This window comes from Lacerta agilis, chromosome 1, assembly GCF_009819535.1.
Source record: "Lacerta agilis isolate rLacAgi1 chromosome 1, rLacAgi1.pri, whole genome shotgun sequence".
Lineage (NCBI taxonomy): Eukaryota > Metazoa > Chordata > Lepidosauria > Squamata > Lacertidae > Lacerta > Lacerta agilis.
Genome location: NC_046312.1, coordinates 15,033,802 through 15,177,980, shown reverse-complemented (window position 1 = coordinate 15,177,980; position 144,179 = coordinate 15,033,802). Strand labels below are relative to the sequence as shown.

The 144,179-nt window shown below is 42.6% G+C and overlaps 2 protein-coding genes across 9 annotated transcripts; both read left to right on the top strand.

The window, feature by feature from the left end:
• Nucleotides 1-20,712: 20,712 nt before the first annotated feature.
• On the top strand, nt 20,713-22,443 carry DIO3 (iodothyronine deiodinase 3). The gene has a single exon (XM_033139637.1). It carries the CDS (start codon nt 20,779-20,781, stop codon nt 21,640-21,642), a length of 864 nt encoding a protein of 287 aa, XP_032995528.1. The 5' UTR covers nt 20,713-20,778; the 3' UTR covers nt 21,643-22,443.
• A 45,146-nt stretch (nt 22,444-67,589) lies between these two features.
• Nucleotides 67,590-142,986, top strand: PPP2R5C (protein phosphatase 2 regulatory subunit B'gamma). 8 transcript variants are annotated; one of them, XM_033139562.1, is made up of 16 exons: nt 67,590-67,716; nt 69,831-69,896; nt 77,054-77,216; nt 115,700-115,899; nt 120,251-120,361; nt 121,184-121,276; nt 121,364-121,494; nt 123,278-123,337; nt 123,775-123,883; nt 128,008-128,061; nt 129,027-129,197; nt 129,649-129,776; nt 131,778-131,879; nt 133,444-133,516; nt 137,120-137,236; nt 139,997-142,986. In XM_033139562.1, exons 1-16 carry the CDS (start codon nt 67,681-67,683, stop codon nt 140,126-140,128), a joined length of 1,746 nt encoding a protein of 581 aa, XP_032995453.1. In that variant the 5' UTR covers nt 67,590-67,680; the 3' UTR covers nt 140,129-142,986. The 8 variants fall into 8 exon arrangements, with proteins under 8 accessions (XP_032995453.1, XP_032995470.1, XP_032995480.1 ...); XM_033139570.1 differs by having other exon boundaries at nt 67,593-67,707; XM_033139579.1 differs by lacking the exon at nt 121,184-121,276.
• The last annotated feature ends 1,193 nt before the right edge of the window (nt 142,987-144,179 follow it).

The window sequence follows — 144,179 nt, the reverse complement described above, 5'->3', positions numbered from 1 at the left end:
CTTCGCAGCCGAAGCAGCCCCGACCACCCGCTATGGCGTCGCCAGCCGGAAGTGTACCAGGACCCATTCAATGTGTTAGCAGTAGTATACAAAGCCCTAAACAGCTTGGGACCCACGTACTTAAAAGAGTGCATTCCCCGGGATCAACCATCTCAGGCCCCATGATTGACCCTGAGTAAACATCAGGAAGAACTTTCTGGTAGTAAGCGCAGTTTGACAGCGCAGCGGACTCCCCCAGGAGGTTGTGGACTCTCAGAAGTAAGCCCTACTCTGTTCAACAGGTCTTGCTCCTAGGCAAGTCTTACATAGGATCGCTGAGTTTTGTGGTTTCCTTTATGCTGGTTTGTGTGCTTCTCTGGTGTGTAATTAATGGTTTTCTGGTTGCATTTGTGGCAACACACAATTTTGTTGTTCTGGGAAAGGAGCCTGTCTAGGAGAAGGAAAGCTCTGGTCCTAAACCTCCACTGCTTTGCAGGATATGACCAGATTTTTACTTCTTGAAATATGGTGACCCTAGGAGAAAGAAGGTTCTTTTTATCATATGTGGGTGTCTTGTAGTAAAGTTAAAGCTTACTAGGAAATGATATATAATGAATTGAAAAGGATGTTCCAAATAACTTTTGTTAAAAAAAAAAAAACCAGAAGCTTTTCTTTAGGGAATTATAGGGCAGAACTCCTGAATTACATAGAAATTTATGTATGTATGCTATTACAGCAGCAATCAATTGTGACGGCTGGTAGCTTTTAGCAATAAAGATTTCATTCATACTACAGCAGCAAGAATGCTACTTGCCCAAAAGTGGAAAGAAGCAGAAGTCACAGTAAAGGAAGAATGGATACAAAAACTTATGGAATATGCAGAAATGGAGAAACTTACCGGAAGAATAAGAAATCAAGATAACAAACTTGTTATAAAAGAATAAAAATGGTTGATTGAATATTTACAGACAAACTGCAAACAGATAAAGGCATTAGCAGGATTATTGTAATAACCTGCAGTTTCATAAGAGTAAGTAGATAATTAAATGAGCAAATTAAATGAATTTGGATATGCAGAAGATTATTTTTTAAAATAAAAATTTAAGGAACCAACCGAAGAAAGAGGGGAAAGGAAGTCAAATTTTGAGATGTTAAATTGATTGTAAAACTAATGAAATGTAGAAACTTGAAAAGTATAAAGGAAAAGATAAAAAACGTGACGACTCTATTGTAAATGTTCTGTTCCCTGCCTGAAACCCTGCATCCAATTGGCGTAGATAGGACTGTTCTAGATGGTCCAATGGTCTGACCCTGTGTAAGACAGCTGCCTATGTCTCCAGGGCTACACTGGAATTAAGGTGGTATTTTAAAAAACAAAAAACACCTCTATCTTTAAGTTATATTTTTGGGAGAGAGACAGCTTAAAAGTTAATATTGGATTTAAAGCAAAAGCCAGAAATTAATAATAATAATAATAATAATATTTATTATTTGTACCCCGCCCATCTGGCTGGATTTCCCCAGCCACTCTGGGCGGCTTCCAACAGAAACCAAATACAACAATATCAAACATTAAAAACTTCCCTAAAAAGGGCTGCCTTCAGGTTTTTTCTGAATGTCAGGTAGTTGTTTATTTCCCTGACCTGTGATGGGAGGGCGTTCCACAGGGCGGGCGCCACTACCGAGAAGGCCCTCTGCCTGGTTCCCTGTAGTTTTGCTTCTCGCAGTGAGGGAACAGACAGAAGGCCCTCGGCGCTGGATCTCAGTGTCCGGGCTGAATGATGGGGGTGGAGACGCTCCTTCAGGTATACAGGACCGAGACCGTTTAGGGCTTTAAAGGTCAGCACCAACACTTTGAATTGTGCTCGGAAACGTACTGGGAGCCAATGCAGATCTCTCAGGACCGGTGTTATGTGGTCTCGGCGGCCACTCCCAGTCACCAGTCTAGCTGCCGCATTTTGGATTAATTGCAGTTTCCGGGTCACCTTCAAAGGCAGCCCCACATAGAGCGCATTGCAGTAGTCCAAGCGGGAGATAACCAGAGCATGCACCACTTTGGTGAGACAGTCCGCGGGCAGGTAGGGTCTCAGCCTGCGTACCAGGTGGAGCTGGTAGACAGCTGCCCTGGATACAGAATTAACCTGCGCTTCCATGGACAGCTGTGAGTCCAAAATGACTCCCAGGCTGCGCACCTGGTCCTTCAGGGGCACAGTTACCCCATTCAGGACCAGGGAATCCTCCACACCTGCCCTCCTCCTGTCCCCCAAGAACAGTACTTCTGTCTTGTCAGGATTGATTATATTTCATAGAATCATAGAATCTTAAGAGCTGGAAGGGGACCAAGGGTCATCTAGTCCAACCCCCTGCAATGCAGGAATCTCAGCTAAAGCATCCATGACATATGGCCATCCAACCTCTGCTTAAAAACCTCCAAGGAAGAAGTCTACCACCTCCCAAGAGAGACCATTGCACTGTTGAGCAGCTCTTACTGTCAGAAAGTTTTTCCATATGTTCAGTCGGAATCTCCTTTCTTGTAACTTGAAACCACTGGTTTGAGTCCTATCTGCCAGAGCAAGAGATGGTAGGAGGAAGTGGAAAAGGAACAAGTTTGAGAATAATGGCTCCTCCAGGTGTCATTTTTATTACACATCTGTGACGGTTTGTGCTCATGATCCTATCGGGGCAGTCACACATGATCCAGTTTTCAATTCTGTTTGCACCTGCAAAGTCTTTGGAGTGCTTCATTTAACACTCAATGCATAACCCATAACTTCCTACTGAAACTTTCAATGCTACCATGTGTCTAGTAAACCAGATAGGTAGTTGGGTTCCTATTGAGGGTACTTGGTGAGCCAACATAACAGTGATGAGGGATTGAGCATTGATCATTCTGTGGTATTATGGCAGTGGACAAACCTGTATTGCAACATTCAAATAAATGTGTTTTAATATAAAAAAATTAAATGCTCCCGATGTTCTAGTTTATTTTGTCCTGCCTTTGTGGTGCTATAGGCCCTCCGGACAGAAATAATCTGGTAGCATCTGGGGGAGCATCACAGCACAGATTAAAGCAGAATAAATCCACCACTATTGCACTGTCAGGGACGCGGGTGGCGCTGTGGGTTAAACCACAGAGCCTAGGGCTTGCTGATCAGAAGGTCAGCGGTTTGAATCCCCACAACAGGGTGAGCTCCTGTTGCTCGGTCTCAGCTCCTGCCCACCTACCAGTTCGAAAGCACATCAAAGTGCAAGTAGATAAATAGGTACCGCTCCGGCAGGAAAGTAAACGGTGTTTCCGTGCGCTGCTCTGGTTCGCCAGAAACAGCTCTGTCATGCTGGCCACATGACCCGGAAGCTGGACACCAGCTCCCTCGGCCAGTAACGCGAGATGAGCGCCGCAACCCCAGAGTCGGACACAACTGGCCAGAGGAAGTGGGACAATGAGGAACAGAGTGGGGCTGAAGAGATCTATAAATGGGAATGGAAGCTAGGAACGGGACTAGCAAGCTGAGAACTTGGGAGAACCAAGCTGGTCAAGGAACTGTCTAGACCCCAGATAATATGAGAGATTAGACTGTGGAGTTGGGCATTTGAAACCCAAGCTTTAGGGTGGTTTTGAAACCACCATTAAATACTTATGGCAGAAATCAAGTACAGTGGTACTTCGGGTCACACACACCTCGGGTTACAAACACTTCAGGTTACAGACTCTGCTAACCCGGAAGTAGTACCTCGGGTTAAGAACTTTACCTCAGGATGAGAACGGAAATCGTCCACCGGCAGCGGGAGTCCCCATTAGCTTAAGTGGTCAAGAACGATTTCAGGTTAAGAACGGACCTACGGAACGAATTAAGTTCGTAACCAGAGGTACCACTGTAGATCACCATCCATGGGCGTACCCAGCGAGGGACAGGGGGGCATCTGCCCCCTGAAGCAAAAAAAAATTAAATGGTTATAAAGTGATGAAACGAAACAAAATTAGGTAGGGCGATGGCAAATAATCAGTTGTTTACCACACTGAAATAGTGTAAAAACCGAGAAGTATCTAGAGCCACCTAGCGACTGAGAGAGGAATCTATGTCAGCCTGCCAATGGGATTCAAGGGAGGGAGAGGTCTCTAGCGGGCTCTAGCAGAGAGAAGAGGGAATCTTCTAGAGGGGTCTAGTGAGTTCCGCGTCACTATGTAAACTGAGCCACCCGCCGCTAGTTAATCAGCATTTTAAGTGCTTTCCCGTCCACCATGGCTACTGTTGAATGATCTTTCATTACCCTTCGAAGGGTAAAGACCTGGCTCAGAAGTACAATGGGAGAGGACAGACTGACTGGGTTGTGTTTGATGAGCGTCCATTGGAAATTCTTCAAGGAAAACCAGGACTGGATTGAAACGAAAGTTTTGAACAAGTTTTCTTCAACCCCAAGAAGAATGATATTAGTATAAGACATGTAACTAGAATAAAAATTTTTAAAATTTTCAAGCAAATAATTGTAATAACTACCGTAATAAAGCACTGCTATAATTATATATAATTTTCTTAAAATTTTGGTTTCATTCGCCTTTTCCGTGCTGAAATGTCACAACCTGAACGACCATGGCTTGCCCCCCCCCCTAGTTTTGATCCTGGGTATGTCCCTGTCACCATCTACAGAAGCTTGGATGACATACGCAAAGCCCTCAACATTCAGGGCATTAATCTAAATAGCACAATTAGAGAATTAGAGAATATTGTGTTTCTTTCATGTATGTAGCCAAGGCAGCCATTAATAAATCCCAGAGATCCTTCAGGATAATGCAACACCTGCCCACAACCTCTTTCCTGCAAACCCCCTTGGACTCAGGAGGACAGAAGTCTGAACTGTGTTTGAAAAACAAGTTTTTAATTAGAGCTTGCTCTTCCAAGCTGGCAACTGGCAGTGACGCTCTTGTTGAAAAATGACAGCTGCTTGGGTTGGCACTGCTATGGCATAGATTATTAAAGCAATATTGGAACAGACAGGACGTGTTATGTGCCATTAGTGTGCGTCCGCATGATAGCACTGGTGACAAAGACAATAATACCTTTTTTAAAAAACCACAGTAGAATGTTGGAAGTTGATACAAGCAAGCCACTGATTAGAAGCTACCCTAAGGAAAAACCTTGAATTGTATTGGGCAAAATCAAGAGAAAGCCATCCTGTTGAAATATCTTGCTTCCCCCTCCCATTAACCTTTTAGTCCCCAAAGCCGTTAGATGTGCATTCATTTCAGTGCAATTTCCACACATGTAGCTTTGTCGCTGGATTGCATCAAACAGGCAAATCTGCTTCAGCCCAAGTTAGACCACAGGTCCATTTACCCCTGTGCTGTTTCCTCTGGTTGAAGAGGAACAATTTCTCCTGGCACCTAAAGATGTACAATGAAGACACCTGATCAACCTCCCTGGAGATAATAATAACAACAACAACAACAACAACAACAACAACAACAACAACAACAACAACAACTTATTATTTGTACCCCACCCATCTGGCTGAGTCCCCCCAGCCACTCTGGGCAGCCTCCAACAGATATTAAAATACATTAAAATATTCCACAAACAGGGGCCACTACAGAGAAGGCCCATTCTCATGTGGCAACCGTCTGGAGATACACAAAGAAGGGCCCCAGAAGATGATCTCAGGGTCCAGGTAGGTATATATGGAGAGACGCAGCCCTTGAGATATTATGATCCTCAGCTGTTTGTATATAATTCCTTCTACTAGCATCTACTGGTTCAATCACAAGGCATAGCGACTTTCTGACCTTTTGCTCCTTCCTTTGTCATCAGCAGTTACGTGGAGGAGGCACACGAAGAAGGGTCTCAGATGATGAACGTAAGAGTCAAGGACTGTTTATATGGGAAGAGCCAGTCCTTCCGGTATTGTGGCCCCGTGTCATGGCTCTTTCTTCTTCAAGGTATGGGTCACTGCTCCTCTTGAATAAAGTGTGCTGCTGGAAGATCAACCAAAGGCAAGCATGGGGTGCCTGCCACCCTCCAGATGTTGGACTCTCAACTCGCATCAGCCCCAGACAGCATGACCAAGGATCAGGGATGAGGAGAGCTGTAGGCCAGAAACATCACAAGGGACTTATTCCTGACTTACACTAACACAATCCTCCAACTTGTGAATTCCAAAATTCTCCAGGTTAAATTTACCCTCTCCTTTGTCTGCAGGACCTTGTTTTATTGCTTTGCTATGAAAGAGCCAAGCAGCCAATTGATGTCTCCTCTTAATTTCTCTTCCCAGGCAGCAAAACAGCTTCCATTTTGTATGCCACAAGCTTCTGAGAGGAAGACATATACGGTGCACATACCACGTAGGTCAAAACAACAAATCCCTTGGCTTCCACAACCACCTCGGCTTCCGTCTGTGGAATATTTCTAGCCAGGCATCGTCTCTCTCTTGTTTACTCCCTCCTGCTAAGTCTAAATAAACTGACAAGCAAAACTAAAAAAGGAAATATGTAGAGATTTCAAAGATCAGCAGGGGGTGAGGTTTTCCCCAATGTAAACTGGGAAGAACCGCGGTCCTGTAAGATGCTGAATAATTTCAGTTAATTACTTGCCGTTTCCTGAGTATTGGGGCGGCAAGGGGGGGGGGAGTCTGAAAACAAATCCAATTCTTTCCAGTGCCAAAGAGTAACCCAGAACAGAAGACTCATTAGATTTACACAAACCATACATCAACTTAAAAAAAAAAAACTTCATAGAAAGAATCCAAACTCAATCAGATTGACAAATTCAGCGTCCTGAAGCTTTTTTACTATAAATTCAAGGTCCAGAAATACCAGAGGAGCAGAAAAGACTGTTTATGTATGATACAACAGCTGTGCGGATGTTATTTGGCCAAAGATGGAAGGAAGACAAAGTACCTGCAAGAGAAGAATGGCTGATAAAGATGGTGGACTATGCCGAAATGGCGAAAATGACTGGGAAGATCAGAGATCAAGAAGATGATACATTTAATAAAGAACGGGGGAGGCAGGGGGGATTATATATTACTTAAAAGAACACTGTAAAAAAAAATTAAAAACATTGGCAGGATTCTAAAAATCTCTTGCAATGTAACGAGAACTATGGTGAGAATCGAGTATTAAGTAAATATGGAGAACAGTATGAGATACCTGTTTTTTAATTTATTATTTGTACCCCGCCCATCTGGCTGAGTTTCCCCAGCCACTCTGGGCAGGTCCAAATGCAGTTGGAAAAGAATAAAACCATGGAGGGGTGGAGGGAAGTCTGGGGATTCAGAGATTCCTATGTGTACATAATTATGATATATTTGTGATGATAATTGTTAAAGACAAAAACAAATAAAAAAATTATAAAAACAAAACAAAACTCAGTGTCCACACTGGCGGAGGAAGAGGAGTGCGGGGGGGGAGCGCACCGCCCCCAGAAGCACGATCCCGGTAAGGTGCCATCGTGGCTGCCCCCCCCCTCCCCGCATTGGGCGCCACGCCCCTGCAGGCGGTGTGCCATGCCCCCGGGACACACGCCAGCCCCGCCCCCTCCTGTTCTCCGCCCCCCTGTGCTGGAGCATGAAGCTCCGCCACTGAGTGTCCAAGTCCTCTGGGGCATCAGGACATTAACCCAGTAATGGGGAACCTCAGGCCCAGATGAGGGCTACCTGGGCTCTCCCCAGCCCATGCCAGCCCCCCTCCAGATGACACACCCCACCAGTCCTGTTCCTCGCCCTCCTCAAACTCTGTCCTTGAACTGTGATAATCCCTCTTGCTTGCCTAGACGAAGGGTCAGTTAAAACCTCTTGTCTTTTGTGTGGTAAGAATGCAGTCTACTGTACAAAAGCATGGCATACAGCCCACAGGGTTCTGCCAACCAGGGAATGTGGACCTTGGCTTTAAAAATTTCCCCAGCCCTGGTTTAACTTAAACGAAAGGAATAATCTTTTCCGCAAGTAAAGGAGCGCTGCAAACTGTTGTTCAGCAGAACAGATCTTCTCTGTTAGAGCTCATTTATTATCCGGCGCTAGCAGTCTATTTTTAATTCGGGTCAAACATACCCAGTAACTCTCTCGATTATTGGTAAACAAAAAGCTTTCTCTTGCATTAAGATTAAGAAACACACCCTTTCATGTTTTCGGTGTTTCTTTAGGCCTCGGCGGAGTGCAACATGCCAGCCTACGACAGCAGAGGAAGCAGAAATAACTTACGAAGGGTCTGGGAACAGCAAGGGAGGGAAAGTTCAAGGGAGCGCTTGGAAAAAGAACAATGTACCAATCACCTCCATCTTAAAAGAAACACATTTTAGAATGTTGCATAACGTTGTCTAATACAGCTAAAAATAATGCAGTGGCAGAACAAATGCCAGGAATCAGAAATTACCAGAAAGGAATCTTCTCCAAGTCGATGTTTAAAGCACAGTCATGTAGTGGAAAAGGAAAGATGGAGGTAATATAGGCAATAATAATAATAATGATGCATGGTATATAGATATAGATATATAATCTACTATATATTTAGGAAAGTTGTTTACATTTGCACACCTCTTAAGATACCATAACCAAATTTTGCATGACGGTTTCTGAGTTCAAGGAGCAGGTTTTTGCCTATCTTTGAATACAATTTGACACCTCTAAGAAGCACAGCAGCCAAGCACTCTTCTGTTAGAATCATAAGAGTTGGAAGGGACTCTGAGAATCATCTAGACTTTCCAAACTTTTCATCTTGGTGACACACTTTTTAGACATGCATCTTTTCATGACACAGTAATTCAGTTTTACTAGCAAACCAGATTCAGTTTTACTAGCAAACCCTTTCCAGCCCTGGGAGGGTCACAGGGAGTACTCGCATGATATACCTACACACTGCAGCCAGCACACTGATGTGTCACAACACACCGTTTGGAAAGCTCTGATCTAGCCCAAACCCCCTGCAATGCAGGAATATGCAACGGGGATCGAACCTGCAACCTTGCCATTATCTGCACCATGCTCTAACCAACTGAGCTATCCAGGTGTCTGTGCCCACTACCTACTACAACAAGAAGAAGAAGAAGAAGAAGAAGAAGAAGAAGAAGAAGAAGAAGAAGAAGAAGAAGAAGAAGACAAGAGCAGAGAATACATGGTCTCATCACCCCTGGCCCTGGGCCATGCTGGCCAGGGCTGGTGGGAGCTGGAATTTGACAACATCTGCAGAGCCACCACTGTTTCACCACCACTGACCCATAACAAAGAAGCATTCTGCCTCTGAAGATAGTGGCCATGATAAGAGTTATCTCCTCCATGAATTTATCAGATCCTTTTCCAAAGCTATCTAACCCTGTGACCTAGAGAATCCCAAATGTTTACCAGCATTGTTCAGCTTTTCTTATTGCTTCTGACTTTTGATGGAACCAAAGTGCAATTGTTTTGTTACTGGGGAAATAAATGTGCTTTCCCTCCCAGCTGAAACTTCAGTAGCAATGGCTTTTACGTGGCCACCCAAGGGGTAACTGCCAAATCAGGGTCTGGAGTTGGACCTTAGGTCTGCACTTTAGGCACTGCCAGCTCAACTGCAATGTAATTAATAGTGTTTATTAATGATTCTGAGTCAAGACTAATATCACCAAATATGTTTGCCTGCCATTGATATAAACACTATCATCTCTGTATTCAAAGAGCAGGTGAGGCTTTCTGTGTGTATAAAAAACTGTGCTGTGTGACCTGAAACTATAAAGTCAGGCCTCTCGCTGAGAACAGCTTCGTAATAATTCTAATATGGGAAGATAACCACAGGGCAACTGACTTTCGAGGGGAATTAAGACTAAGAGAGCTGAGTGGGGGTGCTCATGTAATCTCACTGTATACAAGTTGTACAAGTAACAATAAAGTATTTCAGTATTTCAGTTTCAATGTGCCATTTCCCCTTGCACAGAAATAACCCCTTCTAGTCTGCAAAGTGACCCTGAACCACCATCATCCTGAAATTCTTTGTCTATGCATACAGGAGTTGCCAGTTCAGAGTAGCAATCCTGTGTCAACATCATCTGGTAGCCTTATCTCCCAAGGTGATTGGTGCCGATTAGGCATTGCTTCTGCAAACAGAAGGAGAAGGGAGCAAAGCTGTTTCTGGACTGCACCACTTCAGATTTACAGCTGGGAGAATTAGAGCAGCTGAGAGGTTTCTCCAGTGGGTCAGTGTGGGCTCCCTGCACATACATCAGGGGGGGAAGCTAAGCTAAAGAATTTGTCCTTCCAGCTCTAGTTACCTATGTGCAAATATTTATTTGGAGCAGAATTTGGACATAAGATTGCACTCATTGTAGCGTTAAGGTGAACATTCCAGAGGGACAAATGTTTTCATTTCCCCCTCCCCACCATGCACCCCCTGAATCTGTTCTGGGGGGTTCTCCCAACCTGCAGAGCAGATCTAGGGACTGTGCAGAAGTTCAGCTACTGCAATTAATTAGTTGAATATTGTCCTTAATTAGCTAGCTGTTACATTCATGTTCCATCTTTCCTCCAAGTAGCATTTGTTGTTGTTCAGTCATTCAGTTGTGTCCGACTCTTCGTGACCCCATGGACCAGAGCATGCAAGGCACACCTATCTTTCACTGCCTCCCACAGTTTGGCCAAACTCATGCTAGTCGCTTAGAGAACACTGTCCAACCATCTCATCCTCTGTCGTCCCCTTCTCCTTGTGCCCTCCATCTTTCCCAACATAAGGGTTTTTCTAGGGAGTCTTCTCTTCTCATGAGGTGGCCAAAGTACTGGAGCCTCAACTTCAGGATCTGTCCTTCCAGTAAGCACTCAGGGCTGATTTCTTTAAGGATGAATAAGTTTGATCTTTTTGCAGTCCATGGGACTCTCAAGAGTCTCCTGCAGCACCATAATTCAAAAGCATCAATTCTTTGGCGATCAGTCTTCTTTATGGTCCAGCTCTCACTTCCATACATTACTACTGGGAAAACCATAGCTTTAACTATACGGACCTTTGTCGGCAAGGTGATGTCTCTGCTTTTTAAGATGCTGTCTAGGTTTGTCATTGCTTTCCTCCCAAGAAGCAGGCGTCTTTTAATCTCATAGAGCCAGTGAAATAAGAGCCAGTGTGCTGCAGTGCCTAGAGTGTTGGACTAGGACCTGGAAGACCAGGGATCGAGTCCCCACTGAGCCATGAAGCTCACTGGCAAACCTTGGGCCAGTCACTGTCTCTCAGCCTAACCCACCTCACAGGGTTGTTATGGGGATAAAATGAAGAGGGACAAAAGCATGCATGCCACCTTGAGCTGCTTATTGGACACCAACTCACACCAGTCCCAACCAACATAGTCAGTGCTTAGGGAGGATGGGAGTTGGGAGACCAGCAGAATCTGGAGCCACAGGTCCCCCAAGCAGCAGTTCTCCATTCTTGGGCAATGCTTTTGCTTCATAATCAGCTATCTGATCTTTCAAGCAGGAAATGCCAAGGGTTGCTCCAGACTAGACCTTCTGGACTTCACGGCTCCCTGGAAAAGGTTTGGACCAAATCCAGGAATTGGCTTGTGTCATAAATGATTTCTGGAGCTAAACAGATTGAGGCACACTAGTTGGGAAGTGCCTCATTTGCCGAAACGAACCAGCCTCTCCTGCTGCTAAGTCCCCCACTGTCTTGTCAGCAACCTGAACTGATCACTTGCAGAGAGCTTTCTTTGTTCCCATTGCTCTGTCATTTTTATTTTACTTTTCTCTACCTGCCCACTTTCTGCAGAAAATTAAGCCAAGGGTCACAGGCGCTGCACACCCGAGAAAAGGCCTTCATAGTACAGAGACATCCAGGAGGCCAGGGAAGTAAGGAACCTATTTGCTTCCTGAAATATCCACTCAAAGGGGATCTTGGTAGGCCTGGTTCATTGATCAAATAGGGCGGCCAATGAATGGGGTGAGGGGAATTACAGATCCTACTGACTGCTCCTGCTCTTAACCTCCACACTTTGACCTGGCTCCTTACGCAGAGTATGTGTTGTGTACAGCCTTCTATGCTGTGAACTGCCCTGTGATCTTTGGGTGAAAGGCAGTATACAAGTTTGATAAATAATAATAATAATAATACTTCAACTGTCAGACAGCATGCTCCTCAAAACTAGTTGCTGGGAACCACAGGAGGGGAGAGGGCTCTTGTGCTCAGGTCCTGCTTGCGGGCTTCCCACGGGTATCTGGTTAGCCACTGTGAGAACAGGATGCTGGACTAGATGGGCCCCTGGCCTGATCCAGAAGGTCTCTCACATGTTCTTATTAATGCACATGTCCTGGACCCCTGTTGTTAAGGGCAAGAACCTTTGTCTCAGTAGCAGATGGGCAGCCAGTGAAAGCTCTCAAGCGCTGGAATTTCACACTTAAACTTATCAAACCTTTATTAGGCATTTACATGTAAAATCGCGAGAGAAAGAATCACATACAGGAACTTTATAATATATATATACACAAAGAAACAAAAATTAAACTCATAGGCTGATTGTATGTGTGTATTAGTAAAATCTAGAATTTCATCCTGTTAAAGTACTCCTTGAAGCACTGCTGCCAAAAACTCGGCTACCCCCGCAGTCACCCCTTGGTCAATGTCAGAGAGACAGAATCCAACACTTCCACCCTGCTGCGGTTTCAAACCGTCCAAAAGGGGGGACAACACGCGTTCACGCAGCGTACTGTGTAGTGGACAATAAAAGAGAATATGCTCTACAGTGTCCGGGACATTCAGGGAACATCTGCAGTATCTCTTGTTTCTGGGAATATTCTGATATCTACCCCTGACAAATGCCGAGGGAAAGATATTCAGTCGGGCCAACATAAATGCCCTACGTTGGGCTGGTATTATTTGTTTAGTAACATAGTTGACCCTGCTATCTAGGATATTTAAATCATAGAATATGGGAGAGCAAATTTTATTTACTGCTGCCACAATATTTTGTCTCTCAACATCCTTTAGTCTAATTAGGACATTGTGAAAGGTATGTTGCCTGCTTGAATTGTACAAGGGCTCCAGCTCAATGCCTATCGATCTGATTTTATTTTCTAGGAGTTGGTACCATCTAGATTTATAGGAGTCCCTAAGGAGGTCAGAGAGCAAGCTTGATGGTGGACAGCGGAAATGGCAGCGCTGGAATTTCATGCCAGAGATAGTAGTGTGCCCATCAAAGGTCTAGCACCAGCTGGAGCTTCCAGACCAGGCAGATGGGTAGCTCCACATAGAGCGCTTGATCAGACATCAACAGAAGTGGCAATGTTGTTGCAGGATCAATTTAGGCCACCCATAGGAATGCGATTGTTCCTTGTAACCATAAGAGTCAGTAACGTAACTTTAGGCTTTATCTGGACATCAGGATTCATTCCTCCTGGGCAGATCCAGTTCCCAGTTCTGTACTGATTTAGCAGGCGCACACAGACGTAACTGCGAACAATGACTAATTTGACCTAAGAGTTCGTGGCTACAAATGACACAATGGAACAATGGTGGACGTGTGTAGTGATAACCTGCAGAATTACCAAGGGCGCATTGTTAAACTTGAAATTAGATCGGAAGAACCTGTAAACTTAACAAGCACCCTGTTTGTACTCAAGAGAGGACTCTTGTACTCTCAAGAGATAAGTGGCAAAAGAAGGCAAAGACATCTTGAAGTTTCATCTCAGTTTGCAAAGATTCTTCCCAGGTATTACTTTGGACCGCATGGCAGGACATACCCACAGAAATAACCGGGCAGTTCAACCACTGGACCCAAGAGCCACATTCCCTTGCGTGCAACCTCCTGGGGGCCACATTCCAGTGGTGGGTGGGGCCACAGGCAAAATCAAATGCGGCAATGGATATAACTCAAGCTGCACCAGGCAGTGTTAGAAACTCGGGTATATTAGCTAATTGTCAAATGGTTATGGTTGCCATAACGGAATGTCAAGGTGCCTCTTTTCCAATGAGATTTATTATTATTATTATTATTATTATTATTATTATTATTATTAACCACTTTATATTTTAAAGAAAAATCTCAAAGTGGTTTGCAACACATTAAAACATCCAACACAACAATCCAGAATAATAATAAAAAATCAAGCTTGAAGGAAAATATCCACCCAGAGTGGCTGCAGAAACCCAGCCAGATGGGCGGGGTATAAATAATAAATTATTATTATTATATAATATTTCCCCATATTTATTTACCTACCTAATTTATATACCTGCCCCATAGCAGAAGGACTCTAGGAAGCCAGTGTGGTATAGTGGTTTGTGTGTCGGGCTAGGACCTGGGAGATCAGGGGTCAAATTCCCACTCAGTGATGAAGCTCACTGGGTGACCTTGGGCCAGTCATAGCCTAGCCTCTTAACGTACCTCACAGGGTTGTTGTAAGGATTAGCTGGGGAGAGGGTGAACCATGTACTCCTTAAAGAGAAAAATAAGCTCTCCTGCTTACCTGGCTTAAGAAAGCTGGAGGAACCAGCCAGATGGAGATCCCTGGCATCCAGAGATCTCCATGTGATTGAAATTGGACCCACGCCAGTAGGAAAATGCACCTGGCTCCTGGCTAATTTCGAACACTGCTACCAGGATGTAGCTGTAATGGATGTCTTCAGAAAGTGATTGTTTTCCGGTTTGTGCTCTTAAAATGGATTAAAACAATATGTTGCTCTGCTGCAACAAATCCACTTTAAAAAAAAAAAACCAAACAAAAAAACTAAAAAAAACTGGCCAAACTTCTTGTGGTTTGTAAAACAAAGATGCACTAAAGAAGTGTGGGATGAACAGACAACTAACAGGAAGATGTGTAAACACCCCGCATGCAAATCAGAATGCAGGATGAACGCTCATTGCCATAAACAAATCACAGCAAACACTCAATAAAGTCTAACCACCATGTTAAGTTCTGGGCAGGGACATCATCTGGATAAACATACCATCTGGAGAGAAAAAAAGCCTAGGCTTTTTGCACAGTAACACACAACCCTTTCCATCAAGGCATGGAAGAGGCATTATTGCAGTTCAATGACATATTCCAGCCAGGCAGAAGTAGCCAAGGAAGGTGTGGTGCAGCAGGGCAGGTGAGGAATGTGACCTGGGGAAAGTTCTGAGGATGAGATAAGGTGACATGGAAGGCAGCATCCAGCAATGGCTCTACCCACAACTGGCTGAAAAAACACAATCGGGAGGCAGGGGGAGATGTGATTAGAATGGTTAGGTGTGGAAGGATGCCAAGATACTTGCTTCGAATGCTCCACACATATGGGATTAGTTAGCTGGCAGAATTCTGATTTACTCGGATTTCTTTGGGGCGCCCACATTTGCGTCCATGCAGGAGGCTTAACTGAAGCTGGTGTCATAAAAAGGTATCACAGCACTCTTGGAAAGTATTCTCCTCATTCTCCAATTGCAAGACTCCGTTTCAGCAAAAGACGGCTAATTTATTCTCTACGGGGCATTACAGGATGAGTGAGGGCTTATGTAATATTATCGGTGTGTGAGACTATATGTAATATAAATTGTTCAGCGTGCCTTTATTTCAAACTTCTGTGATTTTATGAAGTGCCAAGAGCAAAAACAGATGTTCCCCTACCCCGCTTGGATATCGAAAACCCCAAACTGGTATGCTAACATGTCCCGCAAGGCCTGTGGACTGTCTGGTAAATCTGGGGATAGATTAAGAGGCCCGAAAATGCTTGGCTCCAGAGTTTTGGTGCCAAGATTGTCAAAATGGTTGAAATAAATATGAATCAAATCTGGACTCCAATGGGGCAGTCAAGCATTACTCAGAGCTGGTGTGTGTGTGTGTGTGTGTGTGTGTGTGCTCAGCCTTAAATATAAGTCTAAGATGGAAACGTTAATCTGAAATGTCAGTAACTGGTACAGTTTGCTTTGCCAGCAAAGCCCAAAAGGAAGTTAAGCATGGCTAAATCCCACTGAAATCAATGGGTTGAAAAATTATCTGTATGTTTGTGCCTTAACGACAACTGAATTTCCTACCGAGGTTGAACTGTTATAGGCATGTCCTGTTTTCCCTGCTGCTCTAATAACAAATAATAATAATAATAATAATAATAATAATAATAATAATAATAATTTTATTATTTGTATCCCGCTCATCCGACTGGGTTGCCCCAGCCACTCTGGGCAGCTTCCAACATATATAAAAACATAATAAAACATTAAACTGCAAACTGCAATATTCCGCATAATGTCAACTTTCTCCGCATAGATATGCTATTCTGATAGTGCACAAACAACCAAATATTGTTTAGGAAATTATTAGCAGGCAATGACAAAGCCGCCCCCATTTTTTCTTTCTTTTTTAATTAGGTTAAACCTGCAAATTCCCTCACACTGCTGTTTCAGAACATTTCCTTGTTTTTCTTAAGTAAGGCAAAAGAAGCAAGACCAAGACTCCAAGCAATTATCTGACGAAGTGTGTATTACACATGAAAGCTCATACCTTGAAAGCTTAAATTTAGTTGATCTTAAAGGTGCAACTGGAATCTTTCATCTTGTTATCACCGAGCTAAACCTCGAACAGGAACACAGGACAAAATAGAAGAAGCTACTACATTATACCAAGTCAGACCGTTGCATCATCTAACTCACTACTGTCTAGAACACTGGTCTTCAACTGGTGGATCGGGACCTTAGGGATGCGGATGGTGCTGTGGTCAAAACCACTGAGCATCTTGAGCTTCCCAATCAGAAGGTCGGTGGTTGCTCTATCCCAGCTTCTGCCAACCTAGCAGTTCGAAAGCACACCAATGCAAGTAGATAAGTAGGTACCACTGCGGCGGGAAGGTAAACGGTGTTTCCATGCACTCTGGTTTTCGTCACGGTGTCCCGTTGCGCCAGAAGCGGTTTAGTCATGTTGGCCACATGACCTGGAAAGCTGTCTGTGGACAAACGCCAGCTCCCTTGGGCTGGAAGCGAGATGAGCAGCGCAACCCCAGTCGCCTTTGACTGGACTTAACTGTCCAGGGGTTCTTTACCTTTTTCATTAGTGGGTTGCAACAGGAGCCACCATGCAAAGAGTAAGAAATGGGTCCCCAAGTGCATGTTTGTGTTAAAATATGGGACTGGGTCTGACAATGTTGAAGAGCTGGACTGGCTTGCAGGAAATGTCCAGGGTTTCTGACAAGGGGTTGAACCTCAGACCTTCTGCATCCAAAGTACGTGCTGTTCCTGAGTTTTCTTCCTACCTTATTGCGGAATAAGGTGTCATTTTGCACACCCGCTGACAGCACATGTCATTGACCTGCATGTGTCAATTCAGAAGTCCCACGGAGTACGACAGAACTTCCCGTCAGGCAAGTGAGCATCACGTTGCAGTCTAATTGCTTTGATGCCTTCCAGATTCCTAGAAGCCATGGGCAAATTATGTAAATGCATGCAGCAATGCAGCATCTCCCAGCCTAATATATAGTTGTGTGGCTTTAGATTTCAGCAATTCACTTACCTGAACCTTAAAGAATCTCAGGCATCTGCCACTCCCAATTATCCCGGATACACAAGGAAGAAACACAACCACCCTCTGCAGCTGTTTTATAACATGTAGCATTAGGAACATAGTCTGATTTAGGATAAGGCAAGCGTATTTGCCTATCTAGGCCAGTTTTTTCTACCCAGGCTGACAGTGGTTCTCCAGGCAAAGGTCTTTTCTTTTCTTTTTGCACTGATGCCACCTGCTCCTTTTAACTGAAGATGCCAGGGGCTGGACCTGGGAACTTCTGCATGCAAGCATGTGCTCTACCACAAAGCTATCGTCCCTCCACAGTTATTCATGCTCCAGATCAAACTTCCATTTCCCTTTGCAAATAATGGTTACATCTACACCATACAGCAGGTGTGGGGAATCTTTGGGCCCAAAATAGCTGGACTGGAACTCGCGTCAGCCACAGAAAGCACAGCCGATAGCCAGGATTGAAGTCATGGGAGTTGCGGCTCAGCAACATCAGGAGAGCCAACGAGTCTCCATACCTGCCAGACAGCTTTCTGCAACCTGGTGCCCTCCAAATATTTGGATGGCAACTCCAACAAGTCCCACCCAGCATGGCTGGGGAAAGGCTACATCTCAGCTTCTTGCCAAGAGCATGCATGCTCCCAGGCCACGGAGTCATAGATCATATTTGCATCATACATTCAAAGCACCATAATACCACTTTGAACAGTCATGGCCTCCCCACCAAGAATTCTGGGAGCTGCAATTTGTTAAGGGTGCTGAGAGTTGTTAGGAGACCCCCGTTCCCCTCACAGAGCTACAAATTCTCAAGAATTGTTTTAATGAACCCTCTGCAATTGGGAGAGCCCCCCCTCTCTGAAACCCTGGGGAGCGCTGGTGCCAATTAGGCAATACTGAACTAACAATAATAACTCTGCCCATCTGACTGGGTTGCCTCAGCCACTCTGGGCAGCTTCCAGCATATCCAAAAACATAATAAAACATTAAAAGCTTCCCTATACAGGACTGTTCTCAAATGTATTCTAAAGGTTACTTTAGAAAGTAGTAACTTTCTCCTTGATAGCAGATGGGAGGATGTTCCACAGGGTGGGCACCACTACCGAGAAGGCCCTCTGCCTGGCTCCCTGTAACTAGATGGGCCAATGGTCTGAGGTAGTAAAAGCCTATGTCCTATGTTCCTGTGACCAGGCAGCAGGTGATGGAAAAGCTGTCTGCTTTGAGAACAGGAGTTGCCAGTTGAAGTATTGCAGGTGTTGGACCAATGGCCTTGCGACTATGCGGAAGGTGGCTCTGTGTATTTGTGCAACATGCCCATTGTGGGTGGCGCTACGGTCTAATCCACTCAGCCTCTTGGGCTTGCCGATCAGAAGGTTGGCAGTTCGAATCCACGTGATGCGGATGAGCTCCTGTGGCTCTGTCCCAGCTTCTGCCAACCTAGCATTTCGAAAGCACACCAGGGCAAGTAGATAAATAGGTACAGCTTCGGCGGGAACGTAAATGGCGTTTCCGTGTGTTCTGACACTCATCACGGTCCTCCGTGTGCGTCAGTAGCAGTTTAGTCATGCTGGCCACATGACCCGGAAAGCTGTCTGTGGACAGTGGTGGAGATTCATGCTGCAGCACCAGGGGGCGAAGAGCAAGCGGGGGCGGGGATGGTGCACATCCTGGGGGCATGGCACGCTGCCGCGATGGCACCCCACCGGGATCCCGCTGCCAGGGCGATGCGCTCCCCCCGCACTCCTCTTCCTCCACCAGTGTCTGTGGACAAATGCTGGCTCCCTTGACCTGAAAAGCAAGATGAGCGCCACACCCCATGGCCAAATTCGACTGGACTTAACCATCCAGGGGTTCTTTACCTTTTACCATAACAGGTCAACCTGGAGCTAGCATGAGTTCACAGCCTTTCCCATCAAGGTAGAGGCTACCTATGTGTGCCACCTTGAAACACGCTGAACTTTTATATAGTTTTGGGCACAGTGAGCAAATGTCCTAGGCTTCTAGGCTTAAGGGAAAGCTGCCAACCAGGAATACGATTATTTAGACCTGGAGGAAGTGAGGGGGGAGGTAAATAACCACACGCAGCAGCAGCAGCAGGCAACCTCATATCTAGTAGCTTCGCCTCCAGCCTTCGGGCAACAGCTACCCCTAGTGGTTGCTCCCCCAAAAAGCCACCCTGCAGTTTAACTCTTCTCTTGTGGATTTCGCTCCGGTCAACCGGTTTAATGCTGGAGAGGCACCGAGAGGTCACTAACCAAGCATTAACCCCTTTCCTGCTGGGATCAGGGCTGTCGGCAGCGACACTGAGAGCAAGCGGCGCCTGGAGGTGGAGAGAGCGCTTGCAAAAAAAAAAAAAATAGAGGAGAAAAATCGGGAACGACACGGTAACACCCCCCCTTTTCTTAAGTAATTGATTTTCGGGCTTGCAATATTTGCCGGCAAAATAGGGAGGCGAGGGGCAGTTTGCGGCGCTCGAAGGAGCGGTGAACGGGGCTGCGGAAAGTTTGACGGTTGCTGCTGAACGGCTGTCGCTTTGGGTCCCGCGGCGAACCGAAAGCGGTCGGCGGTTAAAAGGATGGAGAAAACTCTCGGCGTCGGAACTTGGCTTCCCCGCCTCGCGTTGACGGCACGCCGGGGAGACACGGAGGGGAGCAAACTTGGCCGAGTTTGCTCGCTTGCAGCGCGGGGAGCCGCTTCCCGTAACGCAGCCAGTGCCTCTCTCGGGGGAGGGGGGGGGGGGCGTCGGCGTCCGCTGCCCTCGCGCCCTGCCTGGGACCGATCCGCCTCCCTGCGCTCCCCGGAGTCCGGGCCGGACCGCGAACGGGCTGCCCCACGCGAGGCGGAGGTCCCTCTCGGGCGCCTGTGGCACCGCTTTCCTCCCTGCGCGCCCGGCCTGCCCTCTTCCCCTGAGAAGCCCCCGAGCGTCCCTTCCGGCAGGGCGGGCTAGCGGGCGTCTGGCTTAACTGGCGGCGGCTGCTCCCTGCGCACTGGCACGTCCCTCCGGCTTCCTGGCCCAGTCGGATCCGGCTCTTCCTCCTCCTCCTCCTCCTCTTCCTCCCCCCCCCTCCCTCCCATCCCAGCCCCCACCCACTCTCCTCCCGCGCGCCTTTCTTCCTCTCTTGGCCACTATATTTTTAGGTCACTGGACTGGAGGGGTAGGTAATCCCCAGGCTCAAGTTCCAAAGGGGGCGGGTTCTGGCCGGAGGTGGAGTCACTTTTTCATTTAAATCCCCGACTATAAAATGGGCTTAAGGAGAAGCGGGATCTCAGCGGCTAAGCCACCCGGAGGAGTGGCGGCACGAGGGAGAGGCGGCGGCGAGGAGGGCTCCGGGCAGTGGTGGGGGGCTCCGGGCAGCTTGCGCGCCCCTGGCCGTAGCCGCGGCTCCGGCGATGCTGCACTCCATGGGCGCCCACACCTTGCAAGCGCTCAGCCAGGTGGCCGCCTGCGTGCTGCTCCTGCCCCGCTTCCTCCTGACGGCCGTGATGCTCTGGCTCCTCGATTTCCTCTGCATTCGCAAGAAGCTCTTGCTGACGACGCCGGCGGCGGTGGCCGGAGAGGTGGCGGCGACGGCGGCTGAAGAAGAGGAGGACAGCTCCTCCTCGGGGCCACCTCCGGACGACCCTCCGCTGTGCGTGTCCGACTCGAACCGCATGTTCACGCTGGAGTCGCTCAAGGCAGTGTGGCACGGCCAGAAGCTGGACTTCTTCAAGGCGGCGCACGTGGGCGCGGCGGCGCCTAACCCGGAGGTGATCCAGCTGGACGGGCGCACGCGGCTGCGCATCCTCGACTACGCGCGGGGCAAGCGGCCGCTGATCCTCAACTTCGGCAGCTGCACCTGACCGCCCTTCATGGCGCGCCTGCGCGCTTTCGAGAGCCTCGCCGCGTGCTTCCTGGACGTCGCCGACTTCCTGCTGGTGTACATCGAGGAGGCGCACCCTTCCGACGGCTGGGTCAGCTCGGACGCCGCCTACGACATCCCCAAGCACCAGTGCCTCCAGGACAGGCTGCGCGCGGCACAGCTCATGCAGGAAGGCGCGCCGGGCTGCCCGCTTGCCGTCGACACAATGGACAATGCCTCGAGCGCCGCCTACGGGGCGTACTTCGAGCGCCTCTACATCATCCAGGAGCAAAAGGTGATGTACCAAGGGGGCCGAGGGCCCGAGGGCTACAAGATCTCCGAACTCAGGCGCTGGCTAGACCAGTACAAGCGCCGCCTCCAGGGGGGGCCCAGCACGGTGGTCGTCCAGGTGTAGGAAGGGGCTTCAGGCGGCGGGATATAGGGTGAGGAGAGGGCATGGTGGAAGACCCTCCGACCAGGAGGAGGAGAGGTCTCTCCCTTTTTCCTCGAACCCGCGACTCCCCAAAGGCTCCTGCGTGAGTTTTCATGCAAGACGTGACCCGTGACTCTTTCCACTATTCGAATCATGTTGATTTGCCGAACATTTGTTATTAACATTCATTTCTACGTGCGGTTTTAATTTTTTTTTCTTTAAAAAAAACAACAACAAATAACTTGCGTGGGTGGATGAATAGAACTCTCTTTTGTGTGGGGGAAGAAAACCAGCGTTTACTACTTGGATGGAAGTTTCTGGGTGTTTGTGCAACCCGATGAGTGCGTATTTGGTTAAGTGTGCCGATAGGATTGCAACCTGACTGCGCGCAACACGCGCTGTTTGTTTGTGTGTGTGTGTGTGTGTGTCTGGGTGTATGTTCCGGCGGGATCCGAGTTCTGCCGTGCACGTGTGTCTTGTTGTCTGGGGCAAAGTTTCCTCTGCGCCCGAGTGATCTTCCGCCGTCCTAGCAAAGCTGTTCGCTGGGATTTCTAGTGTTTCTGTGTGATGACCGGTTTCGAAATGGTGATCCCAATGCCAGGAAATCGCGTCTGATGATCTGAAATATTAGAATGACCAGTTTAAAAAAAAAGCAAAAAAAAAAAAAAAAGAATGTTTATTTATGTGACCTCTCCGTTTGTTGTACTTTTCCTTTTTTTTGTAAAACGTCCATTTTTTATGAACTTTTTATAACATTATTAATAAAGATTATTGATTAAAAGACATGCCTGATTTGGATCTTTCTAACTGAAATGTAAGAGTGTGCAAAACGCCTCCTCTCTATTGCTCTTCTATCTCCTGGGTCACATGGCTTCCTCCCAAAATCCTGGGAACTGTAGTTTGTTACAGAGTGCTGGGAATTGTAGCTCTGTGGGGGAGCAAACTACAATTCCCAGGATTCTTTGGGGGAAGTCATGACTGTGTGGATGTGACCCTGAAGGAAGCAGAGAGCCCTTGCATTTAGTTGGGGGTATGTTTTTAAATGGGTGCACTGAAAGTTAACTCTTTGGATGTCTCAGTCCTGAAAATGTTTGTTCATGAATGGGAGAGCCTTTCACTCCAGCCAGCATGGCTGACATTGCTATGGGATGAGGGCAGTGGTAGCCCTCCGGCCACATCTAGAAGTCCAATGCTTCCCCATTCCTGGTCCCAGAAAATGCGACTATTACCGGTATTAGTTTGTATCTGACCAAGTCATACTCAGAAGGTGACCCAAGGAAAGTGACCTGAGTACATTCAATTCAGTGGGAGTGCTCTGAGCATGAATTGGGCAGATACAACCCTTACTGGTTTCTCAGGAACCTGATTCCAGATCATATGTGTGTGATAGGGAAAACGCCAATGCTTAAATTACAGAGGGGGTCTGGACCCCTAAACACTTGCGAGGACTCCCTTATATACTGTTTTTAGAAAGCTATGGGAGATGAGAGAACATTGGGGGCTTGGGCTTGTGGATTTCATTAAACCTACTCCCATCTTCCCATTCAAACATGGGCAAATGTCCACACATCTACAAGGCTATAATCCGGGGCCCCTACTTAAGCACCCTTCAACATGGCAGCTCGAGACTGAGCAGTAATTGCATCTGACGGAAGTTGTCCCATTGGTGGACAACATAATGTCCTCTCCTTCCCGTGCACCCCTAAAATCTGATCTGGGCATTCCTCCCCCCCCCCATAAATCCCCCCCTTCCACCTCTGCCCAGCAGATTTGCAAGCAGAGCAAGGGGTTGGGGAAGAACTTTGGATGCAGCCTGCTCCATCCAGGGTGCTTTATTCCCAAGTAAGTATGCATAACAGTGGAGAATATGACAAAGTGCCTAGATAGTTCAGCATGATGCTGATAATGCCAAGGTTGCAGGTTTGATCCCTGTATGGGACAGCTGCATATTCCTGCATTGCAGGGGGTTGGATGATCTAGATTCTATGCATCAGGGAGCTGCTACACACAGCTTTTCAGGTCACCCGCAAAGGCACACATTGCATGGGATGCATCTCTTGACGGGTCGTCAGCCTTGAACCGTTCTAGAGGAAATCTCAAGCCTCGTTGGACTCCTAAGCAAAGGGAGCGGTCCTTATCCAAACCAATGGGCTACAGAGTCTGTATATCAAAAACACAGAAGCACCCTGTAATAACAACATAAATACAGGTCTGCTGGATCGGAACAATAGCTCATCTAGTCCAGCATCTGGTTCCTACTGCAGCCAATCAGATGCCTATGGAAAGCTGTATCCATGCAATAGCCCTCTCCCCGGCAACTGGGCATACTAGCATACTAGCTCTTGAGGTAGCACACAAGTATCACAGCTAATATTTTGAACCAACTGAAAGTTCCAAGTTCATCAGAAGAGCCCTGCTGGATCTAGTCAATGGTCCAGCATCCTATTCTCACAGAGGCCAATCAAATGCCTATGGACAGCCTGCAAGCAGGACCTGGGTGCAACACTGAGGGATAATCTTAAGAGTTTGGTTACTGCAAAGCCTTGTTGACACTGTGTCCTTTATTGTGGTTGCTAATTCACAGCAAGCTGCCCCTTTGACCCTAACTATGGACTGAAGAACTGCAAAAGGGGGGGGGGGTAAGCTGGTGTAGCTGTCCTTAGCAAAAGCAATTTAATTTCCAAGGATGGGTGGGTGCATGTTCCCTTTGATGGAGCTTAATGGCATTGGGCAGAGTTTGCAATATTACTAGATCATAGCCCAATCAGTTAAGTGTGAGGGGGGTCTCACAGGCCATTTAGCCTAGCCCCCTGTTCAGAAGAAATACAGGGCTAGGGCAGCCACCCACCCAACAGATGGTTGCTGATCTCATGCACCACAACTTCAAATACTTGCATATTCCATTTTGGGTGCGGGAATTGGGTGACTCCAGTTCCCATCATCCTTGGCCATTGGCCATGCTGGCTCTGGCTGATGGGAGTTGAAGTTCAGCTGCATCTAAAGGACCAAAGTTTCCCCACACCTGCCCTGTTTCAAGTAACGAATGGGATGTGCTCAAAAAAGTTGTCTAGATGATCCTCAGGGTCCCTTGCATCTCTACGATTCTTTGATTAAATTAATTGTATCCTACAACTCTGTACATGACAACCACTGAGGTCAATAAGAGTCACTCTCAAATACATGTACAATTGTAGCACAGGGATGGGGAAACTGTATCCCTCCAGATGTGGCTGGGCTCCAACTCCCATAATCTCCAGCTACCATGGTCAATGCCCAGGGTTGATGGGAGTTGGAGTCCTGCAATAACTGGGGAGCCACAGGTTCCCCCTTCCCCCTGCTTCAATGCTTTTCGGACGGGAAGTGCTTACAAATACCTGCCTTCCTTGTTGTAACTTTCCACACCCCCACAAGCAAGTCTGCCTTGCGCTAAACATTGTGACCCACAATAACCCAGAGGGTCAATCACTTACAGCTGAGCAGAAAACTCTTATCAGTAGCTGTTTCTTCATTGTTTGCATGGCTCCTTGATAATTTTATTTGAACAAGGAGGGATTACTCGAGACCAAACAGTTACTCATTTTGTTTACTAATTTATTTCACAAACAACACAGTGTGCCCCCTTTTTTGCCATCACTGCAAGTGAATAAGTTCATGTACTTCATTTAGTTGTAAGGGGCATGCATTTCCAACAGTGAGGGTAGGTTACATGGCTGCCCAGTGCTGTAAATCTGGTGGGCCAATTTGTGCATAGTACCATGCCAAAAACTGACCAATCCACCAACATTCACTGGATTCCAGTCTGGGTTCGATTTTGCTCAGTAGCAACCAAGTGGAATAGGGAGTAAAGATCACACACACACAAAAACCTACAGACTTCTTATTGTAACCGAAACAAGTCTTTGGTTGTTCAACAGAACAACAGAATGCTCAACAGAATGAAGTTACATGAAAATGATATCGAACTTAGATAGAAAACTGAATTTATAGGAACTAAAATAAGATAACGCATGATAAGATTTAAAGCGACTTAAAGCAACTGAATATAATTTTCATATGATCTGATAAGTAGCATTGACAAAGCAGTCTAATCAATGTAAATTAGATAACTCCTAATTCCCTGCAGCCCATTTAGTTGTGAAACAAACCTAAGATTCCCTAGAATATTAGATCCACAAAAATGCACAGTTACCACTTTTAGGGCAATAGGCTGGACCTACAGCAAAGCACACAAAGCAAGGCAGATCACAGGGAGCAAGAACGAAAATGCCCCCAGCCCCCCCAAAAGAAGACCCACCTACAAAATCTGTGTACAACTTTTATATCATTCAGCAACAAGACCTATTCATTGGGTTTGTGGTAAAATTTTACATGCAAGTTCATATAATTGGCACTTCTTCTGCCATGCCTTTAATCAAAGTTAGAATCAAGTGTAAAAAAAACGGTCATGTGCAGTTTTTGACCACTTGATGATTCTTGTTAGGAATGTAAGTCATTGGGAATGTAAGCTTAGGGAGCTGGGTATGTTTAGCCTGGAGAAGAGAAGGTTAAGGGGTGATATGATAGCCATGTTCAAATATATAAAAGGATGTCATATAGAGGAGGGAGAAAGGTTGTTTTCTGCTGCTCCAGAGAAGCAGACACGGGGCAATGGATTCAAACTACAAGAAAGAAGATTCCACCTAAACATTAGGAAGAACTTCCTGACAGTAAGAGCTGTTGGACAGTGGAATTTGCTGCCACGTGGTGTGGTGGAGTCTCCTTCTTTGCAGGTCTTTAAGCAGAGGCTTGACAGCCATCTGTCAGGAATGTTTTGATGGTGTTTCCTGCTTGGCAGGGGGTTGGACTGGATGGCCCTTGTGGTCTCTTCCAACTCTATGATTCTATGACCTCAGTATTGTCTCCACTGACTGGCAGCAGCTCTCTGGCATTTCAGCCCAAGGATGTTCTTAGCTCTACCAGTGATTGTTTGATGTTTCATTGTGTTTTCCTGTTTTGTTGGGAGCTGCCCAGAGTGGCTGGGGCAACCCATTTGGATGAGGAGGAGGAGGAGGAGGAGGAGGAGGAGGAGGAGGAGGAGGAGAAGAAGAAGAAGAAGAAGAAGAAGAAGAAGAAGAAGAAGAAGAAGAAGAAGTATTCCGCATGCAAAACACCACTCACTAAGTGTTAGCTCAGTTGGTTACAGCATGGTGCTGATAACACCAAGGTTGCAGGTTTGATCCCCGTATGGGACAGCTGCGTATTCCTGCATTGCAGGGGGTTGGACTAGATGATCCTCAGGGTCCCTTCCAAGTCTACAATTTTATGATTCCATCACAGAACTACAGCTCTTCACCTTTCCTTTTAGGTGACTTCTAAGAAGAGGATGGGTGGGGTTTTTTTTGGTGTGTTTTTTAACTAAATGCTTCCCATCAGAAAAATGGAATTTACCACAAAGGCTGGGGAAATCCCTACAAGTGGTCACTCTTCCCCTTTGCGTAAACCAAGGCTATCTGCTCCCATCATCTTAGCTTCTTATCGAAGTGAATCATGGCTCGCCTTCCCACCAGGTATTTATGGACGTTTGTTTTAATCAGATTAGACCGCAGGACTCCTGCTCTGACAAAACCCATGCGTATCACAAGAACCTTCAGCTGATAAGAGTGCATTGAGAAATAGCTAATACTGTATATATACTTTATTTCATTTTCTTTCTCTTGAAAAAAACAACACTCCTCAGTGTAAAATTAATGGTGATCCAAAGGATTACAAATTTCTGACAGAATATGTGCAGCTTGCAGGCTTAACATATATGAGATCAAGAAGAACATACGTTTAGAGAAGATTGGAAAATGTTTATTGAATATATGGGAAATAATTGTGTCCGGCTGAAAATGCTGGCAGCATTCAACAGTGTAAATAAGCTTTGATGGATGCAATAATGGAATACTGAATGGTATAGTTTTGGTGAAATATGCAGGGATTTGTGATATGTAAAATGAACCATGGAAAGAGAAGAAGGGAAGTCATTGATATATTAAGGATGTAAAAAGGAGTATTTTAAATTGTAAAACAGAAAATTTAATAAAAATTATATACAAAAAAGGATTACAAATTTCCGCTATATATATATATATATATATATATATATATATATATATATACACACACACACACACACACACACACACACACACACACACATACACATGATGATTGCATTGTGTTCATATTTAAATACAAAGAGACTTATTTTCAGCCTGAAACATGTGTAAAATTAGGGTGTCCTGCACACAAAATCTCAGGCAATTTCGGCATTTTTGTGAGTATAGAAAAAGACCCAAAAAATTATTTTGATCCCCCATGTTGGAATGATATGGCTCTCCCCACCCTGATTCTACTTTCACAGCAGCCCTGTGAGGAAGGTTGGGCTGAGAGAGATGGAGGTTGGTCACTTAGTGAACTTTGTGGCTAAATGGGGATTTGAAAACAAATTTCCCCATTTAGCCAGTCTGCACTGGGTCACTTTACCCTGGGAGGGGGAGAGCATCTGCTTGGCATGTAGAAGGTCCCAGGGTCAATCGCCAGCATCTCCAGGTAGGGCGAGGACTGACTGATCTCTGAAAGCCTGGAGGGCTGCTGTCAGTCAGTGTCAGCAATACCGAGCTAGATGGAGCAAGGCTCACGCAAGGGACCTGCTCCACGATTCCTTGCCAGCCACCTGGAATGTTACAAGAAAGAAGACTGACTAAACATCAGGAAGATCTTTCTGACGGTAAGAGCTGTTCAGCAGTGAAACAGACTCCCATTAGTGATGTTGGATTCTCCTACCTTGTTAGATGGCCATCTGCCATGTATGATCTAGCTGAGAGTCCTGCATTGCAGGGGGTTGGGATAGATGACTCTCGGGGTCCCTTCCAACTCTACAGTTCTAGGATAGTGACAAGCTGGAACGTGTCCAGAGGAGTGCAACCAAAATGGTCAAAGGCCTGGAAATGATGCCTGATGAGGAACGGCTTAGGGAGCTGGGTACGTTTAGCCTGGAGAAGAGAAGGTTAAGGGGTGATATGATAGCCATGTTCAAATATATAAAAGGATGTCATATAGAGGAGGGAGAAAGGTTGTTTTCTGCTGCTCCAGAGAAGCGGACACGGGGCAATGGATTCAAACTACAAGAAAGAAGATTCCACCTAAACATTAGGAAGAACTTCCTGACAGTAAGAGCTGTTGGACAGTGGAATTTGCTGCCAAGGAGTGTGGTGAAGTCTCCTTCTTTGGGGGTCTTTAAGCAGAGGCTTGACAGCCATCTGTCAGGAATGCTTTGATGGTGTTTACTGCTTGGCAGGGGGTTGGACTGGATGGCCCTTGTGGTCTCTTCCAACTCTATGATTCTAACTCCTAGTGACAGAATATAGTGTATCCCAGCATTCCCTGTAATATCAGAAGGAATACTGTGCTGTAACTCCCAGAGGACAGGTTGCAGCTTCCCATGATGGACACCATGTGCAAGCCAAAGGGCACTCCCCTCCCCCCAACACAATACAGTGGTACCTTGGTTCTCAAACGCCTTGGTTCTCAAAGAACTTGGAACCCAAACAGTGCAAACCCAGAAAAATTCTGTTTGTTAGTTCCAGTGTGCATTTTCTTTGGAAGGAGCACTGCAGATCTTCCTGCATTGTATTGTATTGTACAGTGGTACCTTGGTTCTCAGACTTAATCCATTCTGGAAGTCCCTTCCAAAACCAAAGCATTCCAAAACCAAGGCGCACTTTCCCATAGAAAGTAATGCAAAATGGATTAATCCGTTCCAGACTTTTAAAAACAACCCCTAAAACAGCAATTTTACATGAATTTTACTATCTAACGAGACCATTGATCCATAAAATGAAAGCAATAATCAATGTACTGTGCTATAAAATAAGTAAGACAGCATTGTAGATGATGAAAATTAAAATTATTTTTTCTTACTTGCTCTGATGATAGCCATTGTTTGGAGGGGGGACGTTTATCCATTTCCACTGTCACACAATTAATCAGTCAGCTTAACTGGGTTCCACAAAGTCACAAAAACAAATTAACCGGAAAAGCCTCAAAAACAAAAACACAAACTAAATAGCAAAACCAAAAGCATCAAATTCAGTGGTACCTTGGTTCTCGAACTTAATCCATTCCAGAAGTCCGTTCAACTTCCGAAATGTTCGAAAACCAAGGTGCAGTTTCTGATTGGTGCAGGTGCCCCAAAAACAATTGCCGACAGCCGCATTGGACGTTCGGCTTCCGAAAAACGTTTGCAAACCGGAACACTTACTTCCGGGTTTTTGGTGTTTGGGAACCAAGGCGTTTGAGAACCAAGGTACCACTGTACGACCTTCAGGCTGCAAAGGATTCCTCATTCCTGCTGTAATGTGTCAAGCAAGAAGGAATCAGGTGATCTGGAGAGCCAATAGAGGTCTTGCTGGTTTGTCTAAGAACTTAGAGAGCCAGTGTGGTGTAGTGGTTAAGAGCAGCAGACTCGTAATCTGGTGAACTGGGTTCGCGTCTCCACTCCGCCACATGCAGCTGCTGGGTGACTTTGGGCTAGTCACACTTCTCTGAAGTCTCTCAGCCCCACTCACCTCACAGAGTGTTTGTTGTGGGGGAGGAAGGGAAAGGAGAATGTTAGCCACTTTGAGACTCCTTAGGGTAGTGATAAAGTAGGATATCAAATCCAAATTCCTCTTCTTCTTCTTCTTCTTCTTCTTAGGCTTGCCACTTCAGCCTGAGCAGCTTGTCTGCGTGAGGCTCACCCTCTGTGGTTGATCGCTGGCCTGTTTGGACCAAACTGTTACCCTCCAACCTCATTGGGCCCTGACGAAGAAACAGTTCTAGAAATGACACCATAAAGAAAGAAACGGGTGAGAGAAATACCCAAAAGTTCTAAAGTTATTTGATAGCATCCCTTAACATATTCAGCGAAGGACCATCAGGAAGCACAAGGCTGTTGTCAACCAGATTAGCAGCACATGGACCTGGGAGAACAAGATGTAGTTCAGACACATGGATGCAATTCCAAACCGCAATCAAAATTAGTCCCAAAAGTAAGTAAAGCAAAGGAAGTTCTGAACATTAAAGCTTGTGACAGTACAATTGGGGAAAACAACAACTGCTCTCCATTTCCAGAAAACTGGCTGGATTTATACTTTATGGATTTATTTCTGTCTCCTTCCTTGTTTCCTCTTTCTCTTCATGCACCCAACCCTATCTTCCTTTGACTGAAATATATGTTCGATGATAGGTGACCTTTGTAAAAAATTTGACTTTTCAAAGTTGCTAAATTCATGGAGACTAGAATTCTGCACAGCTCTCCATAATACTGTTGCAAAGAACAATTTTGCAGTTGTCTTTTCGAAAGATAACATTAAATATTTGCAGTATCGGGACCATAAATTTTGTTAATATTACAGAAGGCTTGACGAAAACCTGCAGCAAACTCAGATTGGCCAGGTAACTGTAACTATCTATCTATCATCTACCTATCTACCTATCTTTTTAAGTGCCCAATATTGTATCCCATTCTCGTGCAACTATGAAACTTTGCCCAGTATGGGACTATGTGAGCAGCACCACACATTCCTGATGGGAAAACAACTGGAGAGCACCAAAGTGGGGAACTAAAACTCTCTGCTCCAGGCACATCATGAGCTGCCAGGACTCAAAATGGGAGCGTTTAGGGTTGTATGCAGCTGCCCCCATGTGCTGAGCCACTGGTGGAGCATGCATGGTGGAGCATCTGCCTAGAAAACAACTTAGTATCCTCATGTACTGGAGTGACCCCACTCATCCAAGCCAGCTGTTGGTTCCTTCCAGACAGGAAAGACTATGAAATGGATTCCCATTCCAATTAAGCCTAAATTTAGGGGTGTGGTCTTCTGGTGCTCTAGTGCTTCTCTGCATCCTTTGGCAGCATACACACCCTGCATTTAAAATACATGACTTCCCCCCCCCCCAAAGAATCCTGGTTACTGTAGTTTGCCCCCCCAGAGAGGGCTAATTCCCAGCACCCTTTACAAACTATAGTTCCCATAATTATTTGTGGGAAGTCATATGCTTTCGATGTTCTTTCAATATATGTTTGTGTATGCAGCCTTTGTTCCCATCTCCTGGTTTATCCTTTGGTCCTGACATCTGGCTTCCTCCATTACCCTGCCTCTTGGTTAAACCTTTAAGAAGAGCCCTGCTGGATTAACCCAATGACCCATCTAGTCCGGCATCCTGTTCTCACAGTGGCCAACCAGATGCCTGTGGGGAACCCCCAAATGGGACCCGAGCACAGGGGCACTCTCCCCTCCTGTGGTTTCCAGCAACTCGTATTCCAGAAGCATTACTGCCTCCAATTGTGGAGGCAGAGCATAGCCATCAAGACGTGAAGCCTTTCGTCCTGACCTGTTCCTTCGTCCTGACAGCTGGCTTTATCTGTGGTTCCCGACATGCCTTCTTCCAATCAGGAAGGTTGAAAAGAAGGAGCCGTGCTTCCAGGTAAACAATGGCGAGGAACAGACTTCTACTTCCACTTCTTTTGGATCATGTCATGGCCCAGTAGGGTCCGTGGTAGTAGGCCAGTGGACAGGCTCTGGAGAAAACAGATGGACAAGGATGGATTAGGAGGAGAAGGAGGAAGAGAAGGCCAGGCAGAGTAGGAATAAGTCAGTGAGAATAGGCCATCTCATCCTTTATATACCCAACCAGTCACTGAGCTGTGCAGGACAAGGATTACTATTGAAGACCAGGCGCGGAGGGAGTCTCTTGGCCGCCCAGGGCGGCAGCGTGGAGGCACCACCCTGGGGGCGGGGGCATCATGACGGGGTGACAGACAGGGAGACGGGGGGTGGACAGGGTGCCAGGCAGCGGGGCTCAGCTTGGGGAGTGGCAGGAGGGGCCACCGTGTGTCACCCCCCCTCCCCTGGAACCCAGGGTGCCCCGCCCCCTACGTCCCGCCCTTCCTACGCCACTGTTGAAGACTTTCCATTTGCAAGAAGCCTTTGAAGAGGAGGGTGCATGTGTGCATGTCCGTGTGTGCGTGCACACATACGCTTTGTCCCAGTCTGTATCTGTGTTACACTTGACTTTTTTAATACCGTGGTACCTCGGTTTTCGAACATCTCCGTTGACAAACATTTCACTTTTCAAACGCCGTAAACCCAGAAGTAAATGTTTCGGTTTTCGAACTCGCCTTGGAAGTTGAACATGCCACGCGGCTTCCGTACTGAGTTTTCCGTATTGAGGCTTCCGTGCTGAGTTTTCGGTTTTCAAACGTTTCGGAACTCAAACGGTCTTCCGGAATGGATTACGTTCGAAAACCGAGGTACCACTGTATATGTATTTTATTATTGACGTTTTTAATTCATAAATAAAGTTGCTCAGATTCGGGAACCAAGCCTGGGGCAAGAGCTATATAGAGCAAGCCAGGCCTCTGTTAGTCCCTTGAGTCACCTAGTCTGGCTGGGTTGATGAGCTGCAGTATCCATACCATTGTAGGGACCAGGTTGCTGCTTAGCAGAGCTCAGACCAATCTCCCTCTGGTGGAGAGCAGTCTGATGTGCAAAAGGTAAGGAGGCACTTAGGGTCTGCTTCCAGAGGCTGCATATAAACCATACATTTAAAGCACATCCTTCCCTCCCCCCCCCCAAATGAATCATGGGAACTGTAGTTCATCCCATCCCAATTCCCAGCACTACAGCTCCCAGGATTCTTTGGGTTGGACAGAAATATTCTTTAAATGTATGGTCCTTAGTTCAATTTGCCAGCTTTCCCTAACCTGGTGCTCTCCCCCCCCCCCCCCCGGATCTTATTGGACTACACCTCCCATCATCCTCAGCCACCATGATTGATGGACAAGAATAATGGGAGTTGTAGTCCAACATCATCTGAGGACCCTAGGTTGGGGAAGCTTGCCCTGGAGCCTTACACTTGGAGCATCTGGGATTAACCAACATTTATTAAATTGAGCAAATTCAGCCTTTATCATGGTCATCATCGTCATTGGCTTCTTGCTTTACTCTTGCATCCTCAAAGCCAATCTTTTCAGGTGTTAAGAGCAGTGGTGGTGCCAATTTTGCACCCTAGGCAAGGCTAACTACTTGCATCCACCCCCCACCCCCCGCAAAAAAAAAAAGGAATTGCTAATTTTCAAAAACAGGTGTCTTGTAGAAAAAAATGAAAAGCGCAACACTTGAAATTAATATTAAATTGCAAGAATAAGCAATATAACAATCTTCGATTGCCTTTCTCCAGTACAAAATAAAGCGTTCTAGCACACAAATCAATTTTGAATGATCTTGTGATTTGTAATGTTAAAATTTAAGTTCCCATTTCAGGCACATCCAGAATCTCACTTTGCAAATTTTGTCACCAATTCCTTCAGGGGTCAAGTGCCTGGGCTTGTTCAACTGATATAGCTGCCAAAACAGCTCATCTCTTTTACGACACTGTTGAGCCTATGCAGGTCCGAGCTTTGAGAAACTGCATTCAAAATATAAAATAAAAGTAAAACATTGTCAGAAATTTGTAAGAAACGACGGAAACCAATCTGTATAAAACTGTGTCCCTCAAAGGTCGTAAACTGTGCCCCTCTGACGTCTGCGCCCTGGTTGGCTGTCTAGTTGTCCTGGTTAATAGTGAAGCATGGCTCTTTGATTTCATTTCCTTAAAAAGGTCATTTCAGAACCTTTGCTGAGATGGCATTACCCAGAGAGAGTTCCCATGACTTCATGGGAGATGGAACACCGGTTCTAAGAACCAAGAAGGAAAGTATTTTCAAGCCTCAGATAGCCCAGAGTCAGGCTTCTTAATCCATATTTAATTTCCCCAATAATGCCATAATTGGACTGCTTTTCAATGAGAAAATACCCACAAATCCCCTTGAAGTCCATTGGAGCAGTAAGTGCTCAGCTCCACTGAGGAACATGTCAGCGTTGCTCAACAAGCTAACTATGGGTTGATGAACTTTAATTTCTTAACACAACTTAGCAGTGCTTAATTTTTTTTGGCCGCTGAGTAAAGTAACAGACGGGAAAGATTTTGAGCTTTGGTGGCCAGGGTGTGTGTTCGTTGGCTCCAAAAATAATAATTTGCTATTAACATTGCTTTTCCTCCCTCTTAACAGCTTACTTTAAAAGGTTGCTTAAGCCAAACGTTAGCTGTCCTTAAATAGTGAATTGTTAAGCAAGGCTTAACTGTCTTACATAGCTATGAAAATTATGCCAGTCCGTGCAGGTACAAGACTTTTGATTGACTTTTTCAAGAGGATACAGAGGTAAAATGGATATAGAAGAAAACCATGGATCAACATAATGAATTAAGAGACTACATTCATTGGTTGGGGGGGGGGGTATGCACTATCCAGGGAGTCTTCTCTCCTCGTGAAGTGGCCAAAGTATTGAAGCCTCAGCTTCAGGATCTGTCCTTCCAGTGAGCACTCAGAGCTGATTTCCTTCAGAATGGATAGGTTTGATCTTCTTGCACTCCATGGGGCTCTCAAGAGTCTCCTCCAGCACCATAATTCAAAAGCATCAATTCTTCAGCGATCAGCCTTCTTTATGGTCCAGCTCTCACTTCCATACATCACTACTGGGAAAACCATAGCTTTAACTATACGGACCTTTGTCGGCAAGGTGATGTCTCTGCTTTTTAAGATGCTGTCTAGGTTTGTCATTGCTTTTCTCCCAAGAAGCAGGCGTCTTTTAATTTCGTGACTGCTGTCACCATCTGCAGTGATCACGGAACCCAAGAAAGTGAAATCTCTCTCACTGCCTCCATTTCTTCCCCTTCTATTTGCCAGGAGGTGATGGGACCAGTGGCCATGATCTTAGTTTTTTTGATGTTGAGCTTCAGACCATATTTTGCGCTCTCCTCTCGAAGTTACTAACATGAGTCTGACCAAACTGCGGGAGGCAGTGGAAGACAGGTGTGCCTGGCCTGCTCTAGTCCATGAGGTCACGAAGAGTCGGACACTACTAAACGACTAAACGAAAAGCTGTGAGGATAAAACTGAGAAAAGGAATGTCCTTGAAGGCTTAGAGGATCTGTGACTCACCAGATATTGTTGGACCACAAGTCTCATCAGCTCTATCCACCATGACAGGGATCACAATTCATGGGTATTGTTTATTGTTGGCATCTGTCTGTCTCAAGAGACAATGGAGTGCACCTCCAGGAGTGAAGTCAAATTGCTGGAGAACCACAGTGCCTGCTATGGCTGAAGAGACTGGTAACTCGTAACTGCTTACTCCTGCGTTGTTTTTGCTGCTTCAGCAGCACTGAAGTGACCTCTCCAGGGTCCAAGCCTGTGCAGTGTATTTGGAGGTCCTTGGCTGCTCAGATGGCAACCCCCCCCCCCAGCCTCACTGATGTGGTCCAAAGGAAAGCAGGGCAATACATTTGGCACCAGCTTGGCTGCAGGAGTGGCTGGAAGGAGGTGAAACAAAATAGAAAATTCTTTCCAGTAGCACCTTAGAGACCAACTGGAGTCTCTAAGGTGCTACTGGAAAGAATTTTCTATTTTGTTTCGACTATGGCAGACCAACACGGCTACCCACCTGTAACTGGAAGGAGGTGTATAGGGACTCCACTCCAGATTTGTGTTGGGTTTACTCCTTAATCTTTTCTTCTCCCAAAAAGCTTTGGGGTGCACACAGTAGTCCAACAATATCTGGTGGGCTGCAGGTTCTCCACCCCTGATTGGAACCAATATATAGAGATAAGTTATGGCTTAGTAACAGGACACGTCATTTAAATGCTGAGGATCCCAGGCAGTGGTGGCTGCTGACTTCTGGTACTGGTGGGGCACCAACAGAGCCAGTGTGGTGTAGTGGTTAAGAGCGGTAGACTCGTTATCTGGGGAACCGGGTTCGCGTCTCCACTCCTCCACATGCAGCTGCTGGGTGACCTTGGGCTAGTCACACTTCTCTGAAGTCTCTCAGCCCCACTCACCTCACAGAGTGTTTGTTGTGGGGGGAGGAAGGGAAAGGAGAATGTGAGCCGCTTTGACACTCCTTCGGGTAGTGAAAAGCGGGATATCAAATCCAAACTCTTCTTCTTCTTCTTCTTCTTCTTCTTCTTCTTCTTCTTCTTCTTCTTCTTCTTCAACAGTAGGTGCAGCCTGAGCCAAGGACTGGTGGAGCCGACTAACTAGTTTAGTCTACCTCCTCCTCTCTGATGAGTTCTACAAGGGTTACACTGGGAAATTGTTGTACCACCCCCTGGACTGGTAGGAAGTAAGAGGACAGGCAGATGAGGGCAGGCTGGTGGTGAACCAGTCTCCACTGAACCCAGATTTATTCCACAGCATCTTAGTTAAAAGAGGTGTTTCCAGCCACCCCACTTCCTACCTTTAGAAGCCTTATGAGAAGCTGCTGTAGGAAAGGAACTGCGAACAACATCACGGAAGAGGTGTTTTTAGAACCAATGTGAAACTGTCCAAGTCCTTTTTTATTCTTGGTGCTGCCAGGAGGTGTAATATTGTTATTGCAATCTCGTTGTGGTAGTGAAATGTTATGTTTTTGTACGTTGTATATGCTAATATGTTGTCACTCTATTATTTTATTATGAAACTGTTCTTATGACGCTTGATTTCCAGGCGTATTCCTCTTTTCTTTGTTGTAAACCACTTTGAGCATGGTTCTTTTTTTGTGGAAAGGTGGCATACAAATTAAAATTACAGCGCTGATGAAAAGGATTGGGTAGCAAGTGATGGAAAAGATGTCTGGAAAAGACGCACCAGTCAAGGAAGCGAAATGAGAACCTTATTGTCTCCTGCACAAAGAAGAAAAGCAACAGGAAACACTTGGCTCCGCTCAGACACAACTAAGTCCACTGCCACCTAGTGGTCAAGATATGTAACAAAACTATCCATACAAGGAGAACCAGCTAATATCCTTAAAATTAGGGCAGGGGAAAAATGTAAAGATTAAAAATTTAGTTTGCTTAATGCAGATTAAAAGGGCCTGTTCAGGCCTGGCACTGCTATCCAATTAAAAACAAGTCCCTTTTCCTGAAGTGGCAGCCTAATAGCCAGCTGGCAATGCATTAATAAATCCTGGGCCCAAAAGCAATTTTCACTGGCTCTGGTGATCCTCCCACCTTTTAATTATGGTGTGATAAAGGGTCGGCTTGCCATTTTGTTCATGTGAGAAAATGCCGAACTCGGCCATCTCCCCTTCTCTGTGGCTTAGCAGTCCCCGAAGACACCAAAGAATGATTTTCTGGAATGGATTTCCTCATCCTATTGGCTAGCCTCCTTAACACTTAAAACCACGTTTCAGTGGCTTCACTTCAGACTGTTTAAAGGAAGCAGGAATTGCTGTAATTATCAGCTGGACATTACAAAATGGAAAGCACTTCTCTCCTGATTTAATGCAGATTGTTTTCCTTGTTTCATGTAAGCAACAGAAATGAAGAGTTGGCTCATAGAGGGCAATGCTCACAAAGAGGCAGAATGAGGAAAAACACAGGGAGGGCATTGATGCCAGTTTTCTCAGCCACAAATAATAAAGCAGGGGTCAGGGAACCTCAGGCCCAGGAGCCAAATGTGGTCCTACAACAGGGTTTTCCAAACTAGGGTCTCCAGTTGTTTTTAGACTACAATGCCCATCATTCCTGCCCACTTGTCCTGCTAGCTAGGGATGATGGAAGTTGTAGTCCTAAAACAGCTGGAGACCCAAGTTTGGGAAACCCTGTCCTACAGGCCTCTCTTTCTGGTCTTTGGAACTCTCACCAGGCCACACACCCTCTCACTAAGCCACACCCCCTACCTAGGCCACACCCCCTCACTGGCCTGGATTTGCATCAGAGTGGTTTTCTGCCTGACTGGAATGTGTTCTTGAACTCTGATAACAACTTTTGCTTGCCTGGATGGAGAACATAGATTGTGTGTGTGTGTAGAAACTAACCTACTGTTCATTGCTCTGCCAATTTTTGCCTCTGGCCCTGCCCACCACTGGCATGTGGTCCTTGAAAGCTTTCCAGAAAGGAATGCGGCCCTAGGGGTGAAAACGGTTCCCCATCCCTGGAATAAAGGCTCCACCTTCTACAATGTTTTAATAGTGCATGTCATTTTTTTTTAATTATCATGATGAACCTGCAAAGTGTAGTAAGTTAGACATCGGAGTAGAAAGTCCCCCCCCCAAAAAAAAATGCCCACTTGCCTGCTAATAGCAATTCTTTATTTTTTACATGCCATAACATTGTACTATTTTTTTATTTTAAAAAAACAGAAATGTAATAGCAGCATAACTGTTACTAAGATTTTTTAATGGCCAGTAAAACCCATTCTTAAAACTGCAGACACAAATGTTCTAGACTGTCATTTTAAAAAATTAGTTCCCTTCAGGGAACACTTTTCTGTCGAGTACATAACCTATCATCCAAGCAATCCAGGACATCTCTATGCTACAGGGAATCCTGGGAAAGTTATGGAAGACACACTCAGTTCACATGAACAAAACCATTGCTCTCCTTCATTTGTACCAGGGTTGCCAGCTTTTATCCCTGCCATGTACTCTGAATCTCTACGATAAGCCATATCAGTAAACAGGCTTCTACAAATATATCACTTACACAATAAAAAAAACCTGAAGGTATAAATCAGGTGCACATCCAAATGAACAGTTGGATATACATGCAAATGTGGATTCTGTTTATCCACACTGTATTGCTTTCATTGGGATGTGCATTCTAATGTGCACATTCTGGCAAGATTAATAATTGTAGAGACTCTGTGGTCCAGACAGGAAACCCTCCTGCTTGGCTGAAGCCAGTGGCTGAAAAAAATGAGTATGGCCCCTTTAAGCACAGAAGATAGAAATTATGACCTGCCTGCAGCCTACTTAAACCTTTAGGAGGTGGTTCCAGACCTTTAGTAGAGCAACATCCCAGTTTGCTTGCTTTTCAGTAACTGTATCCAGCCTGATTTTTTTTGCTCAGTGCCACCTGGAGCTGTCCATGGTCCTGTGCCTGAACTCCCACCTCGTTTTCCCAATTCTCCCTGCAGACTCTGCTTAGAGCAGGTCAAAAACAATTGGGGGAATGGAACAAAGTAATAATTTAATAGTTTTGTCAAGTAAGGAAACAGCTGTAGGATTGGGGCATCATTATAAATGCATATAATCATGCAGGATCCAGGTGCAAATAATCCAATTTAAGATTTGTCTAGCATACCCAGCTATTGAGACACAAAAGGTATAGAAATCTGAGCACCAGAGCTATAAAAAACCCCAATGCCAACTGACCTCTGGATTTCAGCTTTTTAGAAAGTGTATATTGGATTTTTTGCAATACCACTGACAAATCCAACTATGGACATAAATTTTATAGTCTGTGAGTTGAGAGGTTATATGTCTTGGAAGGACAAAGCTGAAGTACAGGCCTATCACCCAATTTCACAGCTGTATTATGACTCTACAAGGCAGCTACTATTTTTTAAGAAGCTCATACAATATTGGTAATTATGTAAACATTAATCAAATTAGTTTTAACTCTAAATGAACTATTGTAAAATACATAATTCAGACTAAAACCCTATTAATATGTATCTAATCCTACACATGTCTACTCAGATGCATGTCCTGTTAAATCTAATGAGACTTACCTCTGACAAGGTATATATATGCTAACAGCACATATGTCAAAAACACAGCTGCTTAAAGCTTCAGGAAGGTGCTGAAAAAGCCTTTGATAGGCTAGAATGGAGGTGTTTGGCAACTTTTTTGCTAAAGTGTCTTAAATTCTGTAATTTTAGTAATAGCTTATATTGGTGCTTATGAAAAGAAGACAAGCTGGAAACAGATAATATAGTCATGATATACATAATTCAGAGAACTTAAACAAATAATGGGCCTGTAATATATAAAAAGATGGCTAGTTATAAAGCCTTGGATTCTGAGAATCACACAAAAGAAAGCTAAAGGAAATGGAGTTAAATATTTCCTTTTCCTCTCTACAACTCACTGATCCTCCAAACGCACCCCTGAAGGGTCAGGAATCCTCTTGAACAGTATCGAATGGGCCATACTGGTGGGCTGCTGGCAAAGGGGAAAGAGATCCAAAGTTGGAGAGATGTAGCTTATGTATGTGAAACTCAACTCATACAAGGTGCCTCTACCTGATTTTGAGTGATTGTCTCCTTCCCCAGCAGCTCCACCCATGCCCACATTCCACACTGTTCCAGAGGACTCCTGACTCAGGAGTCAGGGTTGCAGGACTGAAGGGAGCAGAGGAAAACCAGAGATCACACCTATCAACTTACTTGCTTGTCCAGAGGAAGTTGACCACAGGAAATTCAACAACAACAACATTATTTATACCCCACTCATCTGTCTGGGTTGCCCCAGGCACTCTGGGTAGCTTCCAACACATATAAAACATAATAAAACATCAAACAACACTTTCAGATGTCTTCTAAAAGGTGTATAGTTTGTTTTTTTTATCTCCTTGATAAAACCACTTGGACAAGCAGAAGTATGGACGAGCCCTGAGTAACCATGAGCAGCCATGAAGGAGTTGAAGAAAAAGAGTCACTTTTATTTAGTGGGCCAGAAAAAATGTGTACACATCATGCATTTAAAGCATGCCAAAAGCACATTTCTCCCTTAAAGAATCTTGGGAACTCTAGTTTGTGAAGGGTGCTGGCAATTGTAGCTCTGTGAATAATTAAGCTTGCTGGATCAGGCCAATGGGCCCGTCTACCCCAGCATCCTGTTCTCACAGTGGCCAACCAGATGCCTGTGGAAACCACTCTCCCCTTCTGTGACTTCTAGCAACTGGCATTCAGAAGCACTGCTGCCTCTGACCATGGAGACAGGCTAGCAGTCACTGATAGCCTGATCCTCCGTGAATTTGTCTGTTCCTCTTTTAAAGTCATCCAGGTTGGTGGCCATCACTATTTCCTGTGCGAGTGAGTTCCATAGAGCCAGTGTGGTGTAGTGGTTAAGAGCAGTAGACTCGTAATCTGGGGAACCGGGTTCGTGTCTCCCCTCCTCCACATGCAGCTGCTGGGTGACCTTGGGCTAGTCACACTTCTCTGAAGTCTCTCAGCCCCACTCACCTCACAGAGTGTTTGTTGTGGGGGAGGAAGGGAAAGGAGAATGTTAGCCGCTTTGAGACTCCTTCGGGTAGTGATAAAGCGGGATATCAAATCCAAACTCTTCTTCTACTGCTTTTTGCCTGTTCTGAACCTTCCAACGTTTGGGTTGATTGGATGTCCACGAGTCCTAGTGTTTTGTTTTCTTCATGGCCCCCTGGTGGGCCCTCCTGGATGCATATTGTTGAGTAATGGATGCAGGGGTGTAGCAAGGGGGGGCGTAGGGGGCGGACCACCCCATGTTCCATAATGGGGGGTGACAAATTATCAAGGAACAATTACTGCCCTACTAGGGCGGTTCATTAAAAAACTTTTTTTTAAATGCCTGCTCCAAAGGTCTTATCTTACTATACTAGGGATTATATAGATATATATGAAATTTCATGCATATCGGTTAATATCTTGACCCTCCTCCACCAAAATAGCTGTTTACTTGGCTGTTTTCCTATGTCGTGAAGGCTGAAGATTCCACCTAAACATTAGGAAGAACTTCCTGACAGTAAGAGCTGTTCGACAGTGGAATTTGCTGCCAAGGAGTGTGGTGGAGTCTCCTTCTTTGGAGGCCCTTAAGGAGAGGTTTGACAGCCATCTGTCAGGAATGCTTTGATTGTGTTTCTTGCTTGGCAGGGGGTTGGACTGGATGGGACGTGTGGTCTCTTCCAACTCTATGATTCTATTATTCTATGATTCTATGAAATTTCAGTTCAGTGGAGCACTTACTGTTCCCAACCCTAACCCCGTGGAAAGCCATCCAATTAGACTTTAATTTGATTTTGAGATGTTTTTAGGAGGTGATTTAATTATTGTTTGATTTTATACCAATGTTATGTATCTGATGTTAGCCACCCTGAGCCCGACTTCGGCCGGGGAGGGCGGGATATAAATAAAAGTTTTTAAATTATTATTACTTGTTATTATTCCTTTGTAAGAAAATATGAAACAACGTAAAACCATTTTTGCAGGGGGGGAATCAATGGGGGGGTGACAAGAAATTTTCCACACCAGGTAACACCTGACCTTCCTACGCCTCTGAATGGATGTCTTAGCTCACCAAATTAGCTCATCCTGCTCCCTGGCTTTTAAACTGCAATAGCAGCAGCAGCACAACAATCTAAAAGGTCCAATGGGAATCTGGACTTGGAATATGAGTCCCCCTCATTGGCCAGTGCCCTCTCCACCCCTTAGCGATTATTGTATTTATACCTTCCCCCCCCCCCCATTACCTTACCCTACCTCTCTCCCTGCATTACCAAAAGCCCAGAATAACTAAAAAAATCTAATTGGTCCCCAGTGTGTCCTCTAGCAAATTCAGAGAATCTATAAGAAAACTCCATGCCATTTCCACACTTGGTGCCCAGATTTTCGATTCAAAAGAACTGCCTATTTTTAGCTTTAAAAACAAGAATCTTTATTTTTACTGGACTCTTCAAAGTCCAGCTAACTCTTCGTGGAAAATGTTGGAAAACATTTTATTTCGAAACAAGCCTGTTTATCCTTCATTCATTCGCTGGAACGCCACACACTCCTCTGCTTTTGCTGATTAGTAATCCCCCTAACTGAGAGCATCGTTCTTTTTTGGAACCCAATCCTGCACCACACTGGGCATCCAATTTATTTATTTTTAACAGTACAATTGTTTTACTATATGCTAGCCAACTAGGATGTCAAAAGCAATATGACTTGAACCGGAGACTGACTACCTTCAGGCTTGGTGAAGTTGTAGCTAGTAACAGAATGTCCACTTGCCCTGATTAATCATCACTGTAATTACAAGGACCTACAATGAAATATTGGTGTGTGTAGTGCTACTGTTCAGGATTCCAGAAAGCCCATTTCATCCTCTCCACTGACCCATTTTAAGCCCCACCCACCCCATCCCAAAAAAATCATCCAGCGCTCCAAGGCCACTGAACACACCCTATCTTCACTGAGCTGTTTAGTAAGATTTTCTCACCATAGGTTTCCCCCCCCAAAAAAAAAAAAAAATCCAAAAGATTCTGTCTCCCGCAGATAACATCTTACCAGGAGGGCATTCTGTCCAGTATAGGAATCAGGCCTTTAGTGTAGTGGCACCTACCTTTTGGAATTCCCTTCCCTTAAATATTAGGTGCTGTTTCTGTTGGCTTTTTTCGCACCTACGTGGGTGGCGTTGTGGTCTAAACCACTGAGCCTCTTGGGCTTGCCGATCAGAAGGTCAGCAGTTCGAATCCCCACGACAGGGTGAGCTCCCGTTTCTCGATCCCAGCTCCTGCCAACCTAGCAGTTTGAAAGCACGGCAAAGTGCAAGTAGATAAATAGGTACCGCTGTAGTGGGAAGGTAAACGGCGTTTCCGTGCACTGCTCTGGTTTCGGTGTTCCGTTGCACCAGAAGTGGCTTAGTCATGCTGGCCACATGACCCGGAAAAACTGCCTGTGGACAAACGCTGGCTCCCTCGGCCTGTAAAGTGAGATGAGCACCGCAACCCCAGAGTCATCTGCGTCTGGACTTAACTGTCAGGGGTCCTTTATCTGTGCTTTGCTTTTTTAAAAAACTCCCTCTGACTGTCCTGATTTTTTAGGGACAGTCTCGGTACAGTGGTACCTCGGGTTATGAACATAATTCATTCTGGAGGTCCGTTCTTAACCTGAAACCTTTCTTAACCTGAGGTACCACTTTAACTAATAGGGCCTCCTGCTGCCACAGGACCGCTGCCGCACGATTTCTCTTCTCATCCTGAGGTAAAGTTCTTAACCTGAGGTACTACTTCCGGGTTAGCGGAGTCTGTAACCCGAGGTGTTTGTAACCTGAGGTACCACTGTATTACGAAAGCCATCCTGGCTTCTGATTTGATCCCGGAAATGTCCCTGTTTCCCTTGCCAGCGCTGCCACTACTGAGCTCAGGGAGGAGAATGAGCTGGCAATTGTCCCCAGCGATGACAATGGTGGCAGTGGCAGTGAGAGAGCATCACATTGCCTCTCCTTGGCCATTACTGCTGGCCTCCTCCCTTGGGCAGCTCATAGCAGCTGCTGGACAGCAGATGAGGAGAAGGGGCTTGCCACTGCCGAGGCCAAGCCTCATATGACACATTGACTCTGAGGGGCAGGCAGAGGGCAGGGCTGCCATAGGCAGGAAGAAAGTGGGAGCAGAGTGCAAGAAATCTTGTTGTGATAAAATGCTTTGTGCATCCAGAACACATGCTCACACACTCAAATCCATGGATGTGTCGAGAATAGTACATTTCTTAATAGGGAGACTGTGGCATTCTATAGACCATACATTAAAAGAACGTTCCCCCACCCCTGAAAATTTTGGGAACTGTGGTTTGTTAAAGGCTTGGGAATTGTAGCCGTGTCAGGGTTAATTGGGGGGGGGTGGAGCAAAATAAATGTTCTCCTTTAAAAGTGCTTTAGAAGTCATGGGGTTGTTTAAAAAATTCAGCCCAGCCAAGTCAAAAAGTCACCAGCTACCACTACTCCAAGTTATCCACTCAGGAAATATTAAGATGGATGAGAAGCTTTTGCTAGGGTGTGTGTTTCTCAGCTGTTTCCATAGAAGTGTCTTTATAAGTGGGGTGGGTGGTAGCAAAAATGGTTCCACATACATCTAGTGCCAAAGGTAGATTTTGGGTTTTTAATGAATGGTTGTGAAAATCAAGTGTCTTTTCCCGAAGAAGTTTTGTTTCAATTAGCTAAGATGTCCACGATTTCTTTTTTCAGATAGCCAAAGGATTAGAGACCACCAAACTGCTGGTATTTTAAGAATCTGGCCATTCACTGCTCTTGACTTTCTCTATCATCTGCGGTTGAAAGGACGTCTTAAGCACTTTAAATTCTTTTGGTTAAGGATCCCTCCCCTCTTACAGAAGAGACAAATAGAAAGATATGCCAAGTGGACATTTATTACATGCTCTGTGTGTTTTAAGGAGGGGAGGGAAACTCTCCTCTATCTTCATCTGGAATTTAAGTTCCTGTGTTTCAGTGGAAAGGAAGAAAAAAACTATAAACTGGAGCAGAATCCTAGAATTGTAGGGTTGCAACCCCCTGCAATGCAGGAATCCTTTTGCCCAATGTGGGGCTCGAACCCACACCCCTGAGATTAAGAGTATCATATTCTACCAACAGAGGTAGCTAACCTTTTCAGCTCGAGGGCCTCATTGCCTCTCAGAAAACCCTCCAGGGGCCACATGTCATCGTGGGTGTGGGTAACAAATGGACACAGATGTACTGCACCTGCAGTAGGGCTGCCAGGCCACCAGGTCTGACCTGAAGTCTCTAGGTTGCGGGTGGAGAGGCTGAATCTCCAAGGGGGCAGGAGTGCTTTTATTTCATTTTTTAAGAAAACTTTTCATGCTTCAGCCCAACAGGAGCTGGCTGCAGATTTCTGCGTGGATACTCTGGGGGAACAGCCCTCCTCCACTCCCCTCTCCCAATTAACCTCCGTCTCCAGGGCCTGCTCCCATGACATCACCAGGGGCTGGCCCTAGGTCTCAGGTCTGGGCCCTGAAATCTCAGAGCCTGGGATGCACCTGATTTGGCAACTTGAACTCTCACACAGCACACTCTCTCACACAAAGGGTCCTGAGCGCAATTAAGCCCTATTGATTTGAATAAGGAAAGATTAAGGCACATGCTAAATTCTGCCACTGGGTCTTCCAACAGCTCACCTTTGGCTCAGCTGTGGCTTACATGTCTTAGTTTGGAAAGTCATAACTTGGACAGGAAGATGGTCTTACCTGGTCAAGCTGAAGACTCTTTTCATGCAAAGGAGGGTGGTTTCCACCATTTCCTCCTTCTTACTGCAGCACACCATCAAATCAAATTTTATTAAATGGTCACAGACCAAATCGACCGTGCAGCACACCATGAAACATCCTACTATTTTAGAGGGTATCCCAATGCTGAGGAGCAGTTTTGAAGGGGCTGCAACAGGAAGGGAGCTTGCTCATGGTAGTCAGGCTGCAAACCATCATTGAAGGATTTCCATGCAGCCATGGGACTTGCTACAGAATCCCAGATGATCAAGAGTCACAGTAAGCCATTGAAGCAGCGTGGTTCGAACTGAGCTAGAACTGGAGAGATCCAAGTTTGAATCCCCACTCCCTCGGTGACTTTGGGCCAGTTGATATCACTCAGCATGATCTACCTCGTGGGGGTGTTGTGAGGATGAAAAAGGTGGAGTGAAATGATCCATATCAGATACAGGAAACATTTTCATGCCAAGATTCATGTTACCTTGGTCAGAACTTTCCAGAGCTGAGAAAAGTGGGTGGGGCCAGAGCCCGAAGTGGGTGTGGCTAGAGCAAGGCACATGGGGACACACACACATTCTCTCTCTCTCTCTCTCTCTCACTCACACACACACACACACACACACAAACATTCTACACCAGTGTTTCCCAAACTTGGGTCTCCAGTTGTTTTTGGACTACAACTCCTTATCAGGACCAGTGGTCAGGCATGATGGGAATTGTAGTTCAAAAACAGCTGGAGACCCAATTTTGGAAAACACCGTTCTACACTGCCCTGAGCTCACTGGGCAAAGCGTGGGATAAAAGCTGCAATAACATTAATGTTATTTTTCAATGTTCCAAGTTCTCGGTATCAGAATTGGCAGTCTTAATGGGAAGAAGCGCAATCCTGAATTTCGATCCACCCAGCTCCCTAAATCAGAGCTCTGCAGGCATTCCTTTTGAATAGATGTTTCAGCAGCCGCTAGAAAGAGTGCTGTGTTTTCCAACCGAACAAAGAAAAGCATCTAGACTTACCACTTAGGAAGCCTTTGGATCTATTTGCAAGCCAATAATAGAAACAGCTCTTTTTCCCTTGGAAGGCAGCTCTTGGAAAACATGTCAGATTCTCATAGAAACAAGTCAGGAATTCAAAAGAATGTGTCTGTGGCAGAGACATTAAATCTTTCATCACTGGTCAGGATATTTCTGGTTTGGACTGCCTGCGATCGTGTGCTAAATCATGTGGTATTACTCGCCTGTGTGTTTGCGTTTCATGTTTTATGATTTGCACTAGATTTCATTTCCATGTGCCGTTTGGCTCGTTATGAAATTGGGAGCATTTTCTTATGGGACGCCTGGAGAGGCGTTTCTGCCATTCCGCTTGCCATCATTCCGATAACTGGTGTTTTTGAAACTCTTCCCTAAATCCTTCCTATTTCCTCAAGAGAGTGAACTATGCTTGTGGTGCTGTTTGGGGTTTTTTTCTTGCCAGCAGATTCTTAACATGCAGATCCTGTGTCAAAATAGTTTAGTCTCCCATTCAAAAATTGGATGGGGGGGAGGAGCAAACTGGAATTTGAGCTAAATTTGGGCTGTCATATAATTTATTTCTGTGGCTCCTTCAGAACTCTATTAGTCCTACTGCATTAAGCAGACGGGTGGTAAAATATTGATTTGTTTACATTCTCCATATGATGCATTAAGGAATGTGGGGGTGGACACTGGCAATGGGTGGCAAGAGATTGAGGGGGTGGCGGTGTCTGATGTTTCAGACCTCCCTAACTTGGTGCCTTCCAAATGTTTTGGTTTATAAATCCTATGTTTTAGCTGTGCCGGCTGGAGCCAATGGGAGTTATAGCCAAACACTCTGAAAACTTTTGTATTTCCTACTTAAAAATTTTCCCTGTACCAAGCTGAGCATATGGAAGCCAATCCACCAACATAACTCCAGTCTCAGTGTATTATGATATACCCTCCAACATTCCTCAGGTGAAAACAGGGACATATTCTACATCAGTGTTCACCTGCCGTTCCAGGCCTCCTCCTTGAAGGCTGAGGCATGGATGCAGACGCAGTGGCCGAAAGAAGCAAGCCAGACCCAAGCAACCATAACAGCCCACCTGCAGCCCTATGGCACCCCTCGCAGCCATGGCAAAGGCCTCACAGAAGCCCCTGTCCCCATTGCTCCCCCACCCACCCCTTTCTTTATGGGAGACTGATTGTCTGAGGAGCGGGGAAACGGCGAAAAACTTTTTTAAGGGCATTTAAGTGACCTGGATCTTGTTTTCACAAAAACAGGAAGTGCCGCCATATTGAGTGGGGGAGGGGAGGAAGGGGAGCAAGAGGCGTAAATCTAAGAAATGTGGTAGAGGGACCCACAGATCTGCACTTCTAATAACATGTTGAAATGTTGTGCTGAAGGGAAGGCCCCTTGGGAATTCGAGACTCTGGGTGAAAAAGCGAGAAGCTGTGATGGCTTAAGGGTTTTCGTGACGATCCTCGTATTTGGGGGGCAGTTGGAGGGTATGTTATGAAGGATTATGCAGTATATCCATTATATATCCTGGGACTCAATTAATTTACTTAATCAAGTGAGAGTCCTGCTGGGTTCCTGGTATTTATACTGCTACCTCTATGGAAAACCAAGACCATTTTTAAAATCAGAATTCATGTGCACATTGCCTTTGAAACAGAATATCAGAAAATTTTCCTTCAAATTAAGTATTGCTGGCTCCGCTTAAAAGAAAACATTTTCTGGGCCTGGTTTAACAACTTATACATTGGTAGAATTGTGGAGACAAGCCGAAGTTGTTGTTGTTGTTGTTGTTGTTGTTGTTGTTGTTGTTGTTGTTGTTGTTTTATCTCACTCTGCTTAGCCTCAAATGAACGTCCAGTGTCTTTACATTGCCTACAGACTAACATGGCCTGTAATTCATGAAAACATTGGGATTTTCTTCTTTGAATTGTGTAGACTCTGGCGCGAAGGAAGATATTTAGTAAAAAAATTAGAGTGCTGAGTGACTAGTGTGGTTAATGCTTCTTTGCACAAGATTAGAGAGTCACATTCTCAAATCCTATGGGGAATTTGGCTTCGACGCTCACCCTGTTTGATATTTTTAGGAGAAAGAGCTAGAACGTGCTATAAACACACACACACCCCATCACACCATTTTGGCATGAAGCTGATCAAAGACATGTCAGAAGGAAAACAACATTCCACAACACTTGGGGGATCAGAAAGCAACGAAATATGCTAGGTGGTAGCAGGAAAAATTGAGAGTTGTTGTTACTGATGGTCTTAAAGGGATTACATGAGTCACATTGACCAAAAGAAAATGTGGCTGGCAAAAAAAAGGGGGGGAATCCTACCAAAATAGACATAAACACATTTAATCTCCACTGAAATCTTTGCAAGAGTCATTAGTCCTTTTCAGATGACAATCCAAGGCAGGAAGTTAGGAGAGTTGGCTGAAGACATTGTGCTGCTGGGAGATAATGCCCCCTTTAACTTACAGTCACAATACCCAAGGTTTGCAAAGTTATTTTGGCCCCTGAGACAGAAAATCCCACAAAGACCCTGCCCTGGGAGCAAGAATGCAATCAACACGAATGAAATTTTGCTCAGAAATTATTGCTCGGATCAACTGCATTTTGGAGAAATCCTTGATATTTGCAGGTGGTTATGCGCTCGTAAATTGTATTCCTACGGAGCACGGAGAAACAGGTGGAAAACAAAAGCAAGTCTTTATGGTGGCTAAGAGACATGCTACAAGGATTGAATGACAAATATCCACCATTTACGGTATCCTGTTTGAGGATCTCATTTCCCTTTAATCAGGAGTCTCGTTTAGCTATTTGACCTGCTTATGTTAATACATCCATTTAAAACAGGAATGATGAAATATTCTTATTGTCAATTCCGTCAGGCAATGTATTTTTTTTACTGTTGTTTAAGGAGCTTTGGGGTATTATTTCTGCTGTTGTTATTTGTTTGTTTCCTTTTTTTGGTACAATTGCAATTATTATTTTTAAAATAAGTAAAATAAAATTTGCTACCTTTTTGTGGCACCTAAAAGCAGCTGGCTGGGGTGGCCATCCTCATCTGTCTAATGCCGGTTCTGTTAGGCTGTACACAGGTTCAAATGCATAGCATTTGGGTGCAAGGCCTGTAGGCACAATCCTGAACACATCCATCACCACGTTCATTCAGCCTGGGTTGATGTATGCCAAAAGCAACTGAATTCAAAGTATTCTTAGAGCCAAACAGACCCAGCATCACCACATGAAATCTTCAAGCAGCTGACAACCTGCCTGCACCCCAGTAAGGCCCAGTTCACTGACAGCTGCCTGCCCACAGGACCCCAGTCTGGATGGGTTGAGCTCCAGCAGCTGCAATTCAGCTGGAATGATACCCAATCCAAGATCCCATCTTCACTAGACATTTAAAGCACATGGCTTTCCCGAAAGAACCCTGGGAACTGCAGTTTTATCCCTCAAAGAGCTACAATTCCCAGCGCCTTGAACAAATTACAGTTCTCAGATTCCCATTTGCTTTAAAGGTATGGTGTTAATGTGACCCAGAAGAACACATTTTAAAACAAAACAAATCTGGGCATAGCAGCTACTTTTGATAAGTTGAATATAGTTGGACATAGTTGCCAAAAGTTAAAGTTAATAAAATGGCAATTTGATAGCCCTGTCCCCTGTTGAAATTCTTCCAAGTTCTCTTAATAGAAATTGAATTCCACTGCTTTTCCTGCTTCAAGAGAACATACGAAGATTCCCTTAACATAGAAGACTAATCAGTTCAGTAACATCTAACTTAGTGAACTGTGCCCTCTATAGTCTTAAACTGTAACTGATGTGTTTTGTGACCTATGTCAGTTTTTTACTCTTTTCTGCATAAATTGTATGCTGTGGTCCTGTGGATATTGGGAAGTTAACCCTGCTGCATACAATGGGACATGTATAAGATTGCACTGTATGCCTTCCTTTAACTATAGGCGGCACAGCTACAACACAACCCTGTGCTTCTTTTCTTGGAAATAATGTCCCCTTGAGTTCAGCCAGGTTGAACGACTGAACAACAACAACAAATGGATGTTAGATGACAGCTTTAACATCAAGCCTTGTTGTTTTTTCTACCATAGAGAAAAGCTTTCAACCTTCGCAGAGAGCAGGTTCTTTTCTCATATAGCGGGCCCTGACAACTTGTATGTATATATATATAACAATATTTTGAAACTCCCTGATGGTTTGCCAGGTCAGCCTGTCAGAGCAAAAACAGTGAAGACGTTTTATTGTGGCTTTTTATTGTTATCATGGCTGGACTGAACTAGCACAAAGTTGTTGTTGTTTGGTTTGTTTTATTGTTTTATGTTGTATTCCTTGGGTTACCTACGCTAAGGTGTCTGCGTTGTCAACAGCAACTGTTTTGCAGCAATGGACCTTAAATTAAATTAAGACTTGCACAACAGAAAATAATATTTAGAATCTATTGGACATTTTACGGTTGTATAAAAAAGGACTAGCTCAATCTAGACCATAAGATAGCTCTATGTAGACCATAAAGCAGGCTGATCGCCGAAGAATTGATGCTTTTGAATTATGGTGCTGGAAGAGACTCTTGAGAGTCCCATGGACTGCAAGAAGATCAAACCTATCCATTCTTAAGGAAATCAGCCCTGAAGGACAGATCCTGAAGCTGAGGCTCCAATACTTTGGCCACCTCATGAGAAGAGAAGACTCCCTGGAAAAGACCCTGATGTTGGGAAAGACTGAGGGCACAAGGAGAAGGGGACGACAGAGGACAAGATGGTTGGACAGTGTTCTCGAAGCTACTAACATGAATTTGACCAAACTGCGGGAGGCAGTGGAAGACAAGAGTGCCTGGCGTGCTCTGGTCCATGGGCTCACGAAGAGTCAGACACGACTAAATGACTAAACAACAAAGATAGATCTGTTTTGGAGATGTGGCAAGGACAATGCCTCCCTGAAACATGTTTGTACAGTGCTCTATACTTACAAAGTTTTGGGAGAAAGTTCTGAACTTCTATGATGGTACAGAAAAAGTTAATACCTTCAGTGAATGGCTTTCTTCCAGCCAGACCTCACTGGAACTCAGTTCCGGCACCTCTCAGGTGGGCGCCATTGCCATTATGAGAGAGCAAGGGTTCGTGGTGAGTTGTGGCACCTCTTTTTCTAGAAAAATAGCACTGCTTCAGCGCAGAATGCAGTGGTACCACGTGTTACGCACGCGATCCGTTCCAGACGTACGTTATGTAACATGGGCGTGCTTAACATGAACGCCCCCCCCAAAGGAAAAAACCACGGAAGTAGCGCGATTTGAGCGCTTCTGCGCATGCACGAAGTGCGCAGAAGCGTTCTGCACATCCAGGGGTCACAGACGGGGCGCGCACGCTCTGGAAACGCTTCTGGGTTGCGGCCGTTCTTAACTCGAACGTCCACAACCCGGGGTGTGCGCAATCCGGGGTATGACTGTATTATTTTGAACTATATACCTATTGTATGGAAATTACGGAAACAACAGGACAACGAAAGTGGATTCTACGTGCCCTAATGGTGGCTAAAAGACTGATACTGATGAACTGGAAGAATAAGCAAAATAAAAAAATTCCTTCCAGTAGCACATTAGAGACCAACTGAGTTAGTTATTGGTATGATAACATGATAGGTATCTGAAGAAGTGTGCTTGCACACGAAAGCTCATACCAATAACAAACTTAGTTGGTCTCTAAGGTGCTACTGGAAGGAATTTTTTTATTTTGTTTCGACTATCTCAGACCAACCCGGCTACCTACCTACTGGAATAATAAAGATATGATACCCTTTAATCAATGGATCAAAATGATGGCAATACTCACAACTTAGGAACAGACTGCTTACAGGCGTAGACTTTTTTTGGATAAATATGACAACATTTGGAGTGAGTTCATACAGAATGTAGCAGGCTATTAATATCTACATATATATTAGGATAATAACGCTATATCAATTTATATAAGAATATTACTTTGCATTTTTGTATATATATTTTCTTATATACATCTTTGTTTTCCCCCCCACTTCCCCCCTCTGTATCACTTTATTTCTATATAATTGAAATTCTTCCAATAAAATATTAATAATAAAAATGAGCAAGGTTACTTGTTAAATTATCACCATCTCTCTCTGCACCATCTGAATTTCATTTCCCTCTGACCTCTCTGTTGACAGTTCACATTCATGCAGCCAAACAAGGTGTATAAATGAATATCTGTTAACTCGGGATAAGCCATGTGTAACGGATCAGCCCTTAGGCAGGGTATGGTCAGAAACCCCAGCGTGTGAAGAGTTAAGGTTCCGCCTGTTTGAGTGGCAGTTCGCTCGCAGGAGGCGGGACTGTTCACCCTTTAAAAGGAGGGAGCGGCAGTTGGTCAGGGGGGAGAAAGAGGGAGTGAGTGGTGACTGAGGGTTAGAGACCAGGATAGTGGTGGGTAGGTTAGGCTAGGTCGAAGGTTTAGTATATTATACTGAATAGAAAACCTTTTATGCTGTTATGAAACTACGTTTAAACATTTGATTCTCTGAAACCGTTATGCTCTAAAAATAAAATAAAAACTAGTTTTGTTGCTATAAGTCAGTCGTCGTCAATTTGTGGGTCCAGCGGGTTATAACTGCTCATGAAGAGGTGAACCCAGGGAAGAGTCCAAACTATCCTGCGGGGTGTTAGTTTGTGTCTTAGGGGTTTCACTCAGGAGGGGCTAGCGGGCTGAAACGTTGTGAATGCCACTGAGTTGCTAAAAGGGTTTAGCAGACTGCCACAGTGAGGGATCTAGAGAGAGAGACCCTGGGGCTGTAGGCAATAAGGTGTTTAACCCCTGAAGCCCAGAGCAAGGATTATAAACGGCCGCGGCAGCTGGACAAATACACTCCGGTTACTAAGATACTCTACCAGGGAGTTTACTTCATTGACGGACCTCTGAGGGACAGGTGGGGAGGCTAATTAGTCTGACCCGGAACACCTGAGCAATAAAAAAAAAAAATAAAAATAAACTCAGTAACAGGGGAGGGGAGTGTGACAGGGAGGTTGGTTGCACCATGCATCTGTTGAAGTCTGTGCCTTGATAAATTCATTAGCTTTTAAGATGCCACAAGACTCATTCAGAATCATTTTTGTGTCACAGGTAATGGAGTGATTTATTCTTTTTAATGAAGAAAAGTGAACATCCAATTATGTTTTGTGAAAATCATCGATCCAACAGTGGAAAAGAAGGGACTAGGGTGCATCAAGCCCAAACACAGCCCACCCAACCTTGAGTCCTGTGACTTCCTACTTTTTGCCGGCTTTGACTAAAGCAGCATAGGCCACCATGAAAGTCAGAGTTGCGTACAAGATTTGGGAAAGGGCCATAGCTCATTGGTAGGACATTTGATTTGGATGCAAAAGGTCCCAGATCCCTGGCATCTCTAGGTAAGACTGGGAATGTCCTCAGCCTAAAGCCTTCCTTGGAGAAGCTCTGCCAGCCAGTGGTGACAAAACTGAGCTGGATTGACCAATGGTATGACATCATATAAGGCCAATGGACAAATCCTGGCTAATGAACTTATGTTGAGCTGCCTCAAACAGATTTGGGGCTTGTTTGAATGAAAACAGAATATCTTTGAAGTTCCTCAAATCAAAATGTTGTTGTTGTTTGTTGTTGTCCGACTCTTTGTGACCCCATGGAAGAGAGCACGCCAGGCACTCCTGTCTTCCACTGCCTCCCACAGTTTGGTCAGACTCATGTTAGTAGCTTCGAGAAAACTGTCCAACCATCTCGTCCTCTGTTGTCCCCTTCTCCTTGTGCCCTCAATCTTTCCCAACATCAGGGAAAGTTTTTCCAGGGAGTCTTCTCTTCTCATGAGGTGGCCAAAGTATTGGAGCCTCAGCTTCAGGATCTGTCCTTCCAGTGAGCACTCAGGCCTGATCTCCTTAAGAATGGATAGGTTTGATCTTCTTGCAGTCCATGGGACTCTCAAGAGTCTCCTCCAGCACCATAATTCAAATCAAAATGGGAGCCTCCAAAATCACCTCACCTTGCCCCATACAAGGGCCAGCCCTGCAGGCAGCTGATTCAGGTTGTCATGAAAGGGCCACAAATCATTAATTCTTCCATTTGTTGTTGTTGTTGTTGTTGTTGTTGTAGTAGCATTTTCACTCCCACGGAGAAGTCCAGGAGACCAAGTTTTTCTACAATGTATTGGGGGCTGGGAGCCTTACAGTCATTGTTGGTTTCAATTCATTTAGTCTTGGCTAGAGGTGATTTAGTGGGAGTTATCCAAAGGTACAAAATAATATCGAAAATAATCAACACAGTCTTTTCCCAATAGCATCACCGGCTTCATCTCAGTGATCCATGCAATCACAATTCTTTATGCCAGCTTTATACATACGTATATATTCATGACAAATGTAGCTTCATTTGTGTTGGAACAAGCATTTCCCACAAGAGGGCACTGTTTACATGCCTTAAAGACCTATGTATGCATAGGTAGGAGGAAGAAGGGGGGGCAATAAAGATGTTAACACTCAGTCCTTTTCAAGCTCAGAGTTTGCAGGCACAGCAAACACTGACGCTTCCTTCTCATCTAAATATAGAAATGTCACATTCTGCATAATTGTCCGTGACTAATCCGTTGTTTTATAAGGGTTTTCTGTCATACACGAATGAAACAGGTGCAGTTTTTCCAGCAGAGACTGAAATAGTGGCTTGCAGTGAATAACCAGGTTTGGGCAAGTCACAGGACTAGAAGTTCCCCTTATCTCTTTAAATCTGCTTTTCAGTCAGGAGATAAGGGCACCAGCACTTTCCCCTGCTCCTTTGTGCACGACACCCCAGCCTTTTCATCCATCACTCTGTTTCTTTGGATGCTGGATATGCATCCAGAGCATAGCAGGTGCTGTCATAGATTGGGGGTGTCAGAGAAAAGGTACCAGAAATTGCATCAGTTCTGGACCAGATTGGGCACTGACCTGATCCAGTGGGCTCTTCTTTTGTTCTCGTGAATTGCATTTGCCATTTTAATGCTCGTTCTCCTTTTTTTGTTATTAAAATGTCCTCTGGGTGGTTTACAAATTAAAATCAATAAAATGCAAATATAATCAATGTTCAGTACAAACACTGTACCAGCACAGAAATCAAGCGTAAAAGCAACACAAAGTCATAAAAAGCAGCATAAGATCACAACAACAAAAGAGAAAGAGAAATCAAAGAGAGACATCAACCTAAGAAAGCAAGAAGTAAACCATAATTATTATAAATCTTGGGAGAACAAGAAGATGCCAAAAAGATATTCTTCGGGGATTTTTCCATAACCAAGGGAAGAGTGCACCACAGAACAGGTTCTATGAGGATTATATAGAGCAAACATAGCCAACAGTGATACCCTCCAGAAGTTGCTGGTTTGGAGAGATCTTTTTGGAGTTCCTCAAAATCCCTTTTTGTTGCTACCACACTGAAGAATTGGGTGTCATCAGCAAACCTGACCACCCTAATTCCAGATCATTGATGCACATGTTACAAAGTGCAGGTTCCCTGTCCTTGGGGAAACTCCACTTCCTGCATCTCTCCTTCAAGAGAACTAGTCATTTATTGCTGCTCTTTGCTTCCGGTTCCTTAACAGCTGTACCAGTTACCGCTTACTGATCCACAAGAACATTTCTCCTCTTATCCTGTGACTGCTAAGTTCACTCAGGAGCCTTTTGGTGATGGGAAAAGGTCAGAAGATATTATTATTATTATTATTATTATTATTATTATTATTATTATTATGAAGTTCAAGTGCAATGTCACTGAACAAACCTCATCTAATTACTTCTTTTTGACACTGTCAAATATTGTTAAAAGTTTGGTGAGACAGGAAAATTACCTTTCCCGAAGCTATGTTGATTCTTCAGCAAGACTTGCTCTGTATATGATGATATTATCTTTAGGCGCAAATCAGGTTATTTGAGTATGCTATCCATATCATCTCCATTCAGATCCCATAATTAATTTAAATGTGACCATATCATCCCCTGCTCACTGGAGTCTGAGAGCATCTGCTAACTATGACTCTTTATACCATGAACAGTTGCTCATGGAAGGAGTTTCTACTGGGACATTATTCCTCCCCCCCAAAAAAAAAACCAAAGCCTGCTGTGGTTATCTCTGCAGATGAATCATTACCTTGCAGAAAAAACCACTGCTTTGTTTTGCTGCTTTCATTAAATTGCCTTTATTGCAAAAAAAGGCTTTAGTCCAGAACCATTTTATGCCTACTGAAATCAATACTTTTAAGAACATGTTCAATCGTTTTCACCCTCCCAATTATACGCTGAATATGAGAATAAAAAATGTTTGCACTGGAGCAAAAGGTCAGTTCCTTGACCCTGTGTGTATTTAAAATGTCTAGGCCAGATCCTGATTTCACCACCCGTGGACAGAATGTCTCTTTCCATCCGCAGAATGTTTTGGATCCACTGGAGACATCTTGCTGGGGTGACTTTTGCTGATTCTCACTACACTTGCATTGTCTGCATGACTTTCCATAGTGTTTCGCTCACCACCCAACGCTTGTGGGTGGTGGCACTGGGGTTGTAAGAATCAACAAATATTGTCTCAGCCACCCCCACCCCCTACTAGGAGAAGTCTAGCTCCAGCGAATCGTCATTATTATTATTCCTAAAATTGCTACCGGTATTCTTATGCCATTTGCATACCACCTCATTACATTCCTCTCACAATAAATGAGTAAGAAGAAGAAGAGGAGTTTGGATTTGATATCCCGCTTTATCAGTACCCAAGGAGTCTCAAAGCAGCTAACAATCTCCTTTCCTTTCCTCCCCCACAACAAACACTCTGTGAGGTGAGTGGGGCTGAGAGACTTCAAAGAAGTGTGACTAGCCCAAGGTCACCCAGCAGCTGCATGTGGAGGAGCGGAGACACAAACCCGGTTTTCCAGATTACAAGTCTACCACTCTTAACCACTACACCACACTGTAAAAATCAGTTGAAATACCAAGTGGAACATAAAACCATTAAAACAGTTGAAACCTACATAAATGCAACTAAAGACCCTGATGCATCTGAATTTTTTTTAAAAAATAATAATAATTAGAAACCAGAGGGCTGTCACAGCAAACTTGTTTTCTACTGATCCAGCTGGTATGTCTTGAACCAACAGAGTCAAACTGCAAGAAAGGAGATCCTGACTAAACATTAGGAAGAACTTTCTGATGCTAAGAGCTGTCCAACAGTGGAAGTTGGTGAACTCTCCTTCTTTGGAAGGTTGTAAGCTAAGGTTGGATGGCCATCTTTCAGGCAGTCTTTAGCTGTGATTCCTGCATGACAGGGGGTTGGACTAGATAACCCTTGGGCTTCGTTCCAGCTACACAGTTCTATGATCCTGTGCTTTTTACAAGGTCAAATGCCTGTTCCATTTAGCCCAGTATCTGGCAGTGGCTCCCTAGGGCCCTCAGCCTGATACCTTACTTATAATCCGCCACCTCTCCTATGATGGTATTTTATGCATTGTGTTTTGGTGTTATTTTTATTGATTATAGATTGGTAATTCTTTATTGTATGAGTGTAAACTGTTTAAGTATTATTTGCTGATGTTTAATTTTACTGTTTACTTTTTAGATTCTGATGGATTCTTTAATATTGCTTTGTTTGATATAAGTTGTTTATTTTAAAGTTATTGTGACTTTTATATTGGATCAGATTGTTACTATCAATGTTTGATGTTTTATTGTGTTTTTATATGTGTTGGAAGCCGCCCAGAGTGGCTGGGGCACTCTGGGCTGGGTTATAAATAAAAAAATATTATTGCTGGTATATATTATACGTGACTCCTTTAAAAAAAGCAAAAACCTAGCAACACTAGGGTTTGAATATGGGACTTTATTGGTGCAATGGGTGCCCTCTGCCACTGAGTGTTGGTCCCTCCCAAAGCTTTATACCAGGTCAGACTGTTTGCCCATCTGGCCCAGTTTTGTCTGCTCTGGTTTGCAGCAGCTCTCCTGGTTCACAGCCTAAAAGTTGCAACGCATAATTCTACTTCATGTGGAGCATTTATCACACCAGCTTGAGTTGCCCTCACATTAAAATAATGACTTATTCCTGTTTATTGCTTCAGCTGCCTTAGGTTCATCATCGGATGTCACGCAGTGAGTATTACATGTGGGATGATTCAGTAGGAAATTTCCAGCGATCCGAGATTGTGCTTCCCATCAGATATATTTTCCCTGGTATTTGAAGGCACACATGTGTGCTGTGACTAACAAGTTCCATTCCCTTTATTCTGCAGAAGAAGAATTTAAAATGTGGTTTTTATTTTAATAGGAGATCAGTGACTGGAACAAATTTACAACAAGCAGTTCTGCATTTCAGTAAACTCGGCATTTGCTTGTGTGAATATTGAAAGTAAGTAAGTATACTGCAAGTTTTCAGAGGATTTTCTGAAATTTTGGGGTCAAAATTTCGTGCTTGGGAACGCATTAAAAATGTCCCTATAGGAATCAATGGAAATCCCCAACTCATTGTGTGAACACTCACCTAACAAATGATTTACTGAGGATGCTTTGTGTTCCAATATCAAGACCTGCTTGTATCTGTAATCTGAGTGTTCCCATGGCTCAACTTGCCTTGCCTTCTAGCAATATTGACCTTAGACCACTTAGTGTGTGCCCAGTTACCTCAGCAGCGCTGAACATTTTTTAGGATCAGTGTGAAATCTCACAACATCAGAGGAACCAGATTGTGAATGAAACTGTCAGGTAATTAATTTTACATGGGCTACTGTCATAAAGTCGTTTTCATAAGCTAGTTACTTAGAGACAGAAACCTCTGTATCCATTATCCCGAGTACCCTTGAGATCTAGTTTGCTGATCCGAGGATAAAATGGCATCAATAATTTATTCACAGTTTGTAGTCTCGTTTCAGTTTTGACATAAATCCCCCCCCCCGTGTGTGTGTGTGTGTGTGTGTGTGTGTGAGAAGCAGCTGCTCACACATCTTTCCCCCTCCTGGTCTGAGGCATATGTCTCCATCATGTTTTGACTGTGGTTAATACAGTGGTACCTCTGGTTACGAACATAATTCATTCTGGAGGTCCGTTCTTAAACTGAAACCATTCTTAACCTGAGGTACCACTTTAGCTAATGGGGCATCCTGCTGCTGCCGCGCCGCCACAATGTGATTTCTGTTCTCATCCTCAGGTAAAGTTCTTAACCCGATGTACTATTTCTGGCTTAGTGGAGTCTATAACCCAAAGTGTTTGTAACCTGAGGTACCACTGTATTTTAAAAGCAGATCCACAGTGAAGGGGTATTTTAAGCTGCATTCTAATTGACCTGAAATATATGCTTTTATTTTCTTTTCTTTTTTAAGGGATGTTTTGCTTGGTATCCTAGAAACATGATGCATGACAATTCATACTGCATTTGATGCCATGAATAGCATGAGCATGAACCAGGAATAATAATAAAAAAAGAGATGCGTGTTTTGTGGAAATGAAGACAGCCCTTCAAGTAACACTCGTAGATGGGCCTAGAGGGATTATTTGCCCTATTTCTGCCATCTGCCCACCCAACCACTCGATTAAACCTGAAGAGTTTTGTATCTGGAAAAAGACTCCTGTAGCCACCTCACGGTACTCTGTGGCTGCATACACGCCATACATTTAAAGTAAATGAGAACTGTAGTTTTCCGCTCATGGTACTTCAGCTCCCAGCACCCTTAATGAACTACAGCTCCCAGGATTTGTGGGGTGTGTGCTTTAAATGTATAATGTGTATGCAGTCTAATCTCCTTTATGACTTGCCCTCTGTGCTGGTTCCAGGTTTGTGGGATCCCTTGGCTAGTTGTCTGAAGTGTAGGTGGGTTCCCATGAGGCAAGACACGGTGATAACAGCAAGAACCTTGGGAAACAGGGGCAAAGCAACTGCTTATACCAGGGGTCCCCAAACTAAGGCCTGGGGGCCGGATGCAGCCCAATCACCTTCTAAATCCGACCCGTGGACGGTCCGGGAATCAGCGTGTTTTTACATGAGTAGAATGTGTCCTTTTATTTAAAATGCATCTCTGGGTTATTTGTGGGGCATAGGAATTCGTTCATATATTTTTTTCAAAATATAGACCGGCCCCCCACAAGGTCTGAGGGACAGTGGACCGGCTCCCTGCTTAAAAAGTTTGCTGACCCCTGGCTTAGACACATTCCTGAAAGCCTGGGCCACTCCCACTCCCAACATGATTGGCTGTCTAAAATTCCAAGCTGCGAATCACAACTCAGAGTTCAAGGGCCAATGGCAGAGGCCCAAATCCTGAAATGTTCTGTGATTGGACATCATGTATCGAATCAGAACATAGGAGCTCAGAATCCTTCGTCCAGACTGAAGCTCAGGCAAACACAGACCACTGAATACATAACATTGTCCACAATGGGTCCTCTTCTCCCATTGGCTTCTGAGAGGGGCAGGGGTGGCATCGTTGAGCGTCTCAAGTTCCCTGGGGAAAGGGATTGATAGTTATACCACCCTGAAATTTTCAGATCTGTGAGGGGATAAACATCTCCAAACAACTCTCAGCACCCTGAACAAACCACAGTGTCCCCAGTATTATTTAGGGGAAGCCACAGGGCAGCTACCTCAGGGGACAAAACCCCATGGGGCAGTGCACCCAATGCCACCTGATAAGCAAGGAGAAGCGGTGAGGGGGTCCCTCCACCAGAACCTGGAAGCCAGTGCTGCAGCCCTACAACTCCAGTAAACAGTTGTGCTGCCTTGCCCCCACAATTGAGGGGCCCCAGGGCTGTGTGGCATCAGCACGACATGCAAGCATGCCCTGTGGCATGTGCGCATGGCCGCCACAGAACTTGGGGGGGGCACGGACCCGGACCCCTTCGTTGAAAATTTTGGGGGAGCCTTGGCCCCCCCCCCACTTGGCAACGGTGCCAGTAAACAAGGCTTTGGCAGGCAAGCAGGGGAGGGGGACAGAGGCAGCAGCCATGGAATCATCATCATCATCATCTGTGTGGCTTCCAAGAGTGGCCCCTGGGAAGCCATGACTGTTAAAGTGGTATAATAGTGCTTTAAATGTATAGTGCAGGTGTGGCCTTGGGAATAGAACCCAGAATGGGATTATGCAGATGAAATGTGTGGGACTATGCAGATGAGAGCAGGCTTAATTTTCAAAGGCTGGAGTCGCCATAGGCAGGAAGCAGGTTTCACCTCCATCCCTAATAGTGTTCTTGTTGGCACTCCTGAATATTCTCCCATCTTAGTGAACAGCTGCTGTTTGCTTTTATGGATATAAGGGAAGTGGTGCCCTTGGGAAAGTTTTTATGGAGTGTCCCTGACACTGGATGGCTACCCTTTAGCAACAGGGATCAGGTCTGGAGGCAGAGACTGAGAAAGGTAAAATGTTTATCGGTGTGCTTCCCCCAAGGTGCCCTTGAAAATGTAATCCTCCTCTCCATAAACACATCCCATTATGATGATGGATATTTTGCTAGTAGTTAAATAAATACATAAATGGGTCCTTGTTTAGCCCTACAGTAAGGCTGAGACATAACGAGGTCAAATGATTTACAACCATGAAGTTACATGCCTTTGTATTAGGATAAGTTGACATTTTGTCTTTCTGGCACAGATCCAATGGAAATTCAGCCTGTGGGCTGGGCACATCACAATTACATGGTACACGCTCCTGCTTGTGTGGGCCAAATATATAAAACCCAATGCAAAAATAAAAATAAACAACATTTTAGATCGGTTTAAATTATAATATGGTAATCTGTTGTTAAATGTTTGTTCAGTCTTCACAGATGAGACACAGATATTGCACTGCATTTGTGGTGAAGAAGTTGTGGTGCTGTGGTGGTTTGTAAAATTCATTTATTCATCAGCATCATCATTTTTCATTTCATTTCTATACCAACTCTGCAATTCTATGATTCTTTGAAATTTAAAGTATACATTCAAAGCAGCATAATTAACAGGAAACTAAAATATTATCTTAGAGATTTTAAAATAAAACATTACCAAAGTTAGTCAAATATAAAACAGCATAAGTGGCAAAAGAATGAAATACAGTGGTACCCTGTGTTACGTACGCGATCTGTTCCGGGTCGCGCCACTTAACCCGGGCATACTTAACATGAATGAACAAAAAGAAAAAAGAAAAAACCCGGAAGTTTGCGGGTTTTTGCACCTCTGCGCATGCACGAAGTGCACAGAACGCTTCTGCGCACCCGCGTGTTGTGCACGCTCCGCGGAGGACTTCCGGGTCGCAGAGGTGTGTAACCCGAACGTACGCAACACAGAGCGTACGCAACACGAGGTATGACTGTAGTATCATAAGCATGAAACATATCAGTTACTGTTGCTGCCAGTCCTGCCAATGGTGGTTCACGTACCCTCCAACATTTCTCCGATGAAAATAGGGACACCCCATTCCATAATACCTTTACTATTTATACCCCAAACATCTTACTAGGTTGATCCAGCCACTCTGAGCAGCTTCCAACATACATGAAAACATAATAAAACATTAAACTTTTTTTTTAACTTCCCTATACAGAATTGCCTTCAGATGGCTGGGGGGGGGGGGTGTCATATAACTACATACCCTCCAACATTTCTCCAATGAAAATAGGGACATCCTAAGGAAAAGTGGGACATTCCGGGATCAAATTAGAAACCAGGATGGCTTCTCTAAACCAGGGGTGTTCCTGGAAAATAGGCACACTTGGAGGGTTTGGGTTCATGGCAGATGGCTGCTGTGGAAGCTTAGGTTCCATGACTTGGGTCTGGACTAAGAGACACCCAAGATAGTCTCTGGCTTCTTCAGCAGCCTCAGCTTTTGTAGTTGGAGTCAATCAGAACCCTGCCCTCCCAGGCCTAGTGGGAAAAGGCCTGCAAGAGACGGAACAGGTCCTCTGGGACTCACAGCCAATATGGTCAGGGTCCTAGTCCACAGCAAAAGTCAATGGACTGTGTCAAATTAGGTGTTCTTCCACATGCTTCCTCTTGGGCTTGCTGATCAGAAGGTCAGCAGTTCGAATCCATTCAAGGGGGTGAGCTCCCATTGCCCTGTCCCAGCTCCTGCCAACCTAGCAGTTTGAAAGCATGCCAGTGCAAGTCGATAAATAGGTACCACTGCAGCGGGAAGGTAAACGGCATTTCCGTGCACTCTGGCACTCAGCACGGTCCTCCGTTCGCCTGTAGTGGTTTAGCCATGCTGGCCACATGACCTGGAAAGCTGTCTGTGGACAAACGCCGGCTCCCTTGGCTTGAAAGCGAGATGAGCACCACAACCCCATAGTCACTTTTGACTGGACTTAACCGTCCAGGGATCCTTTACGTTTACCACATGCAGGTGGTGCATTCTGTTAATGGAAGGCTTGTTTTATACTTTGCACTAGAATACTGTTTGAGAAAAGTGAAACTCAGGGCCTAATTACACATTATGTTAATTGCATTATTAGCAATCATATTGAGGGGTTTCTTATATTAAAAAACCAGGTGCAGGTGTGTATGTGGGGAATTGTCACTGGTGATTCAATGTGACGGGAGGGGAGATTTAAACCTTCTCTTCCCAGCTGCAGTCTCAGTAAATTAGCATTTGGCACCAATGGGAGGTTTTGCCTAATGCTAATTGCCATGCAGGGGGTGGACAGTTTTTCCAAGATCGCTCCTCCCTGTGTGCTGTGGTGCCAGTGTCAAGCATGCTCCCCCCCTCCCTGCTAGTAATTAATTTTTAAAAACATGTGATGAGATTTACTAATCACGTTGTTAACATAATGGGTAATCAGGTCATAAATCCAAATATATCATTCTACTTGCACAAGAGCAACTTGCAACTGTTGTTTGTGCAATTGGACGTGTGAAATCAGCTATGGAATCTACCTTAAATTAATGTTGTGTGTGGACTCTTGCTCAAGCTTTTATGGAGCCACAGTAGCTGCTGTTTCTCTTTTCCTCCTGCCTCTTTGGATCCAACCCATTGTTTGTCCTGCTGTAGCTGAAATGGATCAATAAGATTAGGCTGTAAATTATATGTGCATCATTGTTTGAAAGAGAAGTTGATATTCCAGAGCCAAAGATAAAAAGTTCAGAAATCCCAGTATATGAAGTTATTTTGTTGTTGCTCTTAGCATGGTAGCATTCTGTTAGAAAGGGTAAAGGTAAAGGGACCCCTGACCATTAGGTCCAGTTGCGGACGACTCTGGGGTTGCGGCGCTCATCTCGCTTTACTGGCTGAGGGAGCCGGTGTACAGCTTCTGGGTCATGTGGCCAGCAGGACTAAGCCGCTTCTGGCAAACCAGAGCAGCGCATGGAAACGCTGTTGACCTTCCCGCTGGAGTGGTACCTATTTATCTACTTGCACTCTGACGTGCTTTCGAACTGCTAGGTTGGCAGGAGCAGGGAACGAGCAATGGGAGCTCACCCCGTCATGGGGATTCGAACCGCTGACCTTCTGATCAGCAAGCCCTAGGCTCAGTGGTTTAGACCACATCGCCACCCGCGTCCCAGCATTCTGTTACTGGACTCGTAATACAGTTCGTTTGTTTACACATATAACAAACACTACTGGCAAAGTAAAGAAAGATTGTACAGGTGGTGCTTTCTCTTCTTTGCGTAGCTTACATCTGCGTAAGTTGGCCCACAAGACTTCTACAAAGCATTTCTTTAAAATAAAAAAAAAACACTGACCAAGTTATGTGACTAAAGCTACTGATCTCCACCTGCTCCTTTATGGACTGCCAGCTCAGTGTGTTTAATTACATGGTTGTCTCATTATGTTCCTAAAATATATGGTACAACGGTAACCAGGGAACTTATTCCCCCCCCCCAAAAAAAACTGTATCAAAGGTACTCAAACACTGGACTGGATGCTTCCAAATGGGACTGAACCTTTTCGAACAAATTAAAAACATAGTTTGCCAGGGAAGATGTCCTATGTCAAAATAAACAGAGGGGGTAGGACAGATTTTCATTGCCCTACAACGTGTTTTAAAGTCGTAAAGAGAGAGGTTCTAAGGCCACATTCCTCTAAGACAGTGGTTCTCAAAGAGTGTAGTGTGCCACATTGGTGTGGCAAGGGAGGGTGGCATGTGTGGAGGAGATTCAAGGACAATCAAATAAACATTTTAGCATTTCAGTGTAGTATAGTATCTTTCTTTCTTTTTAATTTGCAGAATACAGATTATTATTATTTTCCAAAAAGAGCAAGAGCATTAAGATTGATCATGAGGACCATCCTAGTTGTTTTCAAGTGGATTTCTTATCAATAAAAAAAAATTAAGCATGACATGAGCAAAGATTTATTCTGAAAGTATGGCCAAGAGGAAAAAAAGTTTTGAGAACCACTGATTTGACTCGTCTTTTAGCTGAGACAAGGCTGATCCAAGGCTGCCTGAGAAAAATGACAAGATGACACTCCTTAATTTCATGTACAGCTGCACCAGACCAGCAGCTTCAACGCTGGCAATGGGACACAAAACACACCTGATGGCTTCAGGCAAAGAACAGACAGCACTCATGGCACATATGATGCGCTCTCTGTCTCTCTCTCTCTTCTCTCCTACCCACCCCATATCCCGCCCCACTTTGGGGGCGATAGAGCTGAGGGGTGCGTCTCTGTTTCTCCTCCTTCCCCCGCTTCCCTCAGGCAGGCGGGGAAAAGGGCGGGAAACCGACTCGCCCTCCCTCCCGGCTTCGTGAGGAGAAGTTTGCCTCTTCCGCCAAAGCCGCGGCGGCGGCGGCGGGGAGGGGGAGGGGACGTGGAAGGTGCCGGGGAGGAGGGGGGGGAGGAAGAGCAACGTTGGCGCCACGTGACGCAGCGCAGCCAATGGAGGAGGGGCCCCGCCCCGCCCCGCCGTGGAGCGAGAGTTGCCGACTGAGGCCGCCTCCTCCCTCCCTCTCCTTTGCCGCCGCCGCTCCTGGGAGTCCGAGAAGGCGGGGTGGTGGGTTGGTTGGCTGGTTGGGGGGGGGAGGGAAGAGGGGGAGAAGCTTCCGCCGGGAGGGAGGCGAGGCAGGCCGGCTGGCCGGCCGGTGAAGTAGCAGCGGCAGCCCCGGGGAAGAAGAGGAGGAAGGGGGAGCCGCCGCCGCCACCACCACCACCGCCACCGTCCCCGCCGTGGGAGGCTGAGACTCTCCGGCCTGGCGGGCCCCCAGCCGCCCACCCAGCCGGCCATGCCGAATAAAAACAAGAAGGAGAAAGTGAGCCAGGTCAGGCCTGAAGAGGAGGCGAAGGCTGGAGGAGGTCCTGGGCGAGGAGCAGGCCCCGGGGGTGGCCGGGGAGGGCGTCGCAGGCGGGGTGCAGGCAGGCCTGCGGGGGAAGCCGGAGTTGGGGAGGTGGAGGGGGGAAGGGGGTTATGGGGGTCCGAGGGGGGCGCTGGTACTGGCTGGGCTTCGGGGAGCGTGGTCTGAAAAGCCACACACACACACACACAGAGGCAGGGGTTGAAAGGTGTACCTCCTGAGAGCGGCTGCTTCCCTGAAGATTTGTTAAAACACACGCGTCCCTGTGTACACACATATACATAAGACACGCGCCTTCCATTATTATCCCCTCACGCACGCGCGCCCCGCTCCATTATTTTAAGCGCAGGCTACCACACGGATCTCGAAAAGGGTAACAAAAGGGCAAGAGGCACGAGTTTGTACTTTGGAGGGGATAAATCGACAAAGAGTCTTGTGGCTATTTTTTTTAAGGTTTACTGTGGCGTGGGAGTTAAGTCTTTTAGTCCTAGTTGTTGCAGCAGGCTTAAGGCGGCTCAGCACCCCTTGCTTTAAGGTTGGTTTCTGGAGGTGTCTGGTGTTCCTTGCTAAAAAGTGGGTGGGTTTCTTTTGGAGGGGAGAGGGGAGTCTATAATGCCAAAGGCTGGCATGGCTAAGGCCAGTGGGAAATACACAACAGAGTTGATATGGTGCAATTGGTGTTGTTTGTTTATTTATATTTAAATTGGGGCATGTCCCAACAAACTTCCAGATGTGCTTGTCAGCTTTCTGGATTTGGCTCTGTCATGTATTTGCAAAAAAAGGCAATTAAAACAAATGTTAAGGTTTAACATGCCATCCTCCTGCTTGGGTAGGGAAACATATTAACGTCTTGACACAGACCTGATCTCTTTGAAGTGAGTGATGTTTAGGCATAAATCTTAAGTAATGCTGCAATCCTATCCACAGGTACTTGGGGGGTAAGTGCTGCTGCTTAATGAAAGGAATTTTGAATAAGCATACATAGGATCAGGCTGTGTGCTTGCCAGATGGAATGGTTCTGGTGGTCAGGAAACTATTGTACAAGCAAAAAATCCTTGCACAGGGCTTCCATTGACTGGGCACATTAAGTAAAACCTGTCCTTTGTCTCCTAATTGACAGGGTAACTGTGGCAGAAACCTGGCCTCTTTCAGACATTCCAAGAAGTCTTGTTTTAGTGCTAAAACTGTGATAAAAGTCTCCTCTTCCACTTAACAGGACCCTGTAGTGTTGAATTCCATGCAACATCTGCACATCTGTTCAGAATTTGTGTGCTTATTGCACTCTGTCTTATATCTTTTGTATCTCACTGTTACCCCAACAGACAAAAAAGGCTGTAGCACAGGCCAAATAAATCCCAATAAATTTAGGGACAGGACAAATCCAGGTGATGGCTGTTAACCTAGGTTCTAATTGTCAGGTGTGTTCTGAAGTGCTAGGGAGGGGAAGGTCTCAGATCTGGTTTACACTTTAGTCCTGCTGTCATAAACATACAAAGTTATGGGAGTGAAACTTGAACTTGCATGTCTTCTCTGTTGTACATAGTTTTCAGTTTGAACACATGCGGTCAAAGTGTAAAGTAGACCTCAGGATCATAGTACTGAAGGTGATGTCATGGATCACCTGTTGCATCTTTGCAACCATAGGATATACCGGTATTCCCTAAGCTTCTTCTGTACTAGCTGTGGCCATCCAGCCTCCTCATAATTCCCTAGGGGTAGAAATTGCTCAGACCGCAGTGTCTCTGTCCAGATTTCTAAACTGTTCTTAAAAATTAGAAAGCAGTGGTTGATTGCCATAATACTTTCTGCAGCTTTATTGCCCATCCCTGTTCCATCTCCTTTCTGACACCTTTCCTTGAAATTTCAAAACTATTGCATGTTTCCTTTTACTTGTGTTGGGAGTAGTTGATCTTGATTTGAAAACTGTGCTGCTTGCTGAGAGAGAGTAAATGGAAACCTAACATCTTCTCTTTTATAGTAAGCATGTGTTGCCATTTATTTTATTTCAGGAATTTTGTAACCGAAATTATACTGTTTCTATTTCTAAGTAGGGGAAACTTACATGTCTCTGTAAATTTCAGGAACCTCCGAAAGCAGGGAAAAGTGGGAAAAGTAGCAAAGATGTGCAAGATAATCTGGACATGGAGGTAAATGTTACAAATTTAAACTTTTTGCTTTTCCAGAAATGTTTACACTGATGTTTTATAAATTGCTTTGCTGATATTTGGCAGTGCTATTCAGTCCGTCTTGTGCTCACTAGCAACTTCTCAGTTAAAAACTAAAAAGTGAAGTGCCTTAGTGACCTTGTTTTAATGTGAAGTTCTCAAAGTGTGATGAAAAAATTGTTCCTCAGCGTTTTCTTTGTAGTTACAGGTGGGTAGCCGTGTTGGTCTGCCATAGTCAAAACAAAATCGAAAATTCTTTCTAGTAGCACCTTAGAGACCAACTGAGTTTGTTCCTGGTATGAGCTTTCGTGTGCATGCACACTTCTTCAGATACGAAGTTTTCTTTGTAGTTAAGAAATTCAGTTTTGACCTGTATGCCACCTTTAAGTTTAAAACTCTGCTGATGGGGCTTGTTCTATTTACCATGAACTTCTGCGTAACTAGGCAAACTGATGTTAGCTAACCCTGTCCCCCAATCTGAAATACAGGAATAATAGAGCTGGTTTACCTTACAGGAATGTTGTAAGAAATATTGAGATAATACACTTCAGGTGCTTTGAACATTTAGGAAAATTGCACTACAACGATTGAGGATCTATATTTTTGCCTTTTAGAAGTACAGTGGTACCTCTGGTTGTGAACGGGATCCGTTCCGGAGGCCTGTTCGCAACGTGAAAAGCCTGCAACCTGAAGCGCCATATCTGCGTGGTGCGATTTGATGCTTGTGCGCATGCACAAAGTGATTTAGCGCTACTGCGCATGCGCGAGTGGCGAAACCCGGAAGTAACCCTTTCCGGTACTTCCGGGTCACCGCGGGACATAACCTGAAAAAACATAACATGAAGCAAACTTAACATGAGGTATTACTGTATGGTGTTGTACCAGTTTTTAATAGAGTAGACCCATTGAAATTAAGTGACATGACTAACTTAGGTCCATTAATTCCAGTGGGTCTACCCTGAGTGGACGTTAGTTGGATACAATGCATAGACTCTTGGAAATGAATGTCTCATGTGACTCATGAAAGATTGCCAAATGTACTGTACCTTCTACAGATTTGTTCTTAAGGCTGCAATCATGTACGCATTTGCCTGTACGAAAGTTCCATTGGGTCTTATTTTTCATGAAAGTACAACTTTCTCATTTTATGTTTTTACATGATTTGGTTTGGCATTTCTGGGTGCTGACAAATGCTGATTTCAGCACTTGGAATGTGTTACTATTGTGGCATTTTTAGCATGGCCATCTGTCATGGATGCTTTAGTTGAGATTCCTGCATTGCCGGGGGTTGGACTAGATGATCCTTGGGATCCCTTCCAACTCTACAATTCTGTGATTCTATAAAAAGGCATAGGGAAGTAATATGTCTGTTACTGTTAACACATTCTTTAATGTTTTTGTCAAATCTTTAGCTGAAATACTTAAGCAATGTTTTTTAAGCATGATCACTTTTAAAAGTTTCCAAAGTGTGTCAAAAGTGTCTACCCTGTTACTGCAGCAGCCAGATAGTACTCAAAGGGTTTTGATGTAATGGTATGCGCTTAGCCTCATTGTACTTCCTGTATGCTGGTGGTGCAGCACCGGTGGGGCCCTGTTGCACCTAATTTTCAACATGACTTGCTAGTGCTGCATGCAAGCAGGCTTGCTGTTTGCCAGACGAGAATCAAATCAGTGGGACAGGATAGATACGGTGCCTGTGACTTTGTGCTAGAATACATGGCTGTTTCTGCCCACTTCCTCTGATGCATGTGGAGTCTAGCTTCTGCTCTGCATGTTGGAGGAAGTGTGTGATTTCTGTGGCAGCTAGACATGTGTTCATATGGTCCTTTGTGGCTCCCAGAGGAAAATCTGAGAGGAAAATCTCCTTCCCTCTTTATTTCACCAAAAATTATATGCCAGTTGATAATAAGGAAGCCTCTTTGCACTTTGCACAAATATAAAATAAAAAGTTAAAAACATTTGAAAGATTAATAAAACCAGAATGGAAAAAGATAAAACACGTGCCATTTCCACAGATAGCAGTGGTGGAGTGATTCTGCAAGTAAACTGGTGCTAAGTAGCTAATGCTTTATATACTAACAACTTGCGTTTGGACCAGTAGCAAATGGGCAACCAGTGCAGATCTCTTTAAGCAGAGGTGTTTCCCATCTAGACAGCTTCTCATTCCTGTCAACAGCTGGGCTGAAGCACTCTGCACAGTTTCTGGCTCAGGCACAAGGGAAGCCCCACATAGAGTGCATTGCAGTAATCCAGTCTTGAGAAGTTAACATTGCCTAAATTACTGCGGCCAAGCCCTTCTGGTCCAGAAATGAGCGTAGCTGTCACATAAGTGACAGCTGGTATAAGATTTGCGAAGAGAAGGAGCTGTAGATACAAACTATGTTGCTGGGGAAAGGAGGATGGAGAGAGAATGGAGAATTGACAGCGATGTGACTGAACATATGGGCCACATTTGCACAATCAGCCAGGATACGCATGTACGCATGAGCGGTATGCACCCACACATCCCCGCTTTGCTGCTGCTTTAGTCCTCACTTTGTGTAGGTGGTGAAGCAAACCAGGAAATGAAGTTAGCCTTGGTTTAAACTTGACTTCTGAATTCTGTCTCGTTTTTTATTTATTTTATTTTTACCGTTCACACAAAGGGAGAATCAATGTGGTGGAAAAGGAGCTGTCTGCATGTGCATACAGCATGTACCTTACATATCCAGTTTTAACAGCCCAGGACTTGATCATGCAAACAAAGCCATGGGGTGGCTAGCACCCACAGCAGATACTCTTTCATTGCTAAAACCACAAGGACTGTAACATGCAAGTGTTTCTGCACTTAAATTGTTACTGGCAGAATAATAGTGCATATTGGAATGTAAGACGATAGTGCAGGTACAATTAAATATTCCATTTTTTTAAAAAATGTCTGAATACATATTAATCTGTTTTGTGTACATGTACGTAAAAAGAAATCATTTATCAACATACTGGGAACCATTTTAGTCTCCAGTATGAGATTGTGTCTCGTTATATGAAAATATATAGTGAGTGCATATTCTGAAGCGCCATTAATGGCTAAAGGTGTGATGCAGAAAAAGTGCAAAAAATCCTTGCTAGGTGAATGTTCTGTGTGTTATACAATGCAGAGCTCTACCAGACTCTCCTGGCGCCATTTCTGATGGCTAGGGAACAAAAGGATACACAGAAACCATACACTTGGATGCTTCCCAGAAAATAAAATCAGCACTACAATCACATATGCTTACACGACGAAGCACAAGTAAATGGGCCAAAGGCTTAGTATGGAAGTTGGCTTCACTTAGCCTTCTTAACAGCAGCTATCTATTAGCTAGGTGGTAAATCTTATATCTGTTCAACTGGTTGTAATGTCTGCAGCGTGCAAAAAGCAAAGCTTACCGTATTTCAAAAGCAGAAATTGGGTGGTTTGACGTTTTCCCATGGCTCAATATTCCCTGGCTTAACCGCTCCACCTTTCCTCTCCCCTGTATCTGTCTCGAATATTTTGGGCTAATTTTATGTATAATCTTAAGCCTCTCTTTCTGGAAATGTTCTAGCATATGTTGTTTAGTTTCAAGTGCTTGTGAAAAATGCCAGATTGTGAAGACTAGAGAATCTCCTCTATTCAAAGAACAAGGAGAACACAAGTGGCAGCATCCCACAAATATTTTATTTATAGACACCTATATAAATCTTATAATTTTATTTGAATTCATGGTGGTACTTACTTTTATGTTATCTTCTCTGTAGATCTGAAAGCACTAGTAAAATGGGTAACATATTTCAAACATCTCATGCAACTTCTCTGAAGTCCAATTAAAAATGAATTCATGTTCAGGGTTGCAGCTGAACTTTTATATTCTGTTAGGCTGGAACTACATAAAGCAGGAGCTGCTTGGCTGATTCCAAAAGTAGAATATCAAAAAAGTGTGGTGTCGTTACACTGTTGAGTTTTTCTGGCACCGCAAGCAGCAACTAAGTAGAACAGGGTGGGAAACTCAGCAGTCTACTGATGGTACTGGACTTTACCATCTAGGAGAGGAGACAATGCAAAGCCACAGTTTGTTGTTGCAGGAGCTATATCTATTTCTGACCTCATCTTTTTAAAGTCATCTGCATCTATCTGTCTTGTTTACTTTAGTCCAAATACTGATGGTCACAATTGCATCATATCAGATGTAATTAGTTTAGAGTTGTCATTAAGTAGCCAGTAGTGGTTAAGAGCGGTGGACTCGTAATCTGGTGAACTGGGTTTGCGTCTCTGCTCCTCCACATGCAGCTGCTGGGTGACCTTGGGCTAGTCACACTTCTTTGAAGTCTCTCAGCCCCACTCACCTCACAGAGTGTTTGTTGTGGGGGAGGAAGGGAAAGGAGAATGTTAGCAGCTTTGAGACTCCTTCGGGCAGTGATAAAGCGGGATATCAAATCCAAACTCTTCTCCTCTTCTGTGCACCCGCAGACCCTGCTCACAACTGCCCAAAGAGCCTTTGTGGAGTGACTAATAAACGTTAGAGGTACACCTATTTACAATTCATTGAATATCCTTTTTTAAAAGACACTACGTTCCATGGATTCCCCCCACCCCTTCCTTGCCTGAGGGCAAAATATTAACTTGCATATTCCTTTGGGTCTACAGTACTGACAATATTAATTATGAGGGGGTGTTAGGCCCATGTGAAGTGGCTGCTCACTTGCTAACCACCAGATTTCTTGTTGAAAGATACATTTACAGAAATGGTAAAATATGCTGTCAGGCACTAAGACTTCAGTGATAGAATTGCATTTTCATCCAAGGATAGTGACTAGTTAAGCAAGCATAGCATTTCTATTCATGCTTCGTTTGTGTACATGGAGTTCCAGCTGTCAGGTACAGCTGATGGAGCCGCAAGAGTATTATTTATTTATTATTTTAAATTTACAACCCGCCCTTCCTCTCTGGAGACAACCCAGGGCAGCTTACAACAATAAAACTCCATAAAAACAATTTACAGCAACAGTATCAGCAATTGCAGGCAACGATATTCTTCACTGTACTGGTGAAACAGCATTGCCATATTTTTTCAGCACTGTGATCAAAAATTTGTTTGAAGCCATTGGAAGTGTAGAAAATTGGTCTTTTAACCATTTGGTTATCCCTACCATAGAAAAGTGTGACAACAGACCACTGTAGAAGGTAAAGTACACTAGTCATGAGAAAGAAAGTGTTTATTGGAAGAAAATACAAACATAGTTCAGAGAGTGCATCCATAGTCCACTCTGTCCTGAGGTTAAAGCAACTTTTTCTTCTTTAGGAAATACAGAAGTTCCATACTGTTTTGGGGGTGGGCAGGAGCAGCAATGAGGAAAGAGTCTGCTGGTGCAACTCCACTAGCTGTTAGGCCCCAACTCATAAGCTTTTATTCAAAGAAAAAATGCTAGTAGGCATTGAGTTTCAGTTATACACAGGGTACTTTGATGAGCGATATTCCGTCTTTAAATGAAGGTGAGAGCAAAGAGTGTTAAAAATAGATGCAAGCTTGTTATAAACAAAGTACTGCTTTTTGAAACCTGAAATGCTATGTGTACTTTACCTAATGCTATAATGCATATACAAAGTAAGTTCTCAATTCTAATTTAAAGGTTCAGGAAAGTCAGTGAACTAACCTCTAACAGCTGCTCTTTAAGCGTAGTTATTTCTTCAAAGTCCATGGATAGTAGATGTGCTGATCCTCATGGGTAATAAAGAGACATATTTAGCCACTTTGCCTCCCTTTCCTTTTGGAATGTGTATAACAGCATACAACAGTAAACAAAGCCATTAATCATAGAATTGTAGAGTTGGAAGGGACCCCGAGGGTCATTTAGACCCAATGCCCTGCAATGCGGGAATCTCAACTAGATCATACATGACAGATGGCCACCCAACCTCTGCTTAAAAGCTTCCAAGGAATGAGAGCCACCACCTCTCATGGGAGTCTGTTCTACTGTCAAAACAGCTCTTACAGTCATAAAGTTGTTCCTGATGTTTAATTGGAATCTTTTTACTTGTAACTTGAATCCATTGGTTGGGTGCTAACCTCCAGAGCAGGAGAAACTCCATTCTCCATGTGAGAGGCCTTTAGATACAGCCATACCTCATGTTGCGTACGTTCGGGTTACGCACCTCCGCAACCCGGAAGTCCTCCGCGGAGTGCAGAAACATTCTGCGCATTTCGCGCATGTGCAGAAGCGCAACAACCCGCGAACTTCCAGGTTTTTTCTTTCTTTTTTTGTTCGTTCGCGTTATGTACACCCGGGTTACGTAGCGCGGCCCGGAACGGTCTAAGGTGCCACTGGAAGGAATTTTTTGTTTGTTTGTTTGTTTTGACGGGGTACCAATGTATTTGAAGATGGCTACCATTTCTCCTCTCAGTCTCTTATTTACCAGGCTAAACATACCCAATTCCCTCACCCGTTCCTCATAAGGCTTGGTTTCCAGACCCTTGTTCCAGCTTGTCAATATTAAATTGAGGTGCCCTGAACTGGACACAGTACTCCAGATGTGTTCTGACCAAGGCAGAATAGAATGGTACTATTACTTCTCTTGACCTGGGCACTATGCTTCTGTTGATGCAGACTAGAATAGTGTTAGCTTTTTTTGCTGCTGCATCACACTCATGTTAAGCTTGTGGTCCACCAAGACCCATAGATCCTTTTCACATGTACTTCTGGCAATCCAGGTGTCCAATCAGATGTGCACTGTGGTTTATTTTTATGCTTTTGTGAAATAGACACACCAAGGGTGAGGCCAAAAATAGAGGCTTCATAAAGCTTGCCTAAAGTAAAGAACATTGGTATTTTCTCAAGGATGCTTCCTTTCTGGATCATGGATTGGGTGTAGCAAATTTTACAGCACTTGTTACCTTTTTAAGACTGTCTCTTGGCATTATGCACTTGTTCCTTTTAAGGTTTTCTAAAGTAGGTTTAAATATGTGGTGATAGCCAAAAAAAAGAAAACCCCTTTGGAGTAAGTGCTAATGGTATTAGAAGTAAAAACTATTGTTGACTGCATTATATTGTTGGACTGCTTTATATTGTTGGTCTGCTTCTGTTCAAGAAGTCTAAATTATTCTATATTTATTTATTTATTATTTATTTGGGGGGCAAAACAGGTTGCAAGCAAAAAATCCAGCAGCACCGTCGTACCTACAACACAGATAGCTAAAATCAAAACACCTCCTGTACAACCTGTAGTGAAGAAAGAAAAACGGCAGAGTTCCTCAAGATTTAATCTTGCCAATAACAGAGAACTCCAGAAGCTGCTAGCTTTAAAAGGTATTTACTATCTTTCTTTCATTAATCCTTGTCATAGAAGCAAGTTGGTAATGTAAGAGTGAGCAATATTTCTGCAACTGCAGACTTCAATTTGGATGGCTCATTTAGGCATGCACAACAGAGGTTCTGACCTTTTCCCCTCAAAGGTTGAGTCTTCAGAGCACTTCTCGAACTCGCCTGGTTTCCAAAGTGACTTGTCAAGCTGTGCATAAACTGCTGTTGAGAGAAGGTGGGGAGAAAAAGCTAGCGACTTTGTTGCACATCCAGCTCACCAGATGTCCTACAGGATTGTAGCTGTGGGGCACGAGCAGCAGATTACATTCCAAAATGCATGCGATAACATTGTGCAGTGGTGACGTCGGGGCAAAAATTAGCTGAGAACTTCAACTTGGAGTCTCACTCAGCAAGCATCTACTGTAGAACCAAGACTACATGAGCTTTGGTTTATTGTGGGGCCCTGGGCCATTTCAGAAAGCAAAGCAAATGGGCTTCTACTGCAGATGCTGGCAGTGATCTGGAGAACAGAGGACATTCACACTGTTGGCTATGAGTGCATGCCATTCCATAGGTGATGGTGGCAAATCTCCAGCTTTTAAAGAGCATTGGCATTCATATTTCCCAGTTCATGAGCAGCGTCCAATATGACTTTTAGTACTTCAACTTCTCACATACCACTTTTAGCCCACACTTTTTATGAAGCTTACAACTGTTCTGCCTGGGCATATTGGCACAATAAAAGGTTATCAAATTCACACCAGTTGAATTGTGAAGGTTTTCCCCTATAGGTCTTGATGACCCTCGAGGCCCCTTCCAACTCTGCAATTTTATGATTCTGTGATTGTGGTTTCGTGAGATGCTGTGTTAGAAAAAACTTGCCCTGCCAACACAGAACTGCAGTTTTCAGTTTTCCTTGGGAAGAGGGATTAATCCTTAAGCAAGTTTTGGAGATGATGCAGATTCAATTGTGGGTATTTCTAAAGTGTGGGTCACATACAAAGGGAGCTGGTTTACGTATTCTCTTTGGCATGAATCTATCACCGGCTTTTGTAGCTATTGCTGACCTGGATTTGAAACCAAAGTTTGAAGCTGACTTTAAATCCTAATTGAGAGAGAGCACTAGTCATTAGTGAGGTTGGTAAATGCAAATACTGGTGTAACATTAACTAAAGATAGGTTTAGTTAGGCTGTTCCTCCAAGGGGAGAGCATGTGATCCTGTGGCCTTGTGTAAAAAGCTTTGCTCCCATTTAGAAACACTGGCCTTTAAATATGGCACTTCATTTGATTTCATGTTTTTAATATTCTGTTGGGAGCCATTCAGAGTGGCTGGGGAAACCCAGCCAGATGGGTGGGGTATAAATAATAAATTATTATTATAATTATTGGACTTGAATTCAAGTATTGGCATATGTGTGTGTACTCAATATCAAAAAGTATCTCACAAGCTTCCTGCCAACCTAGCAGTTCCTGCCAACCTAGCAGTTCGAAAGCACGTCAAAGTGCAAGTAGATAAATAGGTACTGCTCTGGCGGGAAGGTAAACGGTGTTTCTGTGCGCTGCTCTGGTTTGCCAGAAGTGGCTTAGTCTTGCTGGCCACATGACCCGGAAGCTGTCTGCAGACAAACGTTGGCTCCCTCGGCCTATAGAGCAAGATGAGCACCGCAACCCCAGAGTCGTCCGCGACTGGACCTAACAGTCATGGGTACCTTTACCTTTATCTCACAAGCATATAAGTAACTAAAGCAAAGTAGCTGGATGTATCCATGCAGTTCTATGCAATTGTGTGCCTTCTCTTTCATCTATGGTAAATGGAGGTACCATACATTTGAAACATGCAAGTAGTGTTTGCAGTGAAACGTTTAATGTTAGGTTCAAGTTCTTCTTTATCCTGTATGATGACCAGTCAGTAACCTCACATTCCAATAATATTCTTTCTCCCTATACACTCTATTGCTATTTGCTTACTGCAACATCCTCTGGCTGTTAATGTGATGTTCATTATAGCTTTAAAAAATAGGAAGTTCTGCAGAACATCAAGTATTGTATATAACTTTGTTCTAAATAAGTTAAAATTGGAAACTATTTGTGTAATCTTGTTTGTGTCATTTTGCTAACAGAATTTGGATCTCTTTATATGGAGTATAGGCAATGGTTCTGAGGAAGTTCTTCCAAACATAATCCAAATCCATTTCTGTTGTTAACCAGTGCTGACACAAAGTAATGGGGTTGGATTCTGAGAATCACAGGTGAAAGGATGGTTGTGGGAGGGGACTTACCCATTCCCTGCTCCCTACACAAAACCTCTTGAGTGTTGGGGTCCACCCTGAACAACATGGTATGTGACATGGAGGGGAACTTGCCAAAATGATTCAGAGGCATCTTAAGGTTTATTCAGGGCTGGGGAGTCTAGGACCCCCCCCCCCCCACTTCAGACTCTGCCTAGATTTCACCCTGACGAGAGCAGCTATGCACCCTCAAGTGCTTTTGCCTGGCTGGAACTGTGTCCTTGAACTATGGTAATGCTGCTTGTTCACCTGAATGGGCAGTGAAGGTGTGTGTGAGAGAGAAAACCTTTAGACTTTTACATGACTGGAATGTAGCGTATTATGCAAAGGTAAGAGTCACTTCCATTGTTTTGCCCATTCTGACCCTGCCCATTTTTGCTTCTGGTTTTGTCAAATTGCTGGCATGTGGCTATTAGAAAGTTGCCCATGAGAGAAAGTGGCCTTCAGACTGAAAACAGTTCCCTGCCTCTGGGTTAATCGGCCTTAAACACCTCAGGTGTCTTGAAACAGGCATTTTAATGTTAATTACCTAGCTCTGAAATACCTGGGATTAAATGCAAATTTGGTGAAAATGAACTAAAACAAGTGGGTTTTGCTTTGTTTTATATATTGTAAGCACTTGTGCTCATTGGATTTTGTCTTGGACATAACTCAGTGAGCTGAAACTTAACTACTCATTTCATTATCCCTCCTGCAGATTGCGTTCCTCTTTATGGTACGACTGGGAAGTCTGAGGGTGAAGTCTGAGCCACACATAAGCTGTTGCTGGTTCCTTACTTGTGTATGACTAGCAGAAAGTATGTGGCGCTGCCCAGGAATCTGTAGAAACCAAAAACTACTGAGATTTTTAAATGGATAATGCAACTTGCTAGTTTCTAGGGCTGTGTCCACAAGCACTCAGCCCCACCCAGGGAGCACCTGCCCCTGCCCAGAATCAGTGCAGGGGGTTGGGCTAATGTTTAACTGGTTTTGTTTAACCCTATACTGTCAGGAAGGGGGGTGGGAAGGAGATATTGTGTCTCCTTTCTCGCCTTCCCAGATGCACTACAGAGAAACAAGTGATCTGTTGGAAACATGCTGGCAAAGCAGACCCCATCAGCCAGCAGGATTGCACCCTTGGCAGTCTGCTCCTGCACTGCTGATGTGCTGGGCCTGCTTATCATCTTCCTCCATAAACAAGAGTGAGAGACTGACTCCAGACACTGGCACAATATATGAGCATTTCTTCTCGGTGCTCCTCTAGCAGATTTTACCAAGTGATTTTTAGTTTGTTTCAATTAAGCACTTCAGGGTAACCAGTTGGTGCCTTGGGTGGCTGCCCTTCATGACATTGGATCAGTTAAAAGGAGAAACTTTGGTGTCTTGGTGTTGCTTGATTTTAAACGACTTCTTGATCGCTGTTAATATTAGAAAATGAGAGTGTGTGACACCTCATGGGTATAGCATTTGGTCCCAATGTTTAACCTGGCTTCATAGTGTAATAAGAATATTAAGACAAAATAAAAAATAAAAAAATTCCTTCCAGTAGCACTTTAGAGACCAACTAAGTTTGTTCTTGGTATGCACACGAAAGCTTATACCAAGAACAAACTTATTTGGTCTCTTAAGGTGCTACTGGAAGGAATTTTTATTATGGCAGACCAACACGGCTACCTACCTGTAATAAGAATATTAAGGTATTTTATATATATAATAAATGTTCATAAGTGTGCCAAGCAAACAAGGCTACATGTGTGACGCACCACAGGAAAACAGCCCTGAAACCATTTTGACTCCCAGCTGACCAAATATTTCTTTGTCTCAGGAACAAAGGGTGGGGGGTTGCCCCTCCAGCTACTCAGCAGCCCTCTGCCTGGGTGATAATCTCTGGCATTCTGGTTCCTGAGTGCCAGACAGGTAGCCATTCCAGAAATAACAAAAGGGTGTGATTAACTTGGCTGGGAAACAGGGAAATGTAAAAACAAAATAAAATAAAAAATTCCTTCCAGTAGCACCATGCACACGAAAGCTCATACCAAGAACAAACTTAGTTGGTCTCTAAGGTGCTACTGGAAGGAATTTTTTATTTTATTTTGTTTTGACTATGGCAGACCAACACGGCTACCTACCTGTAAAAGGGAAATGTAAATATATCTTTTGTTTCACTTGATGGGTGTTGGGTGGAGGGCAAGAGGAGGCAAGGGACAGGGTCCAGGATGCTCACATTACTGCCACCAGACCTCCCCTTTCATGATGTAACCATGATGTATGGGGGGGGGGGCTTGGGCTACACCCCTTCTGTGATGTATGTGTGAGGTTTCTGGGGGTAGGCCTGGACTCCAGGAAGGATTTTTGAAATGTCTATGTAGGGGCTTGCACGCATGGCTCTGGGTCCCTCCCCTGCTCTCCTGTGTGTGAGGGGAGTCACCCTGTTGCAACAGCGATAATAAAGACTGCTTCTCAATCTTCTCTGGTTGGCCTCTGTTAATTAGGGAGGTTTTTAATGTTGGAGGTATTTGTGTTGTAATATTTTGTTGAAAGCTGCCCAGAGTGGTGGGGGCAACCCAGTTAGATGGGAGGCATAAATAAATAAATAGGATTATAGGAAACTTTATATAGAGTCAGGCATTGTTTTATATACACAGATTGGCAACATTTATCCAGAATTCCAGGCAAAGGTTATTTAGTTGTTGTGCTTTATTTTGTAAAAAAAAAAATTACCCTGCTTGATTGTAAAAAAAAAACCCACTTCAAAGTGGTTTACAAAACAATAAAATAAGGAAATCATGAAAAATTCACAACCGTACTTTAAAACATGCAGAAGTTAAAATACTAAAATAGATTAAAATTACTTCTACTTTCTAAACATCTGGATAGGCTTGACTAAACCAAGAACGTTGTGGGTTGAACCCAAAACCTTCTGCATACAAAACACTGAGCTATGCCAAACTATACCAGTCACCCAGTAGCACCATAGAATTTATTGACATCCATAGACCTCACCTTTGCACGTTAGCACAATTCTGAAATATGTATAAAGCTTTATTTCTGTGTAGTCCTCTGTACTCCAGCTGTAGAAAATGGTAGTAATAGAAGTAAAGAATATATTAATGACTTAAACTGGGTCTAAGGCAGGGGTCAGCAACCTAAGGCTCATGGGCTGGAAGCGGCCCGCGGAGGTCGTTTGACCAGCCCACGAACTGCCCCAGAACTGAGCTGCCCAATCACACGCTGCGCTAAACCGGCACCGGAAATTGCATCTGCGCAGGCGCTGGAAATTGCGGACACACACGTTCATGCGCATGCACGATCCAGCCCATGGACGGATCTCCACGGGACCGATCTGGCCCAGGCAAGATAAACCTTGCTGACCCCTGGTCTAAGGCCTCTAGCCTATGCCCACTTGTATGGGAATCAGCCCTATTGAACTCAGTCATTGTTAATTCTGAGTAGACACACATAGGATTGCACTGAAAATAGATTTTCCTAAGTACTTACCCTGGGAAGCAACCCCACAAAGTACTTCACCAACCCAGGTTGTGAAATAACATACCAGAACTACCACTACTTATCTGCAATTTTCCAACCAGAATAAAGGTCTTGTGAGTAACTCCTACATTGTCAGAGCTGCTTCTTTAATATAATTTTAAGGAAATCTGATATTTAGAGGAGCGCTCAACTTTTAATAGATATAATCTTATATGTAGTCAAAAGGCTTTACAATGTCTGTCTTGCACTTTTTAAATTTCAGCTCACTATTATTTTCATAGTTTGTATTGATTGCCCTTTTTGAATTCAGGACTTTGAAAATGGATACATCTTTCATAGAGATCTGTGTCAAGGTAGGCATCCACTAACAAGCTGCCAGTTGTGTCTCATGGGCATAAGAGCTTCTGTTGATAATGGCCTTTATTTTAGCCTTTGCAAGTACAGTGGTACCTCGGGTTAAGTACTTAATTTGTTCTGGAGGTCCGTTCTTAACCTGAAGCACCACTTTAGCTAATGGGGCCTCCCGCTGCGCCGGCAGAGCACAATTTCTGTTCCTATCCTGAAGCAAAGTTCTTAACCTGAAGCGTAATTTCTGGGTTAGCGGAATTTGTAACCTGAAGCGTATGTAACCCGAGGTACCACTGTATATGCTCAGCATAGAGCAGACTTCTGTGGTGTTTTTTGACTAGAATAGATGCATGTGACATGCGACTGACTGCTTAACTCCTTTTTGCTGGAGAGTCTGCAGTGCATGGTTATCAGCCGTCTCTTGAGTTCAGTCGAAAGAATTTTTGAAGAGAGGTGACAACAAAACGGATTTGTGTTTCCAGAGTGGAGTATATTTATAAAGCTATCAGTGTGCATGAGGCTTTGAGGTTTCTAAAATAACCAACGGAATGCTAATATCTGGGACAAAATCTAAAACTGGAACTATTTTCCATGAAACTTACAATTTGAAACTAAAATTCTTCAGTATGCGGAATGGGTTTGGTCAGTCCCCCCCCCCCCTTTTTAAATCCAGCTAGCTGTATAATTGCATGACTTTGAAGACTGCTGATATTCTGGCAGTTTCTGCTTAGCTTTTCTTTAAAACCCGCAGGCAATGTGCATCTTCCTTAAATGTCAGAAATGGTTTATACACTTCAGAATTCTGGAAGACGTGCTGAAATTTAGTTTGAAAGATGGCTTCCTGGAAAGAATCTTCACCTTGCCATAGTTTCCTTCTCTTTCAAATAAGAACACAGAACAAAGTTTGAGTGAAATTATTGTGCCTTGCTGTCATTCCAGCAAACCTGTTCCCTGGTTCTTATGTTACATTAAACCATAGTTAGTTAAAAACAAACTACAGTATGGTTTAACACAGGCTTCCTCAACCTCAGCCCTCCAGATGTTTTGAGACTGTTAATTCCCAGCATCCCTGACCACTGGTCCTACTAGCTAGGGATCATGGGAGTTGTAGGCCAAAAACGTTTGGAGGGCCAAGGTTGAGGAATCCTGGTTTAACATGAAAGTGCAGCATGTTGGTGCACACTTGTGAAAAGCTTTCACTTCACTCCTCCCACAAGCCAGAGTCTGACTTGTTCTGACACTAAGCTCAGCCTCATGGCTTCTTTCTCTTCATTATCCAATGTATATTAAACAGAGAGAATAAATTAATCTGTATTGGTATTCCAAGACAATTTTTTCAAGGTTTTGTATGTGAGTTCTGATTAAAAGGTTTGTATGCAGCACTCTTTGAGTGTACCAGCATGAGCCTTTTTGCATGCATTTGAATGTTGTCACCCAGTTTTGTAAGTCACATCCAGTCCTATGCAACTTTTGAAGCCCTTGCTTGAACTTTTAATGGACTGCAGTTGAGGGAGACAGGAAATCATAGGACCAATATGGACTATGTCATTCTTCTCTGGGATGGGGCAGATAAATCCCCAGTGCCTTTATTTTAGTCAAAATATTTCTAACCCTCCTTTCTGCCCCATAGGGACTCCCAAGGCAGCTAACATAACAAAACTGGGAAACATACTTTTAAAAACGTTTTGATAAGATTTGTGTCTAAGAAAACCAGGTAAAATACTCCAAGCAAAGGGGGATAGCCATTTTGCTACCTGACAGACCAAAGGCACCCTGAAATAATGCAGTACTTGCTTGACATTTTAAACACTTACCAGTAGATGAAGAGGGCCAATCCATAACTGATAACACACTCTCTGCAAAGCTTCCTCATGACTATTTAAGCAGGAAGAATAATGTATGTATCTTTTAAGTGTACTTTTAGTATGGACACGTTTCTAGTGAGAATGAAGTGTCTGGGCACAGAACCTTTCCACATCCCTTTTTATAAAGTTCCCTGCATTCCAAGACTTACCGGTAGTTTTCATGCTTTCCATTCAGTGCAGCTAGCTGTTTGGCTGCAGCGCCCTTAATTTTCAGCCGTAGTAATCTTACAAATTTTCATGCTTCAAAAAGCGATGCTGCTCATTCATGTTTACTCAGCAGTAAGCCCATTGTGCTCAGTGGGGCTTACTCCCAGGAAAATGTGCAGGATTGCAGCCTAAGAGTACTGAAATCATTATTGGAGAGGACATAGTACTCTACAGGTCTGATCATTTCTCAAAATAATACATATGAAATAATGATGCTGTTTCTGAAACATTTCTTTTAATGATTATAAGGGCCATTCTCCACAAAGGAAAAACATGTTTTAATTATAATTTAATTTACTATTTAGATATAGAAGGAAATAACAATAGTACCATCTCCCTTTGCCATTTTACATGACAATCACTCCAGATCTGCTTATTTATATATACATGCATTATTATACACATAACCATGGTTTGCATGTCACATTGTAACCAACACATAATATATATTGAACTCAGTTTATTTTGAGTTTGTGGGTGCCAGGCACCACCAATCCTTGGATCCAGCAAGTGTTAAACTATAAGCTAGACTAGCTTCCTGTTGAGGTGATCGCCTGGGTGATCAGCCATTAAGAGAACAAAAGAGATGGGGCTCTGTGCCAGATGCCAAAACGTGGTGCCCGTCCTTCAACTGAGATAGACAAAGGCAGAGTTTAGAGCAAAGTTTGCTGTGATGTGAGCTAGAAGCAAAAGCAGCAAGCAGAGGGTCGGCGAGCAGTGTTTGATTTCTGTTTGAATCCAAGGCTGTGGCTAGGGGAGAAGCAAGACTCTTTTGAGGTGTTGATGCTGTGAACCCCTCCTCCATTGTACGCTTAGGTTGCATATGTGTGTAAATAAACCGTATATCATTACGACACCACAGTCTGCTTTGCCTCATTCTGAAAGGAAACACGAACCCTGGATAAGTGCATGGAACCCCTGGAATCTTGCGTCACTCAGAGATTGGGCTAGATTGCAACAACATGAATGTGCTGAAATAATTTATTTATTTCTGCCCTGCCCATCTGGCTGGGTTTCCCCAGCCACTCCGGGTAGCTCCCAACAGAATAATAAAAACACAATAAAAGATCAAACAGGGCTGCTTTCAAATGTCTTCTAAAAGTCAGATAGTTGTTTTATTTCCTTGACATCTTATGGGAGGGCGTTCCACAGGGTGGGTGCCACTACTGAGAAGGCCCTCTGCCTGGTTCCCTCTGATGTGGGAATCACTAGTGCATTCCACTCCTGGCATGGCAGGAAGGAAATAAGTCATAGACTGGCTTGCTATGTGCAAGGAATATAACAAGAAACCAGTCTGTGGCTTGTTTCCTCCCCAGCAAAGCAGGATGGTAGAAACAAAGTACCTGCAAATTCAGTAGCATACATTTCCGAAGGTGCACACTGTGACCCCCACCTTCTTGAGCCCTAAGGAGACAGAAAAAGGAGACAGGGTGTACTAGCCTAGTGTGTTTCCGACAAACACACTAGGCTAGTACACCCAAAGCCAAGGGTCCCCAAACTAAGGCCCGTGGGCCTGATGTGACCCAATTGCCTTCTAATGGTGGCCCGCAGACGGTCCAGGAATCAGCGTGTTTTTGCATGAGTAGAATGTATCCTTTTATTTAAAATGCATCTCTGGGTTATTTGTGGGGCATAGGAATTCGTTCATATTTTTTTCCCCAAAATATAGTCCGGCCCCCCACAAGGTCTGAAGGACAGTGGACCGGCCCCCTGCTGAAAAAGTTTGCTGACCCCTGCCCAAAGCTAATGCTTTCCCTGAGAGGTCTAGACAAGTTACAGACTGGGATATAATGTGTCAGTGCACTGTCATCTGTTGAAAGAAGAAAGCAATTCCTAAAGTGTATCGCAATTTATTGATTTCTCAGTAAACTGTGTATAGGATTGCAGCTGCAGTGCAAATGCAGTCTCCCTTGAACAGCCATCAAAAGTCATGTAGATGTACGTATATATAACTGAAAAAGCTTATATGCCATAAGTACAAAAAAATCTAAGCAGTTGGGATATTTCCTTACCCCCATCTCTGGTGGCAAAATGAGTTGTTTATACTTGGAATTTCTCATGTTAATAAACTGGCTAGTCTGGCAAGATTGTCCTAACATACCAGGAGAAGCACTTTCCCTCTTTCTAAAGCATGCAAAATTCATTTAAAGAAAAAGTTGTGGATTTCAACCTGTGTGCTCCCCTGAAGTATTTATTATAACTTGCGTTTCTGTGACCTCTTCCTGAACTTCATCTCTATTCAGTCTTTAACTTGGAAGCAATAATTTGAAATTAGTTGCTTCCTTTCTTTGACCTAATTGAACATCTTTACCAGCACACTTCATTTATATTTACATAGGCTGCTCATTATGCAAAGGCTTGCCCCATTGTTAGGCCAAATTTCTGCACATTGACCCAACATATAATAGCTCTTCAGGCCAATTGTTAACAATGCTTGTGTCCTTAGGGGAAGTGGAGCTATTTTAATAATCATTCCCTGTCCCAAGAAAACAGTTTTTTAAAAAAGATTTTTGTTCAATTCCTATTCTTCTGAGTTTTCTAGCCTTCTTGCAGGAGTCAAGAATGTATGTGCTCCACACAAATCAAAGCGGGAAAGAGGAATGCATGTGGCCCAGGCAGTCAAATTCTGAGTCAAGAACCTGTGCAAATTATGCAAATTGAGGAAATGTTCATTGCATTATTGTGGCTTTGGTCACAGAGAGAGGCAAGAAGGTCTGCAGAGTAGGACAACCAGCCCATTAGAAATCCTATTCACCTTCTCATTGCCTTCTGAAATCTTAGCAGGTGGCATGCCCACAATTTCAAGTATACCTTCATTGCCATATGGTCTATAATCTGTGGCCTTTTAAATGTGGTGGGGTTGTTTTTGTTTGTTACTATGTGATGCATTTTTGTGTTTTATATTGTAAATCACCCTGTGATCCCTGGATGAAGGACAGTATAGAAATCTAATAAATAAATATAAAAAAATTTTTTAACGAGAGCTACGATTCTAAATGAGCTAAATTCTGTGCTCTTCTAGAATTGTTCCCCATACATTGCACTTGCAAAGTTTGCGTGAAGCTGTACCCTAACATTCTGGCATACATTTTGGTTTCATTGAAATTACCAAAATTGCCAAGCCGTTGTAATAACTTCAGTAATTCTTCCAAGACAATAATGCCCACTCACATCACAAAGAACTCATAACCCACCTACTTTCAGCAGCCAGAAACATCATAACCTGCCACTGGAGAGACCTGTCAGGAATAAGCATGGACCAATGGTACCAAGTAGTATGGGAAACAGCCTTACTAGAAAAATTAACCAATAAGCTGAAACTAACACGGGGACAAATAGAAGATGCCTTCACCCCAGTATGGCTCCCCTTTATCACATACACAGCCCAACAAAACAACGGCAATAATCCACCAGTGGCATACAAATCAATATGGCTAACCTGATCCAAAACATCCACCCACCCCACCCCACCCACACATGAAAACAAAGTTCACCAGAGCCAATCACAAACAAGCAACCACACCCTAGACCAGTGGTGTCCAAACCTTTTTCAAAGACGGTCAGGTTTGATGACGTGAAGGGCTGTGAGGGCCGACCAAAGGGCTAACCAAAGTTGTTAACTGTTGCTGAGCTTTCTTTAGGATTGGAGCTGTTGAGGTTTTTTAGGATTTCACCCCAGAAATAAATTGCCACAGAGGCCGGATTAAACCGACCGGCGGGCCGGATTAGGCCCCCCCGAAATGGACTTTGGACATGCCTGCCCTAGACCGACCCCAACCTCTCTCACCACCAAAGGAACACAAGCAAATAGTGAAGAGAACCTGCACAAACAACGCTGACACAAAACCCCACACATACATTAAGTAAAATAAAAACATCCCCCCCTTTCCCTAATGTAACACTAATGTCTCAACAAATGAAACTTGCCTGTAGAAAATGGAAAAAGGAGACATTGCACATACTTTTTGTAAACCAAGAAACCTTTAATAAAAATACAAAAAAGTACATCATTTTAAATCAGGAGTGCCAATAAAAATGTTTTGTGTGGATTTGTTGTATTTTAAAAAGCAAAGACATCACCTTGCTGACAAAGGTCCGTATAGTTAAAGCGATGGTTTTCCCAGTAGTAATGTACGGAAGTGAGAGCTGGACCATAAAGAAGGCTGATCGCCGAAGAATTGATGCTTTTGAATTATGGTGCTGGAGGAGACTCTTGAGAGTCCCATGGACTGCAAAAAGATCAAACTTATCCATCTTAAAGAAATCAGCCCTGAGTGCTCACTAGAAGGACAGATCCTGAAGTTGAGGCTCCAGTACTTTGGCCACCTCATGAGAAGAGAAGACTCCCTAGAAAAGACCCTGATGTTGGGAAAGATGGATGGCACAAGGAGAAGGGGACAACAGAGGATGAGATGGTTGGACAGTGTTCTCGAAGCTACTAACATGAGTTTGGCCAAACTGCAAGAGGCAGTGAAGGATAGGCGTGTCTGGCGTGCTCTGGTCCATGGGGTCACGAAGAGTCGGACACGACTGAACAACAGAAATTTTATCCTCTGCCGAGTGTGTGTGTGTGTCTGTGTGTGTAAAATTGTAAATTTCTTTGAGTGGTTGGCAAATAGGTGATACATAAATCCAATAAATTAAATAAATAACAACAAATGTAAGCAGTATATTTCTTCTCTGCTCTTAACAGTCCTTAGAATAGGGTTTCCCAAATTTGGGTCTCCAGCTGTTTTTGGACCACAACTCCCATCCTCCCTAGCTAGCAGGACTAGTGGTCAGGGGTGATGGGAATTGTAGTCCAAAAACAGCTGGTGACCCAAGTTTGGGAAACCCTGCTTTAGGGCAAGGATGGTAAAAGGCTAGGCACAAATCTGGTCTGGCCCTTAAAATGTCGATTTGGGAGCCTAGAAATAAATACATTTTCTACCTTATTTCTACCATAGGTCTCAGTCTGAAAACAAGCAGCCATCAACCTTTTCTGTGGGTTCATGTCCTTTCGGATATACATCTAGACTGAAACTTCATATGGTTCAAATTTTTAAAAGGGAGTTTTACCAAATGTGGCTTTATTATTGTAACCTGTGGCATTTTATCAGTTTTATTGGGCCTTTGTATGTTTCTGGTGTGGCGTAGTACTTGGTTTTTAAAAGGTTTTTATGGAGTGCTACTGATTTCTATTGTTTTGATTACGTGGCATATATTTATTTGTATTGGGAAAAATTATGGATGGCTATCCCTGTGGATTTTTGTAACTGAAATTGCTTGATATTAATAGTTAGTCGTGTCCTATGCGCTCAAGAGTTGGACCTCAATATTGCAATAAATTGCTCTGCTTTGTGGATAATTTTAAGATGATAAATAACTTGTCAAATACTCATTCTTACAGATAACCAGATACAGTGTTTTTTATATAAATAAAGTTACATCTGCCACATTCCCCACCCCCAGGCATTTCTGGATTTTTTCAAGCCCTCTCTACTTTCATTTCTTTTTTGCAGCCATAACTTTTGCAGTAAATCTCATGATTCTAAAATGCTGCTTTTCTTACTCAGATTGTTTATAACAACCATCCAAACATGTTACGGTTGATACCTGCTCATCTTGTCACATATGCGTCAGTTCCTGTTTCCCACTATACAGTACTTTGATTTAAGAAGATTTTGGAAGTTGTTTTCCAATTGTAAACTTGGAACACTTGAAAAAAGAACAGGCTTCACAGGGCTGTAAAAAAAAAAAAACCAACAACCACAGTGTAGTTATTTAAGCTATCTTTAGAAACAGAACTTCTAGATCTGCACATAGAGCTGACTAATTTTCTCATGGGTCTTAATAAAATAAGCAGATCTGGCAATCTTTGAGTTTTTGAACTAGGAAAACTCATCATTAGGAATATGAATCTTAAGTATCGGGCTAACCTTATATAACTTGAAAGGAAGGAAGGAAAAATTCCAGCCTCTCCACTCTTCTGGCATCAAAGCCCCCGCTTTCTAGAGTATGGCAGTTCAATAAATATGAAGGTAGTTGGTACACAGAGGTCAGAAATGATCTGTTAAACAACAAGTGATACTCAGCTTAAAGAGGTAAAATGTCCCACTTTGAGCACAGATTTCAGATTTCCTTAGGCCATGGGTGGGGGACCTCTAACCAAAGGACAATCTTGGCTCACCAAGGGGTGCTGTTTGGCCCTCTACCGTTTCCCCAAAACACTATCCACCTACCAACCAGTTGATGCCACTTTGATGGGCAGGTGATACCAGCTAATGGATGGCATGGGGTTCAGTTCTTATATTGGCTGCATGTACCAGTTCCTAAGAGGAAACTGACGCACACACAGTCAAAACAGCAGGATTTAACCCCTGCTCATCAGTTAAATCCTGCTCAGACTCCTGCAGAGAACAGGATTGAATCCTGTGCTCATCAGCTGTAAATTTTAAGCACTGTGCCTCCGATTGCCGCTTACTGGGGAGAGCAGGAAAGCTGTTGCCTTCGTTCCCCATTTGTGGACTTCTCAGAAGCATCTGCTTGGCTCTGGAAAACAGGATGGTGTTTTATTTGACTATTTATATCCTGCCTTTCAACAAGTTATCAGGGCAGCTTATCAGTATGCTGGACTGGACTGATCCAGCAGGGCACTTACATTAGCTTGGGAAGTGCAGTGCTCAAGAAAAGATGTGGGGAAATATCTCTGCACTTTTAACCCACTGCAGCTGAATCGCTGCATGGGATCATACGTATTTGTACCCTTCCTATCTTTCCACGAACTTCAGCGTACATAGTTCAGTGGATGCCTGGGGAATGGGACACACTGCTGCTGCCTCCCCCACTCCCCAAAGTATTTCATGGGCGAAGGGCTTCCTCATGGTCAGTGGAATGCATGCAGAAAAGCTGTATGATAATGCAGCGTTTCTACTCTGAGCAAGTTCAGTAATAGTATTCCTTTTTATGGAATTTTGGAATGGAGGAAACCTCCATGTATGCATTATAATTAACACAGATGAGAGTCATATCCACCATCAGAGGAGTGTCCTTCTGAGCATTCATTCCATTAATTATATTTCTATGCCACTTTTCACTCTCACGAGTCAGAAAGTGGCTTGCCTGGTGGTCAGCAGAGAGTCCCATTCTCCTCACATCCCCCTATGTGTCAGTATAGTTAACCGCGTATTTCTGATTGCAGTATTGCTATTAGAGCAGTAGCATGTACATTGTCATTATAATGGTTATTCCAACACTGGTGTTTAGGGTTAGCGTGTATTTAACCAGATAAATACGTATTGATCATACATTCAGCCAAAGAATGTCTATTCATGCTACTGCTATGGGTGGCTGGATGCAAGCTCTCAACAAATCCTTGCGACCTTTTCAGGAACTTGAGTAAAAATAAAATAAATAAATAAAAATGCTTGCCTCTTAACCAAGCCAAGAGTGTTCCTAGTCCAGTAAGTACTGTGATCCCAGCTGTGATCAAACCAGCTGCCCAGGGAACTTCCCAAGCAAAGAAAAATGGCGATAGCCACCCACTTGCATGCCCCGTGTATCTGGTATCCAGGTGAGATACTGCCTCTGAATATGGGGGATGTCTTTGGCTGTGGTAGTTTAGAGATAATTCTAATTTTCATTAACTTGTCTTGGCCTCTGGATTAGGTGGCTGTAAACAGAACATTATCACAACTTTAGATAGCAGTAATAAATTATTTTTGTTAATGTGTAGTACCGGTACTTTTTGTCAGTCCGCAGCTAACTACTAATTTTATTGAATGGCCCCAAGTTTTAGTGTCAGGGAAAAGAGATCCATATTCCCCATCCCCCCTACACATTCAGCTTTAACAGTCCTTCCTCCCTCAAACTTAAATGGTAATTTAAGTGTAGTATAATGGTTAGCATGTTAGATAGACTAAGACCTGGGCAACCAGGGTTCAAATCCCCACTCAGCCACGAAGCTCACTTGGGCCAGTCATTCACTCTCAGACTAACCTACCTCTCAGGGTTATTGTGAGGTAAAGATGGGGAGGAAGAGAACTGTATGCCACCTTGAGCTCCTTAGAAGAAAGGTGGGAAATAAATGTCATACATAAATAACCTCACAACAATTTAGCCTCTTTTTTGTAGGGGAGGTGTTTATTTTTGTTGCACTGCACATTTTACAAGTTTTAAGTTGATTCCTGCAGAGAAGGATGACAGGAAGGGATGTTTCAAATTATACTATATATTCATATTAAGTTGCTAGTTGCAGTTTTCACATTTGTTAGTCACTATAATTAACAATGTAGTCCAAATCTTTCTGCGTTAGGCTGAACAGAGCTACTCAAAACATCTCAAAATATAGAATGCCAATGTTGTGCTATTTTATGCTGTTGTCACAGCAAACGAATGTGCCAACACAGACATGTATATATAGTAGTGGATATATATTTTTACTATCTTTCCTAAAATGTTAAGAGCAAGTTGTAGACTTCACCTTTTAAAATACATTTTGCATTACTTGGCTTTTGTTTGTTCAGTCTGTCATTCCAGACAAGTGTCAAATTTGTGTGAATGTGTGTTTTAGCTCTAGCTTCATAAAGGGTAAGCAAATTGAGGAGTCTTCTATTTAGATTCCAGACACTAACAGTCAAATTAAAATACAACATTGTTTTTTGTAACACGTTTTTTACTTGTATCAAGATCCCTGTTTTCTTAGCAGGCATCATTGTTTAGAATAAACTCTGGGAATTGACAGATTGTGCCCACTTAATTTGTTGCACCAGAATACCAACATTGGCAGGGTTCAGATGATATTTCCCTAGCTTCCATGGGCGTAGCAAGGTAAATTGGTACCCGGGGGCAAAAAAATAATAATTGTCACTCACACCCCCCAAAGGCATGGGAAGGTCAGGTGGTACCCGGTGCGGAAAATTTCTTGTCAACCCCCCCATTGATCCCCCCCCCAAATGGTTTTACGTTTATTTCATATTTTCTTACAAAGGAATAATAACAAGTAATTAAAAAACTTTTATTTATATCCCACCCTCCCCGGCCAAAGTTGGGCTCAGGGTGGCTAACATCAGATACATAACATTGGTATAAAATCAAACAATAATTAAATTACCTCCTAAAAACATCTCAAAATCAAATTAAAGTCTAATTAGATAGCTTTCCATAGGGTTAGGGTTGGGAACAGTAAGTGTTCTCTGAACTGAAATTTCAGCCTTCATGACATAGGAAAACAGCCAAGTGAACAGCTATTTTGGTGGAGGAGGGTCAAGATATTAACCGATATGCATGAAATTTCATATATAGCTATATAATCCCTAGTATAGTAAGATAAGACCTTCGGAGCAGGCATTAAATTTTTTTTTTTTTTTAAATTGTTCCTTGATCATTTGTCACCCCCTCCATTATGGAACCTGGGGCGCCCCCCCCCCCTTGCTATGCCCCTGCTAGCTTCATCAACCATCATTTTTATTATCATTTGGCTTGTATGCCCCTTGCTTATCCAAGCCCTTGCATACAAATATTCTTCATTCTTGCTTGTCTTAATCTAGAATTTCCCATTGTATCCAGCTGGAGAACTCTAGTTAATGACTGTTAACCATCGTAATAAGCCAGGATATGTTTTCTGTACAAACAATAGATTCTAAATTAATCTACTTAGCAGAATTGGAAAAGGGTGGGTTTGTTATATACAGATTGGTCAGACTCTGTTTGCTCAGGCATATGAAAATTTGTTAATGCTGTCTAAAAAGTTTCTGATCCAACAATTAAGAAATATTTTCCAGGTTCTGTTCCTGAAGCAGAAATGTAATTTCTACCATCGAATGCTGATGGGCCTGGTGAAAGGGAAGCTCTTGTAAGGCTATAATGCAGTTCCAGTGAGATAAACTTCTGATGCTATTTCAGCATAATGATTTTTTGTAGTGAAGCCCTGCATTTCATTAATGCCGGTTGTTATTCATGTTGTATCTCCAGAATTACAAGCATAGTAATCAAATTGACTTCCTCGTTACCTTTGCTTCCTTCCATATTGGGTATTAATAAACCTGCCCATCATCCTGGGGGCCTGGTTTTGCTAGTGACACTTGGTGTATTATATTCAATTAGAATTATGCTCCAAGGACCATTTGCCAAGTTACTTATATATACTGTAAGCCAAGGTTTGCCATAGTGTACATTCAACAGGGAACTGCAAAATATTGTAGCTCCTGGTGAGTGTAATTATATGCTACATGTGCCTTTACAAATGTATTTGTTTGATATTTATACTTCACATTTTTAGACATGAAAATGTTTCAAGCCTGTATCTGAAATTATCCTTTCTTTAAATTAGCTCAAAATTGATGTAGGTTGAACACCCTGAAAGGAGATAATATCTGAATGATCCAGGAACGAAACTGATCTTGTCTCTTTACACAGCTTACTAGTTGAGCCTTCTAAAGTTAATTTCACTGTAATTGGTATACAAACAATAAACGAGTACTGAAGGAAGAGAATAGCAAGCAAGACACAGCAGACTTTCTTCTCGTGTTCAGAGAAGCTCTATTTTACTTACTCAACTAAATAGTGCAAGGATTAGCTTTTGCCCAGTGGGATTTCCCTCTCCTATGTGTGCCATGTGCTGTCCCTCAATCTGCTCCAGAGGGTAAAGGGACCCCTCCAGAACAGATTTAGGGGGTGCATGGGGGAGAAAAAGGGAAGAATGTTCCATTGCACAAGGATAAATCCTTGCAGCACCAACTGAACATTATGCATAACACTACACTGAATACAGCCTGTTGGCTCTTGTCAAACAAGCAATTTAATGCATTCATCAATTACCTATTTGTGTCTTAAGGTGGTTTTACTGGGGTTTGCCTTAAATGACTAGAGTACTGTTCCTTTTCCGCACTTGAAGTAGATACGTTTCAAGCTGACCAGTTTATTCAGTTCAGATTGAGGCACGTTTGCTCCTACATATGAGTTAGTCTATGACAATCCTACTAGTACAATATTATATTTTGGAGCTTGTGTGAACTTCTCGTATCACCCCCCTTTCCAAGCCAGCCTACTTCATACTGGATTTTGTTGTTGTTGTTGAAAAAACTGGTTAACTCAGTTGGTTAATGCGTGGTGCTGATAACTCTAAGGTTGCAGGTTTGATCCCTATATGGGACAGCTGTGTGTTCCTGCGTTGCAAGGGGTTGGACTAGATGATCCTCAGGGTCCCTTCCAACTGTACAATTATGTGGCATTGCAGTGGGCCTATAATCCCATTGTATTGTTCCTGATGTACTGTGCTTTGCATCTGGTCCTGGTTTTATAAAGCTGAGTCCTTATGAGATTTGAAGCATATCTGACTTGCACTGTGAATATGGTTCACAAGAATCCACCAACAACCAATGCAAAACATTTCCTGGAGAAATAGGTAGTGTATAGAAACTTGGGAAGGGACAGATGCCAAGAGCGTTATAGACATTAAATTCTGGATGATAAAATTTCAGGAACTATCCAAGTTTGCATTCTGTTGAACGGACCTGTCCCCACAACTTGCATTTTGGGTGAATCTTGTAATACAGTGGTACCTCGGTTTATGAACTTAATCTGTTCTGGAAGTCCATTCTTAAACAGAAACCATTCTTAAACCAAGGCGTGCTTTCCCTAATGAAGCCTCTCACCGCCGGTGCCCTTCCACCGTTTGGATTCTGTTCTTAGACCGAGGTAAAGTTCTCAAACCAAGACACTATTTCCGTTTTTGTGGAGTTTGTAAACCAAATCGTTCTTAAACTGGACTGTTCTTAAACCGAGGTACCACTGTACAGTAAGCCTGCAACTTACACAGGGTTTACGTTCCAGGGATCATGCCTAAACACAATGAGTTCAACAGTAAGCGGGATTGCCAAAATCTTCTTTCCCAGATCCTTGCCCGCTTTTTATTTTTTGCCAACCACATAAAGCTGAACGTTAAATGATTGTAAGTTGGTGTAGCGGTTAGCATGTTGGACTAGGACCCCGAAGAAACTAGGGTTCAAATCCTCACTTGGCCATGAAACTCAGTGGGTGATCTTGGCCAGTCAATGCCTCTCAGCCTGACCTACCTCACAGGGTTGTTGTGAGGATAAAATGGAGCGGGGGCATGTGAGTGGGATATAAATGCAATAAATAAATTATAAATAAATAATAGTGGAGCATGGGGATTGTGTTGGGGTCCTGTAGCAAACCTCTAGTATGATGCTATGAATGTCTGTATTATGTTTAAGTGTGTGATGAAATTTACGTAATATAATTGCTTGCAAACTTTTAAAAGTTTTGTGTGTGTGCGTACGTTGTGTGCCTTTTGGGGGGAAGAGCTAAAATATTTGTATTCGTGCTAAAGCAATCATAAGGCAAATAGCACAGAGCCCGTGCACACAGTTTGCAAGCTTGCGCAGTTCATTTTGAAGAAGAAAGGGGAAACATTTAATGCATTCATGAAATACTGCTGAAATAGAAAATTGAGACAGTGCATCTATTTGTGGATCTTTGCTGGCTGATCACACAAATAGACTCTGAAAAAATCCTAGCCCTCCTTTTGTGAAGTGAAAGTTAACTCCATGATATACTTGTTTGCTCGGAAGGTTTAGTGCTTGTATTTTCAAACAGTAGTCTGGGCATTCATTTACTAATGATGAATGGAAGTACAAGAGAGCTGACAAATGTACAAGCTTAATGCACGGTGACAGCCACACAGAGAGCTCTTTTCATTTGCGGCTTTTCAGAGTCATTTTAAGTTGGTGCATTTGGCCAATCAGCTTTCTCCACTCTGCTGACATCACTAACTAGCCAGTTCCCTCCAGCTGCAGAGAGCTTCAGTTTCTTTTTTTTAAAACTAAAATGGAGGCTGGTTTCTTGCCTTAAGGAGTACACCGCTTTCCCTGCTGAAGCCTAGATGTTGACATGTAATAAAGCTGGCAGCAGGATGGTGGTGGACGCAGCCAATTCAAACGGGCCATTTCAGCCCGTGGCCCTTCTGCATATTCGAGGTGAGTTATTTGTGTTTGAATGAATTGTAACCCTCTGTGGCTTGGTAATAAAAAGCTATTGTGATTCTCGGATAAGGAAAGCAGGAAGTCCTTTGTAGCAGAATCCATTTTTGTTCCGATGCAGATTTATTAAAGTTGGAAAAATATAGGGGAGTTCCACTAAATCTTAAAAAGATGTAAGAATCGGAAGGGCTGCTTGCATCGTTAAACAGGTTTTGCTGCTTTCTGCCCTAGTGCTCCCCTCCCCCCACTTTCAGGCTGATGTCAAAGGATGTGAAGTCACTACCCCAGAAAGGGGGGGGGGGAGTTGGAGGGAAGAGAGGCAGGGCACTTAAGTTACACAGCAGTTCTTTCAGAGAATTGCAGCTCTTTGTGGCATATTTGAGCGATAACATGCAGTAAAAGGATTTTTGTGTATACAAGTGAGGGTTCATTTATGGCTGCTGTTTAGGTTTGCAACTAAACAGGAAAGTGTGACTGAGTGATACAGTCCATTGCATTATAGAAGGCAGCCACTATATTTTTAGGAAACATCCAACGAAATATGCTTTTTGAAACGTACAGTGCTGACATTGTGAATCTTAAAACAATTTTACATTGCTGTGTGGAGCAATGATTATAGAAAGCATGAGTGTATTCTGCCATTGGGCATCTTAGAAATCTGTAGTGTGTTTTTAAGTACAGTACCTTAAACAATTCCTAAATTCTCTTGAATTTGATTCCAGTTCGCTTTGTTTCAAACACTTGTGGGATTCATTGATTCATGGCTTCTGAACAAATCAAACATTAGCCAAGATACTGATTTAGTGTTTCTCTTTGAAACTACAATCTCAAACGCCAGTATTGTTACAGGATTACTGGGTGGCATCTCCTCTAGTTTTACTAGCAAACTAATGGCATTATAAACATACACCGTTCCCCACTCCCTTATCAGCATTCTTGATACATTCAGGACTACCTGGCAGAGAAAGATTTCTAAGCTTTACATGATGGAGACTTCCAAAAATAAAATTTAGCAAGGAGTGATCTTACACATTTCTTGTCTTTGTTATAAAATTATGTACATTTAATTTAAAAAAATGCAAAGGAACATTGTATTTCCTGCATTTATTTCTCTTCTGGCTGTAGTTTGCTCACTTTACTGATAGAAGAGTTTATTTATGTTTGTATTATAATTGATGTGTGCTTTCACTACAAAAGTTATTTCTTAAAAACAACAACACTAATGGACTGTTCAGGACTTGCAGTTTAAAACCCTTAACTTTAGGGTTCATAGTTATGTCCTTTCCATAGTGACCCTCAAACTCTAGCAGTGACTTTTTTAAAAATTAGGGCAAACCACCTCCAGGACTTTCATTCTTTGACAAATACTGAAACCGTTTTAACTTGCACTAAAGTAGAGTGTGCTGAAAAACCTAAATTGCCAGGCCAGTCCATTCTTCTTTTCTTACACACTACCGACTTTTTTTTACAAGTTTCTTTGCTCTTGAAATAGCTTCCCAACTCGTATTTGTAATTGGGACCAAACAGTTGTGTGTAACTAGTGGCGTCTAATGCCCACTAGACTTGGTGGGAATACAAAGATGTCAGGCCTTTGTTGTCAACGAGAGGTCATGGGGATGCTTCCGAATTCTGATTTTCTCCCCATCCTCCTTCATTGCAAGGTACTGTGGATACATAGGTTAATGTATCTGCTTTACAAATAGCACCTAATTAAACTGAAAAGTATCATTCAGGAGAAGTTCCTGCTGTCACAGTTGCTTTTCTGCTGAGAGGAAAGTTGTATGGCTTCCACTTTTTCCAGTTCTCTCGCTATTCACCTGCTTTGCAAATAGTGGACACTGCATCATTGCAGTTGTAATAATAACTTGGCGCCTAAATATTTTATCTTGGTACAGAATGGGTACCCGCTGTCACAATTTCTAGTGTGTGTTCATGCCATAATAGCCATATGTTACTCAGAAGTAAACCCCATGGGGAATTCCAATGTGGTTGCTACCTAATAAGCAGGTTCAGGATTGCAGCTGGAATTGGCCACACAGAACTGTTAAGAAGGGACCCCCTAAATTTCCAAACCCGTAGGAAAAGATTATTCTCCTCCCCCCCCCATCCCAGCTTTTAAAATTTACCTAAGTGTCTTACAGTCTTTTATCTTCTCAACAACCCTGTAAAGTAGGTCACAGTACAATTTTAGCAAAACAACAGAAAGGATACCATATTTTCCAGCGTATAAGACGACCCCCAACTTTTCCAGTTAAAATATAAAGTTTTAGATATACTCGACCGCAGATTTTCCTCCCGGCATATAAGACGACCCCCGACTTTTGAGAAGATTTTCTTGGATTAAAAAGTAGTCTTATACACCAGAATATACAGTAATACTGTCACCTTAAAAACTAAACAAAATATAAAATGGCATAGTTTTCTTAGGCTGGACTCCACTTCATCAGATGCATCGTTCTTGATAATCCATGAATCAGTTATGCAGTAATACTGTACAATACTTTTGCTGTAGTATTTAAAGTGCTACTGGATTCTCCCACCCCATTTCTGCTGCAAGCAGTGGAAGTGAATCCCATTTTTGGTATAAGTACAGAGAATAATGTACCCAGCAGCAACAACAGCACCAAACAATGAGTCTATGGTAAAGGAGAGGAATTTTAAATTATGGCCCCAGAGCAACACTTTATCGTCTGATGCAGGAGTCGGCAAATATTTTTAGCCATGGGCCAGTCCACTGTCCCTCAGACCTTGTGGCGGGCCAGAGAAGCGGCACCGGGGGGGGGGGGGGAGCTGGAAGAAGAGGTGAGAGGGGCAAGTAGTCCTCCTCCCCAGCCCCAGCCGCTGCGCTTACCTTCCCAGGGGCTGCCACCGCCACTGCTGCTGCTTCTCATGGGTAGGCAGAGGGAGCTCGTCTGCTCTGCTCTTTGGCCCACAGGAGCACCAGGGCGGCGGAGGGAAGATGAGCATCAGGAAAGGGCTGGCGCCAGAGAGGGGCTGCTTAAAATGGCGTTCAGCCAGCTCAGCCCAGCCCCCTTCCTCCTCTAGGCAGGGCGGGGAAAAGCCAGGAGGAGGGAGGGTTGTGGTGGTGTGTGTGAGGGAGAGGGGGGGAAATGGAATGGCGTGCGGGGGGGGGGGGAATGGCACAGCCTGAATAAACAGAATCCCCACGCCTATCCACGGACAGTTCGCGGACTGGATCCTGAAGGCAATTGGGCCTGATCCGGCCCGCAGGCCTTAGTTTGCCGACCCCTGCTCTGGTGGTTTGAGGGGGAAATGCGTGAAGACAATACTCTTGCCAAGTGTCATCCAGAGAAGGAAAATGTACAGGAAACAGTATGGTGAAACCCATGGATTTTATATTGTCACCACCAACTACTCGTGGTAATCCACTGTATCCTTGCACAAATTTAAGCAAGAGGGGCATCCTGTGACAATGTGTGCCCAATTAATCTGGCGGGGTGAAGGCAGGACCTGTTGCAAACAATTTCCCCTCTCTCACACATAGTTACACTTAATGCAGGCACACACACTCACACCTGACACTAGCACACACTCACCTGTAGCTCTGTTGCACACACACACACACAGTGGGGAGGAGATACTCTGGACTGGAAACAGAAATAATGAATCTGTGGGAGGAGAGTGGAGAGCATTTCTGTGCTTCCTGGTCACTAGGTAGCACAGGAGCAAGCCAGAGGAGATGTTCAGGGAAGATGAGGAGTGCCTTCCCTTCCTCCCTGAGAAAATTCACACCCTTTGTTTTGCTCTGTCCACATTTGCTCTTCTCTCTCTCTCTCTCTCTCTCTCTCTCTGTGTGTGTGTGTGTGTGTGTGTGAACAAATACTAGTTGTAAAGAAAGAAAACCAAGCTGCTCAAACTAGCAGACTCCCTCTTGCCTGCCTGCCTACAAAGTATCTGAAGAAGTGTGCATGCACACGAAAGCTCATACCAAGAACAAACTTAGTTGGTCTCTAAGGTGCTACTGGAAGGAATTTTTTATTTTATTTTGTTTTGCCTACAAAGTGTTATTCAAGCTGTTTGGAGGTGTGGTCTTGAAGGAAGTAGCCATGAGCATACTCAGAACAGCTCCTGGGTCTACCCAAAAGGTAGATTACATTAACTAGATTGAGATAATGACAAAAGTACGGGGGAGGGGCGGGAGGCAGTTACAATCAGGGCAAATAGCTGTTAGCTCCTTGAAAGATAAACACTGTAAGACATTTTAAGGGGTGCATAATATTTATTACGCTTTTATGCCACGTGTTACTCCAGGGGGCTCAAGGTGGTGTGCATTGTTTTCCCTTTCCCATTTTATCTTCATAACAACCCTGTGAGGTAGGTTACCAGGCACCGTCTAATTAAAAAAAAGATGCTTCCCACAGGGTTACAATCTGGCACTGACAGATTATTTTTTCCTTGTGGAGAATACCATATAAATAGTGTTCTACAGCATTGTCTATTTAGTCTATATATTTAACTGGACTCAAATGTTAGTTCACAACCAATTTCATTTATCATAGTTTTTCATTAGGAAAATAAGTATAATGTACGAATTAAAAACGTGCTCAGAGTGAGAAATGTTGAGTAAGATTCATGAGGGATAGTTGGGGGCGGAAGAGAAAGGGGCAAAGAGCCCAGTTCCTGCTAGCTTATTATTCATCTAGAGATCATTGTTTAGTTTGGTTATGAGTGTGCCTATGATAAACTGGATTTGTGGAGTAGTCCTTACAGATCAGCTTGCTGACTCACACACTGGCGTTGAAAGTGGATCTAATGCATGTGATGTAACACTTAACTAGATAATAAAGATGCAACAGCTTCCCTCTGATCTTGATCAGTTAAATGTAAAAGAGTTCATGCAGCAACTGAAAAAGCATTCACATGAACTTGGAAGTGGTGGAATACCATTTAATAAATGCTGGGTGCATCAGATATGGATGCCACTCAGATCAAGCCAGGCTGTGATAAAACAAGTTCAATGTGGATAGGCGATGAAGCGGAAAGCCAACCAGTTTTAAGAGATGTTGCCTTTGTCCAATCTTAGTATTTATTGTTTAGATTTGTATCCTACTCCATCTCCTATGTCTTCAGAGTTGTAGATTATGCTGAAAGTGACTTCTCCAGGCCAGCCAGTGAGGTTCATAGTTTAGTGCAGGCATAGGCAAACTTGGCCCTCCAGGTGTTTTGGGACTACAACTCCCATCATCCCTAGCTAACAGGACCTGTGGTCAGGGATCATGGGAACTGTAGTCTCAAAACATCTGGAGGGCCGAGTTTGCCTATGCCTGGTTTAGTGTCTGTTGGAGGACCTCTTCCCTTCTCCCAAGAGGGCTGCATACTGGCTTGCAGTGTATATATTTCATTAGAAATTAGTGCAGCAATTGGTGAAAATACAGCTTGACAGTGCCACTGTATCACTCTGTATCTGCATTGTTGTTCTATAAAAGGGTGACAAAAATCCCTGTTGGCATTCAGGACCCTGTTAAAACCTGCAATACTACTAATAAAGATAAGCATTTATGCAGCCTTAAGCATTCAAAGCACTTCACACCTTATATTGTGATAATCCTTACAAGATTTGTAAGGGTGGTCCATATTATTAACCCATATCACAGATTCAGGGGTGGGGCTAGGACACACTGGCTTGCTTAAAGCTGTGAAATAAGTGCATCGTGGTGGTGAGATGCACATAGCTTGAGCCTGTGACTATGCCACCCCAACTTTTGATATATAATTAACCAATGAGTGTTTGCCCACTCCTTTCTCTGCTGTCTTCCTTGTTCCCCTGTTCTCACACTCTCTGCTGTCCATCCTGCCATACTTCCCAGGCTTTTGAAACCTAGGGTGACAGTGCGATAGGTCTTGCACTCCTCTCTCAAGCCAAGAAGCAGTAATGCAGCCCTACGATGTTCAGTTGCTCTCATGATTTCAAAGGTCCCGTAGCTTTGCACAGGAATGTCAAATCAGGAATAGCCTGCCTACTTACTACCAGTATCATTGTTTCTTAGTGCTGTTACCAGGTGGGTTATTCCCCACCCCCAATTTTGTATTTAGCTCAAGATAGGCCGTTTTTAGAGTTTGAATTCCACAGAGAACCACCATGTTATTTAGCAAATTTCAACAGTTTATCTCGTGGTATGAAAACCAGTATTATGCTAATTGTGTCGTGAATGCCAGCCTTTTTTAGGCAGCTTTCCGAAACATATCCCACTCCGGCTGGAACAAGCAAGTTGTGACCTGCCATTCTGATGCTGACAGACTTTCAGTCATAGTGTGCTACTTGTTTTCGAAGTTACTAAATATGCGCTGGCTGAAAGGCCTAGCACACCCTTCTATTGCTTAAGGAGATTTCTCTGGTGACAGTTGTTAACTGTGTACAGCATACTTTGGTTTGGGAAGATCACTACAGCCAGTAGTTCAGTTTGAATCCTTGGGGGTGGGGTGGGGGACAACATTTGTCAACCCTGCAAACATCTACCACTTCATTCCTTTATTGATCATTGCTTTTCGTCAAAGGGCAGAAAGGCACGCCTGTGCAAAAGCAGGATGCACAAAATAAAGTGGGTGGGGCTGTTGTATGAAGTGTGTGTTCCTACCTGTTCGAGAGATTAAAATTCTTCTGTCATATTGTGATTGGCTAGTACGCCAATCCTTTTTGGGTGAGGCTGCTTGGCCTCTGTTTTCCATTATTTACTTATTTTAAAATACACTGCCTCTATTGTATCACCAAGGTGATGTACAGTAAAAAAAAAATCAATACAAAACAACAATTAAATATAAAATAAAAACTATTCCAATCTTTGGGGAGGCAGTCTTTGCTGATTTACACATCGATGTGGCCCGTTAGTGGACAGGATTGTTTTGCAAGCGAAAACCACACCCAGTTAATTCCCCACTATGTCTGCATGGCTCCTATTGCTAGCCCAATTAAAAAAGAAAGAAGAAAAGACTTGTTTGGTTCTTTTTCCTTTTTCTAATACATTTGGACCACACTGGATACAGGAGTAGTACTATAATGTTACTGATACCAGCCCATCTCCTTTAGTTTCATGTGTCCCCAATGATGGTGTTAATTAACTGTTTAGGGGATTCGATAGGAAAACTTGGAGCCTGAAGCAACTCTAGTTTCTGTTCTTTCATACAGAATCCTGGTGATTTCCTCATGACACTTACATTTTTGGACTCTTGCAGTTTTTTTATTTTTTACAATTATGCTGTTACAGCATCCATGAACATAGTGTGCAAAGAATGAAAAGACAAGTCTGTGCCCCGAGAGGTTTACAATCTAGAAAATGGCATAAAGGAGACAACAAGAAAAGACTGAAGCTGGAAGCAGGAATAGAAAGAGGGAAACTATGTGATGTGTACATGTAATTAGGTACAGTAATTCTTAGATACAGTAGGGAATGGGAACTAGAGGCTTCTCAGAAAAATTGGATTTTGAAGAAGAGTTTAAAGGAAGCGATAAGTGACACCATAGATCATTTCTGGGATGCAGTTTCAGGCAGAATGAACAAGGGAGAAAAGGAAGAATTTTTTGACGGGGGCCTTTGGAGTTTGAACCTGGATGAGATTACAATGGTGAGATGTGGGCCACGGAGATTTTTTTTTAAGGTAAAGACAATAAGAATGTGCAGAATCTATGAATGGAAAGCTAACCTGTGTAGGGATTTAAAAGAGACTTGTATGGTTGGAGGAATGAGAGAAGTGAATTATTTTGACAGCAGAGTGCTGGATAGAGGTGAAGGAACAGATGTAAGACAACAGAAAAGAGAAAATGCAAGGTGAGAAATGAGAGATGGCTGGGGATGGACCAGAGTTTTTGTCTCATTTTTTAAATGTTGCATAGGGAGACATGATGTGATTTGGTAACAGGCAGCAAAAGAAGGATGAGTTAAAGATAAACCCATGGCTTTTTGCCAGATCAATAGGGTGGAGGATATTGTCATTGAGGGAAGAGAGCTGGGAGAAAGTACAGCCCAGCTGGATCACACCAGTGGCCCATCTAGTCCAACATCCTGTTCCCATAGTGGCCAATGGGAATCCTTCATGGAGGATGTCGAACATTTAAAAAACTTCCAGATGTCTTCTAAAAGTTGTGTAGTTCTTTTATTTCCTTGACATTTGATGGGAGTGCGTTCCACAGAGAGGGTGCCACTGCCGAGAAGGCCCTCTGCCTGGTTCCCTGTAACATCACTTCTCACAGTGAGGGAACCGCCAGAAGACCCTCACAAGTGGGACCTCAGTGAATGATGGGGTGGAGACGCGCCTTCAGGTATACTGGGCCAAGGCCGTTTAGCGCTTTAAAGCTCAGCACCAACACTTTGAATTGTGCTCAGAAGGGGTTTGAAATGATGACAAAGCATTGAAATATCCAAAAGGCACGTGGAGATTCAGAATTGGAAGGAGAAGGTTCTAGGCTGGAGAGTTAAAACCCTTCTGTCAGCACTATTGGTGGTACTGAAAACCATCAGATGCGATGCTGGGTAGAGGGAGAACAGTGAAGGGTCACTCTTATGTCCTGCGCAGCCATTGCATAACTCCTAATGAAGACTATACTCATAAAGACTCAAGATTCTGATCAATGTTCAGATCGTTGCTTACAAATATATCACTTGAGGCTACCAGGCACCTAGGTTTCTGAGTACCTTTGCTGTTGGATCAGCAATTCCTAAACACTGCATTGTGAACCATATTCTAGCTGCTCCTCCTCCTCCTCCTTTGCTGCCACTTTATTTCTTACATTGCAGTGGCCATAGCATTCAACACCCAAGATTCCCATGCTATGCAAGCAGTCTGTGTGGTGAGAGAGACCCGTGTTATGGCTGCTGCTTGGAACAGCTGCCATGTGAAAGTCTTTCAAGCATCAGCCTCCCACGCAGTGACCATGATCTGAGAATCTCAGTAATGAACAGGAAGTACAAATATAACAACACTTACCTACTATCTATCCATACTCACACACCCATTGTTGTTGGAATTTATAAAAACCAGAACTCTTCTATAACTTCACTTAAAATAGTAAAATGATACATCAGACCAGGACTTAAGAATTCAGATTAGGAGTGCAACAGAATTCTGATTGGGATGTAGTGAAGGCCGAGTCTTCTTTCTTCTAAGTTTTGTTGTCTTGTTGAATCAACTGTGTGCATTGCAATTGCACTGCTATTTCTATTAATACCTGGTTTTAGTTTGGTTTAATTCCCGTCTTTCATTTTTTCTCCTACTGAAAATAAACCAGTGCCTTCTTTAAAGATTTCTATAAGAAATTGTTAGCCTGTGTGACTGAGCCATAGCTGCCAACTCCCCCCCCCCCCTTTTAAGGGAAATTCCCTTATTCCAAATAGGATTCCTCACAAGAAAAGTTGACAGCTATGGACTGAGCTGTGTGCTTAGAGATTGTTAATCTTTTGCACTCTATAACTTGACCATCTCAGAAGTCCAGAGAGGCCTGGACTACTTGCAGCTTTTAGTAAAAATTAAAAAATGAGCAAGTTTGTAAATATAATAGTTGGTTTGGGAGGGCATGTTCATCACATGTTCATCATTCTTGTGCCATCATATTTATGTACATTTTGAATGATTCAATATGACAAAATCTATACAGTGGTACCTCGACTTACGACGTTAATACGTTCCGAAGGTGCCCTCGTAGGTCGAAATTTTCATAACTCGAAGGGCGCTATCTCCGGAGGGGAAAAAACTTCGTAAGTTGAGAAAACCGCATTAAAAACCTCGTAAGTCGAGGTATCGTGCCGCCGCTTTCCCTTCGTAGGTCGAAAAATTTGGAAGCGGCGGCCATTTTTTTTCTTCCGGAAGTCATTCGGAAGTCGAAAACGACATACGTCGAGGTGCTTGTAAGTCAAGGTCCCACTGTATCAGTTAATAATTACCTATGCCCTTTACCAGATTGAATCTTTTATTTGCAGCTCTAACCCGAGTGTGTTAAGTGTGCATAAAAACAAGTTGTGAAAAAGATCTCCAAAAACAATAATAATTAACAAGTGTTTAAATTTGAGGCCCCATTTGAGCTTGAGGCCCAGGCCAAATGATCCTATACACAAATAGAGAGAAAGAGTTGAGCCTGATTTCATATCACAAAATTACTTATTTGCAGTAGTTCAGGTAGGGGAATTCAGGGGGGGTTATGGTTTTAAAAATTAGAATGTCCCCTATTTGGGTCACTTTCAGTCAATTTTGGCCAGTGATGTTCAGATGTTACTGGAGGCATGAAAGTGTCTGCATTAGCCCTGTGCCTATCCTGATTGTTGGCTGTGGTGATTGTAGTTGATCAGTCCTACTGAAAAAATTACCGATATACCTTAGAAAGCAGCATTTGCCTTCTAAGATAGGTGTTTGAAGACTACTTCGCCTGTTACTTTTTCTGACACAGTGGTTGCTTAGGGAAAATGTGTGTGCAGTTATTTATTTATAAGATATGTATTTTACTGTAGGGTAGGTAAAACAAAAATAAAAGAAGTTAGACTGTTTGTTGTTTTCCATTATAAAAAGAAGTAAGACTTTCCCAAGCAAAGTCATGAGGTGGAGTTGTGGTCCAAGTCTCTGTTCCTCTGCAGATAGATGGGTTGTGATACAATGACATTTATTGGCTTTCCAGTTCACATGCATATGTTAAGACATTTTCACTGTTCGTGTGCTATAAAATTTGCTGGAACCACATCTCCACATTAGAGTATCCTATGGAATGATCCTAGTTAGGATCTGGATTGTGTCTGTATTAAGATCTCTACTAGTCTGGATTTGTAGCTGATCATGACAGTCTGACTACATTTATGTGGTTTCTAGTCAAACAAGAAAAAATGTCTTTTTATAAGTCCTATTTGAACTTTCTATAGCCCTGGCTAATATTGATCATAAACTGACTGACTGGCAAGAAAGTCTGCTTCTTCATGAGGACTTCTCAGAAGATGATCTCCTTGAGAAATCCACGTGTAGATATAAGCCAGGTGTAGTGTTCTTCGGGTTTTAATGGTGTATATATATGTGATCAAGGTACCCACGGCAACCTGAAAAATAACTGATTACAGGCCACAAAGAGTAGAGATAATTTACAAAGAAGAAATTTACATAATTTTAAAAAATATTCAGGAGACAACAAAGAATTCTGTGGCATTCCTTATTTCATATGAACATATGCTATCAACTCAGCATTGTGTCACATTGTGTTAATATCCATTCTTCAGCACAAGATGCTTTGGTTACTTTAAAATATGTATATATAACATAAACTACTGTAGCAGTAATATTTTATGAAGAAGTGCTTCAGTACACTTTCCCCCAAAATGTTACACATTTGGGTGTGCAAGTAGATCCTTTCCAGTTTTTCCCCCTTATCAGAGAACCAGATTTACTATTTACCACAGCCCTACCATACGTAGAAAGAAGAGCCTTTTGGATGTTATACATTTTATGGTTTCCATGGTGACACAATGCCGCAGAGACATCTTGAAACAATATTCTCACAAGTTAGCACAAATATAAAAATGTCCTCTTTTCCATAAGTAATCCCATGTTGTACTAATCAGAATCTTTTTTCCATTGTCTACAATTCTTTTTACACAATCCTCTTGTAGTAGTAACATATGATTAAGCAGGAAAGCTTTGTCTACCACACTTGCCATTATGCTTTTTTTCAGAAGAATACAGTTTTTCATGATTAATTTTTTATTTGGAATAAATTACGCATCACTTCCACTTAAGGCTACACAGCATGATTAGGGTTTTTTTATTTTTTTAAAAAACACATTATTAGTATTTATGTAGGTGAGGCATTTTGGGTGTAACCTCATTATCCTTTCACCAACTCAAGTTGTCAAATGCTGTTTCTTACTATCATGGCTAATACTTTCAGACCCTGCAGAAGTCCTTGTGCGAATGGGATTACTTCATTGGATGCAGCCTTATGTATTTGTGGAGAACTGGCAGTGATCATGAAGTGAAAGTTGTCCCATTTCAACATCTTAAAATAATCTAGATCTGGGCTCTTTCGGAGGACTGTTCATCGGACTATTGTGCCTTTTACTCATTCAATTCCTTCCAGTAGCACCTTAGAGACCAACTAAGTTTGTTATTGTTATGAGCTTTCATGTGCATGCACACTTTTTCAGATACTGGTATGAAGCTTTCTTGAAGGCTAAAGCCATAGCACAGCCCACTAAAAACTGAGGTTGCCCACCTTTCTAGAGCCATTGGACAGATTTGTAAATTGCTGTGGGCACTACAAATGCAGGCACTGCGCCTTTGTCTGTTGGCTACAACAGAATGCTTCTTTCTTGCCTATTTTCAGCAAGAGCAGGAGACCCTGTGAATGACCTTTACCAGCGCTCATGCACTAGAATATTAGTGCAATGCCTTTGCACTTGAAAACTCCTTTCAGTATGCCATCTAAAGCTGTGTGGGAAGAAAAGTAACTTTCTATTTTTGTGTCGAGTTAGTCATTTTGCTGGTGTCTAGAGCAGTGTTTTTCAACCTTTTTTGGGCAAAGGCACACTTGTTTCATGAAAAAAATCACGAGGCACACCACCATTAGAAAATGTTTAAAAATTTAACTCTGTGCCTATATTGACTATATATAAAGTAATTCTCTTGAATAGGAATCAAATAAACACAAATAAAGTATTTTATAATTACTTTATTATGAAATAGTAAGTAAACAGAAATATGAAAAATTATAAAATACTTTATTCAGTGCGCAACCAGGGCCTGTTTGGCTGAACACAAAGCTGATATTCTGGCTGGAATTTTCCCCACAGCACACCAGGCAACATCTCGCGGCACACTAGTGTGCCGCGGAACAGTGGTTGAAAAACACTGGTCTAGAGGACAAACGGCTTAACTGTGTTTTTTGTTGCATTTAAGCTGTAGTTGGGCAAAAGGACACTGTTGCATAATTATTCAACTGCTTTTCTACCTGTGTGCTGCTGAATGAGTAGGCTGACTAAATTCGCTCAGATCACAGGATATTAGGAACATCATATTAAAGTAATTTACAGTGCTTTTCAAAAGGCAGTGAGCTTGAGCAGTCCCTTTTTTAAAGTAAAGGGCAATGAAGAAGCCTTTTTGAGGAAGAAATGAGCACACTGAAAGTGTAGGAGAGCTTAGGAGAAGTGGCAGAGTTGTTTTTCTCTGAAACTCTTTCAGGTGCTGGATAAAATGTCAGGTTTGCTTTAGGGCTAAAATCTGGCTTTGTACATTTTGTTTACTTTCCTTCACTCAGCTAGCTTTTCTACTCCCTGCCTGTCTGATTATCTGAACTGGCATCTTTTTAAAATTTCCAATGATATTTGTACTTAAAGTCACATTCATTTCTAGTGGTTTCACTTGCAGTTTAGGGTGTTTCTCTGCAGAGTAGCTTTCAAATATTTGTGTGGTTTCTCTGAACGCCATTTCTCAGAATCGTATTTCCCAATTGTGTCAAACTTCATCTTGAATTTTAACATACCTTACAAAGCAAAACTGGCCACTGTTGCATCTTTATTGATACATAAGAACCTCCACCATTTTCCCTTATATTATTAAGAAGGTTTTTAAGGCAGTAGTTAAATGCAATAAATGGAAGGTGCTGCATTTTCTTCTACTATTCCTTCCTTCCTTTGTTCCAGTTTTCACCCAGGACATATCTTGATTGAAACTTGAACTGAAATTAGACTTTATTGCAGTTCTCTTCCCCACTTTTCTCTAACACTTGTTGTTCAGTCGTTCAGTCGTGTCCGACTCTTCGTGACCCCATGGACCAGAGCACGCCAGGCACGCCTATCCTTCACTGCCTCTCGCAGTTTGGCCAAACTCATGTTAGTAGCTTCGAGAACACTGTCTCTAACACTAGTAGATACCTTTTTACTTTTATTAATAAACAAAATGAACAAAAGATGAAGAGTATAAAGAAATACTGTTAAGCAGGTTGAAAGCAGCACAAGGTTGGACACTGTCATTGAACATTGTTCTAAAACATTGGTTAAAATACAGATTTTTCCATAAACCAGCTGGGTTGCTTAATATGTATTCTTTTGTAATAAGTTAGCTTAATCATAGTTACTATGGACTAAATTTTCTCAATCCATTCAGATATAGTAGGAGATACGCCTATTCCATTTTTTAAGCTGTTATAATCTTAGTACAGCGGTCCCCAAACTAAGGCCCGGGGGCCGGATGCGGCCCAATCACCTTCTAAATCCGGCCCGTGGATGGTCCGGGAATCAGCGTGTTTTTACATGAGTAGAATGTGTGCTTTTATTTAAAATGCATCTCTGGATTATTTGTGGGGCATAGGAATTTGTTCATATATTTTTTCAAAATATAGTCAAGCCCCCCCCCCCAAGGTCTGAGGGACAGTGGACTGGCCTCCGGCTGAAAAAGTTTGCTGACCCCTGTCTTAGTACTTAGAAGGTCAAATATTCTTTCTTGCTCATTTTCCAGAATAACATCTTTTAGATGACCAAGCAGCTATAGTTTAGGTCCCAACGGTATATGATATCCTAACATATCAGAAATATTAGCCTGAACAGATTTCCAGGATATTTCTACTTGAGAACAGTTCCCAAAGATGTTTATATAATCTCCTTTATTTAATCCACTTCTCCAGCATTTATCTGATCCTTATTTATTAAGTTCAGTTTATTAGGCATTAAATACCATTGATAGAGAGTTTTAAAATAGTTCTCATTTAGGTCTGCAGAAATTAGCAGTAGATATATTATTTTAAGTTTTTTTTGTTTCCTTTCCTGGGTAAAAATAGCTTTCTTGTGCACAGAAAAGTGTCTGCCCATTTATTCAGGGTTTTTTTAAATCTCAAAACAACCTCTTCGTATATTCATTCATTCATAGACAGACAGACAGACAGACAGCATAAGTTTAAATAGCTCCAGTTTAAACAACATCCAAATCCTGTGCCTTCTGCAGAGGTTATTCAGCCTTCCTATTGCATTGGAGCCCTGGGAGCTATTTAGGTCATTTGTCAAATATTGCATCTCAGCTAGTGTATGCTTATGATCACCTGGCCAGGATTAGCCCCATCCTGTCACACATTTTACCCGTTGTGTTCACACAGTCGATGTGTTTCAAGAGAAGTATGACATGTGGAATGGTGATTGTAATTCATGTTAGACCAAAGAATGGTTGTTGCATAAGTAGATGCTATACACTGTGTGGGATGTTCTGGTTGGTTTAGCATCAACAGGATTTATATTCTCTAACAACAATCAGCCACAGTCCATGACCAACTGGTGGGCCCATTGGCTATCTTGAATTGTCATTGCAATCTCTAGCCCAGGGGTGAGGAACCTCTGGCCTAAGGCCAATCTTGGCTGCCGGGGAGTCCCAAGATGGCGCACAAGACCATTCTCCCTCCTCCCCCCCAAAAAACAACCATGCCCACCTGTCCATCAGCTGACTCCCCATGTGATGTCAGTTGATGGGCAGAAGGGTGGAGTTAAATTCTGCTTTGACAGCATACACCTGTTCTCAGCGGGGAACTGGGGCGCCCAGTTAGCGAGGCCAGGTTGAACCACCCATTCAACTGATGAATGGGGGAGTTAAATCCTGTCAAATCTGCAGGTTGAGCACCTGTTTATCAGAAGCTGCAACTTACAAATATTTTAAATAAATGTGAAGTGACAAAAGCAGATAATTTAAAGTTAAATTTTCGCAGGAGTGTCAAATGTCTTTAAAATAATTTCCATGTTGTGAGTTTGGTACCCGTGTTACTTTATATTTAGTTGTTTGGGATCTTAGAATTGGCTAAAGTGAGGCTCTTATCCTGCCAGCCGTCATAAGAATGGTGTTCTGTTCTTAAATAGCTGTCATCTAGCACCTTCTTTGTGGTTACCAAGCTCTTTGCTATCAATGGTCTCCTAGTAACACTGACGAAAGCTGTAATTGAATTTCACTTTGCAGTGTGTGCTTTCTAGACTGTTCGGTTAAGATGATGATTTTATTTATTTTGAAGATGCAGCTCAGAATTGCTAGATATGTGAAATCTTAATAAAAGCTATCTTTCTTTGCCCATAATAAAACTTTTTAATTGACTTGGCATTTTTGGTTGGTCAATTAATATATTTTTCAGATTGCTTGCACAGGACATTACATGCTGAACTAGACAGTATGAGTAACTTAAATTTCAAGGAACTTTGCCTTTGTAAACATGTGTAAATTGAAGGTATCGGCACGAGGAGTCACATTTCCTGTATTTTCAGAAAAGTGCTGACTTCTCAAAACTTCTCTTTTAAAATGTGCAAAATGTTTCTCTAGCACAGATGAAAGCTAGATGTTATTTTCTAATTTTCACAAGAAGCCATTGCTTGAAATTGTTATATATGTGCTAGTAAATGAGACTTGAGTTTTACAAGCATAGAAGTAGACATTACTGTCTTGTCACTAGAAATCCTACCTCACTCCTGAGACTGAGGCCTGGTCTTGAACCGTGAGATGATAAGAGTGGACTGTACAACCTTGATTTTCTGGTGGGCAGTGCCATTTTTGAATCTTCTTCTGCATTTAAAATAAAAGCTGCAAGAAGCAGGAAACTCAACATATTAAGGATAACATTTTATCACATTTCTATATTTATAGGGGGAGTACTATATAGGAAAGCATTAAAAAATGTGATTTCCCCACCTGCCACCTGAAGTGGTACTGTCTGTTTTACCACCTAAGGCAGGCACCCCCAAACTCAGCCCTCCAGATGTTTTGGGACTACAATTCCCATCATCCCTGACCACTGGTCCTGTTAACTAGAGGTGATGGGAGTTGTAGTCCCAAAACATCTGGAGGGCCGAGTTTGGGGATGCCTAACCTAAGGGCTCTACCGCTCTATTCTGCAGTATATAGCCAGATTCATAGAATCATAGAAGGGATCACTAGAGTCATCTAGTCCAACCCTCTGCAATACAAGAATCTTTGGGGTTCAAATGTGTGGGGTTCAAATGTGTGGAAATGAAGCCAAACTTCATTTCCCAGCATTCCCATCTATTACATATTTTTGTTTGCTCTAAACTATAGAGCTAACTTGTCATAGGTGAACTTCATGTCCTGTGTTTTACCGCTGCATAAGCAAACACCCCATTTTTCTAGTCATGAATGTGTGTATCACATTAACGATTAATAATGAGAAAAGTACATGATACACGTCTATATAAGTAAATAGAGAGGCAGGAAAAATAGATTATACACTACCTGTGGCACAAAACTTACAGCTAAATCGTCATCCCTTCTGGAAGTTCATTGCAGTCTTCCACAATACAATATTTTATAGGCAATAAAGACTGTTCTGCATAAACACAATATAGCAATAAAGCAATATTTTCACTCCTTTCAGATGTGCCCCCTGGAGAGCAAGAAAAGCTTTTTATTCAGAAGTTGCGACAATGTTGCGTCCTCTTCGACTTCGTTTCTGATCCACTAAGTGACCTGAAGTGGAAGGAAGTAAAACGAGCAGCTTTAAGTGAAATGGTAGAGTACATCACGCATAACCGCAATGTAATCACTGAGCCCATTTACCCAGAAGTAGTACATATGGTAAGTGATTTAAATGGTATTTATTTATTTATTTATTTATTTATTTATTTATTTATTTATTTATTTTAAAAAAAAAAACTTTTTGTTCTGAGTAAACTCCCCATAATTGAAGCTCTCTAGGTTCTAGAACTGTGCTCCTCAAACCGTGGGCCTCAGCCTACTTCTCAGGTGGGCTACAGCCTGCCCCTTAATTTATGCAATAACCTTTTGATGGGCTGAATGCTTGCAGGGGCAGCTCCCTACATGTGCACTGCATAGGCTTGTGGGGCAGTGGGAGTTGGTCGGAGAGCAAAGCAAGAGTGAAGCTGTAGCACACCATGTTGGAGGACTGGTTAGAAAGGAAAGAGGTAATGGCCAAGCGTGACAGAAGAAAGAAAATGCGAAGGAGGGAGGCAAAAGAAACAAACTGCATAATGGAGAAGAGGGCGGGGGTGAGAAGCACCCAGCGCCACTGCTGAGTCCTCAAGCTCCTTTGCTTTTGTCTGACTCTCACATTGCACACTCAACACCCCTGTTCTCTCTTCCTGCTGAGTCTGCAACAGAGCCAGGAAGACTCTTCTCCATCCTCTATGGGGAGGAGGCCAGAGGGACTGTTTGAGGAAATGAGAAGTAAAATGAATATATTTAAATGAATTAATAACTAAAATATTCTAAAAGTAAAGTAATAAACTGGAAATAGAGAAGAAGGGCATAAGACAGGGAAGCTGTTAACGGCAGGAAGATGAAAGCAAAAGGACCAGAGATTAAAGAAGGGGGAAGTTAGAGGGGGAGGAATAAGGTAGAAGTTAAGTGTGAAGGGAGAAGTAGGGGAACGACAAGAGAGGAGAACAAATATTTTGCCTGGCATGGAATAAATGGCCAGTTATGACCTAGCAACACCTGGAGGGCCATGTGTTCCCCTCACTCCTGCCTTATCAGAAAATAAAGCATCAAAACTCTTAGTAGTTATGGCAAAAGTAGCCTTCTAAGCCAAGAAGGCTGGGGAAATGGTCCCTAGGTATTTAGTACTGATTCAAAGCTTTTGCAGTAGCTGAAGTTTAATATATACACATGCCTCTCAGATTTTACCTAAATTGAAACGTAAGCCACCTTGTGCCCCGAAATGTGACCTACAATTAAATTTGCACATACTGTATTGTACGATTAAGAAAGGGATGTGTGAGTCACAATGCTCCAAAATCAGTGCTCTATTTTGCTATGGAACTCCCTGCCATTAGGAAATTGATGTGGCAAAAAGTAATATCAGTTTCAAAAGGGCTAATTATGTCACTTTGTACTTCAATCTGCTGTCATATTGTAACTGGCATTGCCCTTGCACTGCCATTTTAGAACGGGGGTCAGTATTTCCCCCCCTCAAAAGGATGCTGCAGTTGGAATATTGAGAACCCCTGATTTAAAAGGGTTTTCTTTACACTTCATTTCCTGTTTAACACACTGACTTTGATTTTTAGTTCGCTTTCTACTTTCAGGCGTGTCTTTTATAACTAAATTGTAACAGCACCATGCTTGCAGCAGCATCAAGTGTGTTGTATAAATCTGACTCCAGTCTTGCAAAGTCTGATGTTACTTTTGCTAGAATCTCGATGGTACATTTGTATGTCCTAAATTTACAAAAGGGAGAGTTAATAATCCACTAATTTTGGCATTGCTTGCTAGCCAAACCCATTACTTGTGGGCATCACAAAGGTTGTCTTCACCCCAAATCCTCTGATATGTGCAGAAAACCCGGGGAAGGGTTTTGTGTGGGTTTTTTTTTTTTTTTTTTTGCAAAATTAACAAACAACATCAATATTTCACAGCCCAGAGGCCCTCCATGAAAATACCATTCTAAAACCATCAGTGAGGGGGAAAGCCTATAACCTTGATGTTACTACAGTGGTACCTTGGTTTAAGAACAGCCCTGTTTACGAACTATTCGGTATACGAACTCCGCAAAACCGGAAGTAGTGTTCCAGTTACCGAACTTTACCTTGGTCTACGAACAAAAGCCGAACGGTGGAAGGGCACCGGTGGCGGGAGGTCTCATTAGGGAAAGCGCGCCTCGGTTTAAGAATGGCTTTGGTTTAAGAACGTGTCGTGCTTGCATCTCCTATCCTACATGCCCAGCCCACTTTAGAAAGTGAAGGAGCACACACAACAGTTTCTGAAGATGACATAATTGTATGGATTAAGTTCATATAGGAGAAAATGGTCCTTGAGACGTTACTGTCCCAAACCACTTAGAGACCTAAAAGTTAAAAGCAGTACTTTGAATCGGGCCTCAAAAGCAACTAGAAGCCGATGGCATAAAATCAGATTGATTTACCTGAGAAGCATGCCCCTGTCAGCAGTCATTGTGGTCCAGTTTAAAGATTCTGAATACTCTTCAGAGGCCACTTCCTGTAAGGCACATTACAGTAAATTTTGTCTGAATATCAGCAGACCTTGAGTAACTAGAAAAGATCTCCTCTCTAGGAAAGGGCACAGCTGGAGTTCCAACTAATTGGCAGAAAGCATCACTGGCCACTTCCATCACCTGAACATCTAGAAATAGTGCTAGTCTGATCCTTAAGTGGGGAGTGGAACTCCATTCAACAAAGGAAATACACCTATACCCAGTCCAGTCATATTTTTTATTGAAAGCACTTCTGATTCATCTGGTTTAAGTTTAATGGTTGTTGCTCCTGATTCAATTACTCATCTCAGACACCACTTAGTGACTCCCGCTGTCTCTCCCAGAATTCATTGGAAAAAGAGCTGGTGGTGTCTGTCTGTTGATGGCACTGTAACCCAAATCTCAGTAACTTATTACAAACATCCCGTAAAGTATGCCAATCTTATTCCCCTATTACAGATAAATGTTGGGACTAAGGGATATTTGTCTACCTTATGCCTACTCAGTGAGTTTATTCCTGAGCTAAGATTTAAACCAGGGTCTTCCCAGGTCATACTTGCAGACTTACCACTGCACTGTAGCAGTTATTTAAGACTGCATGTGGTAGTTAGAACAAAAATACGTCTTAATACTTTGGTTTCAAAAGCATATACAGTCGTACCTTGGAAGTCGAATGAAAATCCGTTCTGGATGTCGGTTCGACTTTCAAAACTTTCGGAAACCAAAGCACGACTTCTGATTGGCTGCAAGAAGCTCCTGCAGCCAATAGGAAGCCACGAAAGTGCCATTGGACGTTTGTCTTCCAAAAAATAGTTTACAAACCATAACAGTCACTTCCGGGTTTGCGGCGTTTGGGAGCCAAAATGTTCGAGAACTAAGCTGTTTGAAAACCAAGGTACAACTGTATTGCTCTGTATGTGTAAACTAAGATAATAATAATAATAATAATAATAATAATAATAATAATAATAATAATAATAATATTTCTACCCCACCCTTCCCAATGCAAAGACCGGGCTCAGGGTGGCTAACAACAAATATAAGACAACGATTAAAACAACTTTAAAAAACAGCTTTAAAAAAGCATAAAAACAAACATCAGTGAGATCCCCAGGGCTAACTGGCCAGGTTAGTCATGCTAGTCCAGTAGGGAGACCAGGGAGGAATTTTAATGTAGGGACCCAGAAGGGTTTCTTCAGAAAAAAGGGAAGGGGGAAAGGAATAGGGGATCAGGCTAGATTAAAGGCCAGGCGGAATAACTCTGTCTTACAGGCCCTGCGGAAGGAGGTCAGGTCCCGCAGGGCCCTAGTCTCATTGGACAGAGTATTCCACCAGGTCGGAGCCAACACTGAAAAAGCCCTGGCCCTGGTGGAGGATAATCTGGCTTCTTTTGGGCCCGGGACCCTTAAACTATTGTTATTTGTGGACCTTAAGGTCCTCTGTGGGGCATACCAGGAGAGGCGGTCCCGTAAGTACGAGGGTCCTACTTACCTGTATTGATATTATGGTATTTCTAATGTGCTGGGTTTTTTCTTGCCCCCTTTTTATTTTTTTCTTTAATAAACTTTTAAATAAAGTTAAAAACGCTTCTTAACATTTAATAGTCTTGATAGTGAACAGAATGCTAGTATACATGGGAATTCTTAAAAAATAATTACAAAACCTTTTGACAGTAGTTTTCAGAACAGCTTCCAAGATACAGTGGTCTTTCCCTCTGGTTTACTGGACTTGTCCTAGAGGCAAGATCCTTCTTTGTGTAAAGCAAATAAAGTGAACATTTTTTCTGGGGTAGCAAGAGATAGAAACTTGGAGAAAGAAATTCATAATTGCGAAACTTGTTTGGTGGTATTTGGAATAAGATTTTTTTCTGCTGTGTATTTACACTTGTTAGCATGTCCCTGTTTAAAAAATTTTTTTTGGGGGGGGGGGTTAAGTGGGATTTTCTTGTAATGTCACTTAGACAAATGTGATTTTTAGTTTGCAGTTAACATGTTTCGCACACTACCACCTTCATCCAATCCAACGGGAGCAGAATTTGACCCAGAGGAGGATGAACCAACCTTAGAAGCCGCCTGGCCTCACTTACAGGTACTATACAAACATTTTTTTTCCGTTTCTCTGACTAAACAAAGAGGGGCTAAATTGCTGCAAAACAAAAGGTGACAGCCTTTAAATCGGAACGCTCAACGCACTGGTTTGCTGTTCTAAGTTTCTAACGGATAGCTTACTCCTTTTAAGACTGCAGTTTGACCTAAATGTTAATGAACTGTAACTTGGTTATGTCAATGTAGTTTTAGTGTAATACTTTAATCATAAAAATATAAATGTATATTACAGTAATTGATTTGGGCCTTTGGGGGCTTGTAGGGTTATAGCTTTGAGACATAAGCTCTTTTTAAAAGTGTAAGGTGCATGGTGCCCACTGTTATATAAACAAAAACCCACAAATATAGTGTACACACAACACTGAGCTGGTTTAACTAAAGTATTCGAGTGTTGGATCAGGGGTGGGTAGCATAAAGGCCGGGGGTTGCATCTAGTCAGCCAAGGTATGCTCTATTCAATTGCCCTCCTCTTTTCCTTCCAACAGGGATTGACCAGTAGTTGTGTTTTGTTTTCCCTCAGCTTTGGCAACTATTAGCCTTAATTTGTGTCTTTCTCTCAGTAACTGAGCTCCTGTGAGGTGCTTGGGCAGGGAAAGTTCTGGGTGGTTTATGCCCATTAAAAAAAATATAAGGCAATATATACAGTTAGGAAGTCGAAGTGATAAATGTTGTGCACACTATCATCATGACGTGATTTTAGCTTTTCTTTAAATGGTGTTTAAAATTGAGTACTATTTTTAACTGCTTTTCAAAATTCAAGTTGCATTTCTGTTGTAAAACTAATTTTTTTGTGGATCTTTTTCAGCTTGTTTATGAATTTTTCTTAAGATTTTTAGAATCTCCAGATTTCCAACCTAATATAGCTAAGAAATATATTGATCAGAAGTTTGTATTGCAGGTGAGGTTAAAAAACGAATATATCTTCAAACTTTAAATCCATATTAATCTGAAATAGATTAAACAAGTAAATGTGCGTCTCTTGCAGCTTTTAGAGCTCTTTGACAGCGAAGATCCTCGTGAAAGAGATTTTCTTAAGACTACTCTGCACAGAATATATGGGAAATTCTTAGGCCTAAGAGCTTACATCAGGAAGCAAATTAACAATATATTTTATAGGTATGTTTTCATTCTGTGCCAATGCAAATTAACTGGGTAAGGTATTTTAGAAACGTTGTAACTTTGATGGTACAGCCCTGTTCCCCTCAAATTTTGGCAGTGTTTCATTAAATCTGCAGGTAAGACTTTTTTTTTTACGATGACTTTAGCATTATTTTAATTTGCTGCTCTGGTTAAACCGAACTAGGGGTTGGCGGGTGGAAATAACATGTTAAAAGTTCTGAGTACAGAGTTAGCATTCATTAAGAATTTGCTTTTGGTCAGCTTTGGCAATTTCTATACTTTACCTTTCAAAAGCTCAGGTCAAGCTTCCGTGCTGTGTACAGTGAGTATATGCACACAGCATTTGTTAAGAGTGGTTTGGAAAGAGGTGTGTATTGACATATGGCCGAACTTGTTATCTTTCCAGCATATCTGCAGCAGGGCACTATTCTTCCAACATGACAAAAAAAAATTTTTTTTAACCTATATGATTGCTTTATTCCCACACCCCTTTCTCCCCAAGGTATATTGAGCTATAATACCTCTGCCAGCTTTTAGCTCATTTTTCTACAGCTTTTCCCTCTGTGCAGTTTTCCCAAAAGGGAATATATGGTACTGCTCCTTTAAGAGCGTGATGCCAACTGCACCACAGCTTTTTGCCAGTTCATCCATAAGAGACAATAGCACCAGCTGTAGAGGGAGCTTATCTTCTGTACAAATGGTAACAAATACGCACTTGGGGGGCGGGGCAGAGGCATTGACTAAAAATAGCAAGTAAGCTTCATCTGTCTGCATTCAGCTGGTTTTGGCCATACAGAGCCAACACCAATATTTTAGATGAGTGTTTCCTCCCGCCCCCCAGGATAAGAGTTTCTGTAGAAAGAAGAGATGTGGGGTATAATACACTTCTGATAGGAAAGCTTTGATTTAGGGCTGGAATGCACACTGTTTGGCATACGCCGTTGTGAAATCCATGATATTGTGCCTTTCACTCTTAAATCAATATATATTTAATTCTGATATTCCATCATGGGCATGTCGCCATAGTTAAGGTGTGAGGTTGGGTTGCCACATAACACTAAAGCATGGTTTATTAACTGGAATTTATTCCTTCATTATCCTACATTTCCTTCAAGGAGCTCAAAGTGTCATACATGGTCTTTCTCCCACATTTTATCCTGTTAGGTAGGTTCAAATGAGAAACTGTGAGTGACCCAAGGTCACCCAATGAGCTTCATGGTTGCATGTGAACCAGGTCCTGATCCAACACTCTTCTCCACTGCACTAAACCATGGTTCCATGTAATGTGTGAGCCAGTTCTCTGCTCTGTCATTCACTGATACAAGCTGTAGGGTCTTCTTCATAGTGGTGCCCACTTTTTGGAACTCAACTGCCAGGGAACCTCCCAGGCTGTTCTTCTGCTTCTTCTTTATCAGCAGGTTAAAACATTCCCTTAACAACATAGGGTTTTTTTTTAAGAACTTCCCCAGCCACTGAATATACCAGATTGTTGGTTTTTTGTGGATTTCATGAGCTTATTGTTTGGTTCAGTATTATTATTTTAGTTTGTTTGGGTTTGTCCGTCCCCCACATTTTATTAGTGGTACCAGCAAAAGGAAGAAGTTGATAAATCCATATATATTTAAACTTTCAGTACGCAAGAGTACTGAACACAAAATTTTCTGGTATAGTTTTAAAATAAATGGCAGCTGTTCCTCGAGTTCTTATTCAACTTGAGCTAGACACATTACCAAACAGATGCTGACTGTCCTCATTGCTGATAACGTATTTGCTTTGTCAGGTTTATTTATGAAACAGAACATCACAATGGCATTGCAGAATTACTGGAAATATTGGGAAGGTAAGCTGCTTAATAGTTACGCATCATAATGTTACTATTTGTGCTCTAAAGCAGAACGACTTTCAAAGAAAGTGAGGGTGGACCTTGGATTGGAAGAAATTGGTACAATTTGTACAGCTTATCTTGGTTCAAAATGAAGAAGATAATCGCTAGTGCTTTCAGGGTGAAAACAAAAAATGTGGCAGTACTTCAGGATCAGACAAACCTGTCAAAGAATTCCTGTGTATTTTAATACATAAGAATCTGCAGTTTTGCTCTTTCTTGCAGTGTAAATGAGCATTCTACTTGGGTATTGCGTAAATTCAGAATGAAATTTGAGTGAAAAACATGTCATGAAACAATAGAATAAAAGTGATTTCAAGAAAAGATTTTTACGATGAAAATGTAACATATTTTTAAAAACTATGATACCCTAAATCTCCTCTCTTCCTTTTTAGTATAATTAATGGATTTGCCTTACCATTAAAAGAAGAGCACAAAATTTTCCTTCTAAAGGTATTATTACCTTTGCACAAAGTGAAATCACTGAGTGTCTACCATCCACAGGTAAATGATTCTGCATTTGAATTTCGTTTAAGAGTGTTGATTTGATAATTTACAAACTAATTCTGAGTATATATAGGAAAAGGATAAAATGAACCAAATGTTACAGAAATGCCACCCTCATTTACAAAGTTTGTTGTTTAGCAATAGGTATGACTTTGTCGAATATCAGAAGCCTGATACTGACTTAAATTAATGTCTGTGTATTTTGGTTGCTTCTGAAAACTATTAAGGTGGTTGGAATGGCTTCGTTGCATTTTGGGCTCACTTTAATTTCACAGTGCTGTAGCAGACTCTGTTAAAAAATGAAAGATCTATCATGCTACTAAACTCCCAGGTGTCCTGCAGAACTCCCCCATCCTGGTGTCCACAAGTCCAGAAGAGCTTTTTTTATGAATTCTGAATTGGCTTTTGCCATCTGTCCAGGAGAGTGTTGCTTTGGCATCTTTTGCAAAGTTTTGTGTGAATTTTGCAAGACACTTTAGGGATAGAATCGCTAAACTTCAACCAGAATTGGATTTCACATTTAGAATGATGGTATCAGATGTCCCACTTTAACTTGGCCTTTGACCGTTAACTTACTTGCAGGTCCTTTATCTGTTCTTTGATATACAGGCGTTTACCATTTTGTACAGGGATTCTGTTCCTGGAACCTGCAAGCACCAACAGAGTGTGCATAAGTCTGCCCCGTTACACCCCTGTTTTACCCTCTTCCAGGTCCAAATGGTGCCCAAGCATCAGTGGTCGCACATCAGTTGAATGCGTACAAAATGGTCACTGCCTGTATATTGTTTCGATTTTGTTTTGGAGTGGTTTTATTCAATTTTAATATCATATGACTGTATTGTAGTAACCTGCTCTGGAACCTTACGGTCAAGGCTGGGTAGGATTTAATAAAAAAATTAATAGGTTATGGAATGAACTCCCAGGTAACATTCACCAGGCTTTGTCTCTCCTGCCTTTTAAGGAAAAGATAAAGCTAGTAAGTTAAAGGTTTTTGATTATAAGGACATACTGAGTGTGGCTTGCTTTCATTCTGGGATATTCTTTTTTATTTTACTTGGGTGTTAATATGCCTCTGCTCTGTTTTTTGCATATGCAATTGATATTTTTGTGGGTTCAGTTGCCTTGAAGAAAGGCTCTTTGATCCAGTGGAGGCTTTCATTAGGGTAGGGAAAGCTACCGTATTTTTCGCTCCATAAGACACACTTTTTTCCTTCTAAAAAGTAAGGGGAAATGTCTGTGCGTCTTATGGAGCGAATGCATGGTCCCTGGAGCTGAATTGCCTTGGGGCCAAAAGCAGATCGTGCTCTTTTTTTTACAAAGAGAGAAGGGGGTTTGGAAAGGAAGCTGCTGAACAGCTGTTCAGCAGGTGATGGGAGAGACATAAGGCTCCCTTTCCAGTCCCGCCCCCTTGCCCAGGCCTCCATTGTTGAATGCAGAGGGAGGCTGTTGTTTCCCCAGCAACATGTGACTGGCTGATTAGATTATCTGTCTGGAAACTGCAGAAATGGCTGTAGGAGTAGAAGCTGCAGAACTGTGAGTTGGACCCCGTAAAAACCTGGGCTTTTCCTCTTTGCAAAAAAAGTTGCACCACTTTCAGCTGATCCTCCAAAAAAAACCACAACAGGGCTTTCCTCCTCTAAAAACTAGGTGCATCTTATGGAGCGAAAAATACAGTAATCTTTTTTGTCCCAAGAGCCGTGTCACCCCCTAGCAAACCCTCCACGGGGAGCATGCCACTGTGGGTGTGGTTAAAAAGTGATTGTGGTTACCGCACGCGCGCGCACACACACACACACACACAGATGCATTCATCCTTAAATAAATCCCAAACCCCAAAATGAGCACTAAAATCGCATCATAGTCATTCTGGTACAGCAAGCAGCTTCAGCTTCTTCCCCATCACCCCTCTCAACTAGAGCAGAGGGTGCTCAGTTTTCCTCCACATCACCCAGCACCACAATGCAGAGGATAATCTGCTGACAGAAATGGGGTGAAGGGGGAATATGTGATTGGGGAGGAAGGTGAACAAAATATATTTCCTCTTCCCACTGCCATTGCTAGTGAAACGGAGTGCTCCAGAAGCAGGAAGGAATCATAGAATTGTAGAGTTGGAAGGGACCCTGAGAATAATCTAGTCTGAAAAACTCAGGAATATGCAGCTTTTCTATACAGGGATCAAACCTTCCACCTTGGCATTATCAGCACCATGGTATTGGTATACTTACCTGCTTTAGTTCCATGAGTGGGTAGGGCTATTTTTTATGCTTCTGCTGAACTGTCTTTGTTGGTGTAATACGATTTTGAATCATGCTTCAATCAATTGTTATATGCTTCCATTGTGTGTGTTCACTGCTTTTAGATCCTGCGGAATGAGGGGTGGTTTATAAATGTAAATAATGTCGCCACAACTGGAAAACATGAGAGCACTCCTTCCTGTTTCTAGAGCACTCCAAACGGCTAGCAGTGGTGGGGAGGGAGAAGGAAATCTGCTTTGTTGGTGCTGCAAGGAAATTGGGTCGGGGTTGGCAAGCCAAATGAAAGGCACCACCTCTGCATTAGCAGAAAGAGGGGGAAGTATTTTCATTGATTCTCCTTCCCCCTGCAGCAGCTCCCTCTACCTCATCCCCCAAGTTGCTTCCAAGGGCTCTGGGGCCCCTTCGGAACAAAGTCATAGGTGGCATGGGAATCTGCCGGAGGGTGGAGGAATGTACAAAAATTACTTCTCCTCCTGTGCCCCTCACCCCAGCTGGTGGAGGCCTCCTCTGGGCCAAAGAGCCTTCCCGTTGGTGGAGGGACACAATTGCAAACAATCCTATGTTTTTAACTTTCAAAATACTTCCATCAGCGAGGCGAGTTTAAAATGAATAGTTCAGCATGCACTTTTCATCTGCAAGTTGAAATACTGCTTTGTAGGTGTGTGCAGTGTTTCTTTGGGTGTCTTCCCCTCCCTCTTTCTACAGTAAACAACAGACACAGTATTTTTCCATCTACCAGGAAGTAAGGTGGCGTGTGTTCTCTCTTGCACAGACACAGAGAGCCATCTGGAAAAGCTCAACTCTTGTTTGAGCAACATGGTAGACTATTATAGTTACAGTGAAGAATGCACAGCTGCCTTTTGCTGGATGAATCCAAATTCAAATAAAGCGCACAATAGGCTACATACAGACCCACTGATTTTAGCCTATAAAGTTTATCACTTGCTTTTTGCCCCTCTATTTCATTTATCCTAGAATAGTAGAAGAGACAATAGTATTCAGTCCTTATTCCAAGAGCAAGAGTGAAACATCTTCTAAGAAATTGTGAATTTGCTTTTTTTTTCTTATAGTGAATTATTAGCGCTCACACATCACTGCCAATGAGGGCCACTGTATCTGCAAACCTTTGGTGCCTTTCCCTTCAGCTAATTTTATTAATTGCACAAAATGTTGCTTCAGTTTTTAGTCATTGATTGTGTTTCTGGAGGCCTATGTGCAGTTATAGCAAAACCGAAGCTTCATTTCCCAGTGTTGCATACAAAAATTGCTTGTCTGATTTCCATAATTATTCTGGATCTGACAGCTGCCCCAGGTTAAAATTATTTTACAAAGGGATAGAAGTTGTCAAAAATAGTATATTTTTGTGGGTTTGAATTTAGTAGTGTTGAAGAGGGCAAGTCCACAGTACGGTTTACTTGCTGAATAAAGAAATATGGAATCTCAAATATTCCCATAGATCCCAGTTAACCTCAAGATAGCAAGGGTGGTGGTGGTTGGTTTTCCTCCTTCCCTCCATATTTCCAAAGATTTTGTCATTAGAAATAAACAAGTGCCACCTCAACAAAATGTTGCAGTGTGGAGTGTTACAGTTCAGTGTAAGTAAGCAGGTATAGAAAACTACTTGTACAATGGACATTGTTGTATCACAACCCAACCCAAGTTCTCAAGTTCACAGTTTAACTGTTTTTCTATAGCCTACTTTGTGAGCCTTATTTGGAATCTTAAGTGTTGTTGAGGTTTTGCATTTTGCAGTATATTTTGGGTTTCATTCACCAAAATGAACGTTCAGTAACAACAAAAATGTATTTGACTTCTGTATATATATTTTTGGTAGCCTAACAATGTTACTCTTTCCCCTCAATTTAGCTGGCATACTGTGTAGTTCAGTTTTTAGAAAAGGACAGCACGCTTACTGAGCCAGTAAGTTTAATTTCTTTTACTTTTAAAAAAAATCTTAAAAGTTTTTACCAAAGTAATATAATGGAAATACATTGGATTGATATCAGGGATTGATTTCCCCCTGAAATAAGTTATGAATTGGTACAATGTTCTGCTTGCTAATCAGCTGCTTGCAGTGACATCAAGCTTCCCTTGCCAATGCAATCAGAATGCATTTTAAGACTTACAGTCATGCACTGACAGACCCATCTCTACCTGCCAACGCATATGATGTCAGATGTGGGACAGGTGGGTGTGGTTTGGGGAAATGACCTCATGGATCAAACTGAGACTCATTCTGAGTCTAATTTGGCACACTGGCCAGATGTTCCCACCCATGTCTATTCTATTTGCATTTTCAGTTGGAAATGAAAATAGTGTGAATAGTTTTCAATGTGCTTGTAGGAGACACTGAAAAACATCAACAGATGTATTTTGTCATGCAGATATTGGCTACGAGTTTAGTGTGTGCTTCCTCATCTCTTATTAAGAACGTCAGTGAGAGTTATAAATAGTAAAATCACCTGCTTAACCAAAAAACATTAAAACCTGTGTTTGTTACTTGGAGGTAACAAACTTTGATCTCTCCAGGATCTCCAGTCACTATAAGCACATTCTTCATAATCAGCATGACTATACAGAAAAACATGCGCTTGAGAAATTTCAAACAATACTGGAAAATATTTGTTATTTTGAGATCATTCCTCTTACTTAGCCTTTCCTCCATCCTGTTTGCAGAATGTCAAAGTGTTTTAAAAACAAAATCACTTTCAACCTTCATTAACAGTTTTTTTTATTGCAAAGTAAAACTGTAATGCCTGCCATTGGTTAAGAATTGTTGTTACAGTTATTTCATAATGGTGGCAGTCAATGCAAGCAATCCATGATAAATAACTGGACAGATGTATAATGTCCTGAACATTCCCTCCCCACTCTTTTCTTTACAGGTGGTGATGGCACTACTCAAGTACTGGCCAAAGACTCACAGTCCAAAAGAAGTTATGTTTTTAAATGAATTAGAAGAAATTTTAGATGTTATTGAACCATCTGAATTTGTAAAGGTTATGGAACCTCTTTTCAGGCAGCTAGCCAAGTGTGTCTCCAGTCCGCATTTCCAGGTTGGTAATTCCAATAAATGCAGTACTGTAATTAAGTTTGACATTTTGACATTACACTGCATTAATCACTGCTTAGTGGATATGTTATATGCCTTTTAAATGGACCACCTTTCAGTATGTTGTTAGGCACAATATTTTAAGACCGGCTGAGGGCAGGAAAAGAATAAACTTGGCTACTGCAGCTGTGAAGTCTCCTCTCTATTATCAGTAAACAAAAGTACAGCTAGTCTTTCTGTTGCCTTTGACAGTACCACTTTGGGTTTCTTGTGGATGCTCACACAGAAAGCATAAAAGTGCCACCTTCGAAGCTAAGGAAGCAGCAGGCAGGGGAACAGAAGAGCTCAGTTAAGATGGAAAAAGGATTCTCTGCTTCCCAAAATGAGAGAACTGTATAAAGTGTACACTAGTATGTTAGAGTTATTGAATGGTATAATGTTCCCATGTCTCTTAGGTGGCAGAACGAGCACTATACTACTGGAATAATGAGTATATTATGAGCTTAATCAGTGACAACGCAGCAAAGATTTTGCCCATCATGTTTCCATCCTTGTACCGAAATTCAAAGACACACTGGAACAAGTAAGTAGCCATTGAAATATATTGCTTGATGCCCTAAAGTCTAACTCTGTTCATGTCACAGCATTTTTATATAAATATAAATCTCAATAAAGTTTGTGTGCTGCAGTTTCCTCAAAATTGTAATCGGTCAGAAGTATTTCTCTCAAACAGGTTAGGTGAAGGTAAATGTCACATCACAATAAGGAGCTAAGAAAGATTGATTGAGTAGGTTCTTCCATATCTATGCAGAGTTCTCAGGCACGTCTGCCATGTTGATCCACACACAATGGCATAGTGCAGCGAGTCTGGTTCACAGCCCTCCCACCCTGCTACATACAGCAGAGGTGGGGAACCTTTTTGCCTACATGGGCCAGATCCTTCTCGGGATATGCCTTGTAGGCCAAATTTGACAGGTGGGTAGGGCTGCCCATCTGTCAATCATGTGGAGTCACATATGTGGGCCTTGAAGTCTAAAAGTCGGAATGTCAGTGCCCCTCACATGTAACAAGATGCTTCCAAAAGGAAGTCCCCCCTCCTCATGATTTTAGCAGCTTCCACATGCAATGGGGCTTCCCTCCCCTTCTCAGTAGTGGCGGCCTCCCTGTGGAATGCCCTCGCATCACATGTAAAGGAAATAAACAACTACCTGACTTTTAGAAGACATCTGAAAGCAGCCCTGTTTAGGGAAGTTTTTATGTTTGATGATTTATCGTGTTTTTAATATTTTGTTGGGAGACGCCCAGAGTGGCTGGGGAAACCCAGCCAGATGGGTGGGGTATAAAAAAATTATTATTAATTTATTATTATCAGTTCATATTATTTCCCCTCTTTTCCCCCCTTTTCCTTCTTTCTGCATTTCTGTCCTAGTTGGTTGTATGTTCATATGGCATGTCTCTCCTTTGTCAGTTTTCATCCACACAGTAGTTTAGAATTCTAGCATGAACCTGTTACTAGCCACCTTGATTCTGCAACTGCTCTTTGCCTAAAGGACCTTTTAACTGAGCTACTGTGTGGGTGCTGGATGTCCCATAGCCTGATGCTGGTTGCAGACTAATGACTACCGGTTGAGGAGCCAACAATGCATGTTAAATCTGCACTTTAGAACAGTGAAAGAAAAATGCTGAGTAGACAGTATTAAAAGTTGATTTACACTAACTGGATGTCAGTAATCCATTGATACATTGGTTTTAAAGTAACATGGATTACATCATTGAAGATTTGGCAGTCTGTATTTTTTTCGCTTCACCACTTGTGGCTGTCCAGTCATTCTGTCCTAAGCATGAGTAATATCACAGTGCACAGTCACATACACAGAGTATATGGCACACCTTTGTATGTGTTTAACTTGCATGATGCAAGGAGCCATAAAACTGGTTTGGACTTTTGTATCTGATGGCCTAACATGTGAGAGATTATTTTTGCAGAATAACTTAACTTCTCTGGCAGGGAGTGCTGCCTAATTCAGGTGACAAGCTTTTACTTTCTCTCCCCACCCCCAATACCATTTTCTAATCTGCTAAATTTAGTTTAAGATATGAGCTGATAGAGTAACCAAATTTCTCCCACCACTGCCAGTGGCTGTAATCTATCAGGAAAATACCTTGTAGAGACACTACAGCTGTGCTCAGGAAACATTTTAGCTCAGTATGTCTGCATAATGTTGGATAATTTTCACACCAGTTGCTAGAAACATGTTAGATGTAGTTTCGAGTATTGGCAGTGTTCTTACTTCTTTTACTGAGGCTTCTGTTACTGTGTGGAATTTTGTAACATGGACAATTATAGCATTGATATTCAAGAAGAGAGCAATACAACATCTAAAGAGTGTTGTTTTGTTTTGTTTTTTTGGTATTGAGAAGTTAGAATGCATACTTTAGCTAATGGAAGCATCCAGTGACTAGTTTCTGGTTTGTATGGTATGGGTGTATTTTGAAATAATCAAACGTCCAGAAAAGAGATATTTTGTAATTATTACAAAGATACATTTTGTAATATGTCTGAAGCCAAAATTTTACTTTATAGGACAATACATGGCTTGATTTACAATGCTCTGAAACTATTCATGGAGATGAACCAAAAACTGTTTGATGACTGCACACAGCAATTTAAAGCAGAAAAAGTTAAGTAAGTTTCCTCTTGAACATCTTCCTTCTTTTTCCTTTCATTTTGTTTTCCACCAATTTATTAGAATAAGCACTATCACTTTATATATACACACACAATAACAACTGTTTAGCTCCCTGAAAATGTTCTCTTCCTGCTATTATCACGATTGGTTTGTGTTGCACTCCTGTATATTGTTTCACAGTGCTTACTGGAGCTGAGTGAAACTCATTAATCTCAATCAAAAATGGGCTGATTCACAATTCACCATCTTGTTTTGGGGAAGACTTGAGCAATTTCTGGGATTCAACCAGAGCTCCAAAAGGCCCAGCCCTAGGAAACACCTCCACCATCAGATTGCAGAGTGTCAGTCCCTCTTCTTCCTTTTCTACACTTCACCAGATTAAAAGTTGTGGAGGAGAAAGTGTGGAAGCTCTCTGCCATAAATATTGCTGAACATGCTCAGCAATCCCATTGTCCACAGAAACTCTGAGAGTTTTATTCATGTTCCTTCAACAAGAACAGAAAATTTTATTTCCTGGAATAAGCAAAAATATTTATACCCTGAATTTCCTCATATATTTCAAGGGGAAGCTTTGAAATGGGAGAGGGGGCCATATTACTTGTGGCCGGTGCATAAAGAAGAATAGAAAAACTGCACTTCGCAGAACAGATTAAGCAACCCTCAGTTTTACCCATAGCTGCTATATTCCCTCCCTCCCAAGGCTAGCCCTATGATGCGGCAAGGTAAACCACACTGCCCCCCCACACACACATGTTCACACACTCCCCACGAAGCTGCTTGTCACTGCCTATTATGCTTTTATATTTGTTGGAAGCCGCCCAGAGTGGCTGGGTACAAATAATAAAATTATTGTTACTGCCCACCATCGCAGCCAGCCTTCCACTACTGCCTGGTCACCATGGACCACCACCACAAGGCATTGAGTGGCGGTGCTCTTAACAGTAGGTCTGTCCAGAGCATGTGTCTCACCACTCCTTATCCTGAGTCTTTGTGGGTGAAGCCACAGAAATTTGGCCACCAGAGTGCCATCATTTTGCCATAACAGCAGCCAACACTACACAGAACCAGTCTGTTTAAACAACATTTACCACCGTTGCAGCAAAGTGGTGGCACAAGCAATCTCTGTGGTCACTTCAAACCTAGTGCCTCATTCTGAGGAAAAACTTCCTCAGGCAAACTACCTCAGGCAGGGCACAGTGTTTCACCAGCCCTACACAAACACACACACACCCCTTCAAAATTTGGTTAAGTGGGGTGGGAAAATATATTTCTAGCCAAGGCAAGGTTTGGAATGGGGTTGAGCTTATCTTGTAATGACTAAGGGTTTTCTGGTGTGTGGAGGAGCAGGGAGAGGATCATTTCTGAAATTATTTTCTAACCCCAAGATATACTATTCATGATATCTTATGGCTGGTTAACCCTCTGTTATGTCCAACGTTTAACAAGTAAATACAAAAAAACCCTGTCCTTTTCTGAAGTGTCAAAAACATTTTAGTAATTTGATTTACTTGAAAAGTTCATTGAGCTTTTTCTGTGACGTGTGTGGATTTTTTCCCCTAGGGAGAAGCTAAAAATGAAGGAACGGGAAGAAGCTTGGGTTAAAATAGAAAATCTAGCCAAATCAAATCCCCAGGTATTTCAAAAAAGTTCAGAAGCTGAACATTTCAACTGTACATTAGATACTGCTGGAACAGTAAGGGCCACCATGAATGTAACATTTCCTTACTCACATTTTTTTAAGTAATTAAAGAAGATGACTCTGTGTGGCTGAAGTGTGCATCTTTTGGTGGTTTCCAATGATGATATTATCTGTGTGGCAATAACAAATACCACACAATAGCCTGGTTGTTAAAAGCTCTTCAATACATGGTCAGTCTTTAATAAATACTTCTTCTAAGAGCTGTAGCTGCCACAGGTGAGCCAAAGAACAGTATTCATGTATGAACAAATTATTGACAAGCCAACAGAATCCACTGTTTATATGTAATGTTGGAAAGAAAAGTCCACGCAGAAAACAACATACATAATTTCTGGGAGAGGTCCCAGCAACCTTGCAAGATGTTGCTCTCATACTTGTGACTCAAAAGATACCACAAATGCGGATTTAGGTGTTTTCCACATACTTCCTAACCCTTGCCTGAAATCAACATGACTAGCAAAATATTTAATTAGAACTAGCCCTAATATTCCTTGCCTATTGAGATTTGGCGCCTGTTTGGACAAACCGACCCAGATGCTTAGGAAGTTGAGGTCATTTTAATCTGTTTTAGTATTTTAACTTTTGTATGTTTTAAAGTAGGGTTGTGATTTTTTTTTTTTACTCCTTTTTATTTTTTATCACTTTGTAAGCAGCTTTGAGTATTTTTTTAAAATCAAGCGGTGTACACATTTTATTAAATAAATAAATAAATAGTTCAAGTGATACGTTAAATCTGTAAGAGTGCTTTAAAATGTCATGCTGCCGGTGTCCTGTTGGCAGACTTGGTCACAGCCGCTTTTGAGGTGTTTTTTTTCTCCCAATCAAGTGGTGTATAAATTTCATGAAATAAAACAAATAGATTAGAATCCCTCTGGTTTGTATCCAGAATAGCCCTTCGGTTCACCAAAGGGTGGGAGATCCAGTAGAAGGAAGGAGGCTGGTGTCTCCCAATTCCCCCTGCAGCCTCTTACACCACTTCCCACGCTGTTCTGTAGGGTCCTCCACCCCTCCTCCGGTTCACATTTTCAGGAGGCACAGAGCGGAATTGAGAATCGGCAGGAATTACCTCTCTTCTGTGAGCTGAACTTCACTCATGGGATTGAACTGCAGCAATATGGCTCTCTTTTAGCACATCTACAGTAGAAATTTAAACTAGTTTTCAAATTGGTTTAATTGGAGGTCAACGAGAAGGAGTGTTGGAAATCTTTGTTCTATAAAAAGAACTGAAAGTCCCAGAATTCCTCAGTTAGGAATCATGACAATTAAACAGGTCTGAAAACTATTTAAAGTTTTAGTGCAGACTTATCATTTGCTGAGCAATTTGTTGTTGATGATGATGAAAGACAATCTGGTTTAAATCTCCAGTTAACAATGTAATGGCTATAGAGAAGATTGTTATTAGAAGTGCATATTCAAATAATTTTAATTGGATGGATTTGGGTATGCTGCAGCGTTTATTCTATCAGATGGCATGTCTGAAGCACCCAAAGAATATGGACAACACTCCCATTAGAAAAGTTTATTGATAAAGACCCTTGACTGGGGTTGTACTTGATCCTAGACATATTTACAGAGAAGTAAATCCTGTGGAACTTGGTGGGATTTATTTCTGAGTAAAGATGTGTAAAATTGTGAAGGGAGTAAACTATGAAAGGAGTCTAGAATTGGCATTGATGTTAGCTATGCAAATATGGTCAGTCACTACAATTGCTATGGTTTTTGAGGCACAGAGGTGGTAATCCTACATAGAAATAAACCCTGTTGAACACTGGGAGTTTGCTACCATGATACATTAAAAAATAGACTTCTTTTTCAAAGAATATTAAGTAAATTACAATTGGTTTTATTTTGCTTTGTAATATGTTGCTTTATTAAATTACATAAAAGAAGATTTGGTGCAAAAGTACACCAATGCCAATGATTGATCTCAGAATTTGTAACTCATACTTTTTATAAAGTAATCATGCATGCTGCTTGTGTGGATCAGTTTGTATAAATAGTGGGCCAAATTTCATATAAACCTGTTGTTCAGGTTAATTTAGTATCAGCAATAAGTTATTATAAAATGAATTTCATGCAGAAAATATATTAAAGTATTAATTGGTCTGTTGGATAATTGTTCAAATTAGTGACTTATCTTAGAGCAGATTTGCTGACTCATAAAATTTTTCATTGGCCCCGTTTGCACATCACAGTAGGCCATAGTTCATGGTTTACCATGATCTTGCCTGCTTTGTTGCTTCTGGATATCACTTAAGAGAAACAAACCATGATCCTTGGCTTACAGTTGCATCCAAACTGGATATCATAGTTTGTTTGAGTGAAACAAACCAGTCTCTGGTTTGGATATAATGCTATTAACTATGCTTTACTGGGGTGCAAACAAGACCATATAGCCTCTTCATTCAGGTAGATAGCCATGTTGGTCTGACGCAGTCAAAATAAAATAATTTTTTAAGAAGTCCAGTAGCACCTTAGAGACCAACTAAGTTTGTTCTGGGTATAAGCTTTCGTGTGCATGTATCTGAAGAAGTGAATGCACACGAAAGCTGATACCCAGAATAAACTTAGTTGGTCTCTAAGGTGCTACTGGGCAATTTTTTTATTTTTTTTTCCATATAGGCTCTTATTATTGGGAAGTGCTGATACCAATAATTGGGCCAATGCAAATATTTTAGCATGCTGGTCTTCTTTTCCTGGCATACCTTTAGCCATCATTTTGTGCAGTGATTGGTCTTAAATTCTTCTACTAAATTTTAAAATGTAGGTCATCAACCAGTATAAAGATGTTTGCTCTAAAGGTTACTTTTGATTGTGTCTTGGGTCCTAGGAGCTAGTTTAGGGTTTGACTGAACGTAGCAGACTGTTTCTCATTTGAATTTCCCATCACACCAATTTAGCATGTCTAGTTTGGAAATCCTTCAAAGTCTCAAAGGTGGTGCAGGATAAGGGCGCTGGATGCATAAAGCCAAACTGGGAGAACCATATTGTTTCATATTTCCATTGCAGAAACATAATAGCCCTTCTGGATCAGAGCAATAGTGCATTATTCAGCATCTTGTTTCCCACAACAACCAGTCAGATGTTCTGGGAAGCCTCACAAGTAAGGCATTCCCCTTTAAAGCCATTTAAGCTTTTTATCTCCTGCAAATGGGTTTTATTGGATAGACCAACACATTTTCTCCACCATACACAGTTTCAAAAAACCTCAGTCATGTCCCACCCTTAACTAATGGGTTTCAACACTGACAAAATGAACCTTAAATTATTATTTTTGGCTCATTTCATTATTTCCACAGGACATAAGGCTTTATTAGATTTCAACGAGCACTTTGGGCTATCAAATCTCCTGGTTTTTTTTTTAAGATAGAAGCTATAACAGTTCATGGTTTAATCCAAAACTCTATTTGTGCAACAAAATGTGTAAATTACTCTTAATCAAGTGTGAGGGTAACCTTTATTCCAGTAAAATTGCTGTTGCTAATCTTAAGATTTGCCATCAAAAATTCTGACATAAAACATTTTGCATTTGGTTAGTACTCAGTATTTAGTGACACCTGTCTGGTGAGCAGTCCTGTTGCAATGGAAACAGATGGGCCTTTAATTGAAGACTTGCAGGTGCTGAGAAAGACAGTGAAAGAAGAAGCTTGTCCGGTAAGCACATAGGAAGAAAAATTAGCCTACTCGTTCCAAACTTGATTTAGAAATTACTCATTTTGGTTAGTAGTTATGCTTTTCCTCTCTAAATGACAAATTTGAAACGAGCAGAATAATTTTAGTAAAATAGTTATTGTAGCTGTTGACCGTGTCCCGTTGCATATGTGAGCAGTGAGAATTTTTTGTCTTGTGTTTATTAAGTGGCTTCAGAACCATTAAAGTGAAGTGGGTATTTCAAAGAATATACAGTGAAGAGATTGTTTAATAGAACTCACTTATTGAAATTCCAATTTTTTTTATTCCCTCGTCCCATGTCTGCTGCCTAAACACAAGACTGCTTAGCCCTGACTTCCCTGACATCAGAGGATTGCCAGTGAGTCTTGATACCCTCTCTGCCAAACCACACTGAAAATCAACGCACATCTAGTTATCGGGTTCCATGAATGTGGTGCCTGTGGTTGCAATGGCACCCTTGGGTATCTCCTGGCGCCCACAACTCTTCTAAGCTCACCCCCTAACTGCCCCTTTTTTTCATATGGTGTTGAGGGTTTTCCATGAAAAATGCAGAGAGCTAAAGGAGAAAATTGGAAGACTCTCTCTGCTTCCTCTTTCAGGTCCGTGTGCCTTTCAAGACAAAGTGAAGTGACCAAGAGGATAGAGGAAGAGAGAGTGAAAGGAGTGGGGGTAGCATGCCACAGGCATCAGGAGCAAAGGAACGGAGAGAGAAGCTGTGTCTACATGTACATGCACACACACATAATGAATCCAATAAAATGGATCCAATTGACTGCAGAATTTTAATAGGTTTCCCTTACCACTACCACCATCGAATCAAAGACCACATGTGCTTCCATAGACTGAACTGTAACCATCACACATCTGATGGTTGCCAGTTCTGCCAGTACAAAAAACATGGTTCTGCAGCACAGATCCTCATAAATTTTTTTTGCAAGGGAACATCTCAAAATTACCATTGTTCATAGATGTGTTATGTGATTTGTTGGTGGTTTTGTTCTCATCCCGTGTTGAATCATAGGTTCTATGCCTTGGGTAAATGTGTTTGTGGTGCTGGCCACAAGGACCAGATTTGTGATCTTTACTGTGCAGTCTACCAGTGTGGTCTTTCATTTGCTGGTGGCGAGGCAGTTTTAAGAGGATTGGTTTTAATTCTACTGGATGCAATTTTTACCCTTGAAAAAACAAAAGGGTATGGGGTGGGGGTGTGGGGGTGTGTGCGCACGCATGCACATGTGTATGCGTTAGTGCATGCACATGCACAATTGTGCATGAAGACCGAAGAGGGAGGGGAAGCAATCAGAGGTGGTAGTATCCAGTGCACTCTCAAAATTCCAGATGTGGACAGGCTCAAAAAACTTGGTGACTTCTGGTTTAAACAGAGATACTGCATATTTAAATATGGTGCAAAAGTTAATAACAGTTGGTTTCATTAGAAGGCTTAATTGTCAAGTAGAAACTGATCTAGCTTCATTAGTGAGGACTTCAGTATTTCTAGCAACACACGTATACTTCAGGTAGATAGAAAATGATCATTGGTTGTTATTCCTGCTCCCTCTACTCCACCCCTCAGCATCTTGGATTTTATAGTCCTGACCTAATTCAGATCCTGCCCATGACCACTTACTACACAGGTTTTTGAGGCTAAAACCGCATAAGGACCAAATAAGGATATAAATTCATTCGTTCATTCAGCCTTTATTGGCATAATTTAGACAATAAAATCATAAAAGAGAAAGAAAGGGAAAAAACCATCCATAAAACATTGGCGATCCAGACATATTAAACACGTAAAACGTTTATTTCCTGGAATATGGCTGGATGGAAGAACAAAGCTACTGACCCCAACCTCATTGATCATCTCAAAAGTTTTGACAGTATCTTACTCCAAGAAACTTGGTTAGTGACTGAATATATATCATCATAAGAGGGTGGGCAGGTGCTCACCCCCAAACCAATGTCACCTGTGTTTCTCCTTCCTCTATTTCTGTCTCTGCAACCTGCTATTTTTTCCATCCTCAGTGCTGTTGTAGGAGCCTATGCCTGCATTTGAAAGTCTGCCTCACAGCTGCCATAGCACTACAATGCATCTCCCCAGCTGACAAAACAGCAGAGTGCAAGGCCATGGTCTTTCTCGCTTTGGGTCACATAACAGTAGGAAGCAGGCAGGCATAGTATAGTTGTGTCTCCCCAATAAAGAAAACCATAGTGCTATGTATGGCAGCTGCATATGCATCCATGTACACTGCTTCTGGACTTAGTGACCTACTAGGGTGAGTAATCAATATATGCCATTTCATCCATTGTAGAGCTACACTGTGCTTCCATGGACCTATGGCTGACTCCTAGGATGGTGCTGTCTTGGTGGTAGCCACACAATTGGAATGGGCACCTGTAGCCGAAAGAGGGAGCGGGTAGGACAGTTTGCTACATGACTGCTCACCAGGGGGCATGGCTGTTAGCCTAAACAACTTGCAAATGGTATGCCTATAATGATAGTATGTACTGACTGTTAAATTTATGGACTTGGTGGCTTCCCAAAGAACCAGGAGAATCCAAAAACGTATTCAGAGGTGTGCCATGTATAGAGAAGCATTGCATCAGCCAAGTCATTCCAGCAGTAGCCAGGTTGTATTGCCAACTTGCTGTCGTAAGCTTCCTAATAATACTTTTCTTCACCCAAAAAACCAACCTATTGTGGATTAAATTGTTGCATTAAAAAAAAATGCATTTTGATTTTAGGCACAGAAGGAGCAGAAAAAGGATCGTGTTATTGTGCGCCGCAAGTCCGACCTGCCTCAGGATATCTATACCATGAAAGCCTTGGAGTCCCATTGCCGAGCTGATGATCTAATAACACATGATGGGCATTAGACTATTCAAGTGAAATCTTATTTGGAGGAAAACCCTTTTTTCTGGACTCTGTTCCACAGTAGAGAACTTACTTTTTTTGTGCCATACTGATCAGTTACACACAAGTCAAAGCTTTTCCCCCAATCCCATTTCTTTAGGCAATAACTTTGATACAGTATGCGCAGCTCAAGATTAGTTGTTCAAACAATGGTAAATTACCTGATTCTATATGCAGAACCTTGGTTTGACAAGTATTAAACGAAGACACTTCCTTGGCGATGTTGGCATAGAACTAACCAATCGGAAGCATGCACTTTCCCCCCTCCATATTATTACTGAGAGAAGAACAGCCTTAGCGCAAATCATCTAACACAGTTGCCACACAACCTCCCAAAACCTTTTAGGCTGCTCCACCTTTCCTCTTTTGTGGGAGGCATGGAAAGCAGTTCTGTATATGGAAAAGCATGAAACCATAACGTTGATCATACTGTTTGCAGTATGTACACCTGTTAAGACTACGGTCAGCTGCAGCTTGTGGCTCATGTACATCATATATGTGCGGGCACACAAGAAAATCCATGTGTGACTGCACAAACCTTTTTTTTCCTTTATATGGAACTGCTTTCTGTGTGGGCAAAGTGGCCTTGCGTGGGTTTTCCTAATTGGAAGCTGCAGTACAGGAGTGCCTGGTATGCTGAGGCCATTTTCTTTCTATTCCTGTCCCCAAAGTTGGTACTGTGGCAATAGTCGAGTTTTTTAATTCACCAAAAACCTATTAGGCATTTTTATAACACTGAAAAAACTTGGGGGGGGGGGGACAATTCTGCATTACTGCCTTGACAAATTCCTGGCAGCTTGGAAACACACAGTTAAATTGTTCTCTCAGTTCAGCTTACAGAATGGCAATTTTCGTGACAATCTTCAATCACGGCTAATTTCTAGGAGCTCTGAAAATTATTTCAGAGAGAGGCACCCTCAAAGTACTTTATATGGATTGAAGCCATATTTTCCAATCTTTTAGCATGTAATAGAAGCTGAGTATTTTGGAACTGACCTGCTAGAAAAAGAATTTGTGTTCCTAAAACTGAAATCCCGTCTGCCTTGATTAGAAATAAATTGCATTTAAAAAGAAGTCATTGCATAACTCTTATCTTGTCCCCCCCCCCCCAGAAACTATTATTTCATTTACCAGAATGACTTCATTGTTTTTCTCCCTTACCTGAGTTTTTACTGCATGGCATATTTTGAGCTCTAAGAGTTCTTTTTGTAGACATCATGAGACCAGCTAGTTGGATACATTTCTCTGGATGATATAGTTTGATGAGAGCGCAGCATTAGTACCTTTTCAGATTGTATTTAATAAGGCAACAGATCCTCATTGCATTATGCATTTTTCAGATGCCTGTCTTAAAAGCTGAGAAATGAATTACAGAAGTTCTGCTGTCATATTATTTTCTGTGGTGAAAAGCACATGTAAAACATAACACACCTCACAAGAAGAAACTCATCTGAGTTACTGTTGATCTTCAAATGCTGCTATATATTCCACAAGATTACGTGCATGTTATGAGCTCTTTTTTATTGTTGTGGATGGGAAAGCACGAAGAAATTTTCTATATATATATATATAGTGCTTTGTCTTCAATATTTGATTTCTCTCAGGGTGGCCAGTATTTTTAGACTTTTGTATCCTGCTTAAGAGCTGGGTTTCAGTTGTGTTTTATTTAGAACGAGCAACTTATTTCTTTTGTCTCCGGCAGTAAGGAACAGTGTTTTGATGTCTTGATGCAGAAAAAGTTAAAACATGTGGCTTCTTTAAAATAAGTTTTTAAGGAAATGAGGTATCGTGAATCCATTAAAATTATTGTGCGAAACAGGCAGTTATAGTAACCTAGTGCAGATGTAGTGCCTGCTGCCTGGTCTCACTTAAAACAAAATGTCCCAATATTTATTGCAAAAGCTATGGGGGGAAATCTTATGTGGTGTGATGGGAATTAGTGGCAAGGCAGAGCTAAATTAATATAAAGACCACTCCAAGCTTCAAATAAAATACCCATTCTGTGTAAAAAAGAGCTCCTGTTAAACTTGAAAATAAATATGGTTTACCATGAAAAACAAGTAATTTAAAGCAGATAAAAGATGTCTTCCCTTTTTGAGGTGGGGGGAAAGGGTGCTTTTTTAATTGCAAACGGCAACGTCTATATGTATTTTGATATACCATTGTTTGAACTTCCATCTTTAGCTGGTAACCTGTCAAATACCTTTTTATAATTAGGCTGTTCAGTAGGTTCATGAAAGAGGTTTCTGGAAAGAAGCATTCAAACTAATGTTATCCTCTGGGGGGAGTGGGAAAATATTGTATATCAATGTTTGGTTGACTGTGTAACGCTCAACGTATAAGATCTTTCACTGTCTAGATTTTATTTTTTCTCTTTACTGAAGATAAACATTCACCAAAAAGCTAACGTTCTGGGATAGGTAGGAAAATTATGCCATGAAAACTTGCTCTTGAGATTTTAGGCCAGTTGACAAACTTGCCTAAGCAATATTCTAAAATTTAGCAGCACTAATTGTTTGGCTTGTTTGTTATCACCATTTTTATGCTCTGTATAAGTTCTGTATTAAATTATTCTAAAAACTAATACATCCAAAATAAAAACGTGCAAATAAAATATAGTTTTGGTGACTGTTGTTCTTCATAAAGTTCAGTGTTAGCCATCTTCCCATGTTCTCCAAAATTTTATGCCTGTACATCAGGAATGTCAAAAAGAATATTACCAAGTGTCTTTTTGTGTGTGGCTTTAGTATGGCTTCATTTTAATATTGTACATACATTGTACTTTGTTTTATTGTAATGAGTAATAAAAATGTAGACTTCATATTTTGTACAGAATGGTCCTATGTACAGAATAAAAAGTTCCTAGAAACAGCAAAAAAAAAATTATAGGTAAGTGGCACAATTTTTCTTTATACTATATCTGTATCTTTATGCTTTAGTTGAATGCTATGTTCAAATGTACCAACCTATTTTTTAATATTTTATAATTCAGGGTTTTTTTGTTCAGACATTGTTTTATGAAGAAAAACTTCATACACCTGCCATTTAATATGCTCTTTTATCTAGTTTTTAAATTCTAAAACTGGTGTATTATATGGATTAAATAAAGAAGAAATGGAATTTTACCTGCTCATCATAAAACTACGTTTAACTTAAGGAAAGGATCTTCTAGCAAGAGTGCAGATTATGAAGGTATCCAATAAAAAAACCCATACAAAACAAAGTTTCAGTAAGGCCCTTTAAGGGGGGCTACATCATCTACAGAAGACTCAAAAGCCTCCAATTGACCTTACGTAGAACGATGAAGCCTCCAATTGTCCTTACGTAGAATGATGAAGCAGCCTATATGTAGGTGGTGGCCAGGAGAAACTGATGATTCCATTTCTGTCCCCTTGACAAGTCAGACCTGTGTTCACTGCCCATAATTACGAAAGTTGCATAAACTGTTGTGTGAAGAATACGGTTTTTGACAATTGGGTTTTCCTAGTGCAAAACATGGAGGTTTTAGCACTCTAGTGTCTTGTTGCTCCATGCAAAAAATGACTGCTACTCTTAAAGTTAAAATCATAGATATAATCTCATTACTTAAAATTGAGAAGGATTTGAGGAATTTGTCTCAATCTGTACTTACTGAAAGACAAATCCATTTTCCTGCAGTTGTTAAAACTACTAAATTTTGCATTCAAGCCAGCTGAGATCCCTCACCTTTTGATGGTGGCAGACATTCTGCTTGGTCCCCGTCCCCCCCCCCCCCGGGCACCTTTCAAGTTTACTATCAAAGTAGAGAATTTTCTTTATAGGAGTTTCACTGAGCCGTGAACACAGAATAACCAATTTGACAGTATAGTGTCAAATTGACCCATTTAATATCTTAAATAACCCAAAAGTTGTCCACTAATAAGTGAATCTTGACGCAATATGCATCATGTAACCGTGCCATGGGGTGGAATTTCCTTCCTTTAGAAGCTGGACAAAGTCCAAGCCTCAGCATCTCCCAGGGCAGCCGAAAGAGCT

Bases quoted from the DNA above. Each gene is read 5' to 3' on its own strand.
- PPP2R5C (XM_033139562.1), top strand. From the start codon at position 67,681: ATGCCGAATAAAAACAAGAAGGAGAAAGTGAGCCAG. The intron at 69,897-77,053 runs GTAAATGTTACA...GGGGCAAAACAG, and splicing joins AAGATAATCTGGACATGGAG to GTTGCAAGCAAAAAATCCAG. The intron at 133,517-137,119 runs GTATTTCAAAAA...GCATTTGGTTAG, and splicing joins TAGCCAAATCAAATCCCCAG to TACTCAGTATTTAGTGACAC.